General features: G+C 49.5%; 8 protein-coding genes, 1 non-coding gene and 1 pseudogene across 26 annotated transcripts in view; 2 read left to right on the top strand and 8 right to left on the bottom strand.

Moving 5' to 3' along the window:
* LOC123463942 (GTPase IMAP family member 5-like) overlaps window positions 1–8400 on the bottom strand; it is a 23359-nt gene extending 14959 nt beyond the window's left edge. For 3 of the 6 annotated variants that reach the window (XM_045159994.1, XM_045159999.1, XM_045159997.1), the window contains exon 1: window positions 2837–2858. The gene's annotated coding sequence lies outside the window, so the exon portion shown is untranslated. Of the gene's footprint in view, window positions 1–2836; window positions 2859–4603; window positions 4701–8240 lie in introns of those variants that run through there. The other 3 variants (XM_045159998.1, XM_045160000.1, XM_045160002.1) reach the window with 2 other exon arrangements.
* LOC123464213 lies at window positions 5124–5233 on the bottom strand. Its single transcript, XR_006639451.1, has one exon. It is a non-coding gene; the product is annotated as a U6 spliceosomal RNA (small nuclear RNA).
* Window positions 8401–25252: 16852 nt separating the features above from the next.
* Window positions 25253–26956, bottom strand: Gimap1 (GTPase, IMAP family member 1). Its single transcript, XM_045160089.1, has 2 exons — window positions 26905–26956; window positions 25253–26073 (listed from the first exon to the last, which is right to left on the bottom strand). Exons 1-2 carry the CDS (start codon window positions 26930–26932, stop codon window positions 25253–25255), a joined length of 849 nt encoding a protein of 282 aa, XP_045016024.1. The 5' UTR covers window positions 26933–26956.
* Window positions 26957–32601: 5645 nt separating this feature from the next.
* On the bottom strand, window positions 32602–37834 carry Gimap4 (GTPase, IMAP family member 4). Its single transcript, XM_045160666.1, has 4 exons — window positions 37784–37834; window positions 37643–37691; window positions 34980–35030; window positions 32602–34014 (listed from the first exon to the last, which is right to left on the bottom strand). Exons 3-4 carry the CDS (start codon window positions 35014–35016, stop codon window positions 33086–33088), a joined length of 966 nt encoding a protein of 321 aa, XP_045016601.1. The 5' UTR covers window positions 35017–35030; window positions 37643–37691; window positions 37784–37834; the 3' UTR covers window positions 32602–33085.
* Window positions 37835–43412: 5578 nt separating this feature from the next.
* Window positions 43413–45522, top strand: LOC123463945 (GTPase IMAP family member 1-like). Its single transcript, XM_045160037.1, has 2 exons — window positions 43413–43589; window positions 44441–45522. The coding sequence occupies exons 1-2, from the start codon at window positions 43508–43510 to the stop codon at window positions 45334–45336; spliced, it is 978 nt and encodes a 325-aa protein (XP_045015972.1). The 5' UTR covers window positions 43413–43507; the 3' UTR covers window positions 45337–45522.
* A 16501-nt stretch (window positions 45523–62023) lies between these two features.
* Window positions 62024–103612, bottom strand: Gimap8 (GTPase, IMAP family member 8). Of its 5 annotated transcripts, none has more exons than XM_045160881.1 (7): window positions 103448–103612; window positions 103147–103290; window positions 100060–101142; window positions 73848–74505; window positions 70275–70320; window positions 65936–66550; window positions 62026–62846 (listed from the first exon to the last, which is right to left on the bottom strand). In XM_045160881.1, exons 3-7 carry the CDS (start codon window positions 100254–100256, stop codon window positions 62224–62226), a joined length of 2139 nt encoding a protein of 712 aa, XP_045016816.1. In that variant the 5' UTR covers window positions 100257–101142; window positions 103147–103290; window positions 103448–103612; the 3' UTR covers window positions 62026–62223. The 5 variants fall into 5 exon arrangements, 4 of the variants coding, with proteins under 4 accessions (XP_045016818.1, XP_045016816.1, XP_045016817.1 ...); XM_045160882.1 differs by lacking the exon at window positions 103147–103290 and adding an exon at window positions 102251–102474; XM_045160880.1 differs by lacking the exon at window positions 103147–103290.
* LOC123464140 lies at window positions 89653–89776 on the top strand (annotated as a pseudogene).
* An 88-nt stretch (window positions 103613–103700) lies between the features above and the next one.
* Window positions 103701–130913, bottom strand: LOC101607229 (zinc finger protein 436). Of its 6 annotated transcripts, none has more exons than XM_045160926.1 (3): window positions 130864–130913; window positions 122861–122942; window positions 103701–104343 (listed from the first exon to the last, which is right to left on the bottom strand). In XM_045160926.1, exon 3 carries the CDS (start codon window positions 104313–104315, stop codon window positions 103701–103703), a length of 615 nt encoding a protein of 204 aa, XP_045016861.1. In that variant the 5' UTR covers window positions 104316–104343; window positions 122861–122942; window positions 130864–130913. The 6 variants fall into 6 exon arrangements, with proteins under 6 accessions (XP_045016861.1, XP_045016859.1, XP_045016863.1 ...); XM_045160924.1 differs by lacking the exons at window positions 122861–122942; window positions 130864–130913 and adding exons at window positions 105287–105429; window positions 105977–106486; XM_045160928.1 differs by lacking the exons at window positions 122861–122942; window positions 130864–130913 and adding an exon at window positions 106915–107122.
* On the bottom strand, window positions 114247–130923 carry Znf775 (zinc finger protein 775). The gene is made up of 3 exons (XM_045160922.1): window positions 130864–130923; window positions 122861–122942; window positions 114247–116589 (listed from the first exon to the last, which is right to left on the bottom strand). The coding sequence occupies exons 2-3, from the start codon at window positions 122889–122891 to the stop codon at window positions 115007–115009; spliced, it is 1614 nt and encodes a 537-aa protein (XP_045016857.1). The 5' UTR covers window positions 122892–122942; window positions 130864–130923; the 3' UTR covers window positions 114247–115006.
* Window positions 130924–133405: 2482 nt separating this feature from the next.
* Window positions 133406–138510, bottom strand: Repin1 (replication initiator 1). 4 transcript variants are annotated; one of them, XM_012952107.2, is made up of 2 exons: window positions 138404–138510; window positions 133406–136090 (listed from the first exon to the last, which is right to left on the bottom strand). In XM_012952107.2, exon 2 carries the CDS (start codon window positions 136074–136076, stop codon window positions 134376–134378), a length of 1701 nt encoding a protein of 566 aa, XP_012807561.1. In that variant the 5' UTR covers window positions 136077–136090; window positions 138404–138510; the 3' UTR covers window positions 133406–134375. The 4 variants fall into 4 exon arrangements, with proteins under 4 accessions (XP_012807561.1, XP_045016690.1, XP_045016688.1 ...); XM_045160755.1 differs by having other exon boundaries at window positions 133406–136087; XM_045160753.1 differs by lacking the exon at window positions 138404–138510 and adding an exon at window positions 137678–138203.
* Window positions 138511–139687: the final 1177 nt, after the last annotated feature.

Raw genomic sequence — 139687 nt, 5'->3', positions numbered from 1 at the left:
CCATCTGTCTCTCGGTCTTGGTCGTTTTCATGCCCGCCTCTGCTTTATACTCTGGGGTAAGCCCTCACTTCCACTGCATGCATGATTTTTCTCTGGTCTCTGAATCTACCACCTGTGTAGTTTCCTTCCACTCTTGGTCTACCACATGGGGGTCACCTCTAAACTGCACCTGCCACTTGTGCAATTTCTCTAAACTCGGGGTAGCCACAGGTGTAATTCCCAATACTACTCATTTCTCATCCGAACTCCTTGCTCTTTCCTTGATATTGTCCCTCTGCTTTTCTGCCTTAAGCCACCACCATTTGCCCTCAACTTTCTTCCACAGGGAGGCTCGGGGTGGGTCCTAAACCTCCCTACAAAAGCACTTAGGTTCTCTCTTCTCTGTGTGTAAGGCTCTGCCCAGCCTCTTCCAAGACCCCCATTTCCCTTAAATGATCCCCATGAGCTACGCTGTGTCTTCCACATGTGTCCATGTATCCTATCTTCCAAGTGCTTGGGTCTCTGCTCTAGCGTTTTTCCTACAAACCAAATTCCCCTTAAATAAACCCCACAATTTGTGATTTTTTTCCCCTAAATTTCAATAATTCATAATATATCCTTCTTAAGTCCACTCCCATCAATTCTTTATTAAAAATAAGACAAGAGGGCTGGAAAGATGGCTCAGAGGTGCTTGTCTGCAAAGCCTAAAGACCTAGGTTTGATTCCCCAGTAACTACATAAGGCCAAATGCACAAAGTGGCCAATGCATCTGGAGTTTGTTTGAAGTGGCCAGAGTTCCTGGCATGCCCATTCATTCTATCTTGATTTCTCTCTCTGCCTTTTTTCTCTCTCTCATAAATAAATAAATAGGGGCTGGAGAGATGACTTAGCGGTTAAGCACTTGCCTGTGAAGCCTAAGGACCCCAGTTCAAGGCTCAATTCCCCAGGACCCACGTTAGCCAGATGCACAAGGGGGCACACGTGTCTGGAGTTCGTTTGCAGCGGCTGGAAGCCCTGGCGCGCCCATTCCCTCTCTCTCACCCCACCCCCCCCCGCCTTTCTCTCTCTGTCTGTCACTCTCAAATAAATAAACAAACAAACAAAAAATTTAAAAAATAAAATAAATAAATAATATATTTTTAAAAAATAAAACAAGAACTCAATATTGGAGTTCATAAGTGTGGGAGGTCCCTTCTGAAAACCCAAATCCTGCATCAGAGTAACTTGTATTTGGCTGAGGAACTTCATGAATGGATTTGGTCAAAGTTTATCCCAGAGGTATTTCTTCTCTACAGTAGTCTGTTTGGCACCTCCCAGCAGAATATTGGAAATTCTTGGGCTGGCCACTAGGAATTCCCAACATCTGGAATAAGGATTAAAATTATTTTCCCGGGACGGAGAGATGGCTTGGCAGTTAAGCACTTGCCTGTGAAGCCTAAGGACCCCAGTTCGAGGCTCGTTTCCCCAGATCCCACGTTAGCCAGATGCACAAGGGGGCACACGCGTCTGGAGTTTGTTTGCAAACCTAGGTCTTTAGGCTTTGCAGACAAGCACCTCTGAGCCATCTTTCCAGCCCTCTTGTCTTATTTTTAATAAAGAATTGATGGGAGTGGACTTAAGAAGGATATATTATGAATTATTGAAATTTAGGGGAAAAAAATGGGCCCTGGCGTACCCATTCTCTCTCTTTCCCTCTATCTGTCTTTCTCTCTGTGTCTGTCGCTCTCAAATAAATAAATAAATAATTTTTAAAAAATATTATTTTCCCTACTTTTACATAGAGAAGAAGTCTCTGCCTAAAATCTAGGAGATACAAATTATTTTTATTAATCAAGAATGTAAAACAGGGGCTGGAGAGATGGCTTAGCGGTTAAGCGCTTGCCTGTGAAGCCTAAGGAGCCCGGTTTGAGGCTCGGTTCCCCACGTTAGCCAGATGCACAAGGGGGCGCACGCATCTGGAGTTCGTTTGCAGAGGCTGGAAGCCCTGGTGCACCCATTCTCTTTCTCTCTCCCTCTATCTGTCTTTCTCTCTGTGTCTGTCGCTCTCAAATAAATAAAGAAGAAAAATTTAAAAAAAAAAAGAATATAAAACATGTAAAATTCTACATTCCTAAAAGAATTCAGAGTTCATGTAGTTCCTTGCCTAGCAAATTTGCTGCATTTTTTTTCAGAATTATTTGAATGTTATTTTCACGTTCACATTTGTTGGACTCAATCTGAATAATTTTGATGTTTTTCATATAATCAGTCCATACTCAGCACTTGTAAATGACTTATTTCTCAAACCTCTCACTCTAGGGATCAATAAATTGAGGTCTCCCAGGAGCTTGAGTGGGGGAGGAACCTGAATTATGGAGCAGTAGTTTATAGGAGAGGTGGGCAAAGGCATTAATGATCAAGTTCTTTCCTCCAAGGTCTACCAGCACACCCCAAGGATAGTAAGAAGAGAACTCAGATGGACTGAGACTTATCGGCCACACTGTAATTGGACGTGAAGTATGATATCTTAAGATGGGGCTGCAGACATATCTTTTACGTTTACTGAATATGCAATATGGGAACTATTTAATGTCTTTTAAGTTGAATTTTGTTTCTGGAAGTAGATCCAGCGCACACTTCTCTTGAGGCTCTAAAGAAGTTTAGGAGGAGATATTTTATTCCCCTGGAATGGAATAGTGAAGACATTACTAACATTTCCTCTGAACTTGACCCATTGGAACAACCTTAAACACCGGGAAACACACCCTTGACTATGCCACATGATGCTGGCTTACATGGTGCAGGCACAAACCCTCCTGGAGCCATGACCGCTCTGGTCTCACAGCCTCCAACCCCCAGCTCACCGGCTCAGGCTCACCTTTGCGGGTGATGGGCTGGGAAGTGGCGCAGAAGTCCCAGGCTCTGTCTTTCTGTTGTCTGAAGTCCCTTTCCTCCCAGGGTGAAGAGGAAGTCACTGCCCTGCTGAGACCTCTGAGTTCAGGAAGCTCAGAGAGGCAGGACCATGATGACTTAAAGAGACAGAACCACTTTCCATCCCGCTGGGGCTCGCGGTGTTTCTCCTGCAGAATCAGCCTTCTCCGTGGCTCGGGTGTGTGCTTCCCCACCAGGCTCGCTGTGTTACACAGCTGGTCATAGTCAAAGGAGGCCAGGGCATGGTAGGACCCTGAGGCCGACTTTACTTATGGAGTTGGTTATTGCTAACCTTCAGTTGAGTTTTCTCCTTAAGAGTGTATCTCCCTAGGAACCAGGCCTAGGAAGTCTCTTACTAAGGACAAAAGGTGGTAACCTCAGTGGGTTGGACGTTCATGTGGCCAGTGCCAGCTCTGGGCCCAGCCTGCCAGAACATCCCCAGAACAGCCCCCCAAAGCGACAGCTCACCACTCTCTGAAGAGAACAGCTCATCTGCCACCAGAGGCCAGTGGCCTGCCGAGGATGAACACCGTTTCCTGTTCTCACACTCCTCCTATCAGGGACCTGAGTCGGCACATCCGTGCTGTGTCCCCATGCTGGTTTCCTCTGCTTCCTCAAGAGCATTGTAGTGTAAAGAGAAGATAGAGGTGACCCAGCTACCACGGTGGCTGAGCCCTGGTTAGTTCATTGAGCAGCTACAGGCAGCACGTAGCCTGATACAAGGGACATTCTCTGAGGCAACTTCCTATGGGCCAAGCCTCTCCACCCTTGTCCTGTCTGACACAAGCCCACAGTTCCTGCCTTGTATAGCATCCAGCAGTGTAGCCTTCAGGGAGTTTAATGCAGAAGTGGGAGGAAGGAAAGGACCATGTCTGAGTGATGTAGGGTGGTTTGCTATGTGCTACTATGGTTACAGTTCATTTATTCCCATTGTTTGAGGCAGTTCTGGAAAATGGTTCAATGCAAAATGTTAGACCAGAGAAATCTTGCAGACATAGTGAGATGGATCTGACAGCTGTGTTGTACATTTTTTTAGAAAGCAGAACTGCTTAATAGAACATTCTGTGGTCATGGAAATGTTCCCGACACATGAGAAGAGTGATGAGAGACTGTACTTTGCATTTTGTTTCATTTTAGTGCATGTGATTCAAAACTTCCCCTATGTGGCTTATGGCTACCATATTGTTATCAGCTACTCTGTGTATTCTCCTCTACTTTTAAAAAATATTGTATTTTTATTTATTTATTACAGTCAGAGAGAGAGAGAGAGAGAATGAGCACGCCAGGGTTTCTAGTCACTTCAGATGAATTCCAGATGCATGCACCACTATGAGGATCTGGCATATGTTGGACCTGGAATATCGAACCTGGGTCCTTAGGCTTCGCAGGCATGGACCTTAACTGCTAAGCCATCTCTCCAGCCCCTTTTCCTAAACTTCATCCTCCTCCTTCCATTACACATGTACTAGGCAAGTACTTCACCACTCAGATATCTCTAGCCCTCATCTCACTTTTATTTTGAGTTAGATTCTCAATAAGTTACCTAGGTTGGCCTTGAACTCACTCCAGGCTTCAAACTTGCAATGCTCCTCCCTCAGCCTCCCATGTCGCTGGTAGTTCAGCAGTGAACCAGCATTCCCAGCCAGTAAACCATTGTTAATAAGACAATACGCTGTGTGAGGGGTGCATAGGTAAAGATGTGATATAAACTTACCAAAAATGGATTCAACAGCCCCAAATTCCAAACCTTATGTGAAGAGGCTAACTACTGATGAGTCGACAGGTTGTGGTGACCTCTTGTTGGCTTGTCCAGCCTCTGTTTTCCTGGATGGACATTGCATTTTAAAATAACTAGAAATTTTAAAACAATGTTTAACCACAAGTTATCCATCATTATTTGAACTCTCATAATTTGAATATTTGCTATAAAGCACTTGCAAACAATTTTACCCAAAATCCAGTATTTAAAAGGAAACTCCAGGGATCCCAATCTGGCTGTGGACTCAAGTGAAGTGTTTGTATCACCAGTGTGTCCTGAGGGAGGGAGGATTCATAATCACAGTCACATCTCAGCTCTTTCCTGAAATGACCATGTTTCATACCCAAAACGATTCAATTTTTTTTTAATTCTGTGAATCCCTTTTTGTGTATCAGGAAGTGAATTTTCTTTTCTATGAAAGGATTGGGAAAATTTATTGGGGACTTTTGTGAAATGGTGGTTGCAAAGCCAAACAAAAACCAGTGTGTGGATCTGTTTAAAGAGGCCAGATTTCCTGGTGCAGGGGCCATGCTAATCTTCTCTGTATCGTTCCAATTTTAGTATATGTGCTGCCGAAGCGAGCAAATTCGTGAAGCGTTCCATATTTTTTGAGCTGACCTGGTATCTTTAGCCAAGATGATCCAGTCAAGTGTGGAGATGGAGATGTGATGTGATTTAAAATTCTTCAAGATGGTCAAGATGGTGTCCACCTAACTGCACCACACCTCCCGGGGAAGGAAAGATGGAAGAAGATTCTGAGGAAAGAATCAGCCAATAGCACCTCACCAAGGCCCCAACTGAAACCACAGAGATATGGAGAAATGAGCAAGAGTGCTGCTTTCTTGATGAACCTGGTACCAGCACAACTGCAAAGGAGAGAGACACATAAAACACTCTACTCCCACCAAACCAGAGACCCAGAGACACAGAGGCTCCCAAGACCTCATGTGTGAAGTAGACCTAAAACAAACCCAACAAGGCTCAGAGAAATTCACGGAAAAGGGGGAAGAAAGATTGTTAGAGCCACATGTTGGGACATTATACACAGAGAAATTGCATCATAACTCAGAACCCATAAATGATGGGTAACCCCACAATGCACGACCCACATTCCCCTATGATGAGGGCCCCTGCAGAGGGTGGTAGGGCAGGTAGGAGGCTAAGGATGGTACCAACATTGCTGTGTACACACTGTGTACATAAATAATAAAAAAAAAACAGGATTTGAAAGTTGGAAATGGACTCAGCACAGGGATTTTGCTCCTTGTTAGAAACATGTTAGAGAAAGATTTGTGACTATTTAAGAGGGCATTAAACAAGGCATAAATGTTCCTATAAACTGTAGAACCCCATGGAAAAATCCCAAAGCTAAAACAGCCCCAGTTGCAAAAACCCTGTCTCAGTTTCCCGAACCCAGGAGGTCACCACCCTGCCTGTGGTTGCTTCAGACTTAGCCAAGCAACACAGGTGGATTCCACCAATCAGAAAGTCCCTTGAGCGAGACCCCCTCCCTGACCCCTTGAGCGAGACCCCCCCTCCCTAGCTCTGAGGTTGAACTCCACCAATCAGAATCCTCCAGTCCCTTAAGCACACTCCCTTAAGCAAACCTTGCTCAACTACCTAGTTCCCGAATCCAGTCTCGGTTCCTGCAACCCAGCTATGCCCCCCCCCATAACCCTGAAATAGCCTAACATTGACCAATGATAAGATGGTAACCATGCATCTGCTTCTGTACACCAGCTTCTGCCCTCCCTAACCCTATAAAAAGAACCCTCTACCTTGCCCGGTGCGCTCAGTCTCTCGAGCGACTAGAGTGCCCGCAGGCGCCTGTGTGAAAAATAAAGCTGCCTTTTGCCTTTGCAAAAAAAAAAAAGGCCAGATTTCATTTAGTGGCTGGCACATTAAATGTGTGAAGAAACAATAGCTTTCCAGAGCAAAGTCATTCCTGCAAAAACTTGTTCAACCCATGCTCGTGGTTGTAAAGGAGTGATCTTCCCAGAGGGGGTGGCACTTGGCTTTCAGCCCAGCACTCAGGAGGCTTGAGCAGAAAGATCAGGATTTTGAATCTGGTTGGGCTACATCGCAAGACCTGTCTCAAAGTTCGAGAAGTCAGACTTAGACAATAATCTTACAAACTCATTGAAGAGGGTTTGAAAGAAATTTATCCCACAGCAGGCGCCCCCAGTAACATTCTGCCCAGAGGCCATTGCAAGCACAGTGTGCAGGTTTGAATGCAGGGTTCCCCACAGGCTCATGTGTTCCCATTAGGTGGCCATCAGCTGCTGACAATTTGAGATGGTTGTGCCACCCGTGGGAGGTGGAGCCTAGCTGGCAGAGGCGAGTCTCTGGAGGTGGAGCTTGAGGTCTGTTGGTCCAGCTCCCTGCTGAGAGCCAGCTCCCTCTTGCTGCCACCTTCCAGCTGCTGTGACAAGGTGTGGTGCCCAGCCTCTGCTCTGCCATGTTTTCCCTGCCGTGATGAAACCTCCCCTCACAACTGTAGAGTTGAAATAAACCCTTTTTCCCCACAAGCTGCTTTTGGTGGGGTGTTTTGTCCCAGCAGTGGGAAGGTAACTGCAACACGGGGCGTCATTACTGAGGGGTGCATGAACACAAGCAGAGGCAGTGCAGAGGTGTCTCCTGTGACTTCTCTTGCTGCATACTGTCTATGCCTGTGATGTCGCAGGATGAGCCATGGTCATCTTTCTGTGGGTCAGCTGCCATGATGCGTGGACAGTGCCACTTCCTTGGACCTGCTCCATGAATTCATCCTCCCATAATCACCTCCTTTCTTCTGCCACATCCTGTCATCTTGCCTCCACTGCTTTTAGACACACTTTAATCGGTAGATAAATATGTTTTAAATGATTGTGTTAAACTTGTGAATGCAATTTGAAGTCATCTGTATGAACCTAATTTTATATTTATCCATTTTTTGATTGTTTGTAGAAGTGTTATAGAGAAGATTATTTGTAGTCAAATCATCATGTGTGTAGGCAAATCTATAGATTTAGTGTTAAATTAAGATTTAATGAATGGTAAATAATTAGCATATTGACATTTAATGCTGGTGGTAGCTTGAATGTATATGCTGCATTGACTCAGGTGTGAAAATTAAGCTGCCTGCCTGTAGGAGACATCACTGTGGTCTGAACCTGGAGTAAAGCCCTCAGGTGTCACTTGGGGTGGATCTGAATTCCAGCCCCAAGTGATAAGAGAGCAGTCTGAGTTCTGGCAGGATCCTGCTTGCTGCCAGTCTGTGCTTATGGCTCTCATGTCTGCTGACTGCTGGTAGTTTTTCTCTCTGCTTGGATTCATGAATGGAAGCCAGCTTTTTCTGCCATCAATGGAACTTCCTCTGGATCTATAAGCTTGAAATAAACCCTTTCCTTTTATAGAATTGTGTTTGGTTGGATATTGGTCCCAGCAATTTGGAAACTATCTACAACAGTGCCTTATATTTAATAGAAATACTTAATATATTGTTATGATAAAGAGTAGTTCAGTGATATTTAGATGAAATAGTTAAGATTTTGGATAGGCTAAAAATACAATGATTTTGCTTCTTAAAACAAAGAAATACAGATTCTCTCACTTTGAAATTTTGCCATGCATCATTTCAGATGAGCCACATTCGGAACACGGAGGCCTCTGGGGAGCTACAGTGCATCAAGAGCGTGGAAGGTTCCGTCAGTGCTGTGGATGGGCTTAGGCTCTGCGGAGTCTGAGTGCAGTGCTGGTCGCTAAGTCTTGAAGTGCACATAGACGGTTCTTCTCACAGTGCCGCAGAGCACAGCCAGAGCTGCGTCACTGCAGGGGGGGGTGGGGCTGAGCTACAAGACAGATTGTGAAGTATTCAAACTTATGCTTGGGCTGAAGAGATTGCCCAGCGATTAAAGCAATTGCCTGAAAAGCCTATCAACCTGGATTCAATTCCCCAGTACACACATAAAGCCAGATATGCAAAATTGATGCATGCGCCTGGAGGTCATTTGCAGTGTCTGGAGGACCTGGCATACCTATTCTGTCTTTCTGCCTCTCTTCTCTCTATGCTTGTAAATAAATAGACAAAAGCACAAGCTCAAAGGAAACAAGGAGAGATCTATGAGAATCTGCAGTCTCAGATCAACCTGCCTTCTTGGCTGGTATAAGCTTCGGCCATACTCGAGTGAGCATGACATCATGCCCACCCATGGCATGGCCCTGCTCACTAACCCGCCAACACTGACCCAGGGTCAGTGCCAGCTGAGCATGGCTAGAGAGCTGACATGCTACTTCTGAAGACTAGCGACCTCCAGTAGAGACCGCAGGCTCAGAGCAGACTAGGAGGGAGGGAAAGATGGATGCAGGAGGCTGCCGTGAGGAGCCCTGCCAGGGAGCAGCGTTAGAGACAGCCTGAGCTCGGTCACCGTGGAGTTTTCCCTGAAGTCTGTAAGCTGAAAGGAACCCTTTCCTCCCACAAGCTGCTCTTGTTCGAGTGTTTTCTGACAACCACAGGAAGATGACTGCAACAGAGTCCTTTGAATATATACTCAGCACTGATAGAGCTGGTAGTCTCAGTTTTCTTTGAAAAGTCTTCACACTAATTTCCATTGTGGCTGCATTGGTTTACATTCTCACCAGCAGTGAATAAGAAAAGAAACCATGAGACAACTAGAGGCCAATTTCCAAGATGAACATAGATATTAAAATTCTCAATAAAATAACTCTCAAACTAGGGCTGGAGAGATGGCTGAGCAGGTAAGGTACTTGCCTCGGAAACCTAAGGACCCAGGTTCCATTCTCCAGTTCCCACATAAGCCACATGCACATAGTAGCACATGCATCTGGAGTACATCTGCAATGGCTGGAAGACCTGGCATGCCAATTCTCGCTCTCTCTCTCTCTCTCTCTCTCTCTAATATATAAATAAAAATTTTTAAAAAAATTTGAAAATAACCTCCAAACAAGTTTAAAAACGTGTTAAGATAATACATCATGACCAAATTGGTTCCATATCAGGAATTCAAGGTTGATTTACTATCAAATCACCATATGTAATTAAACATTTATTAAGAAAAACATTTATTCTTGAAACTACCCAGGTTGCAGTCCTGGAGTTAGTGAGAGCATCCATGTGGTAGATCAGAGACCAGAGGGAAATCATATATGTAATCAGAGTGAGAAGTTACCCCAAATTATAAAGCAGAGGCAAGCAGAAAAACCATCCAGACCAAGAAATAATATTCTGATCCCCACACACCCACCCAGTCAGGCTGAGTGAGGGGAAGCCACTCACATGTATCCAAGCAGAGATGAGAGCAAATGCAAAGACCCCCCCACTTCCACACACACACCCATAACTGACAGTGCCTTTTTAAAAAGCTAGTTTTCTGGCTGGAGGGATGGTTCAGCAGTTAGGGTGCTTGCATGAAAAGCCAAAGGATCATGGTTTGACTGTCCAGGACCCATGTTAGCCAGATGTACAAGGTGGCACATGCATCTGGAGTTCATTTGCAGTGGCTGGAGGCCTTGGGGTGCCCATTCTCTCTCTCAAATAAATAAATAAGTAAATATATTTTCAGAAAACCTAGCTTTATCCTATCCTCCTTCAATACCACAAACTTATAGGAACAAAAACACCATGGTACTGGGACAAAAATAGACATATAGGCCAATGGGTTAGAATAGAGGGTACAGAAACAAAGCTAGCAACGTCTGTGGCCATGCCAACCTGAATGCACCCAATCTCAGAAAAAAAACTATACAACCATAGGCAAACAATTTTTGACAAAGATATCAAAAACACACTTTGAAAAAACAATCCAACAATCTCTACAAGAAATGTTATGAGGAAAACTGGACATTCACCTGTAGAAGCATGAAGCTAGATCCATATCACTCACCCTGCACAAAATTCTCCTCAGAATGGACCAAGGACCTAAAACAAGATCTAGATTTTGGAATCTTTTGAAAGTACATCAACATATAGGTATAGGAAAGGATTTTCTCAAAGGGCCTCTAATACCACAAGAACTGACAAGTGGGATTCAATGAAATGAAAATGCTTCTGAAAGCAAAGCAAAGGATAACATCAGGAGACAACCTGAAGAATGGGCAAAATGAGGGTCAATAGCTATAAGGAACTGAAAAAGTTGATTATGTTCTGGAAATATTCAAACTCTTCCTCATGTAAAAACACTGAAGAGGGATTGGTGGCATGTTCTTTGTCTTTTTTTTTTTTTTTCAAGGTAGGGTCTCACTCTAGCCCAGGCTGACCTAGAATTCACTATGTAGTCTCAGGGTGGCCTTGAACTCAGGGGAGTCAATTTCTCTGGGTAAAGGAGTCAAGGGCAGGTTGAGTGGGGCCTCGAGGTGGTCCCTGATTAATATGTTGGTTAGAATGAGGTCACCAGGGCCATGAAAAAATTAGGGACGAGGATTAAGTGATCAGTTACCCCACATTCTTCATTCCCAATCCTCCCTGAGGCTGGAGAAAGGGCAGAAGAGCAACCAGAGAGACCACAACCAGCTGTTCCACCGTGTCCTTCCTGTAGGAAGCAGGAAGTAAGGAGCTACGCAGATCCCGGGCTCAGTGGCTCGCACATTCCGCAGCAGAGACAGGAGGGCGGCCGTGAGTCCCAGGACAAGCTCGGCTGTGCTGTGATCCTCGCCTCAAGAAACACACAAGGGCTAAACAGCTGCCTCTGCAGTTGAGTGCTTGCCGTGCAAGCATGAGTGTAAACCTGGGTGTAAATAACCGAAGGTGGCCAGGCACGACACGCAACTCCTGTTCTGTGGGAGCAGAAACTAGAGAATCTCAGGGGATTGTGGAAAAGCCAAACTCCAGAGTCAGCGAGAGACTCACTCTGAAGGCAAGGCTCAGATGAGGGGAAGGAGGACACTGTGTTCTGCTCTGGCCTCCGCAAGAGCGTGCAGGAAGTTCACACATCTGTACACACATGTGCATACTCTACGTGTGCACACCGTCACATGCACCAACACACACAACACACATACTACAGGATTACATGCAAAAACAAACAAAAGAATAGAAGGAAGAAAGAGGTTAAGGAGAGACTGAGAGAAAGGGAGTAAAAAGAAAGAAGAAGGGATATAAAAAAAATAAAAGAAGGGTCTGGAGAGATGACTTAGCCATTAAGGCACTTGCCTGTGAAGCCTATGTAACTAGGTTCGATCCCCCAGAACACACATAAGCCAGATGCATAAGGTGGCACATGCGTCTGGAGTTTGTTTGCAGTGGCAGGAGACCCTGGTACACCCATTCTCCCCAAACCCCTCCTCTCTCTAATAAATAAATGAAAATAAACTTTAAAAAAAAAAGAAAAGAAAAAGAAAGAAGAGGATTCCTGTCAACCAGTGAACTTTGGCAGATCTTAACCAGTTTGGACAGTCCATTAATTTCTCTCCCTCAGCCTCACGGACATGTCCTGAGAAGGAAGAAAGCAGAGCAGGTCGAGAGAAGTGAGAGAACAAGGAAGTGGACAGAGATGAGAACAGCAACCAGAAATCATCTTCTCTTGCTCAAGTGGGGACAGGAGGGATCACACCCCCTGGGCTGACCATCCCCACTGTAGTCTGGCTACCCTGCCCCCCAGCACCTCTCACCATGGCTGGACCCTGACTTGCCTGGGTAGGATCCCACACCGTGGTACGGGGTTGCCATTGTCGCTTGATTCCCTGTAGGCAAAGAAACACACCATGGCATTTTAGGAAATAAAAAGTAACTGGAACTCCTGACCTCCTACAGTCAATACACAACTTTGACCATAAACTTGCTACTTTCATTTCTCTTAACCCATTAACAAAAACTCACTGCAGCTCTTCATTCTTCAGTTGTTCTTTTTCTACACATGCGTGCATGTGCGTGCACGCACGTGCGCACACACACACACAGACACACACACTGCTTCTTGGGCTGGTCCTGTCTTTGTCCCGGTCTCATATCGGTAAACACTGTGAGGTCCTTCTCAAATGACGCACCCTCCTCTGAGCTCCAGATATCTAAGACACTCAACCTCTCTTGTAGCCATTTTATGGGCAGCTCTACAGAGGTTGCTTAGAATAGAACCCTTGACCTCCACCCCAACAGGACTCTTTGTCTCAGTAAATGGCATTGCCACATAACCAGTGTCTCCTGCCAGACCTTGGGGTCCTCAACAGATCTTCCTTCCTGACCTGCATCAGCACATCACCAAGTTCTAACGATGCTGCTGTCAACAATCTCACAGTTTCCCAGTCCCTGGGAGTTCTCCAACTCCACTCCTCTACCTCAGCCTGGACCTGCGGCGCCAGCTTCAGCAAGGCTGGGCACACTCTGCATTGTTGTAGCACTGGCCTCAGTGGAAAACATCTTCTGAATGTTTCACTGTCTCCTCTCAGACTTTACATCTTGTGACAAGAAGACCAGCTTTGCTTTGTGGATGCTTTTATCCGTGGGGACAAGCACAATACCAGGCCTAGGGGTTTCTGGCTGTTAAGTCACAAACGGATGGGTAATCCCTGCTGCTTCCTCTCTGGTTGTCTGTGCCCTGTGCCCTGGCAGTCCTTCCCTTGTGAACAACACGAAGTGGCTCAGAAACGCGGGGCTCATGGTGCATTTTCTCCTTCACTGCTTCCCACATATATTTGGGAGATGACTCCACACAGCTGGCTTTGACCAGGATGGGCTCCAGTGCTCCTCTTTAAGGACAAGGTCCCAGTCAGAAAGCCATCGATAACAGCTTTGAAAGGAAAAGCCAGGGGCTTCTTGGGAAAGGATTGCTTGGAAAGTTGGGGAATTAGGAAACAGCTTCTTTTAAACTAGGACAAGAAATCTCAGATATCTTCAAAGCCCTGGCTTTGACCACAAGGTTGACATTGGTGATGGTGATGGTGATAGAGAGGAGGCAGGACGCAGATGTGGAAAACGGAGTGTCTGGGTACTCCTCAAGACTCTGCTCCAGCACCAGGACTCTGGTGATGTTAATTCAGATGCAAACCAGGACCATCCTGAGACGCTAGATTGTCTCTCTGCCTATGAGCTGGGAGCTCAACACCAAAAGGGACTTCTTCCACACCCTCCAGGGCTCCGGAAACACTGAGGATGAGCGGGTGGGAAGAACCCACACGGTGGTGAGCTGTATTCTGAGGCACAGAGGCTAACTGGTGCATTCGTGACCCCACTAGAACATCACGAATCCCACTGAAGAGGGCCCTCAGTGGAAAGGGGCCAGGGAAGAGGGGACATGAGAATGACCCAATGGAATATGAGCAATAGGCAGTCAAGCTCTCAATGTAAGAAAATGGCCTGGCTTCTGGTGAACTGCAGCCATTCCTGGTGCCCCTTCCTCCTCACGCCTCCCTAGAGGAAGCTCAACCCCAAGTGAAGCCAGGATGGGACCTGAGGGAGCACATCCTGCAGGACGCTCAGAGCCAGCGGCTGAGTGGGGAACACTGATCCTGGCATGCTGCTGGCTTTGGCAGAGTCTCTAGAACGAGGCATACCTGTCACGGCCCAGTGTTCTCACTGCCTGATCCTCCAGAGAGAATTCTCCCGCCCCACTCTTGGAGGAGACATGCTTCAATCTATAACCCCCGAAGGCACAACTCTTTGTATGATCGGTTGTTTCCTAAGCAGCAGCCCCCTGCCTCCCGAAACATACACTGATATGTAGAACATATTATAGCCTAAAATTAGCAGACAGGAAACAGGAACCAGTAAGAAAAAATATCTGCGCGCAAGCATGCCCCCAGAGTTAGTTCAGGAGCCAAAAGAGAGCCCCCTCCCCTCCGATTCAATCTATGCCCCCATCCACACATACACCCCTTTTCCCTTACCTGAAATCTGGGTCCTGAGCCTTTCTCTATTTGCCTGTAGGGGCAATGCTAAAATGTGGAGAAGGAAGAGCAGAGAGGAAGTTGAAGGGAGGGACGTTCTTAACAATAGCTTATGCGAGGGATCTGCCCACCTTACTAGCTAGCTGCCTCACAGAATTTCTGGAGTGATAAGTTTGTTCGGTGCTGTCCAAAATGGTTCCCAAGAGGCACAGTAGCAAGAAATGCCACAGCTAATTAAAGAACCAAAGTTTTCCTTGTATCTCATTTTCACTGATGTGGAAGGTAGACAGCCCCAGGGGTCTAGTGCTGCATGCCGGGCCACACAGACTCTGCTCAGCCTGATGTTCAACTGCTGAGTGGGGCCCTGCAGGCCCCCAGCTGTTCTGAGGAGACCATGGCTCAGCACAGGCGCCTCCCAGCTGACATGCTCCCCACCACCCACATCTGTGTTCGTGGGCGCAGCTCCCCTCCTCTCCCAGGGATGGCACAGAGGAAAGAGGGTTCAATTCTGGGCACATCCTGCGTCCTTTGCCAGAAGCAGACAAGACAAACGACCTTCACCTGACTCGGTGAGGTGGAAGGAGAACCATCTCAAACAGTCCACCGCTGACATGGGAGAGGACCTGCCACCGAAATAGAAGCGGTGAGGGGCGCCCGGTTGTGCCCACGCCCGCGGTGCTCCCGTTAGCAAAGGGCTCCCGGGCCACACGTCAGGGGCCCACTCTTGCCTGGCACCGCTCCTTGTACAACCTGCTGACAAGTCTGAAGAGAAATAAGACGCACATTTCTCTGAAAACAGTTCCGTGCTTTCCCATTTAATTCTTGTTTGAACTACAGTTACAAGAGGGTAACTTAGTTTCTAAACCTTTGAAGATTTTCAGATGTATTTCTGTGCTGACTTTAACACGTTCACGTAGTCAGAGCACTTCCTGTGCCTTACTCCAGGTCTTTTATGTTGACAGGGAATTCTCTTGCCTACAAACTCCTTATCTCTAGTTAATATGCTATGAGCACTTGAAAATAATGCACATTGCATGAATTCCATTGACTTGGTTGGCAAGGCGATCAAGTCTCCTGTGCGCCTAGTTGTTTGAAAGAATGGTATTGACATTTCCACCTGTAACTGTGGATTGCCTACTTCCTCTCACACGTCTATCAATTTTAATTTGAAACTATTATTAGAGGTAAAACAGATAAGAATTATTATGTCCTCCTGAATAATGATCCCTTGTCATTATGAATTAAGTCCTTTCTTCCCAATATTACTTGTTCTGAAGCCTGCTTTGTCCAATACTACCTTTCCTTTCATTTCTTTTCCTTGCCTTTCCTTTTTTTTTTTTTTTATTGCCATAGTGGGTATTGAACTCTGTACCTATCACATACTAGGCAAGGACTCTGCCCCTCAGATATAGCTCAGCTCTTTCTACATTCCCTTTGAAATTTGGCATGTCTTTCTTCTAGCCTTTTGCTTTTAACTTATATGTATCTTGATATTTAGATTATATTCCTTGTAGGGGACATGTAGTTCAGTGTACAGTTAATTTGAGTGGCTAGATCTTTTACACGTGAATGTGATTAGTATCACATTTGAGTTTAAGTCATCTTATATCTGTTTCCTATTTGTCCAATTCTTTCAGTTTTTTTCCTATTTTTCTTCCTTCTTTGGGTCAGATTATGATATGATATTGCTGTTATTTCTTTTGTCGCCTCACTAGATGCAACTATGCTTTGTTTACTTTTTAGTAGCTTTTTTGTTTGTTTGTTTGTTTTAGGACTCATGCACGCTTCTTTGTTTGACCACGGTTGAACTTCAGACAAACAAACTCATAGGCACAGCAGAATATCACAATAACAGCTGCTTCTCCCTCCAGATGTTTGTTTGCATCATTGTCATGTACTTGACGTCTGCACATTTTACAAACCCCGAGGGGTTGATACTAGGGAGTGGCCCTGACAGAGACAAGAGGGACGAGCTTGACTTTTGAGGCTGGGACACGGAGGAACAAGTGTAAGAGATCAGTGGAGACCAGTGGGTCTGGCTCACAAAGCCCTGGGGAAGCCTATTTACTGCGAGCCTTTGACAGCCCGGGATCATCTGTTTAAGTGCTGACTTGAAGACCTGTTCTGGTCAATATGGCAGCTTATCCACCATGTGACACACGATCACCAAGGAACCAGGTGGTGCTGAGACACAGGCCTTGGCAAAGCACAGTCCTTCATTATGAGTCTTCCCCACCCTCCTCTCACCTTTCCATGTGAAGGAACCCATGAGTGTGTAGCCTTCAAAAATTGAGGTGAGGGCTAGAGACATGGCTTAGCGGTTAAGGCATTTGCCTGCAAAGCCAAAGGACCCAGGTTCAGCTCCCCAGGACCCACGTAAGCCAGATGCTCAAGGTGGCGCAAGCATCTGGAGTTCATTTGCATTGGCTGGGGGCCCTGGCATACCCATTCTCTCTCTACCTGCCTATTTCTGTATCTCTCTCTCAAATAAATAAATAACAAGAAATGAAACCAATATTTTGGTAAAACCGTGACTGAGACTGATTATATATAGCTTAAGAATAAAGCCAAACCTGGTCATTGCTCAGCAAAATTAGTCTGATTTTAACATCCATTAGACACATTATAATAGACATAAAGCGACTTTTATCAATTACTTTTAATCACTGAACCATTTTTTTCAGTTTAACATAAGCCAGTATTTATGAATGGTAGAATATATAAAGCGGGGGCCGCTGTGTGGCCTTCAGCAACAAAGCCTGCGAGGACGAGAAGGAAGGTCAAGCACAGGAGCTGGTGGGGCTCATCCAGAAGATGCAGCAGGCCAATGGGGGGGCTTACTTTTCTGACGCCATCTACAGGGACATAGAGCAAAAGCTGAAAGAAAAAGCGGAGATCTTGAGGAAAATTTACACTGAGCAGTTAGAGAAAGAAATCAGGGAAGTGGAGGAGATGTATGAGCACAAAGGCCCTGACAGTGTGCAGGAAAAAGAGGAAAAAATAAGATCAATTCAGAAAAAGTATGAAGAAAAGATAAGTAAGGTTAGGGAAGAAGCAGAAAAAGGTATGTTTAGTACTATTGTTGAGACACTTAAGAAGTTTCTTTCCAAAATATGGCCTTTTTCCTGGAAGTAATGCATATTTTTTTCTGTTTCTTATGAGCATTTCCCTATCTCAACTTGACCAATTTTTCCTACTGGGCCTCTCTCCATAAACACCAGAAAACTTCAGAAGTTGCAGGATTTCTCAGCATCAGGCTACAAGGCCAAGGACTCCACACTCAGCTTCCTGAGCCTCTCCTCACTACCCTCCATGAAGGACAGAAATCCCTCAGTGACCCTAAGCCAAAATAAAACCTTTCTCCCTTAAGTTGTTTCTGGCTGGTGTTCTTCCACAACAACAGGAAAAGTAACTAATACATCAACTTATCAGTTTATAATCTTGATTTTGGCGTAAAAGTAGGTCACCCATGGTGTTAGAACAATATGTGAACTTCGTTTTGGATTTCAGAACCAAATTCTTCACTTTACCCTTGAAACCCCTCCCCACCCCACATGTGTATCCTCTAGAGATCTGCCCCAGGTTTTCATTTCTAACCCTTAGAAATTGTCCTTTTAGGGCTTATTAAGCCTACCCCCATCAGCCTCTGGTATTCTACGTGCAATGATTTACCTTCACACAAAGTGTGGTTATAGGATGGGGCGTGGGGACGAGGGGAAGGAGCGAGTGAAGAGAGAATGGAGCATCTGCCTACAGTCTCCACGGCTCCCTCCAGTGTTGACCCCAGGGTTGAAGGTCTAAGCAGCGAGGTGCTGAATGGAGAAGGTAGGCCACTGCTCCTCCCCTGACGACAGGGAGCTCGGGAGCACTGTCGGCTCAGGCAACTCCATTTCCTGGTCATCCGGTATTTGCCTTGTTTCTGTGTATTCCATGTCATGAAGACCAACTAGGATGTGAACCTAACAATCCATCTTTTTTTTTTTGGTGGGGGGTTTCAAGGTAGGGTCTCACTCTAGCCCAGGCTGACCTGGAATTCACTATGGAGTCTTAGGGTGGCCTCGAACTCACGACAATCCTCCTACCTCTGTCTCCAAAAAAAAAAAAAAGTGCTGCAATTAAAGGCGTGCGCCACCACGCCCGGTTACAATCCATCATTTTTAAATGGCAATGAGAAACAAGAAAGTCACCTACCTAATATGCAGGTATCAGAATCTTACTGCCAGATTCCACCCCACTCTCTGCCTTGAACATGGGTCCTGTAACTGAAACAGGGTGTCAGGGGTTCAGGAAAGCCCTTGAACCCCAAACTCTAGGTTCATTTCTAATTTTTTTCTTTTCTTTTTTCAAGGTAGGGTCTCATTCTAGCCCAGGATGACCTGGAATTCACTATGTAGTCTCAGGGTGGCCTCAAAATCACTGCATTCCTCCTACCTCTGCCACCTGAGTGCTGGGATTAACTCATGTGCCACCATACCCATATCATTTCTAATTTTAATCAAAGAATTGAATAAAAAAGACAGAGAAGGATAATTAAGGAAAGTACATAGCTAAGGAAAGGCACCCACGTGGCTAAAGTACCCACATGGAGGGCCTGGAGGAAAAAAAAAAAACTGTGGAAAGAAAAGAGAGAAAGGAAAGTTCAAGGGGCTCCTGCTATGTGGGGAGGTGGAGGGAGTAAAGAAGGGAGAAACTCACCCACAGCTGGAGTTTCCAAGTGGTCAGAGAGCCTGCCCTCTCCTTGCAAAGGTATTTATCACCTTGCATGGTGGGCTGTCTTCTGGCTCAGGGGAACCAGAGGAGCTGGTCAGTTAGGGATCAGGGCTATTGCAGGAAGAGGCTAGCCCTGCACCAGGGGCTGAACTTGAGCAGCCACAAAGTTTAAGTCCTATGAAAGACCTCCCGCCCACAAGGGGTCCTGGTTGTTTGTGGGGGTAAAAAAACAGGTCTAGGGAACTAAGCAAGAGATAAGAAGTCAGGTCATCTAGCAAGTGTAGACTTTCCTGTCTTTTTTTTTTTAACTTCCAGGGGTCGAGTCACCCTAACTGTTCTCCCTCTCATAACTATGTTCTCCTATTTAGCCTGCTTACCTGCAATGGAGGGCCTTTCTGACCCACAGCTGAAACCCATTTCTTCCTCTTCTTATCTTGGCTCTGTTGGTACAGTGGGTGGTATTACAATGTTCTGATGCCAGCTAAGGGTCATTTTCTGTTAGACTGTTCTAGTTGCTGTGGTCTCTGGCTCTTTCTAGCTAGCTTCTGAGTCCTCTTGATAGTCTGTGAACCCCAGAAAAAAGCAGGCACGGTATAATTCCAAACATCTTTTCCAATGGAGTGGGTGCTGCCTGGAGGCCAGAATCCATCAGTGGCCATGTGATTAGCAGGGTGAGCAGAATGCACACGAAACAGCACCCCGCGAATGGTGCTCCTGCTACTCTCCTTGAACACAGTAGATAATATGAATGGCTCCATCACCAGCAACATTGTATGTAGGGACTACTTTCAGCATAATTCAGTGAGGGCCAGTGTTTACATAAATACATACATATGCACATGAATTCGGAGTGATATTTTGAGGATAAACTCCTGACCTGTTCTTACACTCATCTATTTACATTGGCAAAGCCTGACATCATATGCTGGCTACTAGGAATAGGATCCATGTCTCATTTGCTGATTTCAACTGACTCTCAAGTTCTGCTCGGTGGTCTAAATTACCCCTATGTTAAAGTAAGAGAAATCAGGCTCAAATTTGCTAAACGTCAGTTATGTGACACCCCCCCAATAGGAATGAAGTTGCTCATAGGTTCCATCAGCTGTTCTTGTAATGTCTGTCCCTCATGTTCATGTTATTTTTCAAAAAAAACCAGCTCTCTCCCTCCTTTAAAAATTCAAGAAACCTTGAATTTGTTGGCCCAGGGTCCAATGCATCATTATTTCACAAGCTCAAAACATCCATCTCTCCCAAAAACAAGTCCTAAGACCTAAAACTCAGATGCTTGCTCTGCACCAACCACTTCATGTGGATAGTTTTTCTTAACATCTTATTTTTATTTATTTGTTTGACAGAGAAAGAGGGAGAGAGAGTGAAAGAATGGGTGTGCCAAGGCCTCCAGCAACTGCAAACGAACTCCAGTTGCATGCACCCCTTGTGCATCTGGTTAACGAGGGTCCTGGGGAATCAAATCTAGGTCCTTTGGCTTTTCAGACAGACACCTTAACTGCTAAGCCATCCCTCCAGCCCTCACGTGGATATTTTGTTCATGCTTCATAATGACACTATGAGGGTCATTGTGCTACAGATGAAGATGTCAGGTGACAGCTCCAACCCACAAGCCCTGGTTCCATAGCCGAGTCTCTCCCACCCAGACTGTAAGACAGAGAACAGAAAGCCCTGGTTCCTGCCCTGGCTTCTGTAATGAGAGTCAGGTCTATATGCACGTGAGGGTCATAAATGGCAAGTGCCAGAGACCAAAGTATGCACAGGGCTAGGAGGAGGAAACGCTCTTCTGGGCTGAGGTGGAATTGTGGTTTACAACATACTTTCCAGAGATAACCTTTCACTGGGTCATGTGAGGCCCAAGGGTATATGCTTACGTGAGAAATACAGGTCAGTGGCAAGAAGAATTTTACAGTCCAAAAGAATGATGCCAGTGTCAAAGAGCATGAGGGTGATGCACCAGGAAGCCCTCAGCATGTGTGAGGCTGGGTAAACTGATTGAAGTCTGGCCAGCTAGAACATTAGTTGGTAATAAAAATAAACAACCTGATACTGATAGATACAGAATGGACACATTTCAGTGACACAGTACAAAGGGGAAAGGCCAGATTCAAGATATGAGGTGCTGCCATTGACAAATCACTTTGCCACCCACACTAACTAGATGGTAAGATCCTATAGCTGAAGACACCATAGGTTATTTGCATACGACAAACTGTACTTCAAAATGTCATAAATAAAATAATACTTTGAAAACCTTCCAGATTCAGTGCCAACTAAGTAGCAATAGCATGGAGGCTATGTCAGGGTACTCCAGACAGCTGTATGAGTTCTGAGTCAGCAGTGAGTACATATGGTGCTGTTTCTTCCACAGCCAGTATTCACGAGTCCAGGAACCAAGGGGTGGAAATGGGAATGGTTCCACTCACTGTCACCCACTAGCAAAATAATTGTTGCTTCTTCTTCCTGCAACTTCATGCTCTGCTGAACTAGAAATCTTGGTTCAGAATGAGTATCCTATCAGGAGGTGCAAATATCATTCCATTGACTTGGAAGTTAAGAATCTCCTATGGCCACTTTGGGTTCCCAATATCTTTGGGTGAAGAAAAGAATTAATGCTAATGGGGCTGCTTGATCCAGACTACCCAGGTGCAATTGGAGGGGAGAAGGAGACTGTGGGAGTGCAGAGGAGGATGTCAGGTGTCCTCCTCTACTGCTCTTCTGACTTACCTCATTGAGGCAGACTCTCTCGCTGAACCAGGAGCTCGCAGTGATTTCCAGGTAGACTTGCTGACCAGGAAGTGCCAGCAATCCTCTTGACCCAACCCCCTCTGCCCTGGGATGCTAGGCAGGCACAGACCTACCTGGCTTTCTATGAGGGTGCTGGGGATTGAACTCAGGTCCTCATGCTTGTGCAGCAACTGCTCTTACCCACTGAACCACCTACACAGCCTCCTCACCTTGAGTCCTGATCCAAACAAATTGACAAACGAGATTAACTATCATTGTAGATTGGCTGCAAGAAGACCCAGGAAAATCCATCTGTTCCCAAAAAACATGATTTCAATTGACCCACCATAGAACCTGGGACTCCATAATTAGACAAGATGATCCCTCCAGGTCCAGAGGCTAACTTGATCTAGGAAATTCCTCTCACTTGATTCTAGGGATTGGCAAATTGTCAATCAATAGAAACCATCACACACAGGGAGGAAGGGGCTGATGTATTAAGGAGAGAGGAACAAATCAAGTCCAAAACATTGCAGGGCAAACACAAACCCACAGCTGCAGATCCAGTATCTAGAGCTTGTGATGGAATCATCTGGGATACAAAAGCCTTTGATCCCATTCCCATAGCAACTGCTGTACCTCCTGCAGCACATGTAGCCCCTGTTGATCTAGACCCCAAAATGCTGAGCTAAAATAAATCCTGCTTTATTTTTTAATATTTACTTTGAGAGTGAGGGAGAGAAGGAGGCAGAAAGAGACAGAGAATGGGTGCACCAGGGCCTTCAGCCACTGCAAATAAACTTCAGACATGTGTGTCCCCTTGTGCCCATGTGTGACATTGTGTGCTTGCATCGCTGTGCATCTGGCTACATGGGACCTGGAGATTCAAACACAAGTTCTTAGGCTTTGCACACAAGCGCCTTAACCTCTACGCCACCTCTCTAGTCCCTGCTTTCTTTAGGTTGCTTTAGTTGGGTGTTTTGTCACAGCAACAGGAAAAGTAACAGAAATAGAAGGGTTTTCATTTTACATGGTTGAAGAAATTGGAAGAAAGACAATGTTTTCCATCCACACAGGAAAATTACAGGTAATTGAAAATTCAGTGCATGTCCAGTTTAAAGGGGACATGGCCTATTGTTCATGATGGTATTTGCCTACATGGTCAGCTGAGTGGCCATGATGTTCACTACCCAGTCAGCGGGGATTATGACATCTCCTCCTGCCTTTTGAACTTCTGATAGAAGACCTTCTGGTCCCAGCATTTCCTCTTGGTGATCCTACTTTCCGTAGGCAACACCCACCCTGCTGCGTTGACAACCTCCTCTGACCCATCATGTCCAAGCCCCTGACGTCATTGTCTTCTATACCTCAGAGTCCTTGGTGTCATGCCCACTGTCCTCGTCCCCTCCTCTCATAGGCTGAAAGGTGATGTAGTTCTGCCTTTTAGAGCCGTGCACAAATTCAGGGTATGTTTATGAATAAAATAAGATTCTACTAAGAGCAATGCAAACACATTTCTCCTCTCACCTCTGTAGGAAACGCGGTCCAGGGTGAGACATGCCTATTGCCTCACAGTTGATGCAGTTTCTTCCTTGTAGGTCCACAGAGTGAGCATGAGAGTGGCCAGTGCATTTATCATTTGCCTTCGCACTTCTTTTTGATGTTTTGGTTTTTTGAGGTAGGGTATCCCTCTAGCCCAGGCTGGCTTGGAATTCACTATGTAGTCTAAGGGTGGCCTCAAACTCACTATGATATTCCTATCTTTCCCTCCTGAGTACTGGGAATAAAGGCATGAACCACCACTCCTGGCCCTTGACAATTTTATACAGAACAAAAAAAGAAGTATTTTTCATTAGGTTATATTTACCTAGAAGCATTACAGGACATGTCTGATGCCAGGAAGCCAAACTGAGTGTGAAATTATGTGACAGGAGAAGTGACCCACAAAGACAGAGATGGTGAATCAGGGGGTGTGCTGACTGTAGACTTCATCTGAAAAGGCTCATTTGCACTGAATAATACACAAGTTGATTAAGAGGGCAAGAAGAATCAAACCACAGATAATGAGACCAGCAGAGAGCGCGACGTGGGAAGCCATCCACCGTCTGACTCTGAGGAGCCCCTTGAGCGCACAGTTCCTCTCCTGCTCCTCCAGCCCCTGCTTCTGCTTGTCCAGCTGCTGCCTCACCTCGGCCAGGAAGTGCCTGTAGTCTTGCTGGTAGGCACCAGCCCCACCTCGCTGCAGCCTCTGGGTGTGAAAGAAGAGCTCATTGCTGTGGAAGGAGCCGCCACACTCCCGCTCCAGCCTCTCCACCAGGGCCATGAACTCGTCCAGCTGCCTCCTCTGCTCCTGGCCCGCGGCCCGGTTGTTGAAGGCACAGCACCTCCTGCCCCACTCCTATGGACCTTCTTCCCAGAAAATTAGCACTATTCAAACACACTGAAATGTTGGCATACAACCTTGGGTGGTCTTGGGTTGAGCTAGCCCCCAGGAAACTGTCACAGATGTGATGCTGGAGGGATAGGGACATCGTGCAATAAGAGCAAAATGTTAGCACGGAAAGTGTGAGGACTTGAGATATGTTATGAACGCAAATGAATTGAAGACATTTTAGATACCTTAAAAATATATTATGTTGTTCCTCCTATACTGTGTTAGTTTTTCCCTTTTGTAAGTGGTCTGGGAGGACGGAAAAAAGGAGGGAGGAAGAGAAAGAAAGACACAGAGGGGAGACAGAATGAGAATACCTGTATGGGTGCACCAGGGCCACCAGTCACTGCAAATGAACTCCAGATGTATGCGCCACTTTGTGAATCTGGCTTTATGTGGCTACTGGGAAATTTAACTTGAGCCATTTAGCTTTGCAATCAAGCGCCTTAAGCCTCAGAGACATCTCTCCAGCTCCTATTTTTTAACTTTCATTGACAATTTTCATACATATGTTTTTTGATCATTATCTCATTCCATCATCTTCTCTTGCCCTCCTCCCCATCTTCTTTCCAGTAAATTTCTCTTCTACTCCATTGTCTTTTTGAAATTTTTTATTTTTTGAGGTAGGGTCTCACTCTGGTCCATGCTGACCTCAGGGTGGCCTCGAACTCATGGCAATCCTCCTACCTATGCTTCCTGAGTGCTGGGATTAAAGGCGTGCCCCACCACGCCGGGTTTCCAATGTCTTTTTTCTATCTTCCGCCATCCATGATAGAATGTTGGTGGGTCCAACCTCCCGTGGCCTCGAACTCATGGCAATCCTCCTACTTCTGTCTCCCAGGTGCTGGGGTTAAATGAATGCGCCACCACGCCCAGCTACACTACACCTTTTAAGACCTGAGTCCTGTCACTCAGATCACCCCAGCCAGGGGCTCAGCTCTGCGGTAGAGCAGCCAGAGGACCAGCAGCGCCGCCCCCAGCACGACGGCCCCGCCCCGCCTCCAGCCCAGCCAATGGGGCCTGCGCATGCGCGCCGCCAGCTGCCGCGCCACCCCGCGCAGCCGCTCCTGGGGCTCTTGGGCCCGCAGCGCGTGCGCCAGCGCGTACACGTCGTTGGTGAGGGGCGCGTCCCCGTGCTCCCGCGCCAGGCGCGCCACCAGGCCGAGCAGCTGCTGCGCCTGCGCCTCCTGCTCGGCGCCGCCCGCGCGGTTGTCCAGTGCGCACGCGCGGCCGCCGCACTCGGCCAGCAGCTCGGCGAGCGCGCGGTTGTCGGCGGCGCGCACGTACTCCTGCAGCGAGCCGCCGGCCAGGTCCTCCTTGCGCGTGAAGACCACGACGGTGCGCGCCGCCGCGTCGTCGCCGAACAGCTCCTTGACCTGGGCGAAGGCCTGGCGGTCCTGGGCGGTGTAGCGGCCCAGCTGCGTGACCAGGAGCAGCGCGTGCGGCCCGGGCGCCGACAGCACGTAGCAGCGGGCTCGCTCGGCGCACGCGGGGTCCGTGCGCTGCACGTGGGCGCTGAAGATGTCCGGGGTGTCCACGACCTCCACGTGCCACCCGGCCCAGCGGCGGCTGCCGGCGGCGCACGTCCTGGTCACCGAGGTGGCGCCGAGCCTGGACTCGAAGCAGCGCCGGCCCAGGATGCTGTTCCCCGTGGCGCTCTTGCCCGTCCCGCTCCTGCCCACCAGGACCAGCCGCAGCTGCGCTTCGGGAGCCCGCGCGGCCCCTTCCGCACCTGCGGGCGAGAGAGGGCCGTGGGCTCGGGACGCCGGCGTGCCCTGGGCCCCGGGGGGCTCGGGAGCAAAGTGAAGGACCCGCCCTCCATGCCCCTGGTTAGCCGGATCTTTCCCTGTGCCCTGGTTCTGCTGGGCTCCTGGCTTCTCCCATCTTCCCTCCCGTGTCTGGATGTCCCGCGCTCTGGCAGGGCTCCCTCTCTGCGGAGCGTCTGGCGGTAGCGCCCTCTGCTCCTGGGCGCACAGGCCAACCTGTGCCTTCTTCAGTTCTGACTACAGATGCCAGCAGAGAGGAGCCAGGGATCAGTCCTTCAGGGGCAGGATTGTCTGCAGTCCCAGACCCTGGGCTTGAATCGTAGCCCCCTCGGTTCTCCTGCTTAACCCTGGGGACGTGCTCAATCTAACCTCTCTGCAAAAGTGGGCACAGTATGGGATCCTGCCTCCCAACGTGGTCGAGGGGCTTGTTTAAAGCGCTTCCCTTCTGTGCGCTGCCCCGCGCCACTGCCGTGGGAAACCTGCTCCCCAAAGAGACTGCCGCCTTTAGCCTGTACCTTTGTTCTACCTCAGGCATCCTGGTGACCATGCTTACTGTACTCCACGACCTCCCACTCTGCGTAGTATTTGTGGAGACCAAAACAGGTTTATGAGCCTCATTTTGTCCTGTGAGGACCAAGTGACAGGCTGGTGAAGCGCAGAGCTGCTCACTGCAGGGTTCAAGCAGAGAGCCAGCCGAAATGTAGGTCCTAGGTTTCTGCATCTGCTCTGGCCTGAGCCCAGACCCTTCCCATCCTGCACTCAGTAGCTAGGCTGCTTGGCAGGGATGCAACTCTCACCACAGGCGCTCTCCTCGGCTCTTTCCATCTTCAGTCCGTCCACGCTTCCCTGCAAGAGGCCCGACCCAATTCCTCTTTCATGCATTCATTCCTGTAAATGGGCACAACCCCTGCAGTGTCAGGCAAACCCAACGAGTGCGGGACAGCACACTGACAAGGCGTCGCTTCTGTGCACAAGGGTTGGAGCATCTGGATGCATGCTCTGAGGGAGGGACAAGTCCATGCAAACAAGGTACGTTTTGTCTTTATAAAAGATTCTGCTTCCCTCTTAAGGGTAATATCTGGATTTGCAAAGGACAGCATCAGAAGAGCCTTCCACACCGCACTGAGAGAGCACTGCCTGAACTTGGCCGCATCTTTCCAGGTGAAAAGGGCTAAGGGAAGGCTATACCATACCGTGCAAGGAGGGAGCTTTCAGGTGAAAATTTCCTGCACAATTCCTAACTCCTGGGGGATTCAGCACTCAGCATAGACCTATGTAAACCCTGAAAACTGGAAAATGTACTGCATCAGTGACCCAACCTGGAAATGAGCAAGAGGAAAATTGGACTGTTTCCTTTGGAACCAGGGAAACAGACCAGCCCTGGGCCGTGCCCGAGTCCCTGCCTCTGGTCTCGTTCAGCCAAGCTCCTGTCTACACGCTTCCAGACGTGTCTGCTCTGGAGGGAGGATGCTCCCCTTCAACCGCTGATGCTGCGTCCCAGAAATGTGAGGCTTTCCTAAGGAACGTGATTGCATCCTATATTAACACTGCTCAGTGTAACAGACACTCCCGATCACCAAGTCCTGAGTACGAAGCATGGTCCCGTGCATCCTGCTTCTCCAGCCTCATGTGCAGCTAATCCCACTCAGCCAGCTATTCCAGGTGACTACTCCCTCCTGTGTGCATCCCACACCAAGAAGAGGGCAAGCTGCCAGCGTCGCTTGTCTCTGGCTCAGGAAATTCGGGAAAGGATTTGGTCAGAGTTGATCCCAAAGTTGTTTTTGCACTGAAATGGTCTCTCTGGCACCTCACAAAGCTTCCAATAGAGCCCACCCCACAAGCCTCTGTCCTTGACTGTTTTGTCATCTGTTGTCTATCACTGACACCATGGCAGGGATGAGGAAGCAGCCCCAAGATTCTGAGAGAATGAGAATGTCATGAAAGGTGGAAGAGGAAAACGAGAACATGTGCTGCAGGGAAGGTCGGAGCTCTTGGGCTGGCCACTGGGACTTCCCAGAGTGTGGCATGGGGATTAAAATTATTTTCAGTGCTTCTAGCAAAGCCCCACTAACATCTGGGGTAACGATTGAATTTTTAAAATTTAATTTAATTTAACTTAATTGAGAGAGAAAGAAGCAGAGAGAGAAAGAGAACGGGCATACCAGAGCCACCAACCCTGCAAACAAATTCCAGATGCATGCGCCACCTTGTATATCTGACTTATATGGCTTCTGGGTAACTGAACCTGGGTTCTTTGGCTTTGCAGGAAAGTGCCTTAACCACTAAGATATCTCTTCTGCCCCACGGATGATTTTCATTCTGAGGAATGTAAAACACATAAAATTCTGTATTCCCAAGACAACTCAAGAGTTCATCTAGTTCCTTGCCTACCAAAGTTGCCATTTTTTTTTTTTTTTTAGAATCGTTCGAGAGTTTTTGTTTTCAAATTCACATTTCCAAGACATATTGTCAGTGATTCTGATGTTTCCCATGTACTCTGTTCATACTTGGTATGTGGAAATGAGTTCTTTCAAATACCTCTTGTAGAGATAAAGTAACTGAGGTCTTCCAGCAGCTGTAATAAGGGGAACTTGAATTGGAGAGCAGATGTTTAAAGGACAAGTGGAGAAAGGGGTTAAAGACCAAGTTCCTTTCCCCCAAGGTCCAGTAGGGCCCCCTCGTCCAGGTAGTGTTGATTCCAGATGGACACAACTTAGCACATTGTAGCTGGACTTGAATTAGGGTAGCGTATGGTACAGCTGCAGACATGTTTTCTGCCTTTGCTAAATACGCAATTCAGGGACTGTTGAATGTCTTTTAAGAAATTTTTTTTTTTTTTTTTTTTTTTTTGGTTTTTCAAGGTAGGGTCTTGCTCTAGCCCATGCTGACCTGGAATTCACTATGGAGTCTCGGGGTGGCCTTGAACTCATTGTAATCCTTCTACTTCTGCCTCTCGAATGCTGGGATTAAAGACATGTGCCACCATGCCCAGAAAGAATTTTTATTTTTACTTATTTATTTGAGAGAGAAGTAGAGAGAGAAAGAGAGAGATAATGGACATGCCAGGACCTCCCGACACTACAGATGATCTCCAGATGCATGCGCCAACTTGTGTATCTGGTTTATCTGCTGAATTGAACCTGGATCCTTTGGCTTTGCTGGCAAATGACTTAGCCACTAAGCCATCCTGTTGAATACTGTTGAATGTCTTTTAAATTGTATTTTGTTTCTGGAAGTGGATCCAGCACATACTGGACTTAGAGCTTTTTTAAAAAAAATGTTTTATGTATTTATTTACTTGTAGATAGAGAATGGGCATGCCAAGGCCTCTAGCACTGCAAATAACTCCAGATGCAAGTTCCAGTTCGTGTGCGTGGATTTACATGGTTACTGGGAAATTGAACCTAGGATGTAGGTTTTGTTCCCTTAGGATATGTGCCCCTGGGGAAGATATTCCTAAGATTTCCTCTGAGCTCACTTGTGCTCACCTACACAGTGCTTCGTAGAATGCAGGGGTGCAGGCAGTGAACCCTCCTGGAGCCATGACCCCTCTGGTCTCACAGCCTCCAACCCCCAGCTCACCGGCTCAGGCTCACCTTTGCAGGCGACGGGCTGTGAAGTGGCGCAGAAGTCCCAGGCTCTGTCTTTCTGTTGTCTGAAGTCCCTTTCCTCCCAGGGTGAAGAGGAAGTCACTGCCCTGAGTTCAGGAAGCTCAGAGAGGCAGGACCATGATGACTTAAAGAGACAGAACCACTTTCCATCCCGCTGGGGCTCGCGGTGTTTCTCCTGCAGAGTCAGCCTTCTCCGTGGCTCGGGTGTGTGCTTCCCCACCAGGGTCGCTGTGTTACACAGCTGGTCATAGTGAAGGGAGGCCAGGGCATGGTAGGACCCTGAGGCCGACTTTTTTTCTGGAGTTGGTATTGCTAATCTTCAGTTGAGTTTTCTCTTTAAGAGTGTATCTCCTAGGAACCAGGCCTAGGAAGTTTCTTCCTCAGGACAAAAGGTGGTAACCTCAGTGGGTTGGACGTTCATGTGGCCTGTGCCAGCTCTGGGCCCAGCCTGCCAGAACATCCCCAGAACAGCCCCCCAAAGTGACAGCTCACCACTCTCTGAAGAGAACAGCTCATCTGCCACCAGAGGCCAGTGGCCTGCCGAGGATGTACACCGTTCTCTGTTCTCACAGTCCTCCTATCAGGGACCTGAGTCGGCTCATCCGTGCTGTGTCCCCATGCTGGTTTCCTCTGCTTCCTCAAGAGCATTGTAGTGTAAAGAGAAGATAGAGGTGACCCAGCTACCACGGTGGCTGAGCCCTAGTTAGTTCATTGAGCAGCTACAGGCAGCGTGTAGCCTGATACAAGGGACATTCTCCGAGGCAACTTCTTATCGGCCAAGCCTCTCCACCCTTGTCCTGACAAGCCCCTAGTACCTGCCTTGTACAGCGTAGTCTTCAAGGAGCGTAAGGCAGAAGTGGGAGGAAGGAAAGGACCATGTCTGAGTGATGTAGAGTGGTTTGCTATTTGCTACTATGGTTACAGTTCATTTATTCCTATACTTCAAGGCTGTTCTGGGGAAAATGGTTCAATCCAAAATGTTAGACATCTCAGAGACATATTGAGATGGGCTTGAAAGCTGTTTTGTGGTTTCAAGGACACAGTTTGTTTATAAAGCAGAACTGCTTAATAGAACATTCTGTAGTCATGAAAATGTTCCAGTCACATGGGGCAGAGTGATGAGAGACTGGACTTGGCATGTCATTTAATTAGTGCATGGGAGTAAATACTCCATCCATGTGGCTTTTGGCTACCATTTTGGAAGCAGTTACTCCTCATCCTCCTCCTTCCATTACACATGTACTAGGCAAGTACTCTACCACTCAGATACCCCTAGCCCTCATCTCACTTTTATTTTGAGACAGGTTCTCACTGAGTTTCCTAGGTTGGTCTTGAACTCACTCTATAGTACAGCCAGGCTTTAAACTTGCAATGCGCCTCCCCATGTCGCTGGTAGTACAGCAGTGAACCACCATTCCCAGCCAGTATACCATTGTTAATAAGACAATATGCTGTGTGAGGGGTGCATAGCTAAAGATGTGATATACTCTTATCAAAACATGGATTCAACAACCCCAAATTCCAAACCTATGTGAAGAGGCTAACTACTGATGAGTCAACTGGCTATAGTGACCTCTTGTGTGCTTGTCCAGCCTTTGTCTTCCTGGATGGACATTGCATTTTAAAATAACTAGAAATTTCTAAAAAAAAAATGTTTAACCTCAAGTTATCCATCACTATTTGAACATTTGTAATTTGAATATTTGCTATAAAGCACTTGCAAACAATTTTACCCAACATCCAGTATTTGAAAGGAAACTCCATGGATCCCAATCTGGCTGTAGATTCAAGAGAAGTGTTTACATCACTTGTGAGTCTTGAGGGAAGGAGGATTCATAATCACAGTCACATCTCAGCTCTTTCCTGAAATGATCATGTTTCATGCCCAAAATGACTCAATTTCTTTGTAATTCTGTGAATCCTTTTTTGTGCATTAGGGAGAGAATTTTCTTTTCTATGAAAGAATTGGGAAAATTTACTGGGGACTTTTGTGGAAATGGTGGTTGCAAAGCCAAACATTAGACGGCAGCTACTGGTGACTGTACTGGTGACAGCAGCCTGAGCAGGCAGAGTGGGCGGTGGTTGTGCGACACCGCGCCCCTGCAGTGTGGGGTAGAGGAAAACTCCCAGGACAGCAGCTACAGCACCACTAATTCATTCCCAAAGGACATCGCCTGTGTGGAGATGGCTCAGGAAAACAGGAAGATATCTTAGTCACAAACTTTTACCATCATATAATGAAGAGTCAAGGAGACTGCGGTCCTTGGCTAGTGATGAATTGAGAATTTGGCTCAAACCTTTCAGAGGAAAGAAGAAGGGAGGTGTCACAAGGATAGAGCAAATAACTCCAAAATCATATTAAAATTTTATTTAAAAAAGTAAAATTCATCACTTTATTACTACAAGCAGCACTGGTATCTTCCAAGAAATCCTCTAAGACTCCAATTCTGCAGAGAAGGAAATAGCTTTATTACACTAATAAACAGACCAACTGGTGGGTTTATAAGAAATAAGCAACAAGAGGTAGGGTTGTGGGAGTTGCAGCAGCTAGTTCATTTCTCAAAAATAATCAGATAACTGGGATGGAGAGATGGCTTATCATTTAGGGTGTTTGCTTACAAAGCCAAAGGACCCAGATTCAAATACCCAGAACCCACATAAAGCCAGATACACAGGGTGGCACATGTGTCTGGACTTCATTTTGCCAAAGGAAAAAAAAAATGAGATAGCTGATTGATCATCAAACTGGTTATTTTGAGGTTGGCCAGTTTCTCCAGTTTCTGCCAGGAGAGCTGCACATGCCAAACACTGTTGATTTTCTGTTGAATTACTGATTGTTTTTCCTTCTACAAATTTAGTTGAATTCTGATCTACTTTGCTGACAACACGTTTCGTTCAAAGTGCAGATGAAAAGGAACAATTTGAGTCCTTCTGTGAAAATATAATTAAATGAGATGGACATTTGTTGAAAAATAGTTATACCATCATCTCTATCAATAAGATTATCTGCTGCAAAGCACTAAGCTTTCTAACAAAGCATATGATAACGCGATCACTGCTGTCCTACAGCCAAAAGTAAGGGCAGAAGTTGCAGGTGGAGAATCTAGAGAAGTGCTGGTCCGGCCCGCGGCATCGCCTGTGCTCTCCCGTGGATGTCCTCTGTGCCCCTGAGGAAGAGCGCACAGGGAGCAAGCACTCATGGGGGCTGCTTTGGGGTTTCACAGCTCAATCGCCTGCAGACTGCCGGGGTGAAATTTGCTGCATCCCTTAGTGCTAAAAGACAGGAAGTAGAGGGTTTGGATGGAGGAGTCCCGTAGGACAGGTCATCAGAGAAAATGTAGGAAACACAGGCGCGAGTTCACTAGGTCTACTCTCTGAAAAGCTGGTTAAAGATATGACAAGCAACATCCCATACTTGAAAGATGATTTCAACTATTTTATTCTGACTCATGACTTCCCGTCTGGCACCTTGTTGTCTCTTAGTATAGAAAGCCTCTGTTCTGGAGCATTCCCTCTCCATCTGCGCCCTTCTCCTTTCCCGTTCCAGTTGGTCGGTCAGGTGTCTAATTTGCTCTTCATACTCCTCTCTTATCCGTGCTCGCTCTTGCTCCAGCATTGCTCTGTAACGTTCTTGCATCTCATGGGTTTGTCTCTGAATCTCCTTCTCGGCCTTTTGGTACATCTGGTTGGTGTAGCATCCTCCCCCATTCTCCTGCACCATGCGCTCCACCAGGGTCAGCAGCCGTGTCCTCTGGGCCTCCTGCTCGGCTCCTGTTGCCCTGTTGTTGAACACACAGTAGCGATCCCCGAACTTCTGCATCAGCCCCCGAATGCCACTTGGCGCCTCCTTCAAGTACTCATGGAAGTCCATGTCGCCCAGGTCATCTTTTCTGGTGAATAAGAGAATCATGTATCTTCTCGCCCTGTCTCCAAACATTCTCAGGATCTTCTCTGTGGCCTTCTCTTCCTCCGCGGTGTAGCGGCCCAGGGACACAACCAGCAGCAGAGCGTGAGGCCCTGGGGAGGTCAGGAGGATGCAGCGAACGATCTCCTTGCGCGTGTCACTATCCTGTACCTCAGTGTCAAAAACTCCAGGCGTGTCCACGACCACAACGTCTCTTGTGTTCCACATGGTCCTCCTGTCCTCACAGACCTTGGTGATGGATTTTGCTGAAATTCCAGAATAAAACGCTTTCTCTCCCAGGATGCTGTTCCCTGTTGCACTCTTTCCTGCTCCAGTTTTACCCACTAACACAATTCTCAGCTGGGAATTTGTGTCATCTTGGCTTCCAGGCTCTGCGACATGAAGGAAGCAAAAGCCAAGTGTGAGACTCTACCTCCCACAGCTCCCCGTGCGGAGGCCGGCCGCCCTGTAACCTTCTCTTCTGCTGCTTCTGGCTTCCCCTTGCTGTCACCCCGCCCTCCCAGGGCCTCAGACAGCCCCAGGGCCTAGTGTCCATCATACATGACTCAGGCCTCTAGAACCTTCCTTGTTCTCCCACCTTCAGTCTCTCTTTTCAGGATTCGATTGAGCTTCTGCCCATTTGAAGCTTCAAAGCCCTCAGGGGAGGAAATAAAACAGTTTCAGAAGAAAACTATGGTCTGTTGCTGATGGCTGTCCCTCTAAGATAATGCAGAAAGTGACACACAGCTTGAACTTGGGGCAGGTGCAGGGAAAGATGTTCTTAGATCATAAAAGAAAGTTTTCTTCCTACCACTGAGATGTTACATAAACCAATATCCTTAAGACATAGTTTTCCATGTTTGAGAATGAGATCCTGGGATACAAGAAAAACATTTCTGAGAACACTGGAAAGAAGGAGGGTAAGATCACCTAACAAAGTGTGTGGCTAGGAGTTCACATCATCATTTACTTGGCATCACACTGGAATTCTAAGAGGCAGGTTAGCTGCCCCTTTGTGAGACCTTGTCTCAAGGGGCAAGGGTAGGGAAGAGGCAGACAGACAGACAGATACAAGATGCTGAAGTCTGAATTACTGACAAGTCATTCATTTTTCCCACTCAGCCTCGTTGGCATGTCATGAGGAGAAAGGAGAATGAATAGAGGGACACGAGAAGTGAGACGGCAGGAAAAATGAAGAGAAATGAACAGCAGCTAGAAATGGTTTTCTACTGTTCAGGTTCTGTCTTGCTGTCAAGGCAGGAGGTTTCACACCCTTCCTACCTGCTTTACCTGCTATATCCTGTCTACCCTACCCTCCACCCCCAGCACCTGTCCCCATAGCTGGTTCCTGACTTGCCTGGGTAGGAACTTGTGCCTTGGTCCTGAGCTGCCATCGTAGTTTGAATCCCTGTAGGCAAAGAAACACACTGTGTTAGTTTGAATATATGGCCCTGTCGATACCGGCTTGAAACCTGAGCCCCCAATAGGCAGATCCCTACTACAAGAGGAATATATATATAGCACTGGGGGCGTATCTTAGAGTCCAGCCCAAAGATATGTTTGGTGGCAGATCTTAAGTCCAGCTGTAAGATGTGTTCAGAACAGCTGGAGCTCTGGCTGTTGAGCTTGCTGCTGCTGACAGCCATCTCTCTGCTGAGGAGACTGAAGAGAGCCAGCAGCTTCTTCCACCATTTGTTGGTGTTCCCCTGGTATTTGTAAATGAACACTTTCCTCCTATAAGCTGCTTTTGGAGAGGTGTTTGTCCAGGGATGTGAAGCTCACTACAACACACAGTGGGAGAAATGAATGACTTGTCATTTCAGGAAATGGAGAGAAACTAGAACCCGTGACTGCTTACAATCAATAGGCAGTTTTGGGCCATAAACTTGCCACTTTGATTTCCCCAAACCCATTTCCAGTTATTCCTTTTTCTACACACACACACCTTACTTCACTGCTTCCTGGACTCATCTCCAGCTAGTGGGTTAGCACTGCAATGCCTTTTTCAAGTCACCCGTGGTCTGCACCCTCCTCAGCTCCAGACATCGGAGACACTCAGCCTCTCTTTTAGCCATTTTATGAGCAGCTCTACAGAGGTTGGCCAGAATAGAACCCTTGACCTCCAGCCAGGATTTCTTGTCTCAGTAAATGGCATCGCCATGCAGCCAGTGTGTCCTGCCAGACCCTGGGGTCCTCAGCAGATCTTCCTTCCTGACCTGCATCAGCCCATCACCAAGCCCTAACGATTCTACTGTCAACGATCTCTCAGTTCGCCATTCTCCCCACCGACGCACTCATCCAACCCACCACCATTTGTTTGCAATGCAGCAGGTGTGTAACTCATGATCTCACCTTGCATCCCCTTCCCACTCTACCAGCAGATATGATTTTAAAATTAAAGTTTCATTTTAATTTTTCTTGTTGAAATTCCCCACAGTTTCCGCTTGTCTCTAGAAAACAGTTTAAATTTTAGAGTTCTCCAGAAGATCCCACATGTCTTCTTACCCTTAAGGCTTTACTCATAGTGAACTCCTCTGTTTCCCAGAATCCTCTAAACAGCTTGTAACTCCCAAGCCTTTGGAGAACTGTTCCCTGTCCCCAGAGCACTCCTAGTCCAGTTTACTGTCCAGTTCATTCCTGCTCAGGCCTCTGTTCCCCAAGAGTTCTCCAACACCCCACTTCTGCTCCAACCTGGACCTGCGATACCAGCTCAGGCAAACCCATGCTTGCTCTAACTGCATACCAGCATGATTTCAAGGCCATGGACTATACTAGCGAATTATTTTCTTATTGTTTTATTGCCTCCTGTTAACTTTAAGTCTTGTGACAAGAAGACCAGCTTTGCTTTGTGGATGCTTTTATCCGTGGGGACAAGCATGATACCGGGCAGAGGGGCATTCTGGCTGTTAAGTCACAAACGGATGGATAATCCCTGCTGCTTCTTCTCTGGTTGTCTGTGCCCTGTGCCCTGACAGTCCTTCCCTTGTTAACAACACGAAGTGGCTCAGAAACGCGGGGCTCATTGTGCATATTTTCCTTCATTGCTTCCCACAAATATTTGGGAGATGACTCCACACAGCTGGCTTTGACCAGGACGGGCTCCAGTGCTCCTCTTTAAGGACAAGGTCCCAGTCAGGGAGCCACTGATGACAGCTTTGAAAGGCAAAGCCAGCGGCTTCTTGGGAAAGGATTGCTTCTTTATTTGGAAGGTTAAGGAGTTCGGAAATAGCTTTAAAAAAAAAACTGAAAAGAAATCACGGACACCTTCAAAGCCCTGGCTTTAACCACAAGGTTGACGTCGGTGATGGTGATGGTGATGGAGAGGAGGCAGGATGCAGACGTGGGAAATGGGGTGACTGGGTAATCCTCAAGACTCTGCTCCCAGAACCCAGCTCTGGTGACGTTAATTCAGATGCAAACCAGGAGACTGAGCTCCTGTGGGTGCGGACCTGGGCGGCTAGGTTCTTCCTCTGCCCATCAGCAAGGATGCCCTGGCTTCTCCTGAGCTGCAGTCACACCTCACCGAGCTGCTTCCACCCCACACCTGCCCAGGGGGAGCTCCCCTCCTCCGAAAACCCAAAGGGGTAGTCCCTGAGGAAGGTTCTATAGTAGACAGCAGGGGGTCACTTTGATTCCGACCTGTTCGCTGGCTTGGGGGTATGGGGGACAGGCTGCACGTTGAGCTGTTCCCTTGGAGGAACCCAATAATCTCCATGCCCGCCTCCCTGCGCCCTAGAGCTAATGTTTCCCCTGGCATCCTCCAGGGGGCACGTTTCAGAGTCTACAACCATGAAGGAAGATATTGTTTATGAAACAAGTGTCTTCTAAGCAGTATTAATTTGTAGGGCTCCACCTTCAAACAATCACAGCCTAAAATTAGCAAACAGGAAATAGGAAGCTGCAAGTAACCCAGGAGAGCGCAAGTCTGCTTGGTTTAGCTCATGGAGCCAGCACAGAGGGCTCCTCCCCACAAATCCAGCATAAGCCCCAGCCACACGCGCGCGCACCCCACTCCCTTACCTGGAACTCGGGGTCCTGAGTCTCCCCTTGGCTTGCAGGCAAAGGTAAACTGTGGAGAAAGGATAGCTCAGAAGTAAGGGGCGGGGCGACCAAACACTTGCACTGAGGACCTCCCGCCTTGCTAGCTGGAGCCCTGCGGACCTTTGCGCAGCGCTGGGAGTCCTGGGCCTCCGAAGCGGTTCCCAAACGCCACTGGAGCTACTGAGCCCTTGGATGTGACAGACGATTGCAGAAGTGAAAGTCTCCTGGTATCTCATTGTAATTAGTTTAAAGTTCACCAGCCACAGGTGCAGAGTGGCTGCATGCTCGGCCCCGCAGTCGTGAAAACCTCTAGGTGGAGCCCTGAGCTATTCTGAAGGGACCAAGGCTCAGCACCACTGCCTCCCAGTTGAAGGGACCATGGCTCAGCACAGGCGCCTCCCAGCTGAAGGGACCATGGCTCAGCACAGCCGCCTCCCAGCTGACATGCGCTCCCCGCGCCTCGGGTCTGGGTTAGTGTGCGCAGCTCCTCTCCTCTCCCGGGGATGCCACAGAGGAAAGAGGGCTTAATCCGGGGCACATCCTGAGTCCTTTGCCAGAAGCAGACAGGGTAAATGACCCTCAACTGAATGGGCTGCGCCCAAGCTCACCCATCTCAAATAGTCCACCGCTGGCATGGGAGAGGACCTGCCATCGAAATGGAAGCAGTGAGCATTGTGAGGAGCGCCCAGTTCTGCACCATGCCCACGATGCTTCCATTAGAAAAGGGCTCCACGGCTGTAAAGATGGCTTAGCAGTTAAGGTGCTAGCCTGCAAAGCCAAAGGACCTAGGTTCGAATCCCCAGGACCCACACAAGCCAGATGTACAAGGTGGTGCATGCTTCTGGAGTCTGACCGCAGCACCTGAAGGGCCTGGCATGCCCATCTGTCTCTCCATCTTTCTCTCTGAAAGAAAGAAAAAACAGAAAGAAAGAAAGGAGGGAGGGAGGGAGGGAGGGAAGAAAACTGCTCCCATGGCTGAGGCTTCAGAACTGCTGACTCACTGCTGCATTACACTGGTAACTGTACAACTTGCTAACAAGTCTAAAGAGAAGTAAGACACGAATTTATCTGCACAGTCCTGTCATTTCTCTTTTCATTTCTTCTTCAAACTACATTATTCAGAAGAAGGTAACTTATTTTCTAAATATTTGAAAATTTTCAGATATATTTCTGTTGTTAATTCCTTTTTTTTTTTTTTTTTTAATTTTTCAAGGTAGGGTTTCACTCTAGCTCAGGCACTCCTGGAATTCACTACAGAATCTCAGGGTGGCCTTGAACTCACAGCAATCCTCCTACCTCTGCCTCCCGAGTGCTGGGATTAAAGGCACCACCACCACACCCGGCACGGTTGTTAATTTCTAACAAGATCATTTGTGTGCTAAGTCTTTCGGCCCAGGTTCAATTCCCCATCCTCAATGCCCACATAAAACCAGATGTACAAATATGGCCAAGGCCTCTGGAGTCTGCAGTGGAAAGAGGCCCTAGTATATCCAAACGGTCATTCTTATTCTCTCTCTCTCTCTTTCTCTGTCTCTTCTCCTTCTTATATGTATACGCACAAATAATTAAAGATAAAAGATTCAGGGGCTGGAGAGATGGTTTAGCAGTTAAGGCACTTGCCTACAAAGCCAAAGAACCCAGGTTCAATTCCTAAGGACCCATATAATCCAGATACACAAGGTGGCATATGCATCTGGAGTTCACTTGCAGCAGCTGGAGGCTTGGTGCACCCATTTTGTCTGTGTATCTCTTTCTCTGTGTCTCTTAACTAAACAAATAAATAAAATTTAAAATAAATTCATTAAAAAAATAAAAAACTCAGAATCAAGTGTTTTCAAGAATATATAGACATATATAAATATTTGCCTTCTATTTGTCCATAAGAATATATAATAAAAAAATCATAGAATTGAAATAGCACAGATCATATTGTCTTATCACAACTTAATTGAAAGATAAAGAAAATACCATGTATTTGGGAATTGGTGATCCTACGTTTAAAAACTCATGGATTAAATAGGATATGATTGTAGATACTAGTAACTATATAAAACTAAAATAAAATAATATACTGCACCTCAAGTCTTATGAGAGTCGGCTAAACAATTACAGATTAAGTATAAGTTTAGGTAACTATATTAGCAAGTAATGAAAAATCAGCTTCAAAAGATACATATTAAGAAAGTGAGGGTGCTGGAGAGATGGCTTAGCAGTTAAGGCACTTGCCTGTGAAGCATAAGGACCCATGTTTGATTCCCCAGTACACACATAAGTCAGATGCACAAGGTGGTACATGTGTCTGGAGTTCATCCACAGTGGTTGGAGGCCCTGGAGTGCCCAACTCACTCTCTCTCAAATAAGTAAAGAATTAAAAAAAAAATGAAAGCAGGAAGGAATAATAAAATAAGAGGAGGAACAAACTGGGAGAAAAGATGCAGTGGTATAATCAATATCCTGGGTCATTACTATCTATTCACAGTTCATGTCAAGGACTCCATAAACCTTGGAATACACTGAGTGATATATTTTACTATAGATAAGAAATTTCATTGAATGATACATAAATTATTGCACAGGAACAAAGTTCATTAAAGTGGTGCTCCACATAGCTAATTCCGAGAAAAGACTGATTGACCAGAAAAGACTAGGAGATTGAAAGTTCCAGCCTCACCTGCTAACCTCTGGGAAAGGAACCAAGCTGCAGTTTCACGTCTATAAAAACTCTTGAGCAAGATTTTATGACTTTCTGAGGCTGGGGTAAAGCTCAGTGATAGAGCACTTGCCTAGCATGCATGAGACCCTGCGTTCAGTCCCCAACACCACAGAAAACAAATAAAACTTATCATGACTTTCTGGGTTGGTAAGCCCCTCTGCCCCATGGTAGGAAATCAACCCATCTTGATTAGGCACAGAACCTCTGTCCCCACAAATATTTTGTGATTTCCATCATTTCCTTATGGCACTTCCTATTGCTAGAGTTCTTATAATAAAAAAAAAAAACATAAATGAAGAGTTTCTCTGAGTTCTGTGAGCCAGCCTGGAAAATTACAGCATCTAGCTGGGCGTGGTGGCACACGCCTTTAATCCCAGCACTCGGGAGGCAGAGGTAGGAGGATTTCCACGAGTTCAAGGCCACCCTGAGACTCCATAGTGAATTCCAGGTTAGCCTGGGCTACAGTGAGACCCTACCTCGAAAAACACTTGATCTGAGTTTACTCATCTATTTATTTTCAAGAGCCAGTTTGGAAAGATGTATGGGGCAAGGTATATGCGGCAGTAACATTCATGAAATCTGTTCAAGCGTTTGTATGCACTTCAGTATGAAGTGTCTCACCTCTTCTTAGGCTTTCATGGGGGAAATAGAAAGTTCCAACCTTCTCATCTTTTCTGGTGACCAGCTCCATGAAGCTATGCAGAAGCCCAGCCTTTGTTCATGCTCATAGACTCATCTAATCAAAAACAACTCTCTTCCAGTAATAAAAGATATTTCTCATGCAATTCCAAAGGAGTTTTGTACCAGGAACTGAGACCAAAGACCAAACATCTCGATTGTAGCACAGACCTGCAATTCTTTTCCCGCTACCCGGGCTGAATGTCCATTGGCAGCCAGCATCAACCTTCCTGCCTTGCCAGTGAAGTGGTGCAGGAATGCTTCTCGGCTGCTCCCTGAGCCCTTGGATGAAGCTTCAAGTAGCCAATGTGAGCCATCAACACTGAATCCCGTCCAAATAACAGATGCATCAAAAGGAAATGGTTGTTGTTTTCAAGCGCTGAATGTTGAAGTTCCTCTCACTGTACTGGCCATGTTCCAAGGACAAGCATCCAAAGAGAGCAAGGAGGCGTGAATGGCATCTTTCAATCTGTACTTGTTGGTTGTTTCAACCATCCTAGATCTTTCAAGATAATCACAAAACTCCACCCAAATTCAGAGGGTAAAAAGGCATCATAACTCAAAGGATAGAGAAGCAAGGTCAGATTTCAATACGGATGTAGGACATTGTTATGGGCAGAGATGTGTCAACTAGGCTTCCTTTTGAAACCCAAGTCATGGTCTTGGGGTGCAGCTCAGCTGGCACAGTGCTTAAAGACTTCACCTGCCTCGGGTCCAGTCTAGTGCTCTCTGCTTCCTGTGTATTGTTATGATGTGAGGAGCCCTGGCCTCGTACTTCAGCTGCCGTGCCTTCACTGCCATGATGGGACTGTGAGTCGTGATCTCTGTGAAGTTCATTTTAAATTGTTTATTTATTTATGCACTTATTTATTTATTATTTACAAGTAGAGGTAGAGAGGAGAGAGACAATGGACATGTGTGTTGGGGATTTACACCAGGGTTTTTAAGCTTTGCAGGCAAGCGCCTTGATTGCTCAGCCATCTCTCCACACCCTGAGAATCATTTTAAAGAGTAGCTTAGACTAGGCCCAAATTTACCATTTTGAGAACACTTTAGGTAGGTAGATTTGGACATACCATGCCTTACTTCCTTGGACAGCTATCTGCCCTAAGGTCCTAAACTTGGAAGTTAACTGTCTCCACTCTCTTTAGGCAAAGCTCCTGGCTTGACTAAAGGCATCTGCATGCAGCCTGTGCTGGAGGGACCTGGACACTTCCCTTCTGCAGCTGATGCTCTTGCTTCCAATTTCCCCCTGCCCCTTCCACACTCTCCCATGATTCCCTGCAGCACACCCTCTCATTTTCATCTTGGACAAGAACTTGGAGACCCTGATAACATCTTGCTCTTTGGATCTTGCGGCTGTTTCTTCACTTCTGCTCTGGTGTCCATTGTGGTTGTTTGATGATTTGTACACACAACAGGCAATGACATGGAAGCCTGGGAAGAGCTCTAGTGAAGGCTTTGGGAGGTGGCAGAGAAACACCTTTGGGATGAACACTGACCAAACCCGTTCCCAAAGGCCCTCAGCCAGAGACAAGCTGTTCAGACAGCTTCCTCCTTTCTTTCTGCGCGGTGCCCACACAAGGGAACAAACGCATCGCCTGGAGTAGCCTGGGTGGGACATAAAGAGGTAGAATCTGGAACGATGGGGAAATGCAGAGAAAACTCAAACACGTGGAACAGAACCAATAGTCACAAGAGAGAAAGTCCAAAGAACACCCTGAATCTGCTTCTAGTGCACTAGAGGGCAGAGAGGGATTAGCTGCACGTGAGGCAAGAGAAGCAGACTGAGGGGACACTGTGCTTTGTGCTCGGGGACTCACAGGAGCAGCACACCTGGTGTGACAGTGTTTGGTTGTACTGAACAATGTAACAATAGGGCACAGTCACATTCCTTAGGAAAAGCCTCCGATTTCGGGGCAAGAGCATCAGCAGTTGAAGGGAAGCATCTTCCCTCCGGAACAGACGCACCCAGGTGTCTCCAGACGAGCCAAGAGCTGTGACTGAAGAGCAGAGGCATGGACTCAAGAGTGCCCTTGGGAAAATGTCCTGTCTGTAACTTATGTCAGACCTGAAATTTCCCAGGGGAAATAGACATGGTTAGCTATCAACTGCATGAAATAAATAAGATATTCCCTTGGGGTTTTGTTTTTCACTTGAGAGACCCTGAAAAGACAACCTAGGGCACTCAGTGGCCTCACAGCATGGTTCTAAGCAAAGCAAAGGACGCTGCTGGTCCTTCGGGTGTTACGCACGGACATCCAGACACTGGCCTTAAGCTGGATCAGCACAAACCTGAAGAAAAATACGTGCCTCAGCCACCTGGTTCCCTGAGCTCATAGGCACTCTATGGGCTCCTTGCAGGCAGCCCCGCCTTGGCACTGTGGTATCCCCTGCTCTTTGGACTTTGCCTGACTTTGCAGGGGGTTGTGCCTACGTGCAGGAATGAATGCATGAATGAAGACTCGTGTCTACAACTCTTCCAGGGAAGCATGGGAGGACGGAAAATGGCGAGAGATGAGGAGAGCGCCTATGGTAAGAGCCCGTCCCCGCCACGCTCCCTCCAGCTTGCGCTCAGGATCACAGGGGCTGGGGCTTGCTCAGCAGTCCAGAGGGAAGCGCCTGAGGATGAGCAGGAGCCTGGAACCTGCATTTTGGCCGGGTCTCTGCCCCCACCCTGCTGTGAGAAGCTCTGCGCTTTGGCCAGCCTATCACTTGATCCCCGTGGCATAAAATGAGGCTCTTAAACCTGCTCTGGTCTCCACAAAAATAAAAGCAGAGGGCGGCAGGTCCGACTACAGTGAGCATTACCAGTCCCCAGCCCTGTGGGGGAACAAGGGTACAGGCTAAAGGCGGCAGTCTCTTTGGGGAGCAGGTTTCCCACGGCAGTGGGGCGGGGCGGGGCAGAGCACAGAAGGGAAGAGCTTTAATCAAGCCCCTCGACCACGTTGGGAGGCAGGATCCCATACTGTGCCCACTTTTGCAGCGAGGTTACATTGAGCACGTCCCCAGGGTTACGCAGGAGAACCGAGGGGGCTACGATTCAAGCCCAGGGTCTGGGACTGCAGACAATCCTGCCCCTGAAGGACTGATCCCTGGCTCCTCTCTGCTGGCATCAGAACTGAAGAAGGCACAGGTTGACCTGTGCGCCCAGGAGCAGAGGGCGCTACCGCCAGACGCTCCGCAGAGAGGGAGCCCTGCCAGAGCGCGGAGCATCCAGACGCGGGAGGGAAGATGGGAGAAGCCAGGAGCCCAGCAGAACCAGGGCACAGGGCAAGATCCGGCTAACCAGGGGCATGGAGGGCGGGCCCTTCACTTTGCTCCCGAGCCCCCCGGGGCCCAGGGCACGCCGGCGTCCCGAGCCCACGGCCCTCTCTCGCCCGCAGGTGCGGAAGGGGCCGCGCGGGCTCCCGAAGCGCAGCTGCGGCTGGTCCTGGTGGGCAGGAGCGGGACGGGCAAGAGCGCCACGGGGAACAGCATCCTGGGCCGGCGCTGCTTCGAGTCCAGGCTCGGCGCCACCTCGGTGACCAGGACGTGCGCCGCCGGCAGCCGCCGCTGGGCCGGGTGGCACGTGGAGGTCGTGGACACCCCGGACATCTTCAGCGCCCACGTGCAGCGCACGGACCCCGCGTGCGCCGAGCGAGCCCGCTGCTACGTGCTGTCGGCGCCCGGGCCGCACGCGCTGCTCCTGGTCACGCAGCTGGGCCGCTACACCGCCCAGGACCGCCAGGCCTTCGCCCAGGTCAAGGAGCTGTTCGGCGACGACGCGGCGGCGCGCACCGTCGTGGTCTTCACGCGCAAGGAGGACCTGGCCGGCGGCTCGCTGCAGGAGTACGTGCGCGCCGCCGACAACCGCGCGCTCGCCGAGCTGCTGGCCGAGTGCGGCGGCCGCGCGTGCGCACTGGACAACCGCGCGGGCGGCGCCGAGCAGGAGGCGCAGGCGCAGCAGCTGCTCGGCCTGGTGGCGCGCCTGGCGCGGGAGCACGGGGACGCGCCCCTCACCAACGACGTGTACGCGCTGGCGCACGCGCTGCGGGCCCAAGAGCCCCAGGAGCGGCTGCGCGGGGTGGCGCGGCAGCTGGCGGCGCGCATGCGCAGGCCCCGGGGGCGGTGGGCGTGGCCGAGGCCCCATTGGCTGGGCTGGAGGCGGGGCGGGGCCGTCGTGCTGGGGGCGGCGCTGCTGGTCCTCTGGCTGCTCTACCGCAGAGCTGAGCCCCTGGCCGGGGGTGACCTGAGTGATGGTGGCTTAAAAGCTGCTGTAGCTTGGGAAGAAATGTACTGAATAGAGGGGTCATGGGGAAGGAGAGGGACAGGCGAAGCCTTCCTTCCAAAGGCATCCTGTGCTGTCACACTTGGCCTCGGTGACAAGGAATACTTCAAACAGGGCATTGGATTCACAAACGCACTTTTAAGTGTTTGAGTCTCAATGTATGTATAGAGTTTCTTTTGGGGCTTGGATTAGTTGTTGTTGGTTGGTTGTTGTTTTTTTTTTAATTTCAAGGTAGGCTCTCACTCTAGCCCAGGCTGACCTGGGACTCACTCTAAAATCTCAGGCTGGCCTTGAACTCACAGAGATCCTCCTACCACCTCTGCTTCCTGAGTGCTGGGACAAAAGTCATGCACCACCACACCTGGCTTGTATAGAGTTTTAAATAAATTTGTTTTAACTTAAAACTGTTTTAAGACATTGTTATCATTAAGTAACTTGAGTGTGCAACACTAAATGAGACATCTCTATCACTCCCTCCAAGGATGAGGTAACAGTGCAGAAGAAAGAATGTTAACAGCCAGAGGATGGAGAGAAGTGCTCTGGAATGGTGTCTTCTAGACAGAGTACTGATGCATTCATAACCTCAGAGGCTGTTGTCTCTGCAGTGTTGGACCCATCAACATTCCTTCATGGATGGTAGAAGAGAGCAACAAAAATGTTTAGTTTGAGCATTTTCCTTTACATTTAAACTGACACTGCTTTGCCACTTTCTACATCTCCACATGGGGAGATGTATTATGTTCCTTTCTTCCCAACATGAAGTAAAATGCTGGGAAAGTAAAATGGAATATCTTCAACATGATTGTTCATATTTTACATATATATATTTTGGAGGTAGGCTCTCACTGTCGCCCAGGCTGACCTGGAACTCACTCTGTAATTCCAGACTGGCCTCAAACTCACAGAAATCCTCCTACCTTTGCCTCCTGAGAGCTTGGATTAAAATTGAGAACCACCACACCCGCTCATACTATATATTTTTGCATATATGTTACAATATACATTGTGGGCGTGCATGAGGTATTTATGGGTCAAGCTCTTCTCTGATCACAAGAGGAAGGAAGTCACGTATATAAGGTGAGAGCTACAGACACCGAGCACAGGTTGATACCACCATAGCACTGGGCTTTATAAAGATGGCTCAATTCCTTTTTTTAAGATTTATTTTTATTTATTTATTTATTAGGGACAAAGAGTGGGAAATAGAAGGAGAATGGGTGTGCCAGGGCCTCTAGCCACTGCAAAGAAACTCCAAACAAATGTGCCACTATGTGCATCCAGTTTACATGGGACCTGCAGAATTGAACATGAGTCCTTAGGTTTGGGAGGCATGCGTCTTAACCACTAAGCCATCTCTCCAGCCCCCAGGATGGGCCAGTTCTTGAATGCCATGTCATTAGATTAGCTGCTGACCAGTGGTGAAAAAGAAGCACTGGGTTTCCTTGTTTCATTGACTGTGATAAGAATCCTTGAAGGGTAGTCTTGTGTTTCAGTCAACCAATCCCTAGATGTAGACATCAGTAGCCATCCCCAGTTAGGGAGGGGAGGAGGGAGCTGTCCTCATCACCCTCACTTTAGGAAGGAGGGTGTCTGGGCACAGAGCTAAGGGAGGCTTGAGGAATACCCTGGGGTGGAATGCCCTGGGTCAGGTGTCTTGAGGCCCATGTGACTGTGGTGATGAGTTGGGTTCTGCATAGTGAGGTTGGAGGAAACTCCACTCTTTTGAGTTCTGGCCTTAACTGCTTTAGTAATTCTAAGGGCCCACACGGGCCTGAGCCAGGGGCTTGTCTTCAATGACCTGACAAGGCAGCAGGAAGGGGTCAGCAATGGGGCGATGGTGGGGGCGGAGGATGTCCTGGACTGTTGGTTCAGGCATGCTTGCTCCCAAGCTCATGCTACTGAGGGACAAGGGTTGCTACCATCTGGGGTACAGTCCTGTTATTCTTTCATTCTTTTCATTGTTTTAACAAGCTAGTCCACATACACCCTCCACTGTTTGCTGTTTTGTTTCTGTCTGGTTTGTAAACAGAAATATAATTTTAAAATAAGCAAATGTTGTAACTATTAAACTCTGTAGGGTGGAGCAGAGAAAGGAGCTTGTTGTGAAGCCTGCTGGCCCAGTTTTCATTCCTCAATTACCAGATAAAGCCAGATGCACAAAGTAGCACATGCATCTGGAGTTATATGCTGCAGCAAGAGGCCCTAGTGTGCTCTTCTCTCTCTCTGTTTCTCTCTCTACCACTCTCTCTCCCTCCTTCTCTCTCTCACCCACACACAAATAAATACATAAAAAATAAATTCAAAAAAAATGCCTAGTCCCATAATAGAAGCCCACAATGAAAATGTACAGGATATTCCAGACCTAGAATCCCACAGTGAAATTATGATAAGCATAATACACAAACTTAACAAGACCATGAACAAACAAATGGACGATATGGAAGAAAATTGACAAAAATAATTCAATAGACACATGAATGAATGCAAGAGAAGTAACAAAAAGTTTTCAGTAGATGCATCAATAAAATTGAAGCTTTATGAATACATAAGTGTGATGCCAACCCCACAGAAAACATTGCATGGAATCCTCCACACAGAAGAGACAAACCAAGCCAGGCATGGTGGCACATGCTTTTAATCCCAGCACTTGGGAGGCAGAGGTGGGAGGATCACCGTGAGTTCGAGGCCAGCCTCAGACTACATAGTGAATTCCAGGTCAGCCTGGGCTAGAGTGAGACCCTACCATGAAAAACAAACCAAGACACAAGTGAAAACTCCCAAGTTTGCCCCTCTGCCCCCCTCTCCTTCTCTGCCCAGTGTGACACTCTGTCACTTCTCTCTTTTTTAATTTTTGTTTTGAACATTTTATTTTATTTATTTTATTTTAGAGATGGGCAATCCCAACCCTACTCCCACATGAGCTCCCTGTCCCCTCCTGCCTTCCACATGACAGGAGCTTACTGCCCTTTTTCCTCTTTCCTTCTCTAATCTGATAAAGTCTTTGTAAGTCTTACCTTGTGACTATGGATTTAATTTTTTAAGTACCCTAAATTTATTGGCACAATTGGCTTTGGCAAGGAGCCTCACAACTCCTGTAACATAAGCACTATTTGCAATTTAAAATCTGGTGCTTTACTGTCTTTTCTTTGGTATGAGGTGTTTTTCTTAAAGAACAAATCCAACTGTATTTATTACATATGAACTCTGAGGGATCCAATACAATTATCATTCTTTTCTTTTATGAGAGAGAGAATTGGCATGCCAGGGCCCCAGCCACTGCAATCAGACTCCAGACACTTGTACCACTTAGTGATCATGTGCAACCTTGCACTGGTCTCATCTTTGTGCATCTGGCTAATATGGAATCTGGAGAGTAGAAGATGGGTCCTTTGGCTTCGCAGGCAAGCACCTTAATTGCTAAGCCATCTCTCAAGCTCTGCAATTACCATTCTATCCTATGAAAGTACTTATTAAAAGTCATGAACAATCTGGGTGTATGCAGTGGTGGAGGGACTTAAAGAATATAGTTTTCACTTCTTTGCTTTTTTCTTTTTTGGTTTTCAAGATAGGCATCTTGCTACATAGCTCTACCTAGCTTGATACTTGCTGTGTAACCAAAGTGGCCTTGAGTTCATGACAATCCTTTGCGTCAGCCTCTAGGCTGCTGGAATTACAGATGTGTGGCGAGAAGCCTGAATGCAAAGCACATGTTAATATACAAAGACCATCCACTATGGAGACTCTCAGCATGGAAGAACAAGGACCTTTGGTGAAAGGGGTAAAAACTCCCTTTAGATACATAAGTAGTTAGAGAGCCTTACTTTCTGGAGCTGTACTTTTTTTTTTTTTTTAATTTTTCCCCTATTCAGAACAATAGCAGATGCACTACGGTTTTTAGTAACACATGTAAAATGAGTTTGGTCACCTTTATCAGACAAGCCTGTCCTGGGAAGAAAACAGGAAAGCAATCTCACATCACACATCTCTCCTGCTGTGCATAAAGACGCATTTTCAGTGTGGACCACAGAGAACGTGAAGGAGAGCTGGACAGCTGACCACGACAGAACTCACAGAGAAGGCAGCTGACCAGCTCCCCATCAAGGACACAGTTCTCAGTTGAATTCTGTTAAACCCATAGTGACCAGCGAATCCCAATGCTGTTCTAGTTCCCAGTGCCCAGGGAGGGGAGGGAAGCTTCCACATGCTTACTGTGAGGCTAACGTAGCTCTGAGGCCCAAAAATACAAAGAATTACCACAGGAGGAAACTGCAGATGTATCAACTCATGACAAAGTTTTAGTCAAAGCAAGTCCCAAAACATGTAAAAATATGACACATGGCAATGTGGGGCTTATTTTAGAAAAGCAGAGCTGGGACTAGAGGGGGGAATTATTCATATTACCTACCACCAACTATGCATGTTTAGAAAGTTCTATAAGATACAGACCAATGCATGCCTCCTACCTAGTGTGTCCTTCTCCCTTGTCTCCATGCTGTTTATTTAGCCCCAGAGCACACAAGTTATTACCAAGGAATCACTTATCTACCAAAATCCTGATGCCTCCACTTCATTCTCCCAGACTACTGGAGGAATTAGCCAATTAAGATAGAAGAAGACTGTCATTAGAAGAGTAAGAAACAAAGGGGTATTTGGACTGGAGGGTTGTAATTCTAGAGAAAAGAAACTGTACAAAAGTTTTGGCAGTATGTTTCTCACAGTTCTGTGGACCAGCAGTATGTATAAAAGAACAGAACACAGAAGTAATTTCTTGCTCATAATAATGAACAATGTAGTCACAAATAAAGACGATGGTAGGTAGAATATATGCTGAGTGCTGGATTGTTGAAAGACACCAGTGGAATTTACTGGTTTTCAAATTTTTATTTTAATGGTTTTAGTGCCTTTAAGGCAGAGTCACACAGAACTTACTAGGTAGGCCAGTCTGGTCCAAAACTCTTGATGCTCCTGCCTCCAAATCTCAATGGCAAGATTACAAGTAAGCACTAGCCTGCTGGCCAACTTAATTTTTTCAAAGACTGTAGATAGGTTGATGCAGTGAGAGATACAATAGAGAAATGGTCAGTGCGCATGTGCGCGTGCGCGCACACGCGCGCGCACGCGTGCGTGCGTGCGTGCGTGTGTGTGTGTGTGTGTGTGTGTGTTTCAGGGATATGTAAATGTTTCTTTCCTAGCTCTGCCCACTAGGAAGAATCTTAGAAAAACATGACACTTGGTCGAAATGAGCACTTACATGTCCTACCTTGGTGTCTAAACTCCATTACCCATTACAAGGGTCCAGAGTCCTTTCAAATGGTAAGTTCTAGGACAAAGTTTTCATCCTATATTTGGTAAATTCTAAGGGTGTGACAGTACATCCCCTAGGTACAGGTATGGGGGAAGGGGAAACTCTCAGAATGGCTGACAGGAGAGATGAATGGCACAGCTCTGTGAACACGGCAGCATGTGTCCCTGCGTGACAAGATCAGGTCTGACAATGTACACAAAGGCACAAGGAGCAGCACGTAAAGAGAAGTGCTCTGTCCTCACGGAACACCAGGACTCCACTACGCAGGAGAGGGGTGTGGGAAGTGTCCTCCAGGCTCTACTTTGCAGCCAAACTGAGGGGAACAAAACAATGCTTACGTTATGGCCATTGCCCGCAAAGCCACAAGGTCCACTTTTGTGGGCACATGACTTTTGCACATGCATATGTCACATAGGTGTGTATTGGTAAGAAGAGAGATGTGGTAACAAAAGAAAGAAGGAAATGGTAACTGGGTCCAGAGAGGAATGAGGCAGTGGTGAGGTGACAGGGAAAGTAGGCGGACTTCTTTGATTAACTGCCCGCGAGATTTGATTTTGGAATGAAGTAAATATTGTTTATGTTTTTATAGCAAATATATGCTGAAAATTAATTTTCAAAATCAAAATACAATGAAATTAGAGAACAGAGGAGCTGATCCATGTTTTTTTGGGTTTTTTTTTTTTTTTTTTTTTGAGGTAGGGTCTCATTCTAGCTCATTGTGGTCCCCTACCTCTCCCTCCCAAGTGCTGGAATTAAAGGCATGCTCCACTACACCCATCTTATTCATTTGTTTTTAAACACATTAAGTACACTGAAAATACCTAGAAATGCATATCCAAGAATTAGAAAGAGCTAAGAACTGCCTTAAAACTTTTTATATTCACAAAATTAATGATAATGCTAATATCGATATGCTTATCTCATTAGCTGGGTGTTTGCAAAAATTGAGTGTGCATTCATATAGGCTTGCACACCCACATGTACACATAGAAAAGGTGACACAACACCCCACCCAGAAGCGAGGGCCCCACTGGCTGTCAGTCAGTACCCGGTACCTTCTCCCTCAAAAGAAACCCTGGAACCCTGGGAGCCTGCCAGGCCCAACCTTCAGAACAGACAATGTGTGACGGAGTTCTTCCTTGGCTCCGCATCCTAACCCAAACGAAACACACTCTAAACATTGTGGAGAATGAAATAAATCTGAAGGTCTGACTCAGGGAGAGTAGTGTCCCTCTAATGGAAAGTGACAGGCTTCCAGGCAACAGAATCAGACATAAGTAGATAACAGGTGTCCAGTAAGCAAAGTCTGCCGTGTTGAACACAAGATGGATGAGCGTCACACTAAGGAGCCTCTCAGCATTCCTCAGAGACTCTCCGCCCCCTGCAGAGGCCTTCTGGGGTACACATTCTCCCTCCCCCCCCCCTTATCTCTCGCTCACTACCCTGGCTACCTCTCTCTTCTCCTGCAGGGTGATGAGCTTTCATACTGTCCCCAAGGAAGCTGCCTCACTGCCACTCCTGCCTCCGGTTGCTCTCAAACCTCTGAGCACGGAGGCTGGCCCGGGTGGGGCCTGGGTACAGGGCTCAGTCTGAAGGACAGAGGAAATCTGGCCCGTGGGAAGGGTATTTATTCAGCTTAGCTTAGGGCAAATTTCTTCCTCCTTGCTCCTGCTGTCCTCCTGAGACATCCACTTGGAGCCACTGTTTCCTCCGGTCGTGCTGGCTGTGAAGACGTTCTGACATGTGCACATTGGCTGAAAGTAACATGCCCCACCGTCTGCTGCATCCTGCACCTTGCACCACCTTCGCAGGGATGAAGCTGCCATCTCCCAGCTGAGAGTTCTGACAGCCGATGACACGCAGCAGAGCCTGCGACAGCCCTGAGGACTCGCCTCATATAAGATCCTCCCCCATGCCCAAGGCAGTGCCAGACCTGGGCCTGACCAGGACAGAAGTGTGAAGGTCTGCCCTTTAGCAGCAATTTCAGATCTAACAAACAATTCCACCTTACTTCCTGAGCTCCTACTGTACTGATTCTCTGGCCCTGTCACCATCTGTCATACCCTTGTTGCTTCTCCAGTGCCCTACAGGAACCCGTCCTGGGAGCCATCCTACATAAATCCATACTTTCCTGTCTCCCGGTCAGGACCCGCCACCTGTGCACTCTCCCTGCAACCCCAGCAAGCTGTGTGTAAGTGCCAGGTCTAGGGTGGAGAGAGGCTAATGATATAGCTCCGAAGAGAATTCAGACTCAACATTGCATAGGCTGAGGTGCTGAGGGACCCTGGATTTGATGTCTAGACTATATCATATCATATAATTATTGCAGACTTCAAAGGCTGGCTGTATTTGGGAGGGGCTTAAATCTCTAGTTCATAACCAACTCATCGTTCCCACTTTTTAGAATGTTGCGAGGTTTTTGAAAGCAGCCTTGGGGTAAACGTGCTGACTTCCCAACGGTTTCCATGGAGATGCACTACACAAGATTGTGTTTGCCCGTGTGAGTCCTTTCCTCCCATCATTAACTTTTTGAGGAATAACATGCATGGAGAACGGGGGCCACATATGAGGTCATGACTCTGTGATTGTCACAAACAGAAGAACATTGGAGAACCAGCAACCAAGTAAAGAAGTGGGGTAAGGTTAGCATCCCAGGTGCCCTCCAGAAGGCACCCCTATCTGGACTTCTAATAACATAAATTAGCGACTCTTTGAATTGGAAAAGTGGAATCATATGCTATAATATATGTTTTGCATCTTTTTCTTACTTGGTGCAAGCATTGGCAGTTATCTGTGTCATAATGTGCAGCTGAAATCAGCGCTCCTTGTCACTGAGTCTAATCTCACGGGTGAGAGCCCCAGTCACCAGGCTGTGTTGCTAATGACCTTTGGATCATTTATGATGATTGAAGTTTACTGAGTAGCTCTAATACACACATTGTAGATATTGTCTTTCCTGAACACATATCTCCTGAGGCTGTGAACCCAGAAGTAGAATGGCTGGATACTGACCATGTGTGTCACTCAGCATTCATCAACACTCCACAGACTTCCAACATAGTCAAGTCAACTTCTATGTCAACAAGCCTCATGTGAGAGCTCATAGGGTATATTTCATCACAAGCATCTTTAAGTTTTCTTTGTAGATGTGGCATGTTAGCATTTTGCTTCATTTTATCTTCTACAGAACCAGCATCACCCTGATATTAAACCCAGACAATGATAGAACAAAAAAAGAAAATTACAGACCAATCTCCCTCATGAATATAGATGCAAAAATTCTCAACAAAATATTGGCAAACAGAATACAAGAATATATTAGAAAGATCATTCACCCTGACCAAATAGGCTTTATCCCAGAGATGCAGGGATGGCTCAACATATACAAATGGATAAATGTAATGCATTATATAAATGGGCTGAAGGACAAAAATCACATGATCATCTCATTAGATGACGAAAAGGCATTCAACAAAATCCAACATCCCTTCATGGTAAAAGTCCTACAGAAACTGGGAATAGAAGGAACATATCTCAACATAATAAAGGCTATTTATGACAATCCTACGGCCAACATAATACTAAATAGAGAAAAATCTGAAGTTTTTCCACTAAAATCAGGAACAAGACAAGAGTGCCCACTGTCCCCACTTCTATTTTATATAGTACTGGAAGTTTTAGCCATAGCAATAAGGCAAGAGACACACATAAAAGGGATACAAATTGGAAAGGAAGAGATCAAGTTATCATTATTTGCAGATGATAAGATTCTGTACATAAAGGACCCTAAAGACTCTACCAGCAAACTGCTAGAGCTGATAAACACCTATGGCCATGTAGCAGGATACAAAATAAATACACAGAAATCAGTAGCCTTCCTATATGCTAACAACAAACACACAGAGGATGAAATCAGAGTATCACTCCCATTCACAATTGCATCAGAAAGAAAGAAAGAACTTTGGAATAAACCTAACCAAGGAAGTAAGGAATCTCTACAATGAAAATTTTAAAACCCTCAAGATAGAAATTGCAGAAGACACTAGGAAATGGAAAGACATTGCTTGTTCTTGGATTGGAAGAATCAATATTGTGAAAATGGCAATCTTACCAAAAGCAACCTACACAGTTAATGCAATCCCCATCAAAATTCCAATGCCATTCTTCAGGAAACAGGAAAAAAAAATCCAAAAATTCATTTGGAAGCACAAAAAAAAAAAAAACCCTCAAGTACCTAAAACAATTTTGAGCAACAAAAATAAAGCTGGTGGTATCACCGTACCTGATTTTTACCTATGTTACAGAGCCATGGTAACACAAACAGCATGGTATTGGCACAGAAACAAACAGGTAGATCAGTGGAACAGAATAGAGGACCCAGATGTCAGTCTGGGCCACTACAGCCACCTGCCAAAATACTCATTGGCGAAAAGACAGCCCCTTCAGAAAATGGTGCTGGGAACTGGATATATAACTATAGACGGATGAAAATAGATCCTTATCTCTCTCCATGCACAAGAATTAAGTCCAACTGGATCAAAGACCTTAATATCAGACCAGAAACTCTGAAACTACTAGAGGAAAAAGTAGGGGAAGCCCTTCAACATATTAGTCTTGGCAAAGACTTTCTGAATATAACCCCAATTGCTCAGGCAATAAAACCACAGATCAACTGCTGGGACCTCATGAAATGACAAAGCTTTTGTACAGCAAAGGACACTGTGAATAGAGCAAAGAGGCAACCTACAGAATGGGAGAAAACCTTTGCCAGCTACACACCTGACGCAGGAGTAATATCCACAAAGAAAAGGCCAGGACTAGGTAGAGTCATTTCTGAATCTTATAAACTTCTACAGAGTTAACACCAACGGTTCTCAAACTGGCCCAAAAATAGAAAAGGAAAAACCACCACAAAAGTCATGCTCTGAAGCCAGCATTACCTAATGTTAGAATTGGATATTGACATGTGAAGGAAAAAAGAAAAGTGTAAACCAATTTTCCCAATCAACATAAGCAAAAATTCTCAACAAACTAGTCACAAAGTCAAAAATAAGAAGGCATTAATAAGATTATGCTTCATGATCAGGTTGATTCCATCCCAAGAATAAAAGGTTGGTTCAATATTCTCAAATCAGTAAGTACAATAAAATATATAAATAGACAAAAGTAGAAATCACATGATCTTCTCAACAGATTCCCAGAAGTCACTCAGCAAAGTTCAGCATTCCCTTCCTGATAAAAATCCTGAATAAAGCAGGAGTACATGGAACATATCTCAATATAACTTAAGCTTAATATGACAAATATATGCCCAACATTACACTTAATAGGAAAAACTGAAACATTTCCTATAAGGTCAACATGAGGTGAGGGAGCCTTCTCCCTCCACTCAAATTCTTCAGTACATTACTAAAAGACCATAGTGGCAAAAGAAGGCAAGAGAAAAGGAGGAAATCAAAGAATCACTCTTTGCAGGTGGCGTCCTGTGTTTAGAAAACTTTTAGATTTGATAAACACTTTGAGCAAAGTAGCAGGATAAAAAAAAAATCAGCATGCAGGGGTCTGGGGAGATGGCTTAGCAGTTAAGGCACTTGGCTGCAAAGCCAAAGGACCCAGGTTCGATTCCCCAGTGCCCATGAAAGCCAGATGCACAAGGGAACACATGCATCTGGAGTTCGTGTTTGCAGTGGCTGGAGGCCCTGGCATGCCCATTCTCTCTCTCTCTCCTTCTCTTTCTCTCTCTCTCTCTCTCTCTCTCTCTCTCTCTCTCTCTCTCTCTCTCTCCCTCCCTCCCTCCCTCCCTCCCTCTCTTCCTCCCTCTTTCTCTCTCTCAAATAAATAAAAATTTAAAATATAATAAAATAAACATGCAGAAGTTAATATTTTTTTTCTATATGCCAATGGTGAACTTGCCTACAAAGAAATTAAGTAAATTCCATTCATAATAGCTTTTAAAAGTGTCCAGGAATAACCCTAGCTGAGGAGATGAAAGACCTCTACACTGAAAACTTTAAGACAGTGAAGAAACACATTGAAACAGATACCAGAAGATGGAAAGAACTCCCGTGCCTTTGGACTGGCAAAGTTGACATTGTGGAAATACTTACTAAATTGAAAGTAATCTCCATATTAAACAAACCCTCATCAGGACCCCAGTGATAATTATCACAGACTCCATTAGTGACAGAAAATGTATGGGAACAATACTACTGGAATGAGGGGAGAGTCTCTTCTTTCTGCTTTGTCCAAGCCATCTGGACCAAGAGGACTTCACAGGGATTGTGTGAAATTGTTCTTGGTGCTTAAGAGGATAGATTCAAGACAGGTGCGGTGGTACACACCAGTAATCCCATCTACTTGCAAAGCTGGGGCATGAGGATTCCAAGTTCAAGGAATGTTTGGTCTACATAATGAGACCCCAGCTCCAAAGTTTGTAAACAGAATTAATATAAATAAATAAATAAATAATGAAATGAGAGACATGGACTATAAACTCAGAAGTAAGGGGGGGTACTCAAATGGCAACTAAAGATGCCAGCAGAACTTTCTAGGGTCTAAACTGTCACTGAGTTGTGAGTGATGCCAGAGATCACTGCCTGGGGCTAAAGTGGTCTCAGTGCAGCATCACCAGCTGCTCAGGTTTTGAGAAATTACAAGCTAGTGCTCTCTCATGGAAAGCCACCTTCACTTCAGTCCATGGGGTTTCCATATTTGAGTTCACAACCAAGGATCAAGACACTTCCCTCAAAAGAAAAATCAATAAAAGCAAGAGTTTGAAAACTTCTAACTTCACATTAGATTTACATCCTATGTCCATCGGGTTGGGCCCAATTCTACTGCAGCACAAACATCTCTGAACTCCCAGCAGCTGAACGCTAAGCCGATCTCTGATCAGCTGTGCAGGTCAAGAAAACTCAAAGGTGGCTTACAGAAAATGGAAGCTGGTAGAACTGAACATAGACAGTCTGTTTAAACTGTGGATGCAGCAACAGTATGTATGTTACTTAGGCCATGGCAGGAATGGTAAAGAGCAGTTTGTGACTGCTAGAAATTGGTTCTGTGAAGGCATTTGATATAATTTCTTTTTATTTTTTAATTAAAATTAAAAGTGTTGGTAAAGTTTGGAGCCCGAGCTTAAGCCCAAAATAAAGCTCTTTGCTATTGCATACATGTCCAACTCTCTTGGTGGTCTTTGGGGACTCAGCAAGCTGGGCATAAAAGAAATAAGTCTCTAATTTGTTTCCTTTTATTTATAATTGAGTCTCTATCTAATTGTGGTATTCTGGCTTCATAGAGAATGAGTTTGGTGGTACTCCTTCTCTTTCTATTTTGTGGAGTGGTTTGAGAAATATTGATATGAGATCTTTATAAAGGTTTGGGAGATGAGATAGTAGAACACATGTGATATGAAAGTAGAGGGGCAGAATTCCAAGGGTGGAAAGGTTTAAGTAAAGATAGGAATGAGGGTATAGAGGAAAGGAGAGGCTGAGAGAGGTTTAACCAGAAGCAAAGGTGTTACAAATAAGCCATAAGCTAATTTTAAAAAACATAATTGAAAGGAAAACAACGAGTTCAGGAAGAAGTGCCCTGTGAGGACAGATGATGCTCTGCTCAGAAGCAATAGCTTGTTGTAAGAAAATCTCAATGGTAAGAATGGGACATGCCAGTGAGATGCAGGCTCCCAAAATAAGATAAGCTATTGCCACTGCTCTTGGCTGCCCACTATAGCTATATGATAAGACCTCATTGCTGAAGACACCACTTACTCTGGCTGCAGGGCACTGAGATTCAAGCTGCAACTTTGTGCATCTGGCTTTACATGGGAACTGGGAACTGCTCTGGAGGCATCTAACCACTGAGCGATCTCCTCAGCCCCTCTATTTTACTTTAAAAAAAAAAAATTAGCCAGGTGTGATGGTGCACGCCTTTAATCCCAGCACATGGGAAGCAGAGGTAGGAGGATCACCATGAGTTGGAGGCCACCGAGACTACATCCTGTCTCTCTCTCTCTCTCTCTCAAATAAATAAATAAAATATAAAAAAATTAAGTACTTACAGTAGTATACATCACTAGCACTAAGTTTGGTTTCTGTGGGGGAGGGAGTGTGTGTGTGTGTGTGTGTGTGTGTGTGTGTGTGTGTGTGTGTGTGCACATGCACCAGAGGTTCATATTGGATGATTAGATGCCTTAATAAATTTCAATCTTATTCTTTGTGACAGTGTCTATCACCTAATCACTAACTCCTCTAGACTGGCCAGCCAGTGAGCACTAGGAATTCCCTGCATTCAAGTTACAACCTCCATTCCTGTCACTTCACATGGGCGCTAGGGATCTGATCAGGTCCTTGTGCTTGTGTGGCAAACGCTTTCCTCACCCAGTCATCTCCTTAGCCCAAGATTTGTTTTGTTTTGTTTTTTAAGGCAACAATAGTCAGGCACACACCTTTAATCCCAGCACTTGGGAGGCAGAGGTCGGTGGGTCACCCCAAGTTTGAGGCCACCCTGAGACTACATAGTGAATTCCAGGTCAGCCTGGATTACATTGAGACCCTAACTCAAAAAAAAAAAAAAAGGCATCAAAATTGGCCAACTTCTAGTTAGGTGGTCTACAACATCTCATATCCTTACAAAATGGTGGCCACATTTGAAGAGCAAGAATTTCCAAAAAGTAAGATGGAAATGAATGACATTTTCTGATCTGAGCCTGAAGGCAACATTATTACCTCAACAATCCTGTTTGTCAAGGCAAGCACAAAAATCTATACAATAATCTATTCCTTTCTTATATCCTTACGAAAATATTACCTTGACCCTACTTCAAATGAGTTAGGATATTTGTGTCCCTGCTGTTTTAAAATATTTTTTATTCATTTTATTTAGAGAGAAAGAAAGAGACAGAGGGAGAGCATGAATGGGCATGCCAAACCTTGTGCCACTGCAAACAAACTCCAGACACATGCACCACTTTGTGTATATGGATTTGCCTGGATACTGAGGAATTGAACCCAAACTGTCAGACTTTGCAAGCATGAGCCTTTAACCACTGAGCAATCTTTACAGCCCCGTCCCTCACTGTCAAAGGAAATAAGAGATAGTTTATTCTGGAGGCAAATATGTATGACCATGGCATAGGAACACAGATTTATGTTTTCCCAACTATCCTATTTCAATGTGGTAAGTTTCATGATGCTTTATGGTAAAACAATAGGAAAACCAAAAATCAAGACACTTTTCAAATACACTGGTAGAAACATCTGGCAGGCGGGATCCAGCAAAGTTAGTAAGTGTCTGCTATAGGCCTCTGGGACTATCTGATGACATTTGTAGCACCTCATGCAGATGTAAAATGCACATTACTAAGCATTTTATTTAACTCATTATGAATGATGAGCCCTGAAGGTTGTGTCCCCTCCTCTTATGTTGTATAGATTTTTGTGCTTGCCTTGACAAACAGGATTGGTGAGGTAGTAATGTTGCCTTCAGGCTCAGATCAGAAAATGGCATTCATTTCCATCTCACTTTTTGGGGATTCTTGCTCTTCAAATAGGCCACCATTTTGTAAGGATATCTATATTGCGCAAGGGTACAAAGAGACCAGCAAGAGAAGACTAGGAATAACAGCGTCTCCACATGCCCACGTGGGGCGCCCCTGACAGTCGAGGTGTCGAACAGTTCACGCAGTGAACTGCAATGCGGGCTGGGTTGCCTACGGTGAGATCCACTTCTCACTCTAGGAACCTGGAGAGACTGTCAGAAACCACAGCTTGATGGCTCCGGCCCTGCCAGATGGCTCGTACCTCAGGGGCCAATTTCAAGTCCAGGACTCCTGTACTTTTGACTTTCTGCTGGCAAATTTAGGGTTCCTATGACCATCTACTGGATTCTATAATTTTCTTGAGTGCCCAGCACAATTCACAGGGACTCTTCAGCTCTGCCTACTCCTCTATGAAACACCTAGCAACTGGAAGAGACTGATGGGCATAGGTATGCAACAGATCCCTGTGGGTACAGCGATTCTAGGCAGGACCATGGCTCCCTGGCCTCCAAGAACTGAGGTGTCTTCACCAACCTTGGAACTTGTGCAATTTTGTTCAAAGATTTTCACAGAGCTATTCTGTAACCTTGACCTTCTTCCATGGGCTTGACAGACAGGCTAAAATTTCCAGCTATCTAGTCTTTCCTGCTGACCAGCTCCACCAGGAAACTATAAGGGCCCGCTTGAGAAGTATAGTTCTAAGTAAATTTATCATGCATGATAAAGAAGCTAATAATAAAATAAATGATAAGACAATTATAAAAGTTATCATGCAGGCAATTCCAAAGGTCTGAAGAGCTCCTTGTCGGGAACTGGGGGCAAAGACTAACAACTACTTACCTTGATTGAATTGAAATGGGGTGTTAGGGGTTCAAGAAAGAGTCTTTGCATTTAACCAAAGGATTGGGCAAACCAAACTGAGATGGATAACTATTAAATTATTATACTTACTGAGGGAAGTAAAGAACCAAGGGAAGGAAAATGAATACACCCAAGTGGTCTGACAACCCACGTGGTGAGCCTGGAAGAAACATGAAAGATTTAGAGAGGAAAAAAAAAAGAAAGTACAAAGAGCTCCTGCCATGAGGGGGTCAAGAAGGGGTAAAGAGCCCATGTGAGGGGCCAGAGTGCTCTCCCTCAGATGGGCTGAGGCAAGGGGGAGACTCGCCAGAACCTGGGGGTGCACACATGTTGAACAGGCCATCAAAGGAGCTTGCCCTCCCCTCTAAATGTATTAATAACTTTACTGCAGTGGGTTTTTCTTTCTTTCTTTTTCTTTCAGGTGAGCCAGAGAGACAGTTGATTGGTCTGGGCTAGAGGCTGTCTCAGGAAGAGGCTAGCCATGATGCCAAGTTTTGGGGGGCTGAACTCAGGACTAGAATTATATTCTAGGAAAGGGAACCTCCCTCCCAGGAAAGACAAACCTAGGAAACTCTTTTAGGCAGGAGATAAGGAGAAGCCAGCTTCCTCTCTGGTCTCTAGCAAAGCACAGAGACACTGCTGCTTTGACTTTCAGTGGTCCAGTCACCCTAACTGGAAACAAAGCTACCTGACTGCCTCTCAGCTTGCTATTCAAAGCCATGTTCCCGGTTCCTCCGCCTTGTTCCCTTTCTCCTCTGCCTTTACCCACTGTCTGGCTCAGCCTGACAACTGACCTGAAGAGTCACAGTGTCCCAGTGTGGAACCTGCAATTCTTGGGTCTTCTTTGATACCATCCTGCCGGTTCTGCCACTGCCCCCCTCGTGCCCAAACCTGCCCATCCCTACCTGAGTCTCTGACTTGGAGTGATCCCAGCCTTTCAACTGCCTGTTTTAACACATCTTAAAATTCACTTTTAATTCACTTTTGGGGACTTTTTGGATTGGACCGTTCCTAGAGATTTTTTTTTTAATTTATTTATGTATTTGCAAACAGAAAGAGAGAGAGAGAAGGGGAAAGGGAGAGAATGGGCACGCCAGGGTCTCCAAGATACTACAAACAAACTCCAGATGTCACTCTGTAAGTCTATGCGAAGCAGACTCGAATCACACGGTTTTGCAAGCAGATTATGAACCACTTTTCAAGGCCAAAACCATTGGCTGACACTAGTAAATATAGAGAAAGAAGCATTTCTATCAAAGCTCATTCTCAGATCATTGGCCATTTTCAGAAGTGTTTTCACCTGCTTCTCCTGGGCTGGGCCAGTCTCTCTGTTGTTAAAAGCACAGACTCGCCCCTTACACTTTTGGAGTATTTTTTTAAGGATTTTGTTATCTGTGGCATTGATGTAATCTTCAAACTTGTCATCCCCAAGATCTTCCTTCCGTGTGAACAACACAATCACGTATTTCATGACATCCTCCCCAAAAATGGTCTTAAGTTGCTCCACTGCTATTTTGTCCTCTTCAGTGATCCGTCCCGCCTGGAGAACCAAGACGAAAATCTTGAGCCCCTTTGGGCAGCAGCGGCTGACCTGCTCCTCTATCCAGGAAGGGTCCCTTGGAACACCTCGCATCTGGTGGAACGACGGCGTGTCCACAACCACGATGTCCTGCCAGTCCACTCTCCTGGTGCCACTCTGGCAGGTCTCGGTGACTGGCTGGGCTCGGAGTTGAGAGAGGAAGGCGGTCCTCCCCAGGACACTGTTCCCCGTGGCGCTCTTGCCAGCCCCGCTCCTCCCCACGAGGACGATGGTCAAGGTTTCTGTGCAGGGGAAAGTGGGAAAGACTCATGACGGTAGCTGACAGGGAAGAATCTTATTAGACACTCACATAACAGGTTAAACCACTGAACTCAGGCAGTACCGAGCCTCCCACCCACCCAGCAGGGCCGTCCCCACACCTGTGAATGGCGTGTCTCTCAGTTCACATGGCCTATAAACGCAGAAGCATGACTCGAACCACAGTGTGACCGGTGCTCACCCAATGACACCGACTGTTCCTATCTATGCATCTGCTCTCCTCTCCTCCCCCAGACCTTCTCTTAATTCCTGGTCCTGCAATTGACACTGCACTTATATCTGCCTCCTTCATCTGGGTCAAGTGGACACATCTCATTTCCTACGTGACTCAGTCTCCCCATCGCCAAGTATGTGAACTGCCTGAGGTATGTGGAAAGATATTCTTTCCAATAAACTGTACATGAAAAAACCCGATCACCTATCAATAGATGACTGGTTCCATTGGTTTTATCACACGAGGTTTCATCAAAAGCCCGAGGACTCCCATTGTATCTTTCACTGTTGAGTCAAAGGAGCCTCATGGTTACAACACCCAATGCCACTGCTCTGTGCAATGTCACTGATGGAGCAAGTGCCCCGAGCGTGGGATGTGCAGGTCACAGAGACGTGACTACTGGGGGTCTCTGGGGCTTTGCCCTCACACTGGCACTCTGTCTCCTCACAGCAGGGTCCGTCGGGAGTTTCTTGTCAAGTCCCTGCATCCTCCTGGACGCACAGACAGAGGACAGGCTGCCTTGCTCTTCCTCCCGTGAGAAGTCGTTGGGCGGCTTGTGCTGAACTCACAGCTCATGAGGAAGCTCATGAATACCAAACAGATTCACCTCTGCGCCGCCACACTGGTCCTGTTCGCCAGTCCTGCTGCTGTTCCTATTGTGCAGGCTCTGGTGGTCGGGCCTCTCTGAGATCTGGTCACCTCCCTGTGCTGCAGTCCTGTCCCTCTGAGGCCTGTCTCCAGCAAGGCCACTCTCCTTAATCCCTCAGCCGAGACACGCTCCTTCGTCCTTTTCTCAAAGGTGCCAGCGTGCTCTCTGGGACGTCTCCCAGCTTCCACACGCCCCCTCCTGACCTCCTCTCATGTCTATGCCTCTTCAGGAGGCTCCCGAGAACCTGGTCCTCTGGGGGGAATGTGAAAGGCCAGAATCAGTGACACCCTTCACAGTTAGTGACCTTGGATGAGGACAAGTGCGTCAGAAGAGAACAGAGGAGGAGGAATGGGAAGGTCCCAGCCCAGGATAACGGAGACACACACAGGTGCTGAGACGTGAGTCTTCCTTTCCTCCGAGGTGAGCGCAGCGTGGCTGCCTCATGGGGACCCAGCCACCGAGAGCTCTGGGGCTCCCTGTCCTTGTCCAGTCTTGTGTCCTGACTGCCTTACGCCATTGCCACACTAAGTATTGCTGCCACTTATACTTTCAAATGGTTTCTTGCATTGCCTGGTTTGTGTGCTATGGAGTGTGCATGTGCAGTGTACACACACGTGTGTGTAGATATGCATCCATTGCACAGCACTCAGAGGCCAGAAGAGAACACTGGGTGTCCCACACTTCTCCCTCATCTGCATGTTTTCTTGAGGCAGAGCAGCTCACTAAAGACAGAGCTGCCATTTTCCAGTCAGTCTGGCTGACCGCCAGCTCCAGACTCCACAAGACTGGGGATCCCAGGAGTGCATGGCTATACCTGCCTGTTTATGTATGTGCTGGGGAATCAAACTGAAGGCACAGCAGGCCTTATCAGGTCCCATGCTTGCGTAGCAAGCACATGTACCCCAGCCCAGAATGCTTTCTTATCTCAAAAGAAACAATGAAGAGGGCTGAGGAAATGGCTTAGCAATTAAGGCACTTGCCTGAGAAGCCTAAGGATCCCGATTTGATTCCCCAGGACCCACATAAGCCATATGCACGGGGGCACATGCGTCTGGAGTTTTTTGCAGTGGCTGGAGGCCCTGGTGTGCTCATTCTCTCTTGCTATATACTTCTCTCTCTCTCTCTCTCTCTCTCTCTCTCTCAAGTAAATAGATAAGTAAATAAAATATTTTTTAAAAAACAGCAGTCAAGAATAAAGACCCAGAGCAATCATGCTTAGGAGAACAGCAGAAGGAAGCAGTGACTTGACCCGGGCCGTCATCGGAGTCCAGAGCTGGGTCCTGGCAGCAGTACCTGTGGCGAGACTCAGTCAGGGAAAGGTCAGCACCTTACTTACCATGGGAGACTTGTAGCATCCAAGTTGGACAGCGGAGGTAGGAGTCCTGAAGGAATTACTTATAGTTCTAGGAAGTGTGTGGAATACTTGTAACTTTAAGTCAATTTGAAAAAGGCAGGATACAGACGAGATCACAGCATGGATTTGGCGTGGGTTGGGGGAGGGCGGTAATCGGTTGATTTCTTTGTTTTTTGAGGCAGGATTTGAGGATGAGTTTGAATCTCTGATCCTCCTACCACCACCTCTCAAGATAATAGACGTGGGCTGGAGAGATGGCTTAGCGGTTAAGTGCTTGCCTGTGAAGCCTAAGGACCCCGGTTTGAGGCTCGGTTCCCCAGGTCCCACGTTAGCCAGATGCACAAGGGGGCGCACGCGTCTGGAGTTCGTTTGCAGAGGCTGGAAGCCCTGGCGCGCCCATTCTCTCTCTCTCCCTCTATCTGTCTTTCTCTCTGTGTCTGTCACTCTCAAATTTAAAAAAAAAAAAAAAAGATAATAGACGTGCACCACTATGCTCAGTTTATGGTGCGTTGGGGATTGTACCCAGGTCCTCATGCATGGTTGGCAAGGACTCTACCAACTAAGCTACAACCACAAGCTGGGTCTATCTTTTTCTGTCTTCTCTATGCCCCTTAGAATGGAATTATTCTTGTAGATCCTTATATTTCAAGGACTCTATAATACATGGTTTATTTGTTTGGTTTTTGTTTTTGTTTTTGTTTTTAAACAGGACGTCATGTAGCTAAGTTTGGCCTTGAACTCATGATCCTCCTGCCTCAGCCTCCCGAGCTCTGGCGCCACAGGCATAAGCCACCACAGCCAGCCCTCACAAACCGTCTTCTATGCTTAGCTGTACCTTTGTCTCTGAAGACGCAGGGCTTGTCACCGTTCTGCTGCACCACGGCCTCGACTCTCTCCAGGAGGCTGTCCACCTGCCTCTGCTTCTCCTCCACAGTTGCCAAGTAACTGGAGAAGCTGAGTCCATTTGCACATTTCTGGATAAACCCACAGAGAGTTCCATCTCTTCCTATGAATGTGTTTATGTCCTGATCCTCTTCCCTGGTGAAAAGAATGATCGTGTGCCCAGTAGATTTTTCTCCAAAGCGTTTTTTGATGGCAAGAAACACCTTGTCAAGTGTGTCTGAGGCCGACCCCACCGGCACCACCAGCAGGAAGGCATGCGGGCCCGGAAAGGTGTGTTTCCTAAGCGCAGAGTCATCATTCTCCCATAATAAGGGATCTGGACCATCCACGACCAGAACTCTCTTCCCTCTCCACATGCGGCTCTCAGAATGAAAAGTCTGGGTCACCGACTGCTCACTGAATCGAGTCTCAAAGGCCCGCTTCCCAAGAATACTGTTTCCTGCTGTGCTTTTCCCGACACCACGTCTCCCCACGAGGAGGACCTTGAGTTCTAGCGTCTCTGGGTTCTGCTCAGGCTCAGGAGTCTGAAGATGTCTCATCTTTGGGCCTGTGGAACAAATGCTAGAGTCAGAGCCTCCTCCTGCAAGTGAATACTTGTAGGGAGCAGGGTCTTTGCTTCTCAGCCCTGTCAACTAGAACAGAGAACGCAATAATGCTCTGGCCCAGCAGGACTGAAGTCACAGGCACAAGCCAGCCAGCCAGGTGAAGCGACAAAAGGGCAGGAGTGAGCTATACCCCTGAGACTTTCCAGGAGAGAGAACCTGCTAAATTGGGCCTTCACTGGACCTGCTACTTCTAAGGTAAGTATTGGGACGTGAGGTCTAGAGGCTAAGGTGGGAATGGTAAAAATCTGATTTCAAAATGTCTCTGAGAGCCGGTTGTGCACTTGGGAGGCACAGGTAGGAGGATTACCATGCGTTCGAGGCCACCCTGAGACTACGTAGTGAATTCCAGGTCAGCCTACGTTAGTGCAAGACCCTACCTCAAAAAAAAAAAAAATGTCCCTAAGATCTGGGTATGTTGGCACACACCTTTAATCCCAACACTCAGGAAGCAGAGGTAGGAAAGTTGCTGTGAGTTTGAGGCCACCCTGGATCTTATAGCATGAGTTCCAGGTCAGCCTGTGCTAGAGTGAGACCCTACCCTGAGAAAGAAAAAAAAAAAAAACCTTGTAAAACCACTATGGAAATCGGCATGGTGACACTCAAAGATTTTTAAAAAGAGAGAGAGGGCTGGAGAAATAGCTTAACAGTTAAGGCACTTGCCTATGAAGCCCAAGGAACAAGGTTCGATTCCCCAGGACCCACATAAGCCAGATGCTTATATTAAAAAGTGGTAAAAATGTCCCTTAGTCACATACTGACCCAGTAAAATGCTCAGCTAAAGAAGAGTGATAGGAACGTGGATGGGACTCAGAAGCATAGTAAGTGGAGGGGGCCGGACACGACACCTACACGCTGTGAGACCCCTTTGCCTGAAGTCCAGAACAGGAAACTGGATCTGCGTCGGCAGGAGTCGAGAGAGGGGCTGCCTTTGGGAGGAAGCTGTAAGAATTCTTGCTCTTTGAGGAAAGATCTTAGAAATCTTTTTTACATTAATTTCTTAGTTATCACACACACTAGACGTGTGCACATTCATGTTTAATGTAGAGAGCCACATTCAGTAGAAGCCATTGACATGGGCACAGTCGTGTCTACCTCCAGTTGGACTGCAGAGACCGGGGGGGGGGGCACAGCCCCCCCATAGTCCCTCCTCTGGGACTGTTTGTATGGGCCTGACCTTGTGCAGAAGACGGTATGTTCAGAAAAACAGTCTGCAGCGGCCTCATTCCTACATTGTCTGACCCTGTCTCTCCATTCCCATGCTTTTTCTACGTTTGATAAGAAAGTGTTGTCAAAGTTCCTCTTGCCTGTGTATAAGATTAACCGGCGTTGTTGGGGCACGACAGTGTCTCCCTCCGAGCCTGCAGACGACCGATATCAGTTTTCACTCTGCACTTTCTGTCTTTCTTTCTTTCCTTCCTTCTTTCTTTCTTTCATTCTTTCTTATCCTCAAATTGCCCCAACAGATCAAAGCCATGCTGGCAGCTGGCAGCAAACAGGGACCCCAGGACCCCTGGCCCGGAGGCCTGAGGGGGAACTTCAAAAGAACCAGTCTGGAGGAAGCCTCCCTGGAGCTGTGCACACATCACGTTGTCAGGTAACTCAGCGGGGAGGGCACAGTTTAGGTCGAGTGTAAGGTATGGGACAGCCCTGTCATAGGAGAGGGAACTATATAGTCAAACTTTAAAAGAAATTCTTCAAAAGCAGAGGAGCCAACGTTCGAGTTCAACAGCTGTAGCCCTCTTGGGTCGCATGCAAGAAACATGCCCTTGGCTGGCTGATGAAGGAGCTCTTGACTTGGCAACTTGGGAAAAACAGGAGAAAAATTGAAAGCTTTTTAATGTAATTCTAAATATATCAGCTTTGTGGCCGCTTTAAGGTTTCATTATATTTTTGGTATACCAACTTAAAGTGTGGATGTGTATGAATATGGATGTTTTGATGATATATTAGAAAACCTTATAAGTGCATATTTATAAATAAAAGTAGTGTTAAGTTTTGTATTTTTTTTCTTTTTTCTAGTCTTAACCTTTATTTATTTATTTATTTATTTATTTATTTGACAGAGAAAGAGGAGGGGAGAGAGAAAGAGAGAGAAAATTGACAGGCCAGGGCCTCCAGCCACTGCAAAAGAACTCCAGATGTGTGTGCTTCCTTGTGCATCTGGATAACGTGGGTTCTGGGCAATCGAACCTCAGTCCTTTGGCTTTGCAGGCAAATCTCTTAACTTCTAAGCCATCCCTCTGGCCCTGGTCTTAAGTTTTTAAAACCTATAAAAATGTTATCTTTCCTCGGGTAATTAACATATTTGAGTAAATAATATTTTGCCTATAGAGGTATACAGACTAACCATTGAAAAATGTTCTATAATAAGAATGTCTGGGCTGGAGAGATGGCTTAGCGGTTAAGCGCTTGCCTGTGAAGCCTAAGGACCCCGGTTCGAGGCTCGGTTCCCCAGGTCCCACGTTAGCCAGATGCACAAGGGGGCACACGCATCTGGAGTTTGTTTGCAGAGGCTGGAAGCCCTGGCGCGCCCATTCTCTCTCTCTTCCTCTATCTGTCTTTCTCTCTGTGTCTGTCGCTCTCAAATAAATAAAAATTAAAAAAAAAAAAAGAATGTCAATGGATTGGAGAGATGGCTTAGCCGTTAAGTGCTTGCCTGTGAAGCCTAAGGACCCTGATTCAAGGCTCCATTCCCCAGCACCCACATAAGTCAGAAGCACAAGGTGGCGCATGCATCTGGAGTTCATTTGCAGTGATTGGAGGCCCTGGCATGCCCATTTTCTCTCTCTCTCTTACCCTTTCTTAATCTGTCTGTCTGTCTGTCTCTCTCAAATAAATAAATAAAAATAAAAATTAAGAAAAAAAGAATGCAAAAATGTTATCCTGCCCTGTTTTGGGAATTGCTTAAGTGTTATGAAGAAAATTTGGTCTTTGTGACCAGGACTGTGTGTGTGTGTCTATGTGTCTGTGAGCATGTGCACACAGTCTAGTTCTGATATTGTAATGTTGACTTTCGAGTGAGTACTCATACAAATTAAAGAAAGAGTAACTTATATGACATCTTTCTTGATTTAAAACATCATTCAAAAAGTTATGATACTAAGATAGCAACAGGGAAATTAAAGACCATCTAGAAATTAGGATGGCCAGCTTTTAATGTTGAATGACATTCAGAGGTAACTTTAAAAGTAACTAAGAATATAGACAGAAAAAAATATGCAGGATTCTCCTACTCTTGGGGAAAAACATTGAGGTCAGGAAACTGCCCTGGTACTCTGAGAAAAGTTCAAAACTCTCCCTGGGACAGTTCAGCTAGAGTCAGACCGCAGGCTTCAAAGCCAGACACATGCATGTACTCATGCACATATGCACACACACACACATACATGCACACATATCTCCAAACACACTCTCCAGTAAAGAGGGAACATGAGGAGCTGGCTGGCAGGGCCTGGGACTGGCACAACCAAACTGATGCAATGAGAGTCTCTGTCTCAAAAATAAGGTGGAGACTGCCTGTGGAAGACGCTGACATGGACCTATGGCCTTCAAGTGAGTACGCACACACACCCGTGTTCAGATGAACACGCATACACACTCACCATACACATACGCATGCAAAAATAAAAGAATGCGGATATGAGCTTTCAATGTTGATCAACTCACCACATGGACTTTCCCCTCCTTGACATGTTGCTTCAAGCCCGTAAGCCTAGAAAATACAAAGGGAAACAGTACACAGAGATCTGCCCGTGTCGTCTTTTCACAAAATAAACATATGGAGACACGAGTCTGTATCTCAGAATGACCTTCTGACTAGGATCATGATGAGGCCATGGTTTTGTTGATGTTTGTGGGCCTGTCAAGAGTGATAGATAGAAAAGGGGTGTGGTGGTGCACACCTTTAATCCCAGCACTTGGGAGGCATAGGTAGAAGGATCACCATGAGTTTGAGGTCTCCCTGAGACTACATAGTGAATTCCATGTCAGTCTGGGCCAGAGTGAGACCCTACCTCAAAAAAAGAAAAAAAGAAAAAGAGTGATAGATAGTCCTGCCTCACTGATGCTGCTGAGATGGGTTCCCAGAGATGGAGACATCTCTGGCCCCTCCTTCCCTTGTGGGTCACCAGTTTAGATCTGGCCCAGATAACACAGGCACATCCACCAGGTACGGAAACCAGAGCCCTAAGTACCATCCTCCTCTCCTGCATGGAGCACCCCTAAGCTTCCTCCTATAGTGAGCACGGTGCTCTGCATCCAAGGTGACCTGCTCCTAGTAGACCTGCCCTGGATGTCATTCTCCTCTCTGTGAATTCCCCTTGCCAACCAGGAAAAGCCTCCCCTGCTTTCTTACCTGATCTCACCCTCACCCAACATCGTGGATACCTTTGATTCTCATAGTCAGCCTCCCTCCCTCCCTCCCTCTCTCTCTCTCTCTCTCTCTCCCTTTCACTCCCTCCTTCTGTCACTCCACTTATATCTGATTTCTTTTGTTCTTTAGGTGCAAAAGATTGTTCCATGATATAAAATATTAATCATCTTTCTGAATCCCCAGTCCACCAGGAAAGAGAGTGATTGCCTCATCCGTATCCTCCTGTGTTTCCACGAATCCTGCAGCAGCAGCACACGCGGACACAGGAGAGCCGGGCGAGGCTGCTGAGTCAGCCACCTGCGGGATGCTCTCTGCTCAGTCCTGCACGCCAGTGTGCACAGAGCCACTGCGGGAAGCTCTCTCTTGCACAACCGGTGTGCACAGAGCCACTGCAGGATGCCCTCTCCTCTCTCCTGCACAACCGGTGTGCACAGAGCCACTGCGGGATGCTCTCTCTTGCACAACCGGTGTGCACAGAGCCACTGCGGGATGCCCTCTCCTCTCTCCTGCATGACCGGTGTGCACAGAGCCACCAGCTTCTTGTAGTGGAAACCATGGGCTCTACACTCTGAACACACAAAACTGGAGAAACCGCCCTCTGGTTGTCATCTTCAGGTTATTTCTGATTTTACTGTCTCAAAAGGTGCTGTGATGAGTGTCCCTGGACATCTGTGTTTTTAGGCACAAGTGCCTTTTCTGGATCGCTGAAGTCCTTAATGTCTTCATAATTTGTTTGACCCTCATAAATCTCAACATTATGAAAGGAGCAACAACTACATTCTAACTATATTCTAACAACTATAGGACGTCTACCCAGCTTCAGGTGAATGTTAGTGACTTTGTAAGCATCTCATTTAACACCCTCAGCAATTCCTGAGGACATATTTCTATTCTACTTGTTTCCCAGATGACAGAGGATGGAGTGGCCAACAAAACAGACAGGTTTCCCAGAAAGCCAAGCGCCACATGTTCTCTCTCATATGTGGATCCTAGCTACAGATGATTGGGCTTCTGCGTGAGAATGAAAATACTTAGTAGCAGAGGCCAGTAAGTTAAAAAGGAGACATAAAGGGAAGAGAAAGGAAGGGAAGAGGATATTTAATAGGTTGATATTGTATATATGTAATTACAATGATTGTAATGGGGAGTTAATATGATGGAGAATGGAATTTCAGATGGGAAAGTGTGTGGGTGGGGAGGGAGGGAATTACCATGGGATATATTTTATAATCATGGAAAATGTTAATAAAAATTTAATTTAAAAAATTTTTAAATAAACAGACAGGTTTTCTATCCTCGTGGGGTTTGGGGGGATGCAGCCATTTAAATCTGTCCTCAGAAATGCCCCGATGCGGTGGTGAGCAGTGTGCGCAGGGCGCTGGGGGCAGAGACGTGGGCAGTGCAGGGCCAGGGAGGCAGGGGTGAGTTGGAGCGGGGTAATCGGGTATGCAGAAGTAGAGCTGGTGCCAGGTTGGGGGAGGAAAGACCGGAGCCGGGAGAGCCAGGCGCCCAGCACTGGCGCGGGCACAAGTATAACTCAAGGACCAACAGGAAAGAGCTGGGTTCAGGGCAGGAGCCGGGCTCGGTCAAGAGCTGTGCTGCGCCGGGCGCGGTGACGCACACCTTTAATCCCAGCACTTTAATCCAGGCAGAGGTAGGAGGATTGCCGTGAGTTCGAGGCCACCCTGAGACTACATAGTGAATTCCAGGTCAGATTGGGCTAGATCAAGACCCTACCTCGAAAGACAAAAAAAAATAAAGAAGAAAAAATAAACCTGTGCTCCATCGTAAGGTCAGCGGGAAGCATTTGGAGGGCGTCCTGTTCCCGCTCCTTTGGAGCCATGTCTGCTCTCTGCCAGCGCCCGGGCCAGGCCGCCCTCGGGGAAGAGACAGGTCAAGGCCGAGGGCAACTTGCTCTCCTCCTACCCTGCCTGCCTGATCAGTGCTCACAGCTGGGGTGTCTCTGAGCAGATCTTCCCAAGGCTCCCCTCTGCTTGACTCTTGCCTTGGTGACCACCCCTTCCGGAAGGTTCTGGGCATGTGTGACTCAGCTACGGTGTTGGTGCTTGTAAGGAAAACTGCATTTCTGTAACTCCAATGGCTGCCATTTCATTTTCCTTTCATCCTACACAACTGGATGCAGGTGACATCCTGGCTGTTGTGTGTGAGAGGGGTGGGCCTGAGAGGAACGTCCCTGCACAAGGAGAGACGCTGGCAGGCCCGAGGGTGCTCATGGGGATGGAGAGAAGGGGGGTCCGGAAGGTGACCCCCAGAGCTCGGCCTCCTGAGCGCTCCCTGGGAGCACAGTGCTCTCAAGGCTGACGCCAGGCCTTGGCTGTGAGCAGTGTGGTGGGCAACCCTGCCAGCAAACGGCAGGGTGGGAGAGTCAAGAGGAAACTGGCAGGGTGCGCTTGGCAAGTGTGGGCCCTGTGAGAGAGCTCAGAGGGGTGGCAGACTCCAGCCCGGGCATCGCGGGCAGCACAGGGCCGCGCTAGGGCCGCTGCTCCGGAAAGTGTCGGGAAGGTGGAGCTGAGCGGGAGAAGCAGCGAGGACGAGAGCAGAGCCCCAGCCAAGCCCGGAGCGCAACCGTGGAGAAGCCGGACGGAGGAAGAGGACAGACAGCCTTGGGAGGACCCAGAAAGGAGGGGAAAGGCAAAAGGAAGCTGATTTTCTGTGCAGCAGAGTAGAGAGCCTCCTCTAAGCCTTGCGTCCAGCAGCAGGACGGCCCAAGGGCAGCAACACCCGCATGTGCCCATCCAGCTCAGCCCGCCAGTCTGGTCCCTCTTTCACTCCGCGGCATATGCGGGCATCTCCTGAGGAAGCTGCCACTGACTTGTGCTCTCCTCCTCCCAGTAGCTGATGCCTACCTGGAGTCGGCTGTCTTCTATGAAGTCCACACGATATGGCCGAGGACTTTTCTCCACCAACCGCTGGACCATGCCAAGGAGCTGGCGCACCTGCGAGCCGCGCTGCCCCTCGTCCACCTTGTTGTTGAAAGCGCAGCAGCCTCCCCCAGCAGCTCGAGCCAGCTCCTGAAGAGACTCCTTGCTGTCGATGTAATCCTGCAGCGAGTCCTGGTCCAGCTCATCCGCCCGTGTGAAGACCACAACCATGCGCCTCATGGCTTCAGCCCCAAGTGCCCTCCGGATGCCCTCAATGGTCTCCTCGTCCTCCACCGTGTAGTGACCAATGGGGGTGACCAGGAGAAGAGCGTGGAGGCCTGGAGTGCAGAGCTCCTGGCATCTCTGCAGGTGGCCCTGCCTGACGTCAGCGCTGGTCCGTGCCAGTGAGGAGAAGAGGTCAGGAGTGTCGATGACTGTGACCGTTCTCCCTCTCACGACCCCGCTCTCTCTCTGGCACGACTGAGTCACCATGTGGTGACTGAACTCGGATTTGAACACTGCTCTGCCCAGAATGGTGTTTCCGGTGGCGCTTTTCCCTGAGCCACGTTTCCCCAGCAGGAGGAGCCTCAGCAGACCTGTCCCCTGGCTCTGCTCACGTGCGCCCTGGGGGCTCCCAGACGTGCTGTGGAGACAGGAGGCTGCGCATCAGTGTCCACTCCACTGAGCCCACCCTCGTTTCCCACAGTCTGCGCTGCGTACTGAGGGCCTGGCCTCACGCCGAACTGTCCCCAGGGTCTCCCTGTGCTCCTGACCAGAAGCAAATCCAGAGATCCTTACCAAGGGGAGCCGCAGGAGTCACCACCTGTGCTGTGCTGTGCATATTACACTGGCACCATAGGAAGCTGGCAGCTTTCACAATGGGAGCACAGCGCATCCCACAAGTGACAGTCACCACCAGATGTCAGAAATACAGACTTTACAGGGCTGGAGTGTGGTACACGGTAGGGCACTTGCCTAGTATTCATGAGTCCCTGGGTTCAATCCTAGCACAATTAATCAATTAATAATACAGATTTAATGAAGACCTGCCCAGTCAGAATCACAAATACTAAGCAAATATGATTAGCAAACTTTGGGAAGCATTGCCCTATAAAAAACTGAAGGATTAATGGACCACTACCCTCAGACCGCCAACTAAGTTGACCATAAAACTTTCCTGGAATCCCATGAAAACCAATATTATGGACTCCACTGAGAAGCTTCCTCTAGTCTTTGGCCAAAAGTGAGGTTACACCCATCAGAATCTCTCTAAATTAACAATGCTTCTAACCTTTAACCTATCCTGACCTCACTCTCCATTGAAGAACCTGTTTTCCCCTTTTTCAGAAAGCATGAGAACCAAGGACCACCAAAATCTGTCCGCGGGACAAGGAGAGCTGAGTCCATGTCAGCAGGCGGACCACCTGAGCCAAGGTGATGGAGAGAGACATTGAAGATACCCAAAACGCATCAAAGCAGAAATCCAGAAGCTTCTGAGAGTTTGACGCTACTGTAGATTGACAGGGGATGTTGCGGAAGAGGGGGCAGAAAGAAGAGCCACAGGGTGGGGGGAATTACCCGCGGGCATTGCCCCCTCCCCCAACGACTGACTGCTGCTCTCATAACTCATAACCCACAACGGCAGGGTGAACACGGCAATGCTCTAAGGGGGCCCTTCAGTGGAGAGGGACCAGAGAGGGGAATGATGGTACCGACACTTGATGTATCCATACAAAGTTTCAAATTAATAAGGAAAAGACAAGACAAAAAGGGCCTTCTGTTACAAAGCAAGCTCATCACTCAAAGATTGGCCACGTTGGACTTCAAGAGCTACCAGGCCACCTGGGGAACGGCTCTAATCTGCTCTCAGCAGCCCATTATTAAAAACAAGAAAGGCCTGCCTGGCATGGTGGCGCACGCCTTTAATCCCAGCACTCAGGAGGCAGAGGTAGGAGGATCACCATGAGTTCGAGGCCACCCTGACAGGACATAGTGAATGTCAGGTCAGCCTGGGCTGGAGTGAGACCCTACCTCAAAAAGAAAAAAAAAAAAAAAAACAGAGAGAGAGAGAAAAGGCCTTATTTTCCCATTCTTCATTCCTAAGGAAAAGCAAACAGCACACAGAAATAACCAAATGTTTGTTTAACTCTACCCCCTCCCACAGCCCTTTAAAAAAAATCTCCAATCCTGGGCTGCAGAGATGGCTTAGTGGTTAAGGCACTTGCCTGTGAAGCCTAAGGACCCATGTTCGACTCTCCAGATCCCACGTAAGGCTCACGGTGACAAGAGCACAAGGCTGCACGTGCCCACAAGGAAGTGCACACGTCTAGAGTTTGATTATAGTGGCTGGAGGCCCCGGCGTGCCCGTTCTCTCACTCTCTCTCTCTCTCTCTCTCTCTCTCTCTCTTTCTTTCACTCCCACTCTCTCACATTATAAAAAAAGCTAGTCTCTTGGGCTTGCCTCAAAAACATAAAAATAAATCTCCAACCCCAAAGTGGGAGAGGGGAGGGAATTATCATGGTTTGTTGTCTGTAATTATGGAAGTGGTCAATTAAAAAGTTTTTAAGGGCTGGAGAGATGGCTTAGCGGTTAAGCGCTTGCCTGTGAAGCCTAAGGACCCCGGTTCGAGGCTCAGTTCCCCAGGTCCCACGTTAGCCAGATGCACAAGGGGGCGCACGCGTCTGGAGTTCGTTTGCAGAGGCTGGAAGCCCTGGCGCGCCCATTCTCTCTCTCTCCCTCTATCTGTCTTTCTCTCTGTGTCTGTCACTCTCAAATAAATAAATAAATAATTTTAAAAAATGTTTAAAAAAAAAAGTTTTTAAAAAGACAAATAAATAAAACCTCCAGCCCCTCACACTCAAGCGCTGCCACCATGCTCATGCCCATGGGCATTCCAAAACAAGAAGAGACTGGGCCGGCTGCTCTCTTCCCTCGAGTATTTCTCACGTCACTCCAATCACTCCCGAATCCCAACAGTAACCATAGCGGTCTTTTCCACAGCACGGCAGCAAAAGGTGTGCCCAATGCTCTGAAAACGGGACCCCAGGGGACAAATGCAGATGCGTCCGTTTGAGGAACTCCTGAGTGCCATGTGTCACGGGGTGAAACGCTGCGCGGATTTTGTACGTGTGACCATGGACTTAGTCCAACATGGACCTTGTCTTCTTGGTGCGTGTGTGGTGTGCACATGCATACGTGTGTACAGATGCTCACAGTCCATATGCCTGCACGCAGCGGCCACAAGAGGACCTCGGGTGTCCTCTGTCCCTCTTCCACCTTATTGCCCAAAGACGGTCTCTCTGTGAACCTGCAGCTCCCCATTTTCTTAGTTAGGCTGGCTGACCAGGGAGCCCCATTCCTGCATATTGCTACTCCTCATCCACCGTGCCTTCATCCTTTCCTTTTCCTCTTCCTCCCTAGGGTTGAGTAACTTGACCTGAGACACACACACACACACACACACACACACACACACACACAGTCACAGTCCCCTCTTGGGAGGAAGGCCCACTCCACACACTTCCCCAGGAAGTGTGCCCTGCTCCCCTCCTGCTTCGGGCCAGAAGGAGACCTCCCAGAGCTCCTGAACTCAAACCCGACACGGGCCCCACACGGCCCCCACCATGCACGCTGGCACACGCATGCCGCACACAAGGCACACACGTACCTTGGTCCTGTCCACAGCCCTCTCCCGGCCCCGAGACCTGCGCGCTCCGCCTGCCTCCGCCTGTCCGCTCCCGGGCTGGGTGGGGCAGCCGCGTCCATTCTCAGACCCGGGCTGAGTCCTAAGGGGGGCTGGATCCAGCCAGGGGAGGGGAGGAGAGGAGCGAGAAGACTGTGAAGGCCCGTTTCCCCCAGCCGGGAGTATGTCCAGGTGTTCCTGAGGAGGAAGAGGTTTCTAGAAAGAGATTTCACATCAGCAGAGGCATAAATGCACTGGACAAACTCAGGAGCAGCTGAGGCTCAGGGAGGGGCCAGTGTGGGGACAAGCACCCCCTCCCTGGAGTTGTCTGTCTTCAGGGGCCACCGTGTGGTGGACGGCTGTGGGTGCACACTGGTCGCAAGGCTGCAGACTGAAGATGGTCAGAGAGAGGCCAGCTCAGATGGTTTCTGTTCCTGAGGGCACAGGAAATCGAAGTTTTGAGGCAATCCAGTTTGGGGTGGCTCCTGGCTGGGTTTTGGTCTCCAGCCTGGTCCCCACCTCCACCTCCCTCACCCTGGCCTGCACCCAAGATGTGGGGTAAAAACATAATTTGCCGGCGGTGGTGGAGCATGCCTTTAATCCCAGCACTTGGGAGGCAGAGGTAAGAGGATTGCCATGAGTTCGAGGTCACCCTGAGAGTACAGAGTGAATTCCAGATCATCCTAGACCAGAGAGAGTTCCTACCTTGAGAAGCCAAAAACAAACAAACAAACAAATAAATAGTTTGCTATTTTCTACCAATTCCTTGGCCTTGGGCTTACTCTGACATGACTTTTACAGCTTCCTTTAAGGACTCCTGCTCTCCCTCTGGACGAGCTACCCCCATAAACTCCCTCCTAGGTATGTGAAAGCTTTTCCCCAACTATCTACACACAGAAATACTTGAACTTTGTCTGTTTTCAAATGAACCACAAAATGAAATCCTTTTTTTTTTTTTTTTTTTTGAGAAATCATTGTGTCCCAGCCACCTGGTCTGAACTTCCTGAAGAAGTTAAACACTAAACAGGACAGTTTTGTTTCACTTTCCTAAAGAGCATCTGACATTAAACTTTCCATCTTAATCAAGGTTAGGTGCACAGTGCAATAGTGGCCCACACACACCGCTGTGCATGGACTGCCGAAATCCTGTCCCCTGCCATCGGGGAGCGCTACACAGCCTGGGCTCCGACTCTCCTAGCAGCCACCTTTCTGCCTCTCTCCGTTTCTGTGACAGTTGTGACCTGAGACACTTCTTAGGAGCCCACTCACTCCACTGAGCAGAATGTCCTGCAGAGCCACCACAGGGGCCACACCTCTCCTCCCAGAGGACAGTGGCTCCTTGAACCAGAGCTCCCAGGGCCGTTCCCAGTGTCTGACGCACAGCTGGGCCTCCCATGGGGACCCTCAGAAGGAGGCACAGTGGGGACTGCTAAGGTATTTGTCCCTAAAGCAGCCAAAGTCAAAGTCACAGACTCTGGGGTGCTGCTCTCCACCCGTCAGCTCCCCTGGGTGCTCCTCCCATGCTGGCCTTGAAGGATCCTTTTCCTGGTTATAAACTGAAGGGAAACCTGGTGATATGGGAGGTGGGCACCCTGGCTAAACCTTATTAAAGAAAATTGGCAAAAGAAAAACCTCCCACCTCCTAGTAAAAACCAATCCCACCTCTCGTGGGTGCTAGCTGGGTGCACAGAAAACCAACTCACTAAAATGATGACGTGAAAACACCAGACTGCGTCACCCAGCTCCCATTTCTTCAGAGGCAGAACTAAGAGCAAGATTCTGGCTCTGAAAAACAGGGGAACAGTAAAGTGAGGAGAGAAAACTCTAGTGAAATACTCAACATTTGGGGTGTTCCAAGAAAACCAAGGCTTGAAATAATTCATGATGATTTATCAGGGTAACTATTCACTGAGTTGACAATTTTGTAAAAATTTTTTAAAAAGAAGAAAGAAAGAAAGGAAGGAAGGAAGGAAGGAAGGAAGGAAGGAAGGAAGGAAGGAAGGAAGGAGGGAAGGAAGGAAGGAAGGGAGGGAGGGAAAAGAAAAACATCTTTCAGCAAATGAGTTCTTAGAGAACTGATTCTCCTCACTTGCCCTTCTAGAAGGGCTGTGGGCGATTCTAGCTTGGCTCTAAGGAAAGACAAGCGTTCCCTGACCCCTAGTGGCTGTGAGAGTGGCGACGGAGGTGGCTGGAGGACAGCGCTCCACTTCTCCCTCCTCCCTCAGGCTCTCAGCAGAGACAGGAAGACCAGGGCAAGACCCATAGGAATCAATAGCTAAGAGGAGTCGACAGGAACCAGGCACTGCGGTAGAACCAGGCTCAAGACTGGCAGGGAGCTCACAGTCTAAGGACAGCAAAGGGACCAGACGTGCCATTACAAAACAGTTGGGCATAGAGGGTGCTGTCTAGAGCTGTGTCTAGCATGCTCAGGGAGCAAGAAGTGCTGTAGACCCGGTGAGGTGTAAAAATAACCCTCACTCTGGCGCCGGCGGTGCTCAGGCAAGAAGCCCGCGGGCAACCGCAAGCCTCTGTAGTGGTGACTGTCCGGTGATCCGAGTGCCCGCGGGCTGTGACTCTGAACCCAGGTACCCCTCGGAGTATGCAGTAAAGAGTTCCTTTTGGCCTCTGTTGACTTGGGACCAGGTTTGGTCTGTGAGCATGCCTTCAAGGGTGGTCTAGCTCCGGAATGAAACTGGGTGCCATCTCCCCAGGTTGGGAGGGTCCTTCTTTTCTTCAAAATACCTTCAAAATGGCATGCCTCAGGAGTCAATGCAGTTAAGGTTGTGTCTATTGCCCCCAAGGGACAACCTTCAGGATAAACTTGATTGACCCTCTGGTAGGACCCACAGTGAGTCTTGAACTTTCTTTTTTGCTTACTTATTTATTTAAGAGAGAGAGAGAGAGAAAGAGAGAGAGAGAGGATGGCCATTCTAGGGCCTTCAGCCACTGTAATGAACTCCAGACACATGTGCCCCCTTTTGCATCTGGCTCACGTGGGTCCTGGGGAACTGAACCTGGGTCCTTTGGCTCTGTAGGCAAACGCCTTAACTGCTAAGCCATCTCTTCAGCCCAAGTCTTGCACTTTGTATCTCCTGGGACATAGTCTCAAGAAAAAAATGGTTAAGGTCCAGAGAGATGATTCGGCAGGTAGGAGCCCTTCCTCTGGAAGCGTGAGAGCCTGAAGAGGCCCGTGAGTCTGTATAAGATAGATTCTCCAGGATCCACATCAGCAGGTGGGAGGGGCTGTGCCCATCTATAATCCCAGGGAGCAGAGACCTCAAAAATCACTGGAGCTCTTGGGGAAAAAAAAAACTGCAAGTTCCAGGATCTGTGACAGACTCCAGCTCAAATAAGAATGGGTTTATTGGGCTGCAGAGATGGCTTAGCGGTTAAGCACTTGCCTGTGAAGCCTAACTATGTAGTCTCAGGGTGGCCTCGAACTCACTGTGATCCACCTACCTCTGCCTCCCAAGTGCTAGGACCCTGGTTCTAGGCTCAATTCCCCAGGACCCACGTTAGCCAGATGCACAAGGGGGTACATGTGTCTGGAGTTTGTTTGCAGTGGCTAGAAGCCCTGGCACACCCATTCTCTCCCTCCCTCCCTCCCTCTCTCTCTCTCTCTCTCTCTCTCTCTCTCTCTCTCTCTCTCTCTCGTCTTTCTCCCTGCCTCTTTCTCTCTTGGTCTGTCACTCTCAAATAAATAAATAAACCAAAAAAATTTTTTTAAAGAATGGTTTTATTTCCAATAAAAGCTGACACTCCAAACTGTTCAAGGCTGCATCCTGAGATCCAGAACTCTGGAATGGAGACCTAATGTACCAGCTTTCTTCTTTTTCTTTCTCTTTACCCAATAAAACATTGCCTCACAAAAAAAAAAAAAAATTCTCTTTCACTTGCTCTCTCTCTCTCTCACTCACTCACTCCAATAAATAATTTAAAAATAAATAAAAATCAGCTTTAGAATTTGTTTCTATGTCACAGTACATCGTGGTGGGACAACATGGCAGCAGAATCTTGAAGCAGAGCTGGTCTCATTCAGCCATGGCAAGACAGTAGAAAGTAATGAATACTGGTAGCAAGCTTTCTCTTTTAAAAAAAAATGAATGTTGTTTTTTATTATTATTTATTTATATGAGAGAGGAAAAAAGGCAGAGGGAGAAAGAGAATGGGTGCACCAGGGATTCTAGCCACTGCAAATGAACTCTAGATGCATGTGCCCCCTTGTGCATCAGGCTTACGTGGGTCCTGGGGAATTGAACGGAGGTCCTTCGGCTTTGCAGGCAAGCGCCTTAACCGCTATGCCATCTCTCCAACCTGCTTTTTTTTTTTCAAATACTTAATACAGTCCAAGACGACAAGACCATAGAATGGTGCTACCCACAGGTAAAGTGGGTCTCCCCACCTTGATTGATGCAGGCAAGATAGTCATGCACCAGCACAGGCATGCCCAGGCTGACCTATCCAAGATAATCCCTAATAGGAGTTTCTAGCTCCTATCTAGTTGACAATCAATAAAAAAATTACACGTACCAAATTCAGAAATGCATAAAAAAACATTCAAGATTAGTTTACTATCTGAGAAGTGAGCAACAAATTCAATAAATTTAGAGAATATTCCCATGTATAAAAATATACTAAACATCCTTTTCAGTGCTAGAGATTAAATTTAGGGCATTCTGTATGCTAGGCAAGTACCTACCATTGAACTATGTCCCCAGTCCTTTACTAAGTTGCCCAAGCAGGCCTTGAACTTATACTCTTCCTGCCTCTACCTAACAGGTCTGATAACATTATTCATATATATATTTCTCTGTCAGTAGTGGAATATCTCTGACAGATGAGATATTTGGAGTTTTACCACATGATTTCTTTTTCCCCCATAAGTTGACTTGAGAATAAAAGGCAGCAACAAAGGTGTTTTTTTTTTCTCCTGAGTGAATTTTCTAAAGTGACAGACAGTATGTCTCAAGTTTTAAGTAAATTTATGTGGATCTATATTGTGTTACAAAGACATCATGCAGAATGGCTCCCTAGTTACTTACCACTCCCACAGCTGAAGGGATTTGCAAATACATGTAAGAGGACCTCCATGCTCCCCAGTCATTCTAAAATCACAGTGATCTTGTCTATGTGACTCACCAGGTCCCTTAGAAGTTATCCACACATTAAACCAGCTATACATCACAAACCAGGGAGAACTTACTGGAAGAATTTCTTGAGGTGCCAGGCTGGAAAGAGTAGAAATCAGATGTATTCAACTCCACTAGCGAACTCAGTTGCATGGCTTCACCAACAATAGACTACAAATGTAGACATGAGTCCTGGGAGAGAGGAGGTGAATTTTCAGGCCGGGTGCAGTGGCGCACACCTCTAATCCCTGCACTCGGGAGGCAGAGGTAGGAGGATCACCATGAGTACAAGGCCACCATAGTGAATTCCAGGTCAGCCTGGACTAGACTGAGACCCTTCCTCAAAAAAAAAAAAAAAAGTGCATTTTAAGGTACATGCAAACTCTACTTACAGGATTTCTCATCTTTGTGAGAAGATGAACTTCTACTGAGTAATTTCTCACAGCATTATTTCCCAGAGCCACGGTCAACTTCTGCTATCTCTGCTTTGTCAATTCTAGCAGCTGCTAAGGTCTAACCTGTTGTAAAAGCATGGATCTCCTGTAGGAGGTGTCTGATTAAGAGGAAGTCTAATATCTAGCAAAAGGGTTTGCTACAAGGATTACACTCACATATTTCTGACCAGTGAATTCACTGATATTTAGAGAAGTTTGCTTTTGGGGAAAATGTTTCTCCACATACATCACGTGTATAGTTTCTCAGCAGAGTGAGAGCTCTGGCATGCACAGAAGTTTTACCTCCCCTAAAAGGTTTACACTCTTTACATTGCAATTATAGGGTTTCTCACCTATGGGAGTTCTTTCATACACAGCAAGGGGGACCTTAGGTTTGAAATGTTTCCTAATTTCTTTACATGCATAAGGATGCTCACGTGTCAGCCCTCTGGTAAATGTGGAAGTTTCTCTTCTCACAGGTGGGTTTTGCACGTTCATCACATTCATGGGGGTTCTCTCCTGCATGTTTCTGTGTGTGTAGTATGTGATGTATGCATGTGTCCCATGCTCATGCATACGAAGGCCAGAGAGCCCTGGGTGCACCCCCTCCACTGCTTATCCACGTGTGTCCTTGAGATAGTCTCTCACTGATGCCAGAACTTGTTTGCTGCATTTCCAATGGGTCTGCAGTCTCGGTTCCCCATGGGAGTGGGCCACAGACAGGCATGGACCCACCTATCTGTTTACATGAGTGCTGAGGAATTGAACTCAGGCAGTCTCAGGTGACTTCAGGCCCTGCTTGCCATCTCTCTCAGCCCATATGCTTCTTTGGTATGAAGTGAAGGGTAACTTCAGAGCTGAGAATTTTCCCCGTGTGTGCTGTTTCTCACTTGCTGGAGTTCCCTGGCACACACGGAGGTTTGTCTTCCAGTAAAGGGAGTTTGCACAAACGTTACATCCAGATGGTTTCTCCCCTGAATGTCTTCTTCGGTATGCAGTAAAGATGAGATGTTTGAAAGATTTTCCACATTCATAGATGTGGTAGTGGTTTGATTCGGGTGTCCCCCATAAACTTATGTGTTCTGAATGCTAGGTCCCTCACCTGGTGGCAGTTTGGGAACTGAAGCCTCCTGGAGGCAGTGTATTCTTGGGGGCCAGGCTTGTGGATGTTATAACCAGATGCCTCTTGCCCATATTTGGCACACTCTCCTATTGCTATTGTCCACCTGATGTTGTTCAGGAGGTGATGTCCATCCTCTGCTCAGGCCTGCAATTTCTCCTGCCATCGTGGAGCTTCCCTTCAAGTCTGTAAGCCAAAATAAACCCTTTCTTCCCATAAATTGCTTTTGGTCAAGTGCTTTCAGCCAGACACAGGAAGTTGATGACAACAACAGGGTTTTTCAGTCATGTGAGCTCCTTGGTGACTGCTGAGTTGTGGCATTGGGAAAAGGTTTTCCTACATAGATTACACATAGACAAGTTGCTGAGCTGCATGTGGTTTTTTTGATGTGCAGTGGTTATAATTCAGCGGTGTCTACAATAATTACATTCGTAAGGTCTCTGTGAATTCTCCAGTGTGCAATGAGAAGCTTTTTATCCGAATGTTTTCCATCATTCTTTACATTCTGTCACAATATCCTCTCGCCTAGTATGAATTTTCTGCTGAGTGTAGAAGGTTTTCTTCATGCATATCACACTGATGGGGATTTTTGCTTGTGTGAGTTCTCTAATGTTTGTGAAACAATAACAACAGCCTGAAAGTCTTTCTGCCTTCTCCACAATCATTCCGTTTCTCACCCGTGTGAGTTCTCTGGTGTGCATTTAGGTGAGAAGTCTCATCAAGTGTTTTTCTACGTGTATTACACTCACGGTGTCCCCGACCTGCACAAGCTTGCTGACGAGTGTCGCGGTTTGATCAGCATCAGCAGGCTTTGTCAAGTACACCACACTTCTGGAGTTGCCTGCCTGTGTGAGTTCTCTGACGTCTGTGGAGATTTCACCTGTGGCAGAAGACTTTTCCACATATATCACAATCAAGAGTTTTCTTGCCTGTTTTAAGCTCTGAGACATACAATGAGATCTGACATCACATTAAAGTTTTTTTTTTTTTTTTTTTTTGGTTTTTCGAGGTAGGGTCTCACTCTAGTCCAAGCTGACCTGGAACTCACGATGTAGTCTCAGGGTGGCCTCGAACTCACGGTGATCCACCTACCTCTGCCTCCCGAGTGCTGGGATTAAAGGCGTGCTTAGAAAAAGGATGCTCACTGCTGTAAGTTCTGTAATATACGTAAAGGTTTAGTTATGAAAGATGAAACGTTATTAAAAGAATTTAAAATCTAGAAAATAAGCCAGGCGTGGTGGCACACGCCTTTAATCCAAGCACTTGGGAGGCAGAGGTAGAAGGATAGCCATGAGTTTGAGGCCACCCTAAGAGTACATCGTGAGTTCCAGGTCAGCCTGGGCTAGAGCAAGATCCTACCTTGAAAAAAAAAAATCTAGAAAATATACCATGGTCTTGGATCAGAAGCCTTAATGTTATTAAGATGGCAAAGCTCTTCACATTGGTCTATACAGAAAATGAAGCTCTCATTAGGAGACCAGAGGATTCTTTGTGGAAATTTACAAACTAATTCTAAAATGTATGTGGAAATTCAGGGGACCTATAGTAGCCCCAACATGCATTCATACAAAAGAACAAATTGAAGGGTTCACATTTCCAGGCTTCTAAAGTTGCTACAAAACAATAATGGCCAAGAGAGTATGGTCCTGGCATAATCACAAAGATATAGATAAATGGAATAGAGATAAGAGCTCAAATCTATAATCAATTTATTTTTGTCAAGAATACCAAGACAAGCCGGGCGTGGTGGCGCACGCCTTTAATCCCAGCACTCGGGAGGCAGAGGTAGGAGGATTGCCATGAGTTCAAGGCCACCCTGAGATGACAGAGTTAATTCCAGGTCAGCCTGGACCAGAGTGAGACCCTACCTCGAAAAACCAAAAAAAAAAAGAATACCAAGACTGAGCTGGGTGTGGTGGTGCTTGCCATTAATCCCAGCACTCGCGAGGCAGAGGTAGAAGGATCGCCATGAGTTCAAGGCCACCCTGAGACTACATAGTGAATTCCAGGTCAGCCTGAGCTACAGTGAAACCCTACCATGAAAAGGAAAGGGAAGGGAAAAGAAAAGAAAAGAAAAGAAAAGAAAAGAAAAGAAAAGAAAAGAAAAGAAAAGAAAAGAAAAGAAAAGAAAAGAAAAGAAAAGAAAAGAAAAGAAAAGAAAAGAAAAGAAAAGACAGAATCCCAAGACTAGCTCTAGCCGCTGCCCGCGCTCACGGCACTGGGGGAGGGGTGTCTTACAAGCTGAACTTGAACCTGACCGCGCCCGTGCCCGCCGCCCTCTACACTGCAGGAAGCGTCCACTCGCCTTCCACTAGCATGGCGACATCCTCCCAGGACCGTCAGCTATTGAGTGACTATGGGCCAGCATCGCTAGGCCCCCGGGAACTGGGAACAGGCAGCCAGGTGCCCCAGAGCAAATATGCCCAGCTGCTAGCCACCATTGAAGAACTGGGAACGGAGATCAGACCCTAGTCTCATTACATCTGAAGGCCCTGTCTTTCTACAAGATGAGAGATGAACAGGAGATCATCTCTCCTGTTGAGGCAAAACTTTGTTTTCAAAATGGTAATGGTTTGCATTTCTTTTTTTTTACCATGGTTCACTAAGCTCTATACCTACACCTTCAAAGACTGGGGAAAGATTTTGCAGTCAAGATTTGCATTTTAAGTAGTTAGGATGACCCACGTTTTTTCTTTTTTTTTTTATATATTTTTTTGTTCATTTTTTATTTATTTATTTGAGAGTGACAGACAGAGAGAAAGACAGATAGAGGGAGAGAGAGAGAATGGGCACACCAAGGCTTCCAGCCACTGCAAACGAACTCCAGACACATGCGCCCCCTTGTGCATCTGGCTAACGTGGGACCTGGGGAACCGAGCCTCGAACCAGGGTCCTTAGGCTTCACAGGCAAGTGCTTAACCGCTAAGCCATCTCTCCAGCCCTCTTTCTTTTTTTATTTGTGGCACTGACTTAAAGATGCAAGTGGCATTACTTTACAGCAAACGACCCTAACGCCAATGTCTCCCTTTAACCTTCTTTTAAATACATTTGCATCACCAGAATGGCTCTGCTCCTTCTCACAAGCTTGTCTGACTGGTGGTGAACACTGACAGCGTGCTTCATGCCTAGCTGGCTCACTTGACACACCATAGATCCTGCCTTGCTTGAGCACTTGCATGACTGAGTGCTTTGAAGTCAATCTTAAAGATGCACGAGCTAGGGCTGGAGAGATTGCTTAGCGGTTAAGGCATTTGCTTGCAAAGCCAAAGGACCCAGGTTTGATTCCCCAGGACCCGCATAAGCCAAATGCACAAGGGGGCACATGCATCTGGAGTTCATTTGGAGTGTCTGGAGGCTCTGGAGCGCCCATCCTCTCTCTCCCTCTTTCTCTGTCAAATAAATTAATTGATTAAAACTATTTTTTAAAAAAGATGCACAAGTTATAAATATGAAGAAAGAGCAATCTGCCAAACCTGACAAGCACCCTGAACGTTTCCATACTAAGAGCGTAGATTTCAGTTCTATGTTTACTGTAAGTTGACCAAACCATCTGGAAGAAAATGACTAAAACTGTTTGCATCTTTGTATGTATTTATCACTTGATGTAATAAAGCTTATTTTCATTTAAAAAAAAAAATATCAAGACTATTAATGGAAATAAAATACAATTGCTTCAAGAAATCTTAAAGACTAAGACAACCAAATAGCCACATTCAAATGAATGAAGTTTAGCTCTTATCCCACATCATCTTCTAAATTCAAGATAAGTCAAATATTCAAATGTAAGAGCTAAGCTGTAAAGCTCTCTTATAAGATAAAATAAGAGCAAATTCTTATGACCTTGGATTTGACACAGGAGTCTTTATATGATATCAAAAGTATAAAAAACAAAATTTAAATTTTATTAAATTTTTTAAAAATTTTAAAAAATAATTTAAATTTGGGCTGGAAAAAAATGTTTTAGAGGTTAAGGCACTTGCCTGCAAAGCCAAAGGACTCAGGTTCAATTCCCCAGGACCCACATAAACACATGCACAAGGTGATACATGCATCTGGAGTTCATTTACATTGGCTAAAGGCCCTAATGTGCTCACTCTCACTCTCTTGATCTCGCTCTCTCTCATAAATAAATTTAATTTTTTTTAAATTTAAGAAGTTTTTAAATTAAATTAATCAAAATTAAACACTTTGTTGCTCTAATGACACTGCTAAAAGGTGAAAATGGGAAAATAACTCAGTGGGTAAAAGCACCTGCCTTGTAAAAATGAGGACCTGAGCTTGATCCCCAGGATCCAGGTAAAAAGACAAGCATAACCATGCACACCTGTAACCCCAGTCCTGAGGGGAGCAGAGGTAGGAGGATTGTTGGGGCTTGCTGGTCAGCCATTCTGACCAAACATGACAGCTCCAGGCTCAGCAAAAGACTCCGTCACAACAAGACAACACAGAAGAGCACAAGAGGAGATGTCCAGTGTTCTCTGACCACGCACGTGCACGCAGACATGAGCATCTGCACTGGTGCAGGCTTATAGTACACAACACACAACACACAACACACACACACACACATACACACACACACAAACAAACAAACAGAGAGTGAAGGGCTGGAGAGACAGCTTGGCCATTAAGGCGTTTGCCTGCAAAGTCAAAGGACCCAGGTTCAACTCCCCAGGACCCACGTGAGCCAGATATACAAGGAGACGCATGTGTCTGGAGTTTATTTGCAGTGACTGGAGGCCCTTAGTGCCCATTCTCTATCTGACTCTTTCTCCTTCTTTCTCTCTCTCTCTCTCTCTCTCTCGCTCTCGCTCTCTCGCTCGCTCGCTCACTCGCTCATAAATAAATATATTAAAAATAGTGAAAATACAACCCACCGTTCAGCTGAGGTTTTTTGGAAAATGGAGTCACAAGAAAGAATTAAGGTTCTCCTAATCCAGCTTGGCAGAAACTGAAGGACCTCTCTATTACCTGAATGCACCTGAGCTGTTGATGATGAAAGCCAACTATTCCCAAACAGCTGCATAAGCCCTCCTCCAGCAGAGCTTGAGGGTCTTAAGCCCCTTTGCAGTGGTTTGAATGTAAAGTGTCCCCCATAGCTTCGTGTGCTTGAATACCTAATGCCCAGATGGTGGCACTATTCTAGAAGGACCCTTTGGTAGGTGGAGTCTTGCTGGAGAAAGTTGGTGACTGGGGAGAGCCTTGCGGCTTTACAATGTGGCCCCGCTTGTTGCCCTTAGCCAGCTCACTCTTTCTACTTTCCTCCTGCTGATGTGAAGATGGGATGCTGGCTGGCTGTTCCTGCCATGATTTCCCCACCATGACGGACATGTGCCCTTTAAACATCAGCAGAAATGAGCCCTTGCCTTCCATAATCTGCTTCTGGTTGGGTGTTTTATCCCAGCAATAAAAATGTGACTGCTAAGCTTTGCGCAGCGGCAGTATCGTAGCCAATGAGGTTTATCCAAGGCGCGATTATTGCTAATTGAAAAAAAAAAAAAGTGACTGCTGGGCTGGAGAGATGTCTTAGTGGTTAAGGCACTTGCCTTTGAAGCCTAAGGACCCAAATTTGACTCCCCAGATCCCACATAAGCCAGATGCTCATGGTGCCACATGCTTCTGGAGTTCGTTTGCAGTGGCTAGAGGCCCTGGCATGCCATTCTATCTCTGTAATAAATAACAAAAATAAATTTTAAAAATGTGACTGCTTAACAGGGCATGGTGACACATGCCTTTAATCACAGCACTTGAAAGGCAGAGGTAGAAGGATCACCATGATTTCAAGGCCACCCTGAGACTACAGAGTGAATTCCAGGTCAGTCTGGGCTAGAGTGAGACCCTACCTCAAAAAAACAAAATTTAAAAAATGTGACTTCTTATGCCCTCCTTTTTTCCTCTCCCTACACAAGTCCTCACTATATTGAGACTGACGTGAGGGACTGGCAGTGACAGAGCATGTCTGTCTCCTTAGTAAGCTCCCAAGTGAATGTTGGCACTCTCTATAGAACGTGAAACACATGACGGTCCTCTGCTTTGAACTGAGCTCACTCAACCCAGGAATAGATAAGCCCCACTCAAAAGCTCATTACACCTAAGAAAGAATTCAACAGGATTTTCCTGAAAGGACACAAAACAGTTGCATAATTTTCTTCTCTGCAATCCTATAAACTAGCTTTGGAATGCGTGTGTGGTTTTTTAAATATTTATCTCAAGACTTCACTTCTAGAAATGTCTAAGGCAGCCCATCCTCCTGAGAAAATTGAAATCCAAGGGTTATCTTTATGGATTCTAAACATTAAACACCTATCCTATCAAATGTTAAGTAAAATAAACCAGGTTCAGAAAGATTTGTATGTCATGTTTGTTCTCATATGTAAAGTGTAAATTTAAATTTATGTAGGTTGTAGAAATTAGAAAGAGGACTATGGGAGGGAAGGAAGAGGTCCTGACAGAGAAGGGAGGGGAAACAAGAGAGGGAAGTGGAATATATGTGACATGCAAGCAGAAAGGGGTATTTATTTGTGAAGAAGGGGACCATCGGGAGGGAGAGAGGCATGGGAGAAGGCAGTAGGGGAACAAATGATCAAATAAGAATGAAGTTTAACCATGCATGTTATGAAAATGTCATAATAAAATCCATGGTTTCGTATACTAATTTAAAAATTAACGAAGAGGAGCCGGGCGTGGTGGCGCACGCCTTTAATCCCAGCACTCGGGAGGCAGAGGTAGGAGGATCACCGTGAGTTCAAGGCCACCCTGAGACTACAGAGTTAATTCCAGGTCAGCCTGGACCAGAGTGAGACCCTACCTTGAAAAACCAAAAACAAACAAATTAAAAAAAAAAATTAACAAAGAGAAGGAAAGAAAAGGAAGGGGCAGGGAGGAAAGATGAAGGGAAGGAACAGAAGGCTGTCCCCTGGTGAGAAGGTCAAGCTCGCAGCTTCAGCAGTGCAGCCCACGTGCAGAGCTGAGGGAGAAGCAGGTTTCTCCTGGGGGGTGGGTTTGTGACTTTCAAAGGTCACAGGACTACTATACTTTGAGCCCAAGATATGGCCTCCTGCTGCTTGCACTGGTTTCCTTATCAGTAATACCAAGATAAGGGTCTTACTGGAGTGTTGTAAAAAATAAATCCCCTCTCTGCATTGTGATGCTTGTTATCTCACACCTCACACTTCCTGGTAAGTTGCAGTTTGATTTCTCTGGGTCCTGAAGCTGAAGCGTGTGGGGTCTTCAGCAATAGAGGCCTACCATCTAGTGCTACGGGCGACCAAGAGAGAACTGGAGCTAGCCTGGGGTATATAGTGGCTTAAAGGCCAGACACTGATACATAGTGGGACCCTATCTTAAAGAGGGGGAGAGAGAGAGAAAATGATGGATAAATATCAGAAGAATTGAAAAGATCTCTACAGGTAGTTATACACTCATTATCTTTTTTTAACATTTTTTATTGACAACTTCTGTAATTATAGATGATAAAATCATGATCATCCTCTCCCCTCCCCCACTTCCCCTTCACAAATCCACTCTTCATCATATCCCCTCCCCCTCTCAATCAGTCTCTCTTTTATTTTGATGCAATCATCTTTTCCTCCATTGTAAGGGTCACAGCGTTACTCACAATAGCTAACAGGTAGAAGCAACCCAAATATCCACAGAAATATGAACAAAAAACAACAAAATGTGGTCCAAACAGTACACATAAGGAATCTTATTCAGGTTTACAAAAGAAAAAAACTCTGGCACGTGCTATGACATGGATGATTAAGATTCAGGCTACAGAGATGGCTTAGCAATTAAGGCGCTTGCCTGCAAAGCCAAAGGACCCAGGTTCAATTCCCAGGACCCACATAAGCAGATGCACAAGGGGCCACATGTGTCTGGAATGTGTTTGGTCCTGGTGCACTCTCACTCTCTTGCTCTCTCAAATAAATAAATAAAATATTTTTAAATGATTCAGATTCACTAGGGATGTAGCTCAGCTGATGCTGCATTTGCCAAGCATGCACAAAAGCCTGGGCTTGACCCACAGAAGCTCATGAAGTGATGGTGCACATTTATAATCCCAGCACTGAGATTGGGTCATGTCGCTATCAGACGCCACAGAGTATTACAGGAAAGATTCCCATGCCCAGGGTAGGATATGTCCCAGTAAATTGTGGGTCAGGAAGGCAGGAAATGGGGAGGTAGTGCTCAATGGGTACCGAGTTCCACAGTTATTTCTTTATTTTCTGGGGCTTTTGTTGTTTTGCTTTGGTTTTTGTTTTATTTTTGAGGTACTAAAGATTTTATTTTTAAAAAAAGAAAAGAAAAAAGAAATGGGCTGGAGGGCTGGCTTAGCAGTTAAAAGCTGATGACCCAAGTTCAATTCCCCAGGACCCATGTAAAGCCAGACGCACAAAGTTCATTTGCAGTGGCTGGAGGCCCTAGTATGTCTGTTCTCTCTGTGTGTCTCTCTTATATCTCTCTCTCTCTGCTTGCAAATAAGTAAAAGAAAATATTTTTTAAAAATAAAAACTTAAAACAAAAGAATAAGGTCTCACTGTGTAGGCCGGGCTGGCCTTGAACTTTCAATCTTTGCACCTCAGCCTCTGAGAGCAGTGTGTACTAGGGAAAGGGGTGCCGTCGTCCTCAGTGGAATAGCCACTTGTCAGTTACCTATGCTCTGATAAATAATCCTCCTCTCACCGCTACTGCAGGCAACCCCAGTTAAATTCCATGGGTCACGAAAAAAGTGACATCAAAGTAGAAGCGGGACTAATTGAAGAATGGGTTTGTTGGGAGGGAGACAGAAAAGGATAACAGAGGTGAATAAAATAATTATGTACAAGTGTAAAATTATCAATAAGTACAATAAACATTTTTAAAACATTGAATTCTTTTATCATTACATGAAAAAGAAGGGACTATTTTGAAATCATCCCATATGTAAATAAGCAAGTTCCCTTTAGACACCCCCTCCTCAGCCATCTTGATTTCTTGGTCCAAAAAAGAAAAAAAATAGGCCAAAGCCAAAACTTCAAATCAGCCAAAAAATATTTCTTCTCCTTTTTAAGGAGTATTAGGGAAAAAATTTCAAAAGGGGGTAAGAAAAAGATTATATACAGACATACATTAGCTTATCATGAAATCTAATCTAACATGGGAGAGTGACAGAGAGAACGGTGTTCAAGTCGCCCTTCTCCAGAATTGTCAGTGTTTTGATACAGGGTAGGAGGAAGAGACGTGCCAGGAGGTCAGGGAAGGGACCTCGAACATAAGCAGCGCGTGGTTTTGTCCTTGCTTTGAGAATGGAGCAGCTAAAGCGAATGTCGGGTCAGAGAACTGGGAGCACGAGGGAAAGAGCGAGCTGGGGGCTCGCGCTGGCTGGGAGAGCCGTGCTGCCCACGGCAGAGGACGGACAGAGCTCTGCGGAGAACAACCCGGCCAGTCTCGGCAGGCTCTGGCTGGCCCCCATGAAGTCCCCTCCTTTTCCATCCTCTGCTCCATCACCCTCCTCTCCTACAAAGCTTGCAGGTGGGCACGAACCCCCTCCTGCCCGGCCACAAGACAAAGAACTGAGCAGTGTCCTTATTGGAAGGGAGACGCCCCGACACCTCGGCGGGGTTGGTGGTTCAGCCAGAACTTCACGTCCCATGTCTCAAGCCAGTCATTTCAAAATTAACTTATTGCTCTAGCCAGGAAGCTTTTAAACCCCAAGAAAAAGAAAATCACTTTCCAGGACATCCCCCCCACACACACACCTCATTGCAGAGAGCTTTTTTTTTTTGTTTTTGCTTCTTCATTAAGTTTTTTTTAACTTTTTCTCTGACTTTTTTTTATTTTTTATTTATTTATTTATTAGAGACAGAGGGACAGAGAGAGTGAGAGAGAGAGAGAGAGAGAGATTGAATGAGAATGGGTGCACCAGGGCCTCTAGCCACTGCAAACAAACTCCAGGTGTTATGGGGTCCAGTGTCACATAAGTAAAACCATCAACTCACAGGATGTGAAGCAAAGTTTTATTGGGTAAAAAAGAAAGAAAGGGAGCTGAAACTATGGCTTAGTGGTTAAGGCATTTGCCTGCAAAGCCAAAGGATCCCAGTTCGATTCTCCAGGACCCACGTAAGCCAGATGCACAAGGGGGCACAAGTTTAAATGCCATCAGTGTTAGCCCCAGCCTCCCCAACACCCAACAAATTTTGAAGCACCTCCCATTTCATTCAGTGTGATAAGGATCCTCCAATTAACAATGATTACTGTAATATCAAATATCCAAGTAAGAGCCAAATTTATGCAATAACACGTAGGTTTAAACCCTGACTGCATATGAAAGCATCTCACACCGGCGTAACTGCCGGAACCACGTTTCTCTGCTCCTGGTGCAGGCTTTCTCTCTCTTCTGGGTGGCTGAGGCAGCCAGGTATTGTGACCCCATCTCACACTATCTAAATGTGTCCATTGTTTCTTTCTTTGATCAAACGTTCAGCTGTTTAATTCTCAGAAACCTACTGTTTCTTGTGTCCATTTGAAATCAGAAAAAAGACCAACTGATAACTGCATCCCCATTAATCATCTTGTCTCTTCTACATTGGCCAGCCATCGTTCTTTCATCACTCAGGGGACATATATTTGTATAACTCCTTTCTTTGGAGCTGGAGACATAGATGGCTTAGCAGTTAAGGCACTTGCCTGCAAAGCCTAAGGACCCACATTCAATTCTCCAGGTCCCACATAAGCCAGATGCACATGGTGGCACATGCGTCTGGAGTTCGTTTGCAGTGGCTAGAGACCCTGGTGTGCCCATTCTCATTCACTCTCTACCTCTTTCTCCCTCTTTCTGTCTCTAACAAATAAAAATAAATTCTTTTAAAAATGACAAAAAAAAAAAAAAACCCTCCTTTCTTTGGGCACTCCAAAAAAAAAAAAAAAAAGCTCATGGTTCTACACATCGGTTCTGGATTTTTATTGGGACAATGTCTCATGTATACCAGTCTGGCCTCCAACCTGCTGTGTAGCTCAGCATGATGTTCCTGCCTCCACTTCCCAAGTGCTGGATGTGCAGGTGACCCTTACCATGTCCAGTTTATGGTGGTGTTGGGGATCGTACCCAGGCCTGCAGGCATTCTACCAGCCAATCTACATCCCCAGGCCTCTACACATCCCATCCATTCAAGAGACGGTTCTTGGAAACCAGCCCCTGACTTGGTGAAGTCCTACATGCCAACGTGAACTGCTCCCTTGGGACCTTCTGCAAGGCCCGTCCACTCGCTCAGCATCAGTTCTCAAGATGGGCACTAGAGGGCGCCGATACTCAGCCGGCTGGGCTTCTGAGGCCGTATCGAATCCACCCAAGGAGGAATCGCTGCCTTACACTTCACAGCATGCCCTTGAAATGCGAAATGCAGCGCTGAGAACAAGACTCAGCGGCGGAGAACTTGCCTGGCACGCATGAAGCCCTGGTTTCAGTCCCCAGCAATGCTTGTGCTAACAAAGATTCCCTTGGATCCACATGCTTTAGACAAGCTTGGGGACCCTGTTTGTCCCATGCCAGGGAAGGGCTGCCCCCAGGAGAGGTGCAGGTCATTCTCACACACACACCCCCCAGGTCCCTGCCGCAGCTGTACCCCAGCAGCCTCCTCACGGGTCATGACCCAGCAGCAGACATGGCCCACGGCCCGGAGCATCTGAGAAACACGTCTGAGCGCAGAGCCCGTGCAGGACCAGGAGGCATTTATTCACTTCCGCTCAGATTTACAGAGACTGATGACCTCGTCCAGAGACAAAAGAAAGTCGGCTCCAAGGTGACTTCCTTGTTAGCCGCTAGAAACTGCTAGCCACTGCAGATTTCCTGCTTAAAGGGAAAAAAAGCCCAGCTCGCTTCGGTTCACCAAGCCTCTGCCGAGGCGCAGCGATGGTGAGTGCTGCGGGGAAAAGTGGCAGCTGAGCCTTAGGAGCGGCGCCCAGACCAGGGGGTGGGGGACCCGCTGTCCCCAGGCCTCTGCTGCCTGAGGCCCGCCGCACAGCCAGGGGGGAAGGCCTCCTCACATCTCCGAGAGCCTTGAACACAGCCCCTGGGCAGCCCAAGTGTGTCTCTGTCAGCCCAGGACCACCCAGCAGAAGCCGCGGAGGTCAGCCGCTCAGATCAGAGAGCAGACTTGGAGGCCACAGTGGTAAGGGCCTTGGACAAAGCCCTACGGCCCACAGAACTCAACCCTTAGCCTATGCACTCCTCACTCCTTTACAGTGAAAAGGGACTTCCATGACACTGGTGAGGGGTTACCACGCCAAAATTTAGGTCGTCTTGCTTGCCTGGACACAAGGAAGATTGCCATCTGTCATCCAGCAATCTACTTTTTAACTGAAGGACTCCAAGTGACCATCTCCTGTGGGCAAGATGCTTGGAGCTCACACTCTATAAAGATTCCCCCACACAATGGGGCATCCCAAAGGCAAATCCTAAGCTAAACTAAGGACTTTACAAAAAAAAAAATTTTTAAGTTCTATTTATTTATTTGAGGGAGTCAGACAGAGAGAATGGGCATGCCAGGACCTCCAGCCACTGCAAACAAACTCCAGACGCATGCACCCACCTTGTGCATCTGGCTGACGTGGGTCCTAGGGACTCAAACCTGGGTCCTTTGGATTTGCAGGCAAGCGCCTTAACCGCTAAGCCATCCCTCCAGCCCCTAAGATGAGGACTCTTATTTGACAAGATGAGAATTGTTGGGGAAGGTTACAAAGAAGGGCCCAGCTGAAAGCAGCACAGGGCAGGGCCATGACCACCACCACCCACGGGCTCTGCTTCAGACGACCACCTCGTAAGTGTGGACACAAGCTGCAGTGCAGAGACAGCCCACCCCCATCAGCTGCAACTTATCAGCTGGGGCGAGGCTGGAGGCCTTGGTGCTGACACAGCACAAAGGGATGGGAAGTGCCAAGAGAGCCCACCGCACAGCCAGCCTCCACTCGGGTGATATGGGGACGAGGACAGCGAGGTTCCGGGGGGTTGAAGGTGGGAACTGGGGCAGGACACAGGAATAAGGGGTACGGGGGGGGCACTTGCATTTTGATCCACAACTGGCCTTTTCTTCTCTACAGAACACACAAAGGCAGGTGGGCGAGCCAGGTAAGACTGGGTCCTGCTGCTGTGCCCCGGCCCTAGCACCGGAGGGTGATGACTGTCCTGGCATCTGGGGCTCCACGGAGGCCGTGCCCTCCTTCTTACCTCTCTATCCCGCAAATCTGCCCAAGAGGGTAAAAAGGAAATAAAACAGCCGGGTGTGCCTTTAATCCCAGCACTCGGAGGCAGAGAGGTAGGAGGATCGCCACGAGTTCAAGGCCAGCCTGAGACTCCATAGTGAATTCCAGGTCAGCCTGGGATACAGTGAAACCCTACCTCGAAAAACCAAAAAAAAGAAAGAAAGAAAGAAAGAAAGAAAGGGAGGAAGGAAGGAAGGAAGGAAGGAAGGAAGGAAGGAAGGAAGGAAGGAAGGAAAGAAAGAAAGAAAGGGAGTAAGGCCAATGCAATGCCTGAGCCAGAAGACTCTGCCCAAAGGACAGGAACAGAACCCAGAGCTCCCAGTGTGGTGGCATGGATAGATGCCACCGTGTCTTTGTGCAGCTTCCAACGTGAGTCTAAGGTCGGACCCGTGACCTCACTTCTCTAACAAGCTCCCAGGGCAGAACAACACTCTGGGGGACCATCTCCGGCTCCCACCCGGGGGGTAAGCGTACTGCTGTGCTCCTGGGGTCACTCACCGTCCACTCAGCTCTCACATTGTGACTAGCAGGCAGGGCTGCACCCCTCGGTGAGAGCTATCACCTGGCCATTCATAACAGGTGTTCCCTGGGCCCCCAACTCAAGCCAAGAGCCAGGCTATGACCCTGTCTGAAGCCTCAAGGAAAGGAATGCAGCTGGACAAGCAGGAAGTTGGGCCTCTGTTGCTTTCTCCTGCCGTGGGAGCTGATGAGACGCAAAGTGAGAGGAAGCAGCGCCCTGTTGCCACCATCAGAACCCCTCTTCTGAGTGGCAGTGGCCCATAATTGCCCTTTACAGCCAGTACAAGTGGCAAACAAGAGTCCCTGCCTGCCTCACGCCACAGCCCCCACCAGAGCCAAGCTTCAGAGACGGCCCAGAGTGACCCGCTGCTTACAACCCTCCTGGCTGATGACAGAACCAAGTGCACTCAGCCACAGTGGGACCCCAGGTCCAACTGATGGCAGGGGGAACTGGCATCAAGGTGCTGCCAAGCACTTTCCACCAGAGGAGACAAAGAGGCCTGTGGAAGGGTGGAAACTGGTCTCCTTACTCGAATCTTCTTTCTTAAAAAAATTATTTATTTATTTTTTATTTATTTATTTGACAGAGAAAGAGGAAGAGAGCAAGAGAGAATGGGTGCACCAGAGCTTCCAGGGACTGCCAACAAACTCCAGACACTTGCGCCCCCTTGTGTATCTGGCTAACGTGGGTCCTGGGGAATTGGACCTGGGTCCTTTGGCTTTGCAGGCAAATGCCTTAACCACTTAGCCATCCCTCCAGCCCATGACTCAAATCTTGATGTCACTCTGCTCTCAGGTGACAGTAGGCATCACCCCGAGGCATCTGAGTAGATACGGCCCCACTGTGAGCTGAGCAAGAAGCGGGAGTCCGTTTGTCTGCAGGAACACTAGTGTCTGACATACAGACCTCTGTGGACACGGGGAGACCTGCATCTGTTCTGCTCTGTAGTTTCTGGCCACCATGTCACCTTGAACACAAGCCCATGTGACTTTGACATAAGCTGAGATGAAGACACCACTCTGCTCCCAGCTAAGCCCCAAGGACCACTCCTCACACCAGGTGACGTCGAGAGGATATTTATTTACTCAGTCAGCTCTAACAGACGCCGAGGACCTCCAGAAACATCCAGCCTGGATGGCCATTCATGTGCCCTCCTGTGGGGCCACTGACGCCAAGATGCAAGGAACTGAGGCCTCCAGTGTCCATTACTGACCCAGGTATCCAGCCCAGCCCAGCGCAGCGCAGCCCTCACCCTCGCCTTGCTCGCCTCTCACCCCCAGCACTTCCCCACCCGCCACCCGCCAAACTCCAGCATTTGTTTCATCGGCCAGTTGACAAGTGTTTCCTGAGTTAGGAGCCTAGCCCTGTGCTAGATCCAGGTAGGGTTCAAAAAAAAAAAAAAGACAGCCCCTTGCCCTCGAGGAGCTCACAGTCCAGTTGGGGACTTGAGGCGCACATGCGCGTGCACACACACGCACACAGGAAGCGAGTCAAAGACCAAACAGCACGTAGTACTAGAGGTTAACACAGTGTTCACATGGGCACTGTTCAGAGGCAGGAGTGTGGGCTGGATGGATTGGGAAGCTCATCCCTGGTGGATACAGAGGGCTTGGCAGAGTTGGGAAGGAAGGGGTCATCATAGTGCTCTAGGGAAAGGCACGGCACAGTCACAACAGGACGGGGACGAGCTGGACAATTAGCTGAGGGGTGCGGTCAGGGGTCATCTGGACTGGCCGTGGACAGGAGCCACGTGGAGGTCCCTAGGGGCATGGAGCACCTCCCCGTTCTCCGATCTCCTCTACTGCTTGGCAACCCCAGGGTGAGGCGTACAGTAGGAGTTCAGTATGAACCTGCAAAGCAAACCGCATGGGAGACGGGGCAGTTAAGACCACGGAGTCAGAATCTGCAGGGTTCCGCCCACTTCCAAGGGTCCCACCTTTTCTGACGAGGGGCTCATCCTGGGGAAGCATGGGAGGACTTGAGGGCTCCCAGCTGACAGGCTCAGGGTGAACACAGGAAGCCTTGCCCTGCAGTGACCCAGGACCTGCCCCGCCATTTGTAGCCCGGCTCACCTGGGGGACACACAGCTCCTCAACGGGCTTCTCCCATGACCCAAAACCACTGGCACTACGCACAGGGCTCTGGTGCTTTCCGGTCCCAGCCTTTCTAGGTGATGGAGCTGCACGCTTGGCCAGGCAGGGGGCACGGCTGGCTGTGCATGGCTGATGGAGACAGGACCCTTCTTCCGGAAGACACAGACAAAACTCATGCTTTTACCAGCTCCTCAGCCTCCAGCCTCCCCACGAGACCTCACAGTGAAATCAGAGCCCATGCTGAGCAGAGGGCTCCACGGTAAAAGCTTACAGCCCATCAGGAGGAGTATAAAACAAAACCAGAGAGGTGATCCAGACCAGAAGCCTCGGGCGATGTCCAGAGAAGGGAAGTGAGGTTCCAGCAATCTGGTGCAGTATCAGACTGGGGGAGAGGGATGGACTGGTGCTCCTCTGCCTCAGAGTTCTTTATTCCTAAGCACTGGAAGGAGGTCAGGGCGAAGGAAACACTACTTGTGTAGTGACCTTGGTCAGGTAAAGGGCGGCAGGCAAAGCCCCCTGGGCTAAGGTCCTTAGTCTTCAATCCAGAGTCTCTTGAAACTGTTTGGGATTCTGAGTCTGCATGAGCTCACTGTTCCCCTAGGAGACAGTCCACAGCCTCCATCAGATTGTAAAGGGTCACATGACCCCCAAAGTGTCACCCTTTCTATCTCCGACAGGGTATGGAAGTCTGCAGGCGCGGTTCACAGCTCAGGGATGTTTAGCCTCTCAAGCCAGGTCTGCCATCAACTTGCAGCATAAGTCACCAGTCACTTCCTGTCTCTGACCGACAGCCGAGTGGTGGGCCAGGCTGTAATAGAGATGCCAGCTCTCCACACAGGTTCTATCCCTGCCTCCATACCCATATGGAGGTCCATGGCAGGGTAGCCAGGAAGAGGCCTGCCTGGCTGTGGCTCAAACCAGGCCTGGGGAGTTTTCCAGTCACCCCCAGAGGTACGTCTTCTTAGGGGACACGCCCCCATGGAACTCCACTCCTGGTCTCTGTGCCCAGCTGTGCCCTGCACATTCTGCGCCATGAGGTGCCGTCCACATCGCGTGTGTTCACTGAAACAAAGAGAGTGGGATCAAGGTCAAGTCTAGTGCGGTGACGCAGACCTCCCCAGACAACCCTCGGGACCAGGAGGGACTCTCAGCAGGAGCACCTTGAATCTGTCTGGCACTTTGACAGAACCCTCTTAGTGTTACCAAGCACTGCCAAAATCATTAGTCCCACTGGCACATGAGACACCTTGGGTTCAGGGCGTCTGAGTGACTGATTAGCTCCAGGTGTCCCAGGCCCTTGTTTAATCCTCCATTCGACCCCCACCCACATACTAACCCACATTGCAACAGCCACCAGGGATGCCAGAGAAGCCACGCAGCACTGAGAGGGGACAGGAAGGGCAAAGGGGAGGAATGGGCCTCCAGCACCTGGCACATGCCTGGCAGAAAGCAGGGGTTCAGGGAGTAGGGGCCCCCTCAATTCTCTCAGCAGTTTACCTTCATGGTCCCCAGCACCACCACCCCCTGCCCCATTCCCATCTGTCATTCAGCAATAAAGCTGATTTTGGTCTCAGTGTCCTGAATCCAAAGCACAGCCCAGGTCTGTCTCACTCTAGCACTAAGTATTAACTGCAATTTAAAACAAGCTTGGGGAAAAAAATAAAGCCTCCCGCAGCCGGGCATGGTGGTGCACACCTTTAATCCCAGCACTTGGGAGGTAGAGGAAGGAGGATCACTGAGAGTTCGAGGCCATCCTGAGACTACATAGTGAATTCCAGGTCAACTTGAGCTGACCCTACCTCGAAAAACCAAAAAATAAAAAAATGATAAATAAATAAATAAAATAACATAAAATAAACGAGCTTGGGGGCTGGAGAGATGGCTTAGCAGTTAAGGTGTTTGCCTGCAAAGCCAAAGGATCCCGGTTCAATTCTCTAGGACCCACGTGAGCCAGATGCACAAGGGGGGGGGGTGCATGCATCTGGAGTTTATTTGCAGTGGCTGGAGGCCCTGGCACGCCCATTCTCTCTGTCTGTCTTTCTCTCTCTCTCCCTCCCTTCCTCTTTCTCACTCTCAAATAAATAAATTCATTTTATATTTATATTTTACATTTAAATAAATATATTTTAAAAACAAAAAAATTAAAAGATAAAAACAAAGTTGGGCAAACCTGGGTTCATTTTCTGTCCAATGGCAGAGAATGCCAGAGCCTCCGAGGGACAACTTGCAATCAGAGATCGTGGAAATAAGTCCCAGCTCTCCCCATCACTAGGTGATTCATCTTCACTGGTCACTTTGGCTGGGCCTCTCTTTTGGATGACCCCAAGGCTCCGCTAGTCCATCTCTCCTCCCAGAACCCGTCTCTTTCTGCAGCGCAGGTCTGGGCTCACTGGGCTTCTTTTTATAAAATCATTTTATTTATTTATTTATTTATTTATTTATTTATTCATTCATTTATCCATTTATTAGATACAGAGGGACAGGGAAAGAAAATCAGCACTCCAGGGCCTCTAGCCATTGCAAACGAACTCCAGATGCATGTGCCACCATGTGCATCTGCCTAACGTGGGACCTTAAGAATTGAACCTGGGTCCTTGGGCATCGCAGGCAAGTGCCTTAACCGCTAAGCCATCTCTCCAGCCCCTCACTGAGCTTCTTATTAAAAGTCCCTGGTACACCTTTTCTTTCTGAAGCCAAATTCAAGCCCTCCCCATCTTGAGAACTCTCTTCCTACAGCAACTCTCTTTGTGCCCAGGAACATCAGGGCAAAGCCAAAGCTTCTCCCCGGGGTGAGGCCAGTCACCTTCCCATCCTACAGTCGTTTGAAGATTGTATCTACTATATATAGTGCGCATCCCTGTGTAGGCACAAGTCAGGGGCCTCCAAGCGTGTGGGCCTGGGTCCTCGCGTGTGCCTCCTCTTGAGAAGGGTGCAGAGCACAGCTCACATGGGTAATTAACCACACCTCACCTCTCTAGACAAGGCATGCTACCCTCTCATGATGGCAAAACCTCACAATCACGCCGGGGAAGAAAAGGAGTTTCTCATCTTTATTCCCCAACTTACAGAGGAGCAAACTGAGACATGAAGCGAAATGACTTCTCCAGGCCACCAGACTGAGCGCGGGAGGCAGAGGCCTTGGGGGCTGAGCTGGGGCCTGGGTACTGCGGGAAGTGGCCCTCTCTCCAAGAGGCTGGCAAGTCTGGCAGGCTGGGAACGAACAGCCCCGGTGAACGGTCATAGACAGGCATAGAGCCTTACAGGCCCCACCACCCTCTCCTGACCCGAAGTCCCAACCCTGCACAGCCCACTGCGGCCACACACACACATATCCCCCCCCCCAAAAAAAAAACCTCCTGGGACCCACCTGCTCTAGGCCGCTGGAGCCAGAGGCGGCCCACCAATGCAGGAGCCCAAAGCAGCCGCATGCAGACAGCCAGAGCATCCCGGGGGAGGAAGGCCAGGGAGCGACGCTAGCCTCTGCGATGCCCCAGGCCGGCCGTCCCCTCCTCCGGGGCACCCATCCAGAGCGAGGGCCCCAGCGCAGCGCCGCCTCGGGCGCCCCGGGAGCAGGCTGGGCGCCGGCGGGGCGCAGCGGCCGGGCGCGGGCGGCGCGCGCGTCATAGCACGCGGCCTAGGTGGGCCGCGGGGCCGTCGGGCGCGTGGCCGTGGCTGCGCTGGTGCGTCTTGAGCGAGCCCTCGCGCGCGAAGCTCTTGCCGCAGCGGGCGCAGAAGTAGGGCCGCCGCTCGCCGAAGACGCCCGGGCGGCGCGGGTGCGGCGCGGGCATGCGCGCGTGGGTGCGCTGGTGGTTGAGCAGGAAGCGCGGCTCGCGGAAGCAGCGCCCGCACTGCGCGCACTGGTGCGGCTTCTCGCCGCTGTGGATGCGCCGGTGCGTGAGCAGGTTCTGCTTGAGGCTGAAGCAGCGGCCGCACTCGGGGCACGGGAAGGGCCGCTCGCCGGTGTGCGTGCGCTGGTGCACCTCCAGGTTGTGCTTCACGCTGAAGGCCTTGCCGCACTCGGGGCACACGAAGGAGGCCGCGCGGCCCGCCCCGGCGTGGGCCTTCTGGTGCCGCACCAGGCTGGGCTGCTGGGAGAAGGTCTGGCCGCACAGCGGACAGCGATGGAGCTGCTCCTCTGCAGGGTGATGGATGACCAGGCCCTGCTCGTCGCCCAGACCCTCCTCTTCCCTGTCCCCCACAGGGGACCCGCCCCTGGAGGACACCAGCTCGGTCATGGGCACTTCCAGCTGCAATCACCAGTCCCTGGAGAAGCAGAAGCAGAGAGAGGGGGGTCAAGAGGTCAACCAACCTCCAATGCTCGTCCATCTACAGCGTGTGTGTGTGTGTGTGTGTGTGTGTGTGTGTGTGTGTGTGGTATGTTTTGGTTTTGGTTTTTTCAAGGTAGGGTCTCATTCTAGCCAGGCTGACCTGGAATTCACTATGTAGTCTCAGGGTGGCCTTGAACTCACAGTGATCCTTCTACCTCTGCCTCCCAAGTGCTGGGGTTAAAGGCGTGCGCCACCACGATCAGCTCCATCTATGGTTTTGTTCAAACCACAGTGCCCCTTCATTACAGCCTGGCCTCAGGGCTCTTCTCAAAAGCCACCACCTCCTAGAAGCCTGCGTGTCCTGACTTCTTCATGGTCTCCTTGTCGCATGCTGCCCTGTGATCCTCACCCTCTCCCTGAGAGTGGCTGTGCTCCTCTGTCCCCACCCCCAAGGCCCCAAAAGCACAGCTGCCTTTTGCTAAGTGCCACACCAGTCTCTCCGCCTGCCACACACGAGACAGGGGGTGAACGGTGATGGGAAATTCTCAAGGGCAGCTACTATTCTAAGTGACCCTTCTCCTCTGCAAACAGATTCCCAAGGAGGAGGTGGGGAATGAATGCGCCCCAAACCTGCGGGCAGGAGAGGTCAGGGATGGGTTAAAGCAGGAAGCAAAACGGAAACCCTGTGAACTTGAAAGTGACCTCGCTGAGTTAAACATTAAAGGCAGCTCCTCTTTGTGTATCAAAATGAAACACAGCACTTGAAGCGCAGGTCACTGAACCAGACAAAGAGCTCCCAGGGGTCTGGCCTGGCCCACCACTGAGCAACACACCCAACATGCAACAAACACCCCAGCACCTGGCTCCCTTCGTGCCCATTCCCCTGGTGGTCCTCCTCCCAGGCCACTGTGTCCCTCTTGAAACAATTTCCCACTGACCTCACAGCAGCCCGGAGGTGGAGACAGCAGCCCCGTGGAGCTTATTTTATAAGTGGAGCAACTGAGGCTCAGTAAGGCCAACACACTTGTCCAAGGTCATCCAGCAAGGTGATCCAGGACTAGGCCCTAAGTCTTCTGAGTTGCTGTTGAAATCTCTTTTCAATATATTAGCTGCTAAACACCTCTCAACACACACACACCACCGCCGCTATGCCAACCACTGCAGATCCATCCATCCCCCAAAGGCCACTGGCTCCTGCAGGACACCCACTCCTGTGCAGGCACCGCTCCATGTCCTGCAGGGCACTGGAGCCCCCTCCATTCACCTCCTGCATCGCAAGGTCTCTCCCCACTTCCAGACTCAGTCAATCTACCTGCAGAACGGGATGTTTCTGAGACACCGTTTGTCCTTCCCCTAAATTGAGAGCTGGGTGGAACAGGCACTCTCCCTGAGGAAGGGGGCAAGTACCATTGGCCATAGATTCCCCACCCACAATCCCTTCCCAGGCAACTGCTGGCCTTTGGAAATACCATGCAAGTCTCCTTGGCCACTTTGGGGCTGGCCTTGTCACTGGACAGCCTCCCCACTCTCCCGGCTAGACCCCTAGACCGAGGCCCAGAGGTTTCCAAGGCCATGCATGGCCCCGTCCCTCCCCCGAGTTACTCCATCCCACCCCGTGCCACACTCACAGCCCACGCTGCGCCCCTGCTCCTGCAGTCTCCAGCGCCGGCTTTTCCCTCTAGAGTCTGCGCGGCCCAACGAAAATACGGTAACTGTCCGGCAGCGATTCCCGCGTCCCCTCCTCCCCGCCCCCATAAAGCCGGCCAGCCTCCCGCAGCCACGTCGATCTTGTCAAACAGCTGCTTTAATCGGGAGAGCTCACCGCACCCCGCCCGACCCCCTTCTCCCGGCCTTGCCAACTGCTGGGGCTGCAGGGACCCGGGAGAAATATGTGGTGAGCTGTGCCTCCAAATCCTACCACCACCACCAGCAGCAGCCCCCCACCCCACCCCCGACTAAGACATAGGATGCCACTTCGCCGCTCGCCGTAAGCCACCTTGCCTGGCTACCAGCCGGGGTTTCCCTGGGCGGGGGGGCGCATTCAACCCACCGCGCGGAACCACGCGACCCTGGATAAATAGGGAATTGAGTCATGGCACTGCCAGTCCCCAGGACGGGGCTGCGCGGCTCCCGGCGAGTACGGTAGCACGCCCGCAGTGACCCGCCCCCGAGGGTCCCCCCGCACTGGCCTCGGTAAATACGGTAACCCCCGCCCCGCCGCCGCCCGGCCCAGGCCCCCCGGCGGCCGGGCACTCACGTGGCGCCTCCTCCCGAGCCCGGCTCGCCGCCGCCGCCGCAGCGCTGCGGTCGCCAACGTCGCCGCCGCCGCCGCCGCACAGCAGCCCCGTGAGGCTGGGAGGTCTAACTCGCCAACAAGCCGGCTGATGGCAGAAGGAAAGAAGGCTGACGGCGAAACGGGCGCTGCGCCTGCCCGGACCCGACAGAGGACCACACTCCTCCAGGGGCCAGCACGCCCGGAGGGACAGGTGACCCAAAACCTCGGCCCCCGCCCCAGCCATCGCCCCCCGCTTTCTGGAGGGGGACAGCTATCATGACCCATCCCGACCTCATCTCCAAGCAAGAGTAGCCTGGCCAGGCCCAGAAGCTGCCCGAGGTCCGGGAAGCAGGGGCGGCTGCAGGCTGCGGGCCTTGGCCCTGAGTGTGACAAGTGGGGCGGGGGGCGCCTCCGAGCCGGCTTCCAGGGCCCGAGGCCACCCCGCGAAGCGCAAGTTCTGAGCGCTACTCGCGGCCAGCTTCAGCACAGCCCACCCTGCTAGATGACCTGCCAAGATGACCCTAGGGAGTGGAGGAAGGAAGTCGGCCCCTCCCGGACAGAATTGAGTCCACTGTGGTCAGCTAAAGATATCCCATAAAGGAGCTGTATGTAAAGCCCCCTAGAGAAGACAAAAGTGTGAGAGGCAAAGTGTCCACTGACACTTAATAATACCCAGCCCCCCCCCCAACCCCCGTCTGCCTCTTTCCCTCTCTCATTCTCCAATAAATAAATAAATTAAATTTTAAAAATATATTTAAGGGCTAGAGGGATGGCTTAGCACTTAAGGCGTTTGCCTGCAAAGCCAAAGGACCCAGGTTTGATTCCCCAGGACCCACGTTAGCCAAATGCACAAGGGGGCACATGTGTCTGGAGTTCCTTTGCAGTGGCGGGAGGCCCTGATGTGCCCATTCTCTCTCCCTCTCTCTCTCTCTCTCTTTCTCCCCCTCTCCCTCTCCTTCTTTCTCTGTCAAATAAATAAATAAAAATAAAATAGTTTGAAAAAATATATTTAAAATTTGTTAAAGGGCTGGAGGGATGGCCTAGTGGTTACGGTGTTTGCCTGCAAAGCCAAAGAACCTCAGTTCGATTCTCCAGGACCCACATAAGCCAGATGCACAAGGTGGCGCATGTGTCTCAAGTTCCCTTTGCAGTGGCTGGAGGCCCTGGCACACCCATTCTCTCTCTTTTTCATTCTGTCTGCCTCTTGCCCTCTCTTGCTCTCTCAAATAAATAAACAAAATTTTTTTAATAAATTAATTTTTTTTTTTTTTTTTGGTTTTTCGAGGTAGGGTCTCACCCTGGTCCAGGCTGACCTGGAATTAACTATGTAGTCTCAGGGTGGCCTTGAACTCACGGTGATCCTCCTACCTCTGCCTCCCGAGTGCTGGGATTAAAGACGTGCACCACCACGCCCGGCTAAATTAAATTTTTTAAAGGGCTGGAGAGATGGCTTAGGGGTTAAGGCGTTTGCCTGCAAAGCCAAAGAACCTCAGTTTGACTCCCCAGGACCCACATTAGCCAGATGCACAAGGAGGCGCATGTGTCTGGAGTTTGTTTGCAGTGGCTGGAGGCCCTGGCACACCCATTCTCCCCCCCCCTCAAATAAATAAATAAAAATAAAATTTAAAAACATAAAAAAGTAAAATAAGAAAATCTGAAGTGGGAACACCCACCCCAAATTTAGGCAAAGGCACTCCATGAGCTGTGGTCCTGGACTGTACGAAAAGAATGCCAGCTGGGAAGCTGCACCCATCCTCAGCTTCCTCGCTGTGGGCTGACAGCGGCCATCAGGAGCTGATCTCTAGCTCCTATCACAGTTGTCACCTGACTGGGAAACTGGTTTTCATGTCTTCACTGGGCCACAAAAGAAGTGGGGACACAGGACTGGAGAGATGGCTTAGGAGTTAAGGCACTTGCCTGCAAAACCTAATGACTCGTGTTTGAATCTCCAGGTCCCACGTACCTAGATGCACATTGACGCAAGGGCACAACATCACACATGCATCTGGAGTTTATTCCCAGTGGCTGAAGTCCCTGGCCTGCCCATTCTCCCTCCCTCTTTCTCTCTGTGTCTCAAAATAAATTTAAAAAGGGGGGGGGGGACAGGGCTGGAGAGATGGCTTAGTGGTTAAGGCATTTGCCTGCAAAGCCAAAGGATCCCTGTTTGATTCTTCAGGACCCAGATACACAAGGGGACGCATGCATCTGGAGTTTGTTTTAGTAGCTGGAGACCCTAGCATGCCCATTCTCTCTCTCTCTCTCAACCCCCCCCCTTAAATATATATATATGGGACAATTTAGTGAGGACGAAGATTCTCAAAAACAAATTCAATGGTACACCTGAGGGTGGCATCCACAATTTTAGCAGCATCTTCAGGATAAACTGCCATCTTAGAAAAAGGGAAACACGTCAGGCGTGATGGTGCACACTTTTAATCCCAGTACTCAGGAGGCAGAGGTAGGAAGATCGCCATGAGTTTGAGGCCAGCCTGAGATGACATAGTGAATTCCAGGTCAACCTGGGCTAGAGTGAGACCCTACCTCAAAGAAAAAAAGAAAGAGAGAGAGGGAGGGAAAGAGGGAGGAAGGGAGGGAGGGAGGGAGGGGGAAGGGAAACAGGGGGGATGGCAGGCAGGCAATGTCCCCGAGGCCCTGGGTCTGTGTGGGGAAGCCTGCGAGCTCAGGGCCTCAGTCACTGCACTTGACCCCCCCCCATTCACACACACGCATCTCCATAAGCCCCTCCCACCCACACGTGCTGTGGTGACTATCATAGGGAGACAGTGTGGTGACACACAGCCAGGCTTCTTTGTCCAAGCAGTGGCCCTACGTGTGATGGCCACCGTCCTGCGAGGGTCATGGGCCAAGGGACTCTAGATTCTAACAAAGACGTGAGATGACCATAGCCAAGACACCCTGGGAAGCAGCTGGCTTCCTGCTCCCTCCCGTGTGGGTGAAGATGCTAAGTCAGTTAGCCCTGCCCAGCCCTCAGCTGTACCCACTCTGGGGTAGGTGGACAAGCAGGTGACTCTGGGATGCCCCTGGGGCAGCTCCAGATCCCTGCTTTGGCTATCCCACATGGGGGTGCGCCTCAGGGGTTCCACCTGCCGGCCTCCCCACACCAGTGAGCTCTTCTCATCCCCAGGCACTGGGACGTGATCCGTAGGATCTCCCTCCGGAGCACCTGGTGCTAGCCTGTGGAATTTGGCACACGTGCATCGTCCCCATCAGATTGTGACCTTCTGGAGGCAGTCAGTGTTTCTAGCACCCCACTATCCCTGGTGCCCTCAGTCAATGTCTGTTCAGTGAATAAGTGCATGTTTGCACGCTACCTGGCGGCCCCGTGGGCAGGCACAGAGGTAAGAGGAGGATGAGGATTTGCCACACCACCACTGGCCAACCACAGCCTGGAGGCCTGAGATGGGTGCAGAGACCAGGCGAAGATGTGGGGCTATGGGCGTGAGGCCACCGCAGCCAAGTGCTCTAGCACTGAGCTCTATGTCCACGAGGTATCAGCTCCAAAATCATTTCCTCAGAATTAAAATCCAAGGCATGGCCTAGGACATCAATTTGGCCAAATACTTAAACTTACGGCAAATCTCCTGAGCTCAATCCAATTATGGTTTATATACAATGTCCCCCGCAAGGCTCAGGGATTAAGTCACTGACAGATCCATGATATCTGGCATTATTGGAAGGTAGAAGGTAGGGGGTGAAGCCTGGCTGGAAGAAGTAAGTCCCCAGGGCACACCCAGGATTAGTATGCTCAAGCCCCTGGCTCCTTCCTGTCTTTCTGCTTCCTGGCCACCATGAAGTGAGCAGCCTCGTTTACCAAGTGTTCCCAGCACCATGATATTCAGCCTCACTTCAGGCCCAAAGTGACAGAGCCAGCTAACCACGGACCAAAGCCCTCAGAGCCATGAGACCAAATAAGTCCTTCCTGAGCTATGCTGGGGAAAATCTTTTTCCCTTTTCCATGGGCACACATGGTCTGCAAGTAGCCACACGTGGAGTTTATTAACACAGTAATGGTACAGGGCTGGAGAGATGGCTTAGTGGTTAAGACACTTGCCTTCAAAGCCAAAGGACTTCAGTTCAATTCCCCAGGACCCACATAAGCCAGATGCACAAGGTGGTGCATGCATCTGGAGTTCCTTTGCAGTGGCTGGAAGCCCTGGTGCACTCTCTCTCTCCCTCTCCCCCCCCCTTCTCTCTCTCTCTCTCTCTCTCTCCCCCTCTTTCCCTCCCTCAAATAAATAGAAATAAAAATATTATCATTATTAACGGCAGTGACCCCCTATTGAGTGCTTGCTGTGTGCTTGTTCTCACACTACTTACCTTCTACAGGTTACTTGCCACAACCCCGTAGCTTAAGTAGCAAAGGCAGAAGTGAATCTCAGAACTATGGCTTCACTATTCCCAACTCCACCCCACCCCACCAAACACACACCGATTTTGGCTATTGGTGAGCAAGAGGGAAGAGGAGGAAGGCATGGCTTCCAACTTTTTGCCAATGGGAACATCATTTCCTACAATGTATTATCCAATAGCCAAGTGTAGCCATTTAATTAAAGTTAAAATCCCATTTTAAGTGTTTCATGGCCGCCCATGCAGAGTGACTATGACACTGGTTGGCACAGAAGTAGACTAAGTGTGATGTTGGATGGAACTAGCCTACAATATCTTCCCCAAGCAGACCTGGGAAACCCAGGAGATTCCAACCCCCAGGATATTATCTCTTTCCTGCACACTGCCCCCACCTGCGTCCATGAGGATCAGGACATATGACAACATACTATTTTTTGACTCAATAATCTTCCTGACAAAAGGTCAAAGATATATATTTTACTCAAACCATGTTTAAAAAAAATGTTTCAAGGGGTTGCAGAGATGGCTCAGTGATTAATGCTTTTTGCCCGCAAAAGTAATGTTTCAAAACCACTCTCCAGTCCGAAAGTCCCCCTGGGGAGGGGTCTGCTCTCCCTGAGACTGTGTGCCTGTACCCTTGGGCTGGGCAGCGGGCACGAACCCCTCCCAAGGAGCCTGGCTGGCTCCTGTGCTATCAGACTTGATGTTCATGTTGTTTGCCCAAGAAAGCCACTATCCATCCATGTACTTAGGTCGCCTGTCTTAGCTCCCAGCCTGTTCCTAACAAAAGACAGCAGTTCCACAAACCCTCTCAGCTCATGTGGCCTGTTACAAGCTTGGCCACAGGTCCCCACTGCAGACCTGAACTTACCCAGCACAGAACATGATAGAAATCTTAGTCATTTCCTTGCAATGGGTTCTGTTCCTCCATGTGACCCCTAAATCTCTCAGTACTGCACAGTATCTCAAATCATAAACCATTAGGATAACAAGTTTGATCTTGTCCTTGGTTTTATGATGTCTCTTCCTCAATAATCTCTGACACGCCCCCCCCCTTTTTTTTTACTGTAAATTCAGGCATCTGCCTGCAAAGCCAAAGGACCTGGTTTCAATTCCCCAGGACCCACATAAGCCAGATGCACAAGGGGTGTAGCCATCTGGAGTTTGTTTGCATTTGCAGTGGCTGGAGGCCCTGGTACAACCATTCCCTCTCTTTCTCTCAAATAAATAAATAAAAATAAAGTTTAAAAGGGGGGGGAGAAGTCGGGGGTAGTGGCGCATGCCTTTAATCCCAGCACTCAGGAGGCAGAGGTAGGAAGATTGCCATGAGTTCAAGGCCACCCTGAAAATACAAAATGAATTCCAGGTCAGCCTGAGCTAGAATGAGACCCTACCTTGAGAAAACAAAAAAACTAACCAAACAAAAATGAAAGAGAATAGATGCTAAAGATCACAGTCTCATCCCTCCTTGGAGAAGCCCGTGGCTGTGACAACAGATTCATCGTAGGCCAACAGGAGGCCTTCGACACGATGTCAATCTACAGCATGGCCTGGTGGATGTCACACTCCCCCACCCCCCTTCCTTTGTGTCCAAAGGCAATATCCTGCCAAGCTGACATCACTGGTCACATGAAATTAAATCATAAGAAAGCCTTGTCATGAGTGCTGGGGCTGGTAACCAGTTGTCCAAGAGTTGACCGTACAGGTTGTTCTGAATCCCGTGTCGCATCCATGAAGGTTCTTGAGCAAGAATGGGGACCCTGCTTTCTTCCTGGCACACAGACTCGCCAGTGAACCAGTGTTTTACAGTCCCCAGCTGGTCAAGGGATGTATACCTCAGTCTCATCACTGTCTGCCTTGTGACCATGTGAGAGGATCATTACCAAGGGTAAGTGAGCAGGCATTCTCATGAACTTGCGAAAGCAATCGGACCTCCTTAACCCCCAATACCTCCCCTTTGGATGGGCTTGAAGTGCAGGCCATTTGTGGAAGACAGCACGTTCCACCGAGAGGCTGAGCACATGGACATGTGGTCTGAGCTCTTCAGCGCCAGCCTAAGCTGCTCCTCAAGAAGCAGGTGTTTCCACAGGCCCCACCTTCAAGATGGTGGCTCTCCAACCCGGGAATACATGGTGCCACCCTGCTTGCCTTTCAAGAGTAGGTGAGCTCTTTCAGATTGGTTCCAGGATTTGCTAAGTGACAAAGGACTGAGAAGACTCCCCCATGGGAGGAGTGGGTTTTGATGTGACGCAGGACAGTGAGCGGCTCCTGGGCCAGGCCGGGCATGCTGGAGGAAGAGCTGGGCACTGTAGGGAAGTAGAGGAGCATCTGGGTCTGTTGCCCATTGGCTCTCAGAGCTGAGCACTTATGTGGATGTCAGCCTGAAACCCCTCACCCGGTGTCAGATGTTGCCCAGTTTATGAGTAAAGAACTGGACCAGGGGCCGGGCGTGGTGGCACACACCTTTAATCCCAGCACTCGGGAGGCAGAGGTAGGAGGATGGCCATGAGTTCAAGGTCACCCCGAGACTACATAGTGAATTCCAAGCCAGCCTGGGCTAGAGTGAGACCCCACCTCGAAAACAAAGAACTGGACCAGGAGTGAGTGGGGGGCTGAGCACTAGGCATCACTGGCAGCACTCCTTAGGAAAACCGCAGCAGCTCCGAGGTCGTGTCTGTTCTTCCCAGCGCCTCTGCGCCCTGCTGTAACACTACAACAGTTGGTGCATCTCCCAGATGAAGCGGCTTGAACTAATCTGCACAGTGGTGCCCAGAGAAGGGGGACACTGCTCTGCATCCACAGGAGGACCCAGACCCCAAGACCAGCAGATGCAGCTCCCCCTGCTCCAGGCCCACACTGGTCGGCTCCTTCCTCCCACTCCCAGCTACCCAGCCCTGCTACGCCAAAGCCTGTCTCCAGCCCCTGGGGACAACTCATCCAAGGTCACAACCCAGGCTGGAGCCCTGGCTTCAGTCAGCATCAGGACCTCAGCCACACTGCTTGGGAAGCCTGGAACTGGTGACCTCAGAAGCACAGGAGGGGGCAGCATGTGCAGAGAGATGTGACATTGATTTAGAGGAGGGTGAGAGAGAAAAGTGCCCTCCAGCTGGGGCAAGGAAGTTTCCGCTGGGGAGTATAATATGGCGTAAGCTCCCTGCCCTGTTCTGGGGTGGAGGACAGCAGGTGGAGGGATTCCAAGGAACATACGCATCTGGGCTCCAGTAACAGTGGTTCAGAAAGGACCATGAAGCCATGTGAAATATTCAAGTCCTTCATTTTTCACTTCTGTAACATCAAGACGGATAAGGACATATGACAATCCCACTCACCCACCTGAGGACAGAAGCAGAAGCTGCAGAGTTGGCACAGCCATCTCCCCAAGCAGCCAAGTCTTGATGGAGACTAGCCCCTAACCATTTCCCTCCCTCCCTCTCTCTCTCTCACACACACACCAGTTCTAGAGCGAAGCCCGCCATACCCAGCACCCTGATCAGTGGAACAATCGGGGTTGGAGAAGGACCATCAAACCACCCAGTGCTTCCCGATAGCTGCGGAGCGTTGGTACTGTCCTTGGTGCTTGCCCCTTCCTAACCACCATCTCTGCTCCATTCTTGGTATCCCGGAGTCTGTCGCCAATTTCCCTTAGGGTCCAGCCCCTAGCCCATCTTACAGGCTGTGCGGCAGGTTCGTGTTACTGATCCCGATGTTAGTCCCAATCCCAGGCCATTTCACAAGAGGAGCCTCTACTAGGGACCCCCAACAGCCCCTCGCTCAGTGCCTGAGGCTGGAATCACCTCTGGTTGGTGCCCATGACAGGCACCCAAGTACCAGGAGTGCGGCGTTTTGATCTCACTTCCCCTAGGCCCTGTTCTTGAAGGAAGCTTCAGGGATACTGCTCTCCAGCCTCAGAGGCTCCAGGAGACAGGATGTCACAGGATGTCACTTGGGAGCTCTGAGACCAGCATTCCTGGCCACCCTGCTCCCTGGCGCAAAGTCCTCTCCACCACGGGGTGCACTACAGAGCCTCCTCCTCGGGGTCCAGACGGGGCTCCAGGGCCCCTCCGTGCACACGTTGATGTTTTAGCAGATGCTGCTTCTGGCGGAAGCCGCGGCCACAGATGGCACACAGGTAGGGCCGCTCGCCGGTGTGGTTGCGCCGGTGCCTGGTGAGGTTGGGTTTCTGGCTGAAGCGGCGGCCGCACTCGGGGCACGCGTAGGGCCGCTCGCCCGTGTGGATGCGCTGGTGGATGGTGAGCGCAGACCACCAGGAGAAGCTCTTGCCGCACTCGTTGCAGATGAACTGGCGCTGCTCGCCGGACCCGGGCAGGCCGGCGCGCCCGCGGCCCCACAGTGCGCTCCTGGCTCCCTGGGCCCTGCGGGACTGCGCTGCCACAGCTCGGGGCGTGTCCGCGTGCGGCTCGGAGCTGGACTCGGAGCCTTGGCGCTCGGGCCCCGGGCGCCGGGGCGCGTTGGCGGCGGCGTGCGCGCGTTGGTGGGCCCGCAGCGCGGCGCGGCTGGGGCAGCTCTGGCCGCAGCTGGGGCAGCGCGCGGCGTGCGCGGCGGGCAGGTGCGTGCGCAGGTGCTTGAGCAGGTGCTGCTTCTGGCGGAAGCCGCGGCCGCAGTGCGGGCACGGGTGCGGCCGCTCGCCCGTGTGGTTGCGCAGGTGCCGCGTGAGGTTGGGTTTCTGGCTGAAGCGGCGGCCGCACTCGGGGCACGCGTAGGGCCGCTCGCCCGTGTGGATGCGCTGGTGGATGTTCAGCGACGACCACCAGGTGAAGCCCTTGCCGCACTCGTTGCAGATGAACTGCCGCTGCCCGCCGGGCTCCAAGCGGCCCCGGGCTGCGGTCCGCGCCGCAGCCTGGCCCCACCAGCCCTGGCAGAGCCCTAGCCAGGCCCACTCGGGGCGCCCTCGCGGGGGTCCCGGACGCAAGCGACGGGTCCGGCGCGCCGCAGGGTCCCGGAGCATCTCGTGCAGGCCGGCGCGCGCGCCCTGATGGTCGCGGGCGTGAGAGCGCTGGTGGATGCGGAGGCCCACCTGGTGGCGGAAGCAGCGCTCGCACTCGGGGCACGCGTGGGTGGCGGGCCGGGAGTGGGTCTTCTGGTGCTTGAGCAGGTGCTGCTTCTGGCTGAAGCGCCTCGCGCACTCGGGGCAGCAGAAGGGCCGCTCGCCCGTGTGGTGCCGCTGGTGGCGCACCAGGTTGGGCTTCTGGCTGAAGCTCTTGCCGCACTTGCCGCAGAGGTATGGCTTCTCCCCGGTGTGGGTGCGCTGGTGGATCTTCAGCGACGACCACCAGCTGAACCTCTTCCCGCAGTCCACACACACGAAGTGACCACCGCCGGCAGAGAGCGCAGGGCTCAGAGGGCCTGGGGCTGTCCCGGGAACCCGGGGGGCCAGCCGTGCGTCCTGTGCGTCAGCAGAGGAGGCCCACCGAGACCCCCCAGTCTCCTCTTGTGTGCCCAGTGCCCGAGGCCGCCCCATGGCCTGGCATGGCGGGAGGCCGTGAGGCTGCTGGAATATGTTTTCCTTGTCCTGTGGCGCCAGCGCGGGCAGAAGCCTTTCGGTCTTCTCCTGCTTGACCTTCATCGTTAGCGCGTCTCCTGCCAGAAGCAAAGGGACAGCACAGGCAGATGTCACTGGCTGTTGGCAGGGTGAAGGAAAAGGACACAGAGGGGAGGGGGCCGGGAATGGGCAGAGGAATGGCTGAGAGAAGGCAAAAAAAAAAAAAAAAAAAAACGGGGGCTGGAGAGCTTGCTTAGTGGTTAAGGTCCAATTCTCCAGATGCACGTAGTGGCGCATGCATCTGGAGTTCATTTGCAGTGGGTAGAGGCCCTGGTGTGCCCATGCTCTCTGTCTCTCTCTCTCTAATAAATAAATATTTTTTTTTTAAATCAGGAGGCACATGCCTTTAATCCCAGCACTTGGGAAGCAGAGGTAGGAGGATCGCCGTGAGTTCAAAGCCAGCCTCAAAGTGAATAGTGAATTCCAGGTCAGCCTGGGCCAGATCGAGACCCTACCTTGATAAACAAAAAGGAAAAGGAAAAGAAAGCACGAAGAGTACTGGGAGATGGAAGGAAGGGTAGAGGCTACTGCGGTGTTGTGGTTTGTATCGTGTGTGCCCCACAAACTCATGTGCTTGGGGTGACTGGTCCCCAGCTGATGACAATTTGGGAGGTACAGCCTTGCTGGAGGAGGTGTGGCTCTGGAGGCGGGCTTAGGGATGTTCTATCCAACTCTCCCTTGCCAGAACTTGGCTCACTCTCCCGCTGCTGTTGTCCACCCGCTGTGGCGCGGGTGACGTCCAGCCTCTGCCCTGCCACGCTTTCCCGCCGTGGAGCTTCCCCTCAAGCCTGCCAGCCACAATGGACCCTTTCCTCCCTCCCGTCGGCTGCTTTCGCCTGGGTGCCTTGTCCTAGCAACGAGAAGGTGACTACAGCAGATGTAGAGAGAGAAGGAAAAACTACAGGAAACTGAATAGCTTGCTTTCCAAGACTATAGAGTCTCTGAACGATCTGCCTGAGCTGGAGAGATGGCTTAGCGGTTAAGCGCTTGCCTGTGACGAGGCTCGATTCCCCAGGACCCACGTGAGCCAGATGCACAAGGGGGCGCATGCATCTGAAATTCGTCTGCAGTGGCTGGAAGCCCTGGCGCGCCCATTCTCTCTCTCTGCCTCTTTCTCTGTCTGTCGCTCTCAAAAAAAAGAAAAGAAAAGAAAAAAGAACGACCTGCCTTGCCTCTTCCACTCAAGGCTCAGAGAAGTTAAACAACCCAGTAAGGCTTCCTGACCCAAGAAGCAAAAAAATGGTCATTTCAAACATACCCTTTTTCTAGGTGTGGGTGGCTGTTGCCATTCCCTCAGTGCTTAGGGCCACTACCACTTCCTCTCTGTGGCTGGACAGCTTGTGCAGAGCGGCATCCAGTGAGGTGCTGGGATTGTCCACTGTTTGGCAATTCTTCCACAAACCAAGAATGACAAGGGAAGCCCAAAGAGCTCAACACAGGAGGCTGTGGCCCTGCAAGAGCTGCTACTGGCCCCAAGGTGCATGGGTCTCCAAGCTGTCAGTGGTTTAAGGCCAGAGTGGAAACTGCTTTAGACACCATCAATCATGTATGTGAGTCCCTTCATAAGAAAAAGCTTATAAAAACTAACCTGTAAAAAAAAAAAAAAAAAAAAAAAAAAAATACCTGTACCTAGGCATGGTGGCACACACCTTTAATTGCAGCACTCAGGAGGCAGAGGTAGGAGGATCACTGAGTTCAAGGCCATCCTGAGACTACATAGTGAATTCTAGGTCAGCTTGCACTAGAGTGAAACCCTACCTCAAAAAAAAATAAATAAATAAAAGTAAAAGGACTGGGAAAATTGCTTAATGGTTACAGCATTTGCCTGAGAAGCCTATGGACCTGGGTTCAATTCCCAAGGACCCACATAAGCCAGATGCACAAGGGGGCACATGTGTCTGGAGCTCATATGCAGTGGCTAGAGGCCCTGACGTGCCCATTCTCTCTTTCTCTCTATCAGTCTCTTTCTCTCTAATAAATAATTTTAAAAATAAAAAAAAATTAAAAATATAAAAAAGAAAAAAGAAAAGCTTATAAAAACTAAACTGGCCAGGCATGGTGGCACACACCTTTAATCCCAGCACTAGGGAGGCAGAGGTAGGAGGATCGCCATGAGTTCTAGGCCACCCTGAGACTCCATAGTGAATTCCAGGTCAGCTTAGGACAGAGTGAAACCCTATCTCAAAAATAAAAATGAATAAAAAACCTAACCTTTGAATTAGGAGCCAGGAAGATGGACCACTAGGAAGGAGGCCTGTGTTCTGAAGTTCTGTCAATGTTCTCCCTTGATATGGGTGCTGGTAACAGAGGTGGGTTTGCTTTGTAAGAACTGATGGAGCTTGTGATAAGTGCAGCATATTTCAGTAAGAAGTTCACACATGTTGTATGGCAAAATTCTTCTGCACTGAAAGCAGGGAACAATTACTGTCAGCTTTTATCAAAAGCAGCTGGGGGTGGGGCTGGAGAGATGGTTCAGCAGTTAAAGGCACTTGCCTGCAAAGCCTGGTGGCTCAGGTTTGATTCCCCAGTACCCATGTAAAGCTAGATGCACACTGTGACACATGCATCTGAAGATCTGGAGTTCACTTACAGCAGCAGGAGGCCCTGGCAGGCCCATTTGTACGCATTCTTTCTCATTCTCTACCTCAAATGGGTATTTTTTTTTAAACTTTTAAAAGCAGCTGGGGGCTGGAGAGATGGTTTAGTGGTTAAGGAGCTTGCCTGTGTAGCCTAAAGACCCAGGTTCAATTCCCCAGAACCCACGGAAGCCAGATGCACATGGTGGCTCAGTTGCTAGAAGCGTTGGTGCACCCATTCTCTCTCCTCCCTCCTTCTCTCTCTCTCTCTATATATACATATATATCACAAATAAATAAAAATAAAATTGGTTTTAAAAAATAACAAAAAGGTAACAACAAAAGCAGCTGAAATAACTCAAGAAAAGATGTGGGGGGAGGTGGTCATCAGACCCCCACCTGAGGTTTCAGGTGGCCCCTGTGCCAGCTGTATGTAATGACACACAAGGCCTCATGGCCTCAGGGGTGACAGAATATACAGAGGGTGAATGACCGAGAAGGAGCTCCTCTGAGGTGGCTTCTGTGGGGTCTCTGTGCTGTGTAATCCCTGTGGATGAGGGAGGAGCATCTGCAGGGGTAATCCTGACATGGGGAGCTCCATCCGGGCGGTTTCTTTGGGGTCTCCATGCTCTGTAAGTAAGCCCTAACCCCAAGGCTGAGGGAAGAGCATCTATGAGGGTAATCCTGACGTAGTGAGCCCCTCTGAAGAGTTGTTCTAGGGTCTCCATGCTCCTGGACATGGACAAGGAGCTCCTAGAAGGGGCCAGTGAAGTCATCGTCCAGGACAGGACGAGACTCAGTGACACGGACGGTCTGGGGTCCCCATGCTCTGTAAGTATGCCCACATCCTGTGGCTGGGGGAGGAGCATCCAAAGATCAGGAACCCTTCAATGTGGCTGCTTTGGGGGCTCCGCATTCCTATAAATGACCCCACTTCATGCTCTGTAAGTAACTCACTGGTCCACCAAACTGGTATTGGTGCAATAGTACTGTGGTCTTCCATCTGGGCCCTATTTGGGATGAAGACATGTGTTCACAACACCCCGGGGGAAAAGTTTCCCAAGACACTAAAAGGAGGTAGGGGCCTGGCACAGTGGCACTCGCCTTTAATCTCAGCATTTGGGAGGCAGAGGTGGGAGAATTGCTGTGAGTTCAAGGCCAGCCTGAGCTTCAGAGTGAGTTCCACCCTGATTCTAAAAATACTTGGAGACTAATGGCAAAGCCCCCAAATGGGTCACAAGCCACCTGACTGTGTCAACAGATTACAAGAACAATTCAAATGGGGATTGTTCGCAGCTCTGGGACTATTCTGTGAACGACAGGAAAGGGTGGGAAGGAGGTAAGAGTCAATTAAGTGGTGAAGCATGACTTTAATATCAAACAAACATGGGGAAAGGCAGGAAGTTATAGGCTTGTTGGTCCTTGAACAGACACTTACGCAAATCAAGTTCAAAACAGATTAAAGGTAGCATTTTATCACCTTGTTGGGATTTTCCCCAGGAAAGCAAAGATGACTTGAAATAATTTATAGTATTTCAGTAAAAGTGAAAACTCAGCTAAGGGGTTGGAGAGATGGCTTAGTGGTTAAGGCGTTTGCCTGCAAAGCCAAAGGACCCACGTTAGCCAGATACACAAGGGATGCATGTGGCTGGAGTTTGTTTGCAGTGGCCGGAGGCCCTGAAGCCCATTCTCATTCTCTCCCCCCCCCCCACCCTTCTCTGTCAAATAAATAAATTAAATTAAATTAAAATAAATTCAGCTGCAGCTTGTAGCCCAGTGGTAGCGTTTGCCTAGCAGGCTCAAGGCCCTGAAAGTGATCTCTAGAACCCACCCCAGGAGGAGGAAGGAATTAGCAAAGTAGGAATATAAGGAAACTTAAGCTGGCAAAAGGTGTGTAGAGTGAATTACAGCAAGCATCCTAATCAAAGCAGGGGTTATAAGACCATTAAAGTTAAGGAAAAAAAAATGAAGATACTCATATCATTGATACTATTTGTGGTGGTTTAATTCAGGTGTCCCCCATAAACTTATGTGCTCTGAATGCTATGTCCCTGCAAAGCCTAAGGGCCCAGGTTCAATTCCCCAGGACCCCACATAAGCCAGATGCACAAGGTGGTGGTGCTTGCGTCTGGAGCTCGTTTGCAGTGGCTGAAGGCCCTGGTGTGTGTGTGCATGCTCACTCGCTCTCTCTCTCCCCCCGCTCCTCTCTCAAATAAATGAATAAAATTTTTAAAAAGAAGGTTTAAAGAAGAAGGAGCAGCTGTTAAATGGGGGTTATTACTTGGGTACAGAGTTTGTAAGAGCTAAAAATAGATGGTGGTGGGGAGGGAAGGGAATTATCATGTTTTATTGTCCGTAAGTATAGAAGTTGTCAATAAAAAAAAATAGATGGTGACAAGGGTTACACAGCAGTGCTTAGGAACTATGATAAAAATGGTTAATATGGCAAATTTTATTATGTATATTTTGTCACAATTTTAAAAAACATAAAATATATTTAAAATAAGTGAAAATGTGACCTTCCAGAATGAGCATTCCCTAAATCTAGCCAGCCAAGCAGCTTATGTGACCCTGATAAAATATATATATATATATGGCTGCAGCTCAAGGGCCTGCCCCAGGGTCTCCAAGTGCCTCAATACTTTTAATATTTAAGACTTAGTCTCCAAAAATCAGAGGACTGCCTGAGAAGCTTGGAGTGGGAGGTGCTCTGATAGGTTCCGTGTCTGCCGTCGGCCTCCTCACAGCTGATTAGGACCCCACTTTTGAGTTTATCTGAGGGAGATGGTCCTTCTGCTAAAGTACCGGCATGTGTACTCCAGGTTTTATGGTAATTACCGTAATGTCCATAATCTGCAGGAGTGTTCAGATCCTGAAGTGAGATGAACACAGGACAGCCTATGGGACCTCACTCCACGTGCCCTCCTCCCCTCCCCACCACCCATCATCCTGCCTGCCTGCCGTGGAGCTGGCTGGCTGACTTTGGCCTTCATCTTAGATTCTGAAGGCTTTCCCCACAGGGAGCTCTGAGGCAGCTCCTCAGAAGGAAGTGAAGACACCTGAGTCACACTCCACTCTGCCCACAGGAAGGTGGGCTGGGCTTGCTCTCAGCCCCAGGCCCTGTCTAGGGGCTTACAACCACCTGGCAGCCCCCACCGTGGCAGAGCTGCTACCACGTGCTGGGAGAGATGCTCACAGGTGGCATGGACTGCTACCAACCCATGCAAGGCTCCTGCCAGGAACACGTGACTAGGCAGCAAAATTTTCCGTTTGGGGCAGCACTTGCTTGGGAGATCCCAAAACCTGCTACGGTTCATCACAGCAGCCAGCAGAGTGGATAGGAACCTTGAACTCCACGTGACCCCAGGAGTTCCAATGGCCTGGACTGAAGACATTCTGCTGGTCAATAAACAACAGAGCTTGCTTTGACCACCCATCCAACCACAGTGCTCATTTTCTATGTCTGCTCAGCAGAATGGCTTCAAAGTCCTGGTCCTAGTGCTTAAAGAACACTCTCCGTTTCTACCTGGCCTGTATGTAGCTCCCCTGGTCTGGCTTTGCCATTGTTTTGTTTCCAAATTCTTTGTCTTTATTCTGTTTCGTGGATGACCTTCAAAGTCCTGAGATTCTACCTTCTAGAAACTTCTGACTGAAGGCAGCCACGCAGGCTTGTCTTCAGGGAAGGCACGGGCCAAAGGGCCTGGGAGGAGGACCCAGCCCTCTCTCCTCTTACCTGAGCTGTTGCCAGCCAGGCTGCTCTCCATCACGGAAGGCCTCTCAAGGCATCAGCGCAGACCAGGTCCTGACCCTGCCATCTGGGGACAAGGTGGAGAAGAGAGAGAGAACTGGCTAACAGCACAAGGTCAAAACCGAGGTTCTCAGCCCCGCCCCCTACAGCCATGCTCTTTCAGAGATCCACCCGTGGCCTGGAGTGAGTGCCACACTGCTCTTCATTGCTGACGTGCCTGAGCGTTTACCTGTGTGTAAATCCACATTGTTCTCAGTTCACAAGGAGGAAATGAGGCCAGAGAGGGCCTTTGATGTGCCCAGAGTCAGAGATGGCCAAATGGCAGGAATGGACAAAACCTCAGGTCTCCTAAGTCCCAGATCAGAGCCTCGTAACTCATACCCTCAGCATGGGCAGGGTGGCATGTGAGGGACACGGCACTTGAGAACCAGGTACCTCAGGTAAGGTCAGACATGGTGTGGAAGCTCCTTAAGATGACACCAGGAGGGGCTGGTGCCATGGCTCAGGAGCAAAGCACTTGCCTTGGCATGTGTAAGACCCTTAATTCAATCACACAACCACAAATAACAACACCTGGAAGGCCGCCACATTTCCTAAGCCAGTGGCCCCTCTTTTCAAAGACCACATCCATATTACAGCACAAACCCCGTCAAAGTGCACGCGCGCGCACACACACACACACACACACACACACACGCTCACGAACATGCTAACTCACTAATACCTACTTCACAATCTATGGTTCCTAAGGGGTCAATGATTTTATTTTATACCCATCTTCTAAAACATTCCTGACTGCTGCCTTCATGCCTGGACTATAACTGAGGACAGACCGTGTGGCTGCTTGGATACCTCAAGCTGTAGCCCCACCCCCAGTCCCTAATGCTTGCCCCCACAATCTCTGCACGGTGCACCCCCACTTCTCTCTCCTGCTTAAATGTCCTCTTCCCAGAGGGCTTTCCCTGTACCACTGCAGGCCTACCTCCCTTGCCTCGGCCCTCAAACACTTTGACATCACCTGACATGCTCATCTGTTTGTTTGCTTTGCTTTATTCTTTTATTTTTTGGTTTCTTGAGGCAGAATCCCACTCGAGCTGAGGCTGACCTGGAATTCACTATGTAGTCTCAGGGTGGCCTTGAACTCATGGCAATCCTCCTACCTCTGCCTCCTGAGTGCTGGAATTAAAGGCATGTGCCACCATGCCCAGCCTTGCTTTATTTTTTGAGACAGGGTCTCATGTGTCCCAAATTGGCCAGGGCTCACAATGTAGCTGAGGATGACCTTACATTTCCAATGCTTGTGACCCCACCTCCTGAGCGCTGGGATTACAGACGTGTACCGTCACGCTTGGTTCCGACTGAACCCAGGGCTTCTGGCGTGCTAGGCAGACACTCTTCCAACTGGGCTACGACACTGGCCCCTCACCCCACCCCACCTGAGCACGCTCTTGACGGGTCTGTGTGTTCCCAGACCTGCTGCCTGGCTTTGCGCTGTGGCTCACAGGTAGGTCCGTGTTATCCTTCACAGGTAGGTCCGTGTTATCCTTCACAGGTGGGTGGCAGTCTCTCCTAAGGCTAGGATCTGCCAGTACCCCGTAGGGAATTGTGGCTGACTGCCTCATAGAGACCTGAGCTTGGCCTCATGCTGCCCTTAAGAAAGGTCTCTTCAGGGCGCTGGCCAAAGATGCCTTCTAGGCACCCTGACTAGATGACCCTCAATGCAAAACCCACCCCGGCCCTGGAGGCCCTCACAGTGGCCAAGGCCTAATTTACCTCCCCCCGTCCATCTTCCTGAGCCTGCCCAGACTGGAAATTGAGACCCTCATTAGAGCAGGAGAGGGAGGGGGAGTCTGAAACAGTAACATTCCCTTGTGCAGAGGGGAGGAAACATCTACTTGTTCTCAAAGCATTTTCTTTAGAAACTTCTAGTTGTTAAATTATGGCTTTGTCCTTTTAGACACATGTAAGTTTTGTTTTTAAAAAGCTAAATAAGCCTCTTCCCAGCTAACAATCTGTCAATGTCTTCCTCAAGGGCATGGGAACCATCTGTAACGGGCAGGAAGCCAGGAGGCCCACACCTCCGCTCCTGTCACAAAAATATGAAGTTCGGGGGGCTGGGGAACTGGCTCAGTGGTTAAAAGCTGCGCTAGTCTAACAAGAGCCTGGATCTCACAGAAAGCCAGCTGCAAGTGGGGCACGTGTCTGTCATCCCGAAGTGCCTATGGCAGTAGAAGGCAGAGTCCGGCATTCTCCGTGGAGGACAAGAGTGGAAGGTGAGGCTGTCCACAAGCACGCCCGGGCGCGCGCTTGGCCACACACACCATGCAGACGCTGGCACACACACACAGGTTAGGTTTTCTTCGGATAATTACCTAACAGATGGTCATCCCGGTGACCAGGTGAGTTTGAGATGAGCTGCATGTGACAAGTGATGTCATGCCACTTGAGGACCTGCATGGTTTATCTTAAGACTGGGTGGCGTCTGCCTGACAACACCCAGAGCAGAAGGCCCCCAGGGCAGGCCATGATGTCATCCCTCCTGCTAATGCTTGTTCAGTTAAAAGTAAGTTTGGTTTGGTTTGGTTTGGTTTTTTGAGGTAGGGTCTCACTCTAGCCCAGGCTGACCTGGAATTCACTATGTAGTCTCAGGCTGGCCTTAAACTCACAATGATCCTCCTACCTCTGCCTCCCGAGTGCTGGGATTAAAGACATGGGCCACCATGCCCAGCTTTTTTTTTTTTTTAAACTGGAGCTGCTTTCTTTCTCTTCTACCCTTGTGGAGAACTTTTCTGGGTTGAGCTCCAGAGATCACCCCTACTGTGTTTTCTTGTGGACACAGAAACCAGCTGGTAAGCAGCGTCAGTAAGAGCAGCAGGAAGAACTCACCTGAGGGGCCTACTGGGGGCCAGGGCTCCCCCTTACCAACTACCCACTCCCCCCCAGCCCTCCGGAGCCCTCACCTTGATAACCACCTTGAGGCCCAGAGGACCATGGGCTCCCTGCATGGGGCGCCTCGGGCTGAGGAAGTGTGGGCCACAAGTTCAGGACAGAGGGACGGGACTCAGCCCATACGAGGCAGCAGAGGCTCTGAGCCCCACCACCTGGAACCCTGCTTTACTCACTCTGGCTTCCAAGGCTTGCTATGACCTAGATGGGACCAGGACCTTGGTTTCCGGTGACCTGCCTCAAGCAGTGCCTCAGCTTCTCTGCCCAAGGCCGCCCCAGGGCAGCAGGGAGAACAGCTCACAGGCTGCATGAGAGCGGAAAGTGGAACAGGAGGAAGTGGACCGTCCCGAGTCCAAAGGGATAAGAGAGAAGCACGGACGAGACAGAGACAGGGGAGGCACATCATGTCTTTGGGGACCCCCTCCCACCTGTGTGCTTGGTAGGATGTGGGCAGAACACACCTCAAGCCCAGAACAGTCTCTACACACAGATACCCCTGTCAGGTCCCCCACATCCCCCAGGGGCCCTGACCACAGTTCTCGTCACTGAGCTTGTCCTGGTCCCTACCCCACCACTGACACACCAGTCAGCTGACAGGAGACACCCAGGAAGCAGGTGAGCAGGCTGCTCACCAAAATGTCCCAGCAGATTATGGGACTTCCCCTGGATCTGTAAGCTTCAATAAAGATCCCCTCCTCAAGGAAAAAAAAAAAAAAAAAAAGTCCCAGCATAACACAGGAGTGGAGGTGCAGATGCACCCCTCCTCCGCCGCACACACAGAGAGATACACACAGTCTCTTCACAGTCTCAGGCGACAGCCTGGTCCATCACACAGAGCCCAAACCCCAGTCACGACCCCCTCACCCTCCCACTGCCCACAAGTCCAGGACACACACAGGACAAGGGACTGGTCACCTCCATCTTCCTGAAGCCTGTCCAAGCCCAGATGCCCATACTGGGTCAGAATGTGGCTTGGTTAAGAACCCCCCCGCCCCATGGGAAGGCTCCAGGCCACCAGCTGCCTTGCCAACTGCAGGACCACACAAAGAGGGGATTGTGGCCTGCAGCAGGTGGTGAGGCCCAGAGCAGGGAAGGTAACAAAAGGACTTCGGTGTCACTAGAGAAGATGGAGGGGGCCAGGGAGAGGGCAGCAGCTGGGGTGAGGCAAGGGCATGGGCCAGGGAGAGGCAGCTCAGAGATCTGCCCAGGTCTCCCCACCTCATCCCAAATTGCCAGCCCATGTCCGGGAATGGCACTAAGCAGTGGATGGCACCTGGTGCCTCCTTTGTTGCCAGTGAAACTAGACCTCCAGCACCAAAGGCCCAGCCTCAGGTTTCTCAGCCTGGAGGCCCCACAAGCTCCTCATTCCATAGGGCTCTCACTTGAACCAACATCCTTTTCCTTCTCAGGAGACCTAGGCAGGAGAAAACCTGCCCGGGGCCACTTCCTATCAACCGACACTCGGCCTCCCACATCTTTGCCCAGCAACCTTGTCATGACTCATGGATTGACCCCCCTTGTCCTCAGCAACCTGCTCGACTCTCACAGCCCTCACCTCCCCTGCCTGCCCCCTTCACCAAGGGGACCCCCAGTGATCCAAGACAGCACCTTCCAGGGAACAGGCTAAGGATTCCATCTGTACCCCTGTGCCAAAGGGGCTCTTACATTGTCCCTTATGGAAAAGGTGATGCAGCCCATTTGAGGAGGGAGCTGGAGAGCTTTCTTTAACACCTTGACATTGGCCTAATTATAGGAAAAAAAAAAAAGACAGTGGCACCAGAACAAAAAGAGTGCCACCATCTGCTGGGCACTGCCTCTGTACCAAGCACTCAGCAAGAATAGCCCATGTCAAGTTTCAGCTAAGGAACCCTGGCTCAGAGAAGTTACATCATTTGTTCAAGGTTGCACAGCCAGTAAGTGCTGGAACCAGGACAGAACTGGGGCAGGCCAGCCCCAGCTGGAGCATTTTAGCCTTGACCACGTATCCTCTAAGAGAAGGCATAAGATTTACAGAGAAAGTGCAGCCAAGACAACCTTAAACTACCAGGTCCTCTTGTTTAGGGGTTTGGTTTCCATACCCAAATGTGGTTATTTAAATTCAAGTAAGTTAAAATTTCAAGTTCAGTTTCTCAATCACACTGAGTCCACTGAAACAGATGGCCAAGGTCACTGCTGTCCTCCTGGAAGACAGGCTCCAGAAAGACAGAGATCTTGTCCTGCCTGGGCCCTGGTGCATGGAAGAGGCTCAGGACGCAATGAATTGATTGACCGATTAATCAAATGAGGGCTCTAAAGAGGTCACTCCTCTGGCCCATCCCGCATCACTAACAAATCCCTGAGAGCGCACCAATTTTCTCTGCCTGGGAAATGGATTTCAGTTAACAGTGGCAAGGTTTTCATTTTAAATTCATGATCGAAAGCAAACAGGGCACTGATGGGCACACCAAATGGGCACACACACACACATGCCCAAGTACATCCTATCCAAGCCAGCTAAATAAACAAGAGCTCAAAGATGCAGAAGAGACTTGTCCCCTGGAGACACCTGCCACGTGTCACAGCAGCTCCCTTCCATTGGTGGTTTGCTCCCAATTACCGGCTACAAGCTCAGTCAGCATGCTGCAGTGAGACATTTTGAGAGAAACAGCACTCAAAGAACATTATTATAGTGCATTACCGTATAAATGTTCTACTTTATCATTATTTATTATTGTTCATCTCTCTCCCAGTGTCTTTAATTTATAAATTAAACTTTATGGGGGTTGGGGAGATGGCTCAGTGGTTAAAGGTGCTTGCTTGCCAAACCTGCTATCCTGGGTTCAATTCCCCAGCCACATCACAGCCTACAGTGGGAATCAGGAGCTCTGAGTCCTGACCTACCTGTCACCAACCTGTTATTTATCCCTGGCAAATCACTTCAGCTTCCTGGGCATTGGGTTGCTGAGTGGAGGTATCTGGAAAAAAAAAAAATCTAAAAAATAAATTCTTCTACAGCTTTGTTCTAAGCATCAAAACAAGAAAGTCTGAAAACACTGTACTTCCAAACACTAAACTGGAGAGTGTCTTCCCACCCACCCCCAACATGACCAGGAGCACAAGCATCACATCCCACAAGCCTGCTTTGCGAACACCCACCACCACTCACTCTTCCCAAGGTATGACTCCCTCCAAACATCCCTAACCTCAACCAGTTGGGGTGGAGCATGCCTTTAATCCCACCACTCCAGAGGAAGAGGTAGGAGGATCACCATGCGTTCCAGGCCACCCTGAGACTACATAGTGAATTCCAGGTCAGTCTGGACTAGAGCAAGACCCTACCTCAAAAAAGCAACAACAACAACAACAACAAAAATCCCTAACCTCAAAGGAGAGGCCCTGAGCACCCCCAAATAAACCTGTCTCCAAGTGGCTGTGCAAAAGGAAGGCTAGCCTTAGCTTTGGCTGCAACCCTGTCTGAGCCTAGGCCAGGACCTCCATCCCACACCCCAGCATCAGGCACAATGGCTCTCTCCCAGTGGCTTCCCGGCTTCTCTATGGCACCTGTCCTGCTCCTTTCCAACTCAAAAGCTCCCGCGAAGCCCTCACCGCAGAGCACAGGCAGCTCAATCAGTGAGCTGCAAAGTTCTAGCACTCCTTTAATGTGTCCAGCAGCTACCCCCACACAAACTCCCCCCACACACCCTCCCCACACACCCTCCCCCACACGCACCCTCTCCACACACACATCGGTTTCTCGCCTACTTTACCTCACAGGTTTGCCTTAGTCCCTTCAGTTCATCTGCCACTCGGATCCCAAACCAATTTTTCTACAATTGTAATTTGGGAATGTTACTCCCTTGCCAGACTCCAAGGGTTCCCTCACACTTTCAGATTCAGCCAAAAATGTCGTGTCAAGGCCACTGAAATCCTGGTCTCTGGTGGCCTCTCCCCACTACATCCCAACAGACACTGTCCCTCACACACGTGCACACCTCTGACCACTCACGCAATGCCCTTGCCCAGCTTCCCTTCCAGCCCAGATCAGGGGTCACTTTTGCCAGGACAGACGCCTTTCTGGATACAGCAGGCTGCCAGGGACGGGTCCCCTTCTCTGTTTAGCCCATGCAACCACTCAACCCAAGACCCACGGGATAAGGGATAAGTGTCGTCACCAACCCTTTCTCTTCTCCCCGAGAAGACTACCCGCACTGGGCGCCTCTCCTCAGCCCCCAGCACAGGCCGCAGTACTGTTATGAGGGAACAGTTAAATAAAGTTCAGCCCGCAAGTGATTAGAACAGAATCATGGCACGGACTTAAAAGAAATTAACAGTGGAGCCTGGACTGTCACTGGCCTCCAACCTCGGGTGGCCACACCCAGTCTGCGCGGCAGCAGCGACCCATTCTGGACTCCATGTCACCCTACGGGCTAAAGGAGGCAGCATCTCTACCCCATCTCCACCCACTTAATGGAAGCAGCAGCTCTCATCCCCCATCCATGTCCACTGAAGCTGCTGGTTTTACTGGAATGGAGTCCGGGGAAGCCCCGATACGCACACAGCAGTAACTCTGGTGCTTCTCGGTCGCTGTTCTCCACCTCCAGTTCTTATCCTTCTCGTGCAATAACATGTATGGACCACCTACTGTGAGCCCCTCGGCGGATCCAAGAGGCGGACACGTACTAGGAGCTCAGAATAGGACTGCAGGGGAAGGGGCTGCGCCCTGGCCACCCTGGGTTATACACTGGGTCCCCCTTCAGCCCGTGTGGGCCTCCCCCTCGAGACTGCGATGCCCTCACCTGCGCCCTGCCCACCCAGGCTCGGGTCCCTTCCCGCTGGGCTATGGGGGGGAGGGGGAGAAGTGGAGAAAGTTTGGGGCCCGGAGCTCCCGGGACGCGCAAGGCTAGGAGCACCCCAAGATCCCCGCCCATCCACCTCCGCTCCAGCCCGGGCCAGTGGAGCAGCGCGGGAGGAGAGTGGGGCCGGGCGCCCGGCCATCCCTCGCACCGCCCTCCCCGCCCGGAATGCAGAGGGACTCCGAGGGAGGGGGCCGGGGATATAAATACCTTTGACTTTGTGGCTAAGGTTAACGGGAACTGCCACCCGGGGGGCGACTTGGGACCAGGCTCGCAGCCCTGACCAGTCCCGGGGCAGGCGGGGCGGGCGCGCGCTCCTGATTGGCTGGCCGTCCTCGCCGTCCCCCGGGCCGCCCGGTCGCCGGATTGGCTGTGAGGCTCAGATGACCCGCCGGGCCCTATCGCAGCAGCCCGCGGGGCGGCCCCTTTGTTCTCCCGAGCCAATAGCCCGGGGCTGACCTCGCCCCGCGGGCGGGCGGCGGCGCGGAGCTGTGGACGCGTGCGCGGGGGCCGCGGGCCGGGGGCGCGGGGCCGCGGTGACAGTGGCCCGCCGCGAGCCCGCGCGCGCCCCGCCTCCCGCCCGCGCCGTGCAGGTGCCGCTTCCCCGCCGCCGGCCGCTGGGAAGCGAAGGAGGACTGCACCGGAACCCCCGCGCTGAGGCTTCCCCGGGAGAGCACTTCTGCCCCGGTGTGGCTCCTTGAAAGCTGTGCCAGCCGGCACCGCAGCAGGCCACGCTGGCTGAGGATGGGTGATGTTCCGAGCGCTCCGCGAGAGCCTTGGAAACCATTACATTCACGATCGTGTTTTCTCGCTGAGGAAACGGGGTCTGGGGAGATTTGGTACCAGACCTAGTTTCTCTGCCCACCAGAGTTCGGATGTGTGGGCATGCTGTCTGCTGCTAGCCTAGTCCATAGTGGAGGGCGTTCAGTCTTCACACGCCTCCCAGGAAAGTGTTTTCTGGTCTGCCACCCGGACAGTCCTGCCTTTCTCCCCTTGAGTGCTGAACCAGGACTTGGGGACTGCTGTGCCTTCCCAACTCCCTCAAAGGCACCTGTGTCCTTTAGGCCTTTGTCACCGCTACCCACAAGCGGTGGGCATCTCCCTTTAAGATGGGGGCTTTTCTTAAGGCCAGGTTCCCTTTCACCTTTATCCCAGTACCCCTATGTGCAGCCAGGTGCCAGAGGGCCTGTTCCCTCATTCCCACCCACCACCTCCACCTACTGTTTCCTGGTCATCTGCCCTTGGCTGGAAGTGGAAAGCTCCTCAGACAACAGAGATGAATGGGGCTGGAGACCATGCCCTGGTCCTCCAGGCTCTTAACAGATCATTTGCCTTCGACAATACATGTTTTTAAGAGGCCACATAACTTCATAAACCAATAAGAAGCTTTGAAGCTGCTGGCTTCTATCCACTCTAAGCCTCACTTACCTCCGCCCACCTATCTCTATTTATTATTTATATACTTATATTCATCCTTTCAGATCCAGGCTTCAAAAGGATAGGCACTGGGTCTTATTTTTATAAGCATTTTCCCCCACCCCAGTTTCTCTCACATCATGTATACAGTAGGTATTTAATACTCATCTTACCTAAAAGTAGAACACTAAATTTATCCTAAAAAGGGCTGGAGAGATGGGTCAGCAGTTAAAGGCAACTGCTTTCAAAGCCTAACAGCCTAAGTTCAAATCCCCAGTACCCATGTAAAGCCAGTGGCACATGCCTCTGGAGTTTGTTTGCAGTGACAGGAGGCGCTGGCATGCCCATTCCCAACCCCACCCTTGTAAATAAATATTTTTTTTTAATTTACCCAAGGCCACAGGCATGGTGGCACACACCTTTAATCCCTGTACTTGGGAGGCAGAGGTAAGAGGGTCACTGTGGGTTCTAGGCCACCCTGAGACTACATAGTGGATTCCAGGTCAGCCTGGGCTAGAGTGAGAAACTAGCTAGCTCAGAGGCGGGGGGGGAAGCATGTGGAAGTGGTTAAGGGGAGAGGAGCCAGACGTGAGTCTGAATCAGCCTCTGGTGATTACTGGTCGCGGTCAGGGTCACACATTTGCATGAACAGAAGGAACAGAGCAGCCAGCATATCGGGGTCGGGTGACGCAGGCAGTCGCTCTCATGACCACTCTGTTGGCACTGATGCAGAGGTGAAAGAGAAGCAAGAAAACGGCCTGTTGCTGCCTGACAAAAACCAATCCTCAGAGGTGTATGAGGAGACCTGCGTGCTGCCAGGGAACCTCTGTAGACACAGTCAGATGGTCCCTTCCCCCCTGCCTGCAGATAACCACCACCCCGGCTGACCTGACCCCACAGAAGGCTGGACTCAGGGTCATGTGGGCCTGCATCCGATGCAGGGGGGCAGGAAGGGTGTGTGAGCCGACAGCCATCTTTACTGCCTCCTCCTCCAGACTCCTTTCATGCCACCAACCTTCTAGCAGGGGTTGCAGGTGGAAAAATCTGAAGCCTGCCACCCTCAAAGTGGGTGCTCAGTGGAGTGGCACGAAGGCCAGGTAGTGAGGGCGTGACAGCGCTGAGTCCACCACACCAAGACCTCGGCTCCAAAACAAGCACTGGCGCGGCGCTCTGGAGCCTTGACCCGCCACCTGGACAACCGCTCAACTTCTGGTAGGGCCAGTCCCTCCTTGGACAGACCCCTCTCCATCCACAGAAACAGGGCTGCTCCTGCCTCCAGGCGTTCTCCCCCCCAATGCCACAGCCCTGAGGAAAAGGAACACTGCCAGCCACCAGCTCTCAATGCAAATCTTTATTCTCTAGTTTGAAAAGGAGGGTAAATGGTTGCTCTGTTTTGATGCAGAGAACAAAACAAGGCCCAATAGGTAGAATCCATAGGAAAGCAGAATTCAATCATGAGAAGGAATTTCTACAGTAGAATCATCCTACAATAGATCCAGAGCTTTCGGAGACAGGAACTCCCTGGCACGCAGGGGCTTGGATGGAGGCTGGTGCCCACACTCTGGAAACATTAAAAGGAAACTCACCAGGACCTTCCCCACAGCAGGCTGGCCACGCCTTCCCATAACTCAGGAAGGAATGAAGGGTCAGGGGTTTAGACAAAACAGCCAGGGAAGCCCTCCACACCTGGAGACGTGGCAGATGAAGCCACACAGATGGAGGAGGCAATGCCCTGGGAGGCTTATCTTAGAGGAGGAAGAGGATGGAGCTACTCCCGGGAGACTGGGTACCCCATGCAGGGAGCAGTGGGGAGAGGGCACTGGTCAAAGCAGCTCAGCTTCTCCTCTCCTGCTGCCAGTCGCCAGGGTACACCCAGCTGGCCCACTTTCCCTGCCGGAGTGTTGCTTTACTGAGGACTATGCCACATCTAATCCAAAAGTGACCTGAAGTAACTCGTAGTAAAGACTGGGACATTTAAGGCGTTAACACCAGAGGATGCACTGGCGGCTCCTCTAGCCGAGGGCTCTAAGGGTGAGTGGGGCTGCTATTGCTGCTTTTTCAGGGCACAAGGCAGCCCTAAAAGGACGCCTAGAAACACCAGCTGGAGGCCGCGTCCCCGCACACCTGAAAAGGGTTCCCTGGCCACTCCCTCACTACACAGGGCCCAGCTCGCGCTACCTCTTCCATCCCTGGGGGTTCCAGCCACGCCCTCCAGCAGCATCAGCTGGCACTGCGCCCATGGCCAAGCCCCTGTTGCCCAAGGACGCCCAGGGCTTCTCTCCCCAGGCCCCACAGCCCTGTCCGTCTCAGACATCATGCTTCTTCTGGTGGGTCAGGAGTCGGTCTTCGTCGTCAAACGTCTGGCCACAGATGGCGCAGCAGAAGGCGCCGTCCCGGATGTGGCTCTTGCGGTGGGTGATGAGGTTCGACTTCTGGCTGAAGCTGCGGTCGCAGTCCGGGCAGGCGTAGGGCCGCTCGCCGGTGTGGATGCGCCGGTGGGACACCAGGTTGGACTTCTGGCTGAACGCCTTGCCGCAGTCCGGGCACGCGTAGGGCTTCTCGCCGGTGTGGATGCGCCGGTGCGCGGCCAGGTAGGGCTTGTGGCGGAAGGCCTTGCCGCAGTCGGGGCACACGAAGGGCCGCTCGGGGGCGTGGTCGCGCCGGTGCGCCGCCAGGTGGCTGCCCTGCGAGAAGCGGCGGCCGCACTGCTCGCACGCGAAGGGCCGCTCGCCCGAGTGCACGCGCGAGTGCGCCACCAGGTGCGTCTTCTTGCCGAAGCCCTTGCCGCACTCGGGGCACGCGAAGGGCCGCTCCCCGCTGTGCTGCCGCTGGTGCAGCCGCAGGAAGCGCTCGAGCCGGAAGCCCCGGCCGCAGTCGTCGCAGCTGAAGAGGGTCGGGGTCGCCTCGGCCGGGCCCTGCGGAGGCCCCCGGGGCGCAGGCTCCGCCGCGGGCTTCTCAGGACCGGGCTGGGCCGCGGACTCCGAGGCCGGGGCCGGAGGCTGGGGGGCGCCGGCGCCGGGGGTGGGGGTGGCGGTGGCCTGCACGGGGCCTTCCGACCGCTTGTGGATCTTGCTGTGCGACAGCAGGTTGGGTTTGTGCCGGAAGCGGCGGCCGCACTCGGAGCACGGATAGGGCTTCTCGCCCGTGTGGATGCGCCGGTGCGAGGTCAGGTAGGGCTTGTTGGTGAAGCGCTTCCCGCACTCCGGGCACTGGTGCGGCCGCTCGCCCGTGTGCACGCGGCGGTGGGCGATCAGATTGGGTTTGTGGCGGAAGCGCTTGCCGCAGCAGGCACACTGGAAAGGGCGGTCCACGGCGTCTCCGCCAGGACGGGGAGCCGTCACGGCCGGACGGCCCCGGGGACGGGGCCCCAGAGCCTTCGCTGCTGCCTCCTCCAGGGCTTCGGCCACGTGCACCCGCTTGTGAGCAACCAGTTGGTCCCACTGGGCAAAGCTTCGACCGCAGTTGCCGCATATGAAGGGCCGGGCCTCCTGGGCAGGAGGGTGACGCCGCTGCAGATGAGCTCGAAGCTGCTTTTGTCGCCAGAAGCGTCTCTCACATTCGGGACAGGCGATGGGCCTCTTTGCAGCCGAGTGGGCCCGCAGATGCAGTAACAGGGCCAGCCAACCTTGGAAGCTGTGCCCACAAAGGTGGCAGGAGAAGCCCAGGTCTGGGATGGCAGATGCATGAACCTGGCGGTGCAATTCTAGGAAAGGGACGTGGCGGAAGCGTCGGCTGCATTCAGGACAGGGCAGTGGCAGCCTGGCCTGGCACCGCCGGCTGTGAAGCCACAGGGCCATCCAGCCTGGAAAGTGCCTTCGACAGTGGGCACAACGATGGGCCTTGCCCGGGACTTGGCCACCTGGCTGGGCTACTGACTTGCCCAGATGCCTCAACCCTCTGATGGACTCCTTATCCAGAGCCTGGGGGGCCTCCTGGGAGGGCCCAGAAAGGAGCCCCTGCTGGGCCGGGCCCATAGCCATGGGGCCCCTGCAGCGCCGTTCCAACATTGGTTCTTCCTCTGCTGAGGATGGAAAAGCAGAGTCACTGGAGGGACAAAATCATCTGCCCCAGGTCCTCCCTTCCGACCCTAAGGGGGAGCGCAGCTCACCCTCTAGGAGCTCCCGGAGCCCTCGACATCAGCCTAGCCATTATCTCAGTCATGGGTTTCCAGACAGCATTTCAAGGATCTCTGTATCTTTGTTACCCTACACTCCTTGGACTCTCCTCACAGCAGAGGGGACACCTGAAATCCTCTCCGTGTCAGGAGGGAGCAGACATTCTGGTGTCAGCTGCACAAACACTAGACCAGAGGAGTCAACAGAAAATGTGGCCACATCCCCCTACAGGGCCTGATGCTATTGCAAAACTCCCGCTGCCTCGCTTGTGGCTTCCACTTCCTTGTGCCACATGGGAGCTCCCAACGAGTCTTTTGAGCAACCACTGAGCTGCTTGACACATGTATAATACCTGTGAGGTATTAAACGGTGATAGGACTTGCCTGCAGTGACACTTACAAACCATGAGCACAGCTGAAACTTGGGGCAGGTCTTCTAAACCCCCAGGCCAGTATGCCTTCCTCCTAAAAGACCTACATGTCCCATCGAAAGAAGTCGCTAAAGCTTTGTATTTTTTTTTTCCATGCCACAAGGAAGACCCTTTCAGAGTCAACGACCTCAGCTCTAGGGCAGCAGCCTGCATGGCAAGTGAGAACAGCCTCTCTCCAGCACTTGAGCGGAAAGGAGTGCCTCTCCCAGCACAGCCTAATGCCAGGCCACCGCCTGTCCAAACTGCCCACATTCTGCCCGCCAGCCCTACACACACACACACACACACACACACACACACACACACACACATGATTGGGACATCTCAGGAAGGAAAGCTCTCCCCAATCCAAGAAACACCCACGCCCTGGAGGCCCAGATCCCTGGCTCAGCCTCTCTTGGGGTGCTGAGGATTACTGGAGCAAGAAAAGCAGAGGGAAGATTGTAATCTCGGTCCCCTGCCTGGTCCTGCCCTAACCTGGTCAGGGACTGCCCCGTGTTCAACTACTCCACAACAAAGGGGAGCCCCGCCGCCTGCCTGAGCGTGCACACAGAACAAGCTTCAGGATGGCTGGACGACTCCTCCGGGACCCTTTGTGCCGGCTCACGAGCTCCAGCCAGGCACAGCCTCCCGAAGTCTCCACAGCCTGCACTTCTCACGGGGCATATGGGCATGTCTCATCCTTTGAGGGTTGTCTGAGCCCCGGGAATACTCCAGGGTATGAGAAGGGGATCTTTTCCCCCAGCAAACCCCTGTCCTTCTGCCAGAACAAGTAGGCCTGAACACTGAGGCTTTGGGCTGGTTTGGAGAATACCAAAAAAAAGAGAAAGAAAAAAAAAAAAAAAGGCCAAACTCTACCCTGGAGGCTGCAGAGCTGGGAATAAGGCTCTTTCCTGATCCTCGGGGGGGGGGGGGATGTTCCTGGGGATACTTCTGCCGCCGCAGCGCCTGCTTCGGCACAAACTCCCGTAGCCCCCGGATGTTAGAGAAAACTGTAGCAATAAAGACACCCCTATCCCCATGGCAGAGCTCAGGCCTCTAGCTGCAGAGAGGCCAGCCTTACCTGGGGAAGGGAGAGAGAATGTGTGTGAGGCTCTGCGCTCCTCCAGGGCGGTCATCTTTGTGCCATCACCCGGTCCTCCTCCCCCACCACAAAGCCACAGGCTTCGGCCTTAAAGCTCCACGCCCCGCCTGGCAGAGTGACCTCAAATGGAGAGACTACATTTGTAAATGAATATGGCCCTTCACTAAGGAAGCACACGGCTGCCTTTAAAGAGGTGTCACCCCCTGCCCTGGCCAGGGTCACAGAAGAATTCTCCATTCTGTGGCTAGGGTCTTTCTCTGGTGCTCAGGGGCAGCAGGCCAAGGCGGCGGCAGCAACTCGGGAGTCCCTGCTGGCTCCCCTTCCCCCACTCTCCTCCCGACAGGCATTCCAGGCCGGTTTCCCAGGGGAGCAGCGCCGAGCGCGCCCGGTGGTGCCCAGGTCTCGGGCAGAATCCCCGCCGGCATCCTGGACGGCCACGGGTGGCAGACAGCACCCCCTCCCCCCGTGGTAGGGGTGCGTGTCCTCCGTCCACGTCCGCAGGCTCGCGGGGCCCGCGCCTACGAGCGAGCCATCTCGGCTCCCGGGCACGGCGCGGCGGGCGGGAGCGGATGCGCAGGTGCGCTCGTGCCCCGGCCCGCGCCGCGCCGCCGCCGCCGCCGCCGCCCCCGCACGCCCACGGCCGCGCGCCCCGCAGGTGGAGCCGCCCGCGCGGTGCCCCGCGCCCATGCCCAGGGGGGACCCTACCTCTCCCGCGGGCCGTGCAGGGACGCGCCGCCCGTCCATGGAGCCCCAGGCCCGCTCCCCGCCCCGCCGCGGCGACAGCGGCAGGTTCGAGTTCAGCACCGCCAGGCCCGTCCTCAACCTCCCCCCTCCCCCCGCCCCGACACCCGCCGGGTTCCCAGCGCCACGTGACTACAGGAGCTGCCGAGGGTCAGTCTCCGCATCCGCGGCCGCGGCCTGGGGGCGGGGCGGGCCGGGTCACCCTCGCCGCTCCCCCAGCCCCGGTGACTTGGCTCTCTCTGGCTGGAGCTGCCGGTTATCAGCTCGGCTTTTCCGAGACCGCCCGGAGCTCAGGCTTCCCGACCTTCGCGAGGTCCGTGCGGTGGACGCGACGTGTTAAAGCCCGTCCCGAGACCTCGCGTCGTGCCCGGGCCGCGGTGCGCACGGGGCCACCCGGGCTGCAGGCCAGCCGCGCGCCCACGGCCCGCAGCGTTCGCTTTGTCCCACTGTAGAGAAGGACGAGGACGGACCGTGCGCCCTTTGAAAGACCCTGTGTCCCCGACACAACAAAGATCGGCAGTGACTGGCTTCTCAGGGCTGCGGGCCAGGCGACAGCCGAGGTGGCCTTTGGCACGCCGTGGGCGCAGCAGCCAGTGTGGCGTCTGCGGAGGCAGGTGTCGGTCTGGGCCCGTGACTCACCCACTTAGCAGGTGGCCTTGGCTTTCCAAACCCTTCCTGGAACTTCCACAGTAGTATAATTTCATGCCCCTATATTACTTTCGACAAAGGCAAGTATTTTGAATTGTACGATTATTTCTAAAAACTTTCGAATTCTGTCGCCTGTACAAGGGATAAAGGGCCATCTCGCTCCCTGATACTTTTGCCTCCTAGAACCAAATACATTTGATATTTTGGCGTGGTGTTTACGGACATCCCTTTTATGTTTGGGATACTGGGGAAGTGCACCTATATATTCTTAAGATATTGTAAAGGCTGGAGAGGTGGCTTTGCGGTTAAGACACCTGCCCAGGACCCATGTAAGCCAGATGCACAAGGTGGCACATGCCTCCGGAGTTCATTTGCAGGGGCTGGACGCCGTGGCACGCCCATTCTCTCCCTCTCTTCCTCCCTCTCCCTCTCTCTCTAATAAAAATATTTTTTTAAAAAGATATTGTAAGTTTCCTTCCATTTCATGGTTCTTTTATTACGTGATCTTTATAGCTTCATATATGTGCAACTAGATTGTAAATTTTGCATCTTTCCACATCTTTATTGTAGTAGTTAGTAAATCTCTTTATGACCAGTTTT

Source organism: Jaculus jaculus, chromosome 10 (assembly GCF_020740685.1).
Source record: "Jaculus jaculus isolate mJacJac1 chromosome 10, mJacJac1.mat.Y.cur, whole genome shotgun sequence".
In the NCBI taxonomy this organism is placed as follows: Eukaryota; Metazoa; Chordata; class Mammalia; order Rodentia; family Dipodidae; genus Jaculus; species Jaculus jaculus.
Note: the sequence above shows the minus strand (reverse complement) of the source record. Positions and strands in the feature narration are given on the sequence as shown.

Coding starts and splice junctions, on each gene's coding strand:
- Repin1 (XM_045160753.1), bottom strand. CDS start 137,732: ATGACCGCCCTGGAGGAGCGCAGAGCCTCACACACATTCTCTCTCCCT. Junction 136,091..137,677: donor ATTCTCTCTCCCTTCCCCAG/GTAAGGCTGGCC, acceptor TTCCATCCTCAG/CAGAGGAAGAACCAATGTTG.
- LOC123463945 (XM_045160037.1), top strand. CDS start 43,508: ATGAATGAAGACTCGTGTCTACAACTCTTCCAGGGAAGCATGGGAGGA. Junction 43,590..44,440: donor AGATGAGGAGAGCGCCTATG/GTAAGAGCCCGT, acceptor TCTCGCCCGCAG/GTGCGGAAGGGGCCGCGCGG.
- Gimap4 (XM_045160666.1), bottom strand. CDS start 35,016: ATGGCAGCTCAGGACCAAGGCACAAGTTCCTACCCAG. Junction 34,015..34,979: donor AGGCACAAGTTCCTACCCAG/GCAAGTCAGGAA, acceptor TTCATGTCGCAG/AGCCTGGAAGCCAAGATGAC.
- Gimap1 (XM_045160089.1), bottom strand. CDS start 26,932: ATGGAAAGAGCCGAGGAGAGCGCCTGTG. Junction 26,074..26,904: donor AGCCGAGGAGAGCGCCTGTG/GTGAGAGTTGCA, acceptor TCTCGCCCGCAG/GTGCGGAAGGGGCCGCGCGG.
- Gimap8 (XM_045160881.1), bottom strand. CDS start 100,256: ATGAGTTTTGTCTGTGTCTTCCGGAAGAAGGGTCCTGTCTCCATCAGC. Junction 70,321..73,847: donor TAGAAGACAGCCGACTCCAG/GTAGGCATCAGC, acceptor TGTATTTTCTAG/GCTTACGGGCTTGAAGCAAC. Junction 66,551..70,274: donor AGGAGGGGAAAGTCCATGTG/GTGAGTTGATCA, acceptor TTTGTTCCACAG/GCCCAAAGATGAGACATCTT.
- Znf775 (XM_045160922.1), bottom strand. CDS start 122,891: ATGGAGAGCAGCCTGGCTGGCAACAGCTCAG. Junction 116,590..122,860: donor CCTGGCTGGCAACAGCTCAG/GTAAGAGGAGAG, acceptor TGCTTCTGGCAG/GAGACGCGCTAACGATGAAG.
- LOC101607229 (XM_045160926.1), bottom strand. CDS start 104,315: ATGACCGAGCTGGTGTCCTCCAGGGGCGGGTCCCCTGTGGGGGACAGG.